At 40.5% G+C, this 114,232-nt stretch overlaps 4 protein-coding genes across 9 annotated transcripts; 3 read left to right on the top strand and 1 right to left on the bottom strand.

Annotated features, from left to right (window-relative positions):
* Nucleotides 1–2,366: 2,366 nt before the first annotated feature.
* Nucleotides 2,367–56,098, top strand: MRPL48 (mitochondrial ribosomal protein L48). The gene is made up of 8 exons (XM_019744399.2): nt 2,367–2,536; nt 11,089–11,141; nt 13,805–13,842; nt 22,815–22,903; nt 44,380–44,549; nt 52,935–53,037; nt 54,858–54,947; nt 55,646–56,098. The coding sequence occupies exons 1-8, from the start codon at nt 2,516–2,518 to the stop codon at nt 55,718–55,720; spliced, it is 639 nt and encodes a 212-aa protein (XP_019599958.2). The 5' UTR covers nt 2,367–2,515; the 3' UTR covers nt 55,721–56,098.
* Nucleotides 56,099–61,884: 5,786 nt separating this feature from the next.
* COA4 (cytochrome c oxidase assembly factor 4 homolog) lies at nt 61,885–64,825 on the bottom strand. Of its 3 annotated transcripts, none has more exons than XM_019744391.2 (2): nt 64,687–64,825; nt 61,885–62,816 (listed from the first exon to the last, which is right to left on the bottom strand). In XM_019744391.2, the coding sequence occupies exon 2, from the start codon at nt 62,802–62,804 to the stop codon at nt 62,550–62,552; it is 255 nt and encodes an 84-aa protein (XP_019599950.2). In that variant the 5' UTR covers nt 62,805–62,816; nt 64,687–64,825; the 3' UTR covers nt 61,885–62,549. The 3 variants fall into 3 exon arrangements, with proteins under 3 accessions (XP_019599950.2, XP_019599949.2, XP_019599951.2); XM_019744390.2 differs by having other exon boundaries at nt 62,411–62,816; nt 64,590–64,724; XM_019744392.2 differs by lacking the exon at nt 64,687–64,825 and adding an exon at nt 64,555–64,676 and having other exon boundaries at nt 62,411–62,816.
* Nucleotides 64,794–99,196, top strand: PAAF1 (proteasomal ATPase associated factor 1). 3 transcript variants are annotated; one of them, XM_074335785.1, is made up of 13 exons: nt 64,856–64,971; nt 66,516–66,556; nt 70,501–70,604; nt 72,249–72,315; nt 74,058–74,147; nt 79,138–79,236; nt 79,880–80,030; nt 86,617–86,811; nt 88,522–88,613; nt 89,969–90,084; nt 91,852–91,934; nt 95,951–96,033; nt 97,629–99,196. In XM_074335785.1, exons 6-13 carry the CDS (start codon nt 79,201–79,203, stop codon nt 97,704–97,706), a joined length of 834 nt encoding a protein of 277 aa, XP_074191886.1. In that variant the 5' UTR covers nt 64,856–64,971; nt 66,516–66,556; nt 70,501–70,604; nt 72,249–72,315; nt 74,058–74,147; nt 79,138–79,200; the 3' UTR covers nt 97,707–99,196. The 3 variants fall into 3 exon arrangements, with proteins under 3 accessions (XP_019599946.2, XP_019599943.2, XP_074191886.1); XM_019744387.2 differs by lacking the exon at nt 72,249–72,315 and having other exon boundaries at nt 64,794–65,003; XM_019744384.2 differs by lacking the exon at nt 72,249–72,315 and having other exon boundaries at nt 64,854–64,971.
* A 1,947-nt stretch (nt 99,197–101,143) lies between these two features.
* DNAJB13 (DnaJ heat shock protein family (Hsp40) member B13) lies at nt 101,144–114,016 on the top strand. 2 transcript variants are annotated; one of them, XM_019744388.2, is made up of 8 exons: nt 101,144–101,243; nt 105,691–105,794; nt 106,850–107,011; nt 109,505–109,662; nt 110,647–110,760; nt 111,834–111,947; nt 112,878–112,954; nt 113,606–114,016. In XM_019744388.2, the coding sequence occupies exons 1-8, from the start codon at nt 101,176–101,178 to the stop codon at nt 113,757–113,759; spliced, it is 951 nt and encodes a 316-aa protein (XP_019599947.1). In that variant the 5' UTR covers nt 101,144–101,175; the 3' UTR covers nt 113,760–114,016. The 2 variants fall into 2 exon arrangements, with proteins under 2 accessions (XP_019599947.1, XP_074191885.1); XM_074335784.1 differs by having other exon boundaries at nt 101,171–101,283.
* Nucleotides 114,017–114,232: the final 216 nt, after the last annotated feature.

Raw genomic sequence — 114,232 nt, 5'->3', positions numbered from 1 at the left:
AGACAGTTCCTCCATTCTTTTTTTTTTCCTTTTCTTTTATTTTTGGTAGTGCAAGATCTTAGAAAATCTAAAAACTATAACAACATCTAGGTGCTTTTCAATATTCACTCATTCATGACTTTATTCAACATTTATTGGCGCAGCATTGTGTTCTACGACCTGTGCCAAATGTTGGGGATATAAAGAAACATGAAGAAAACTCCTTTAAGAATATGCTGCACGGGACTAAGTATAAGATGAAATAAACAAAGATTGGGAGACATCTGTCTGGAGGAGTAGGAGAAATTTATAGGACTGAGGAAGAAGTCGGTACTTCAGTGCATTTAGCCTTCATTGTTAGCTGTGAAAAGGCTGGCTTCACTGTTAGTTCCTCAGTTAAGTTGCTTGTGGCCCAAATTCATTTGTGCTGTGTCAATGCCAATTCACCAAATGCTGCTTTGAGATTTAGGGTTGGCAATGGGAGGAGCTCAGAGGTTCTAGTCTGCTTTTGGTGTTGACCATAAGAAGTGATTCCAGAGCTAAAAATCTACTGTCATTACCATGTTTTTTGTCACGTACCAGTAGTTTAAGCTTAGGCAAGCCATCTATCTTCCCTTCAGTTTTGTCATCTACAAAGTGAGAAAACATACCTATTATTCTACCTTTGATAAAATTGCATAAGGTTCATGCAAGTGGTTTGAAAAGTACAAAACAATAAACACAATAACATCGGTACTTGAGCTGGAAAAAAAGGATACTTTTTAAAAAATGCTCACAATTCAGTGGGAAAGATATATAAGTAAACAAATAGTTCTAAGACACTATGTTGAGGTCATGAAAAATGGTCTCTGCAAGTACAGTGGAGGAACACCATTGCTGAGAAGTGGATTTAAGAGGCTAAATAGGAAAGGTAACATTTAACAAGTGTTGGCAAGGATGTGGAGAAAAGGGAACCCTTGCACACCGTTGGTGGGAATGTAAATTAGTACAGCCATTATGAAAATGCAATATATATATATATATATATATATATATATATAAAATGGGAGATTACACCAGCCTTTAAAAAGAAGGAAAATCTGTCATTTGTGACATGGATGAACCTGGAGGACATTATGCTAAATAAATTAAACCATGCACAGAAAGATAAATACTCCATGATATCACTTATATGTGGAATCTGAAATAGCCAAACTCATAGGAGTATAGAATGATGGTGACCAGGGGTTGGGGTGGGGGGAGGGGCAAGTGGGAGATGTTAGTGAAAGGGTACAAAGTTCCAGTTATGTAGAACAAATAAGTCTGGAGATCTAATGTACAGCATAACGACTATAGTTAATAATACTGTATTGAGTACTGGAAATATGCTAAGACAGTAGATTTCAGGTGCTCTCATCACACATAAAAAGGTAACTGTAAGGAGATATGTTAACTAGCTTGACTGTAGTAATCATTTCACTATGTATATCAAATCATCATATTGTACACCTCATATATATACTTTTTTTAAATTAAAAAAATGTCACTCATAGAGATTAGTAGGGAGACAAAGACATAAACAGACAAGTATAAAGCAATGAGGAATTCCAATTACAGAGACAGAAAAACTCTTGTGTATGAAGGGAATATCTGGTTTCGTAAAGTAAACATCAAGTGAAATACCAAATATGCAGTTATTTTTATTGTTGCTGTTATTGCTGCTGCTACTGTTTTTGTTTATTATTGTTGTTCTTAGCAAGGAAAATATGTAAAAATTGGTAAATATAAACGGGGCTTCAGTGATAAGGAATTTGCTTTGTTGTCAGGAACCCTGCCAAGATTTTTTATTCTAAAAAAAAAAAAAAAGATTTTTTATTCTATGTGTTATCAATCCTTCCTATAATGAAATTCCAAGGAGCTACAAAGGTAGGTAGATCTGTGTCCCCCAAAGGAAGCCCTTAACTCCTATGAGGCAGAGTTGCTAAGAGACCATCTATAGAGACAAATCACAGTTAAGTGATGCAATGAGCATAATGCATTGTACACGGGCTCACTCAGTAAAAAAAACTGTTATCAATTATTATGAGGCAATTGAATGTCAGAAAAGTTCATTTAGGGTCAGCTTTTAAATAGTGGTTAGAAGTCAGATTTCCACGTCCAGTGCTAGAAGCTGTAATGAATTAATCAGACAGGATCTCAGTCCTTGAGGAACTCACAATTAAACATGGGCGATAGTAACAATACACAGTATGGTAGACGACACAGCAGAATTGTGTTCAAAGTATCTGAGCAACAAGAAATCGCAATTAATTCTGTCTGGAGAAAGTGAAGGTGACACTTGAGCTGTATAGTGAGGGCGGAGTCTGCGAGGGATTTCCAGACATTGAGTCTCACAAGCTGCCGGAACCAAGCTGCTGCGGGAGTTCAGTGAGTCTCGGTCGGTTATTGTTACTGGACCAGATCTAGGCCGTTCCGTCAGTGTTTTCAGCCGCCCAGGGATTGCGGCTGCTTGGCCCGATCTTCAGCTTGTGCAGTTAACAGGTCGTCACAGCAAAAGATGAACGGAGCTCTGGTAAAGGTAATGTAGGTTGCGCGCACGCTGTGTGCGGGGGCGGTGGTACGGAAGTGCAGAGCTGGGATGCGGCCACGGCTGTCAAAGCCTCTGCAGACATCCGGATAGGGACACTGGCGAGAACAAGGCTCTTCCCGGCAGCACATGCGGTGCCTTGTAATCAAAGGGTTGCGCGTCCTCCCCTCTGCTCCCGGCGCACTCGGCCGCACTGTCCCGCGCGCCACGCACCTGCCGTGAGCAACTCTCGCCGCCCATTGTACTGGAAAGAGAAGAGCCCCTCTGTGGGAATCACGACTCCAGAATACGTCCCAATAATCTGTATGACCTTGAGCAGTCGCTTTATTTCTGCGTTAAGTCATCAACTTCCAGAATTTTTTCTAAGAATACTGTTTTTGGCTTGCTGAACTGATGGGGATGTGAGGCTACTTGGCGATAAAGGAAGGGTAGTAATAAACTACATTATTACTTATAAAACCTTATTTAAGCGACTGCAGTAAAGCCATATGAACCACCATAAATGCATTCCTAGGCCTTCCCTTGTCTCAACAGATTGAACAGATTTCAGTTGTGCTTTTGCAATTGTTTCATGGTGTTTAGAATGACTTATTTTTAGCAATTTATGTTAAAATTTTATTTTAGGCATTAATTGCAGAGACTATATTTCCACGATGCATAGATTAGCATGATAATTACTGCTAATTGATCTACTGGTAGTTATCTTAGGGCAGCCCCTGAATTTCTTTAGTTTTGTTTTCTTAAGAGCCCAAACCTCATTTCACTCTGTATGAAATAACTCATGGTTGTTCACCTTAGACAAACTGTGAGAATTTGGCCATATTTGGTGAAAGGAGAATAGAAAAATATCAGAAAGTGTCAAAATTCTGTTGTTAACGATGATCAGATTGGTGAATTCACTCTCCTGCTCTGTTTGCCTTGATTCTGAGGGATGCTGAAAGGGAGAGATCATTTTTCAAGGGATATTTTTGACCATTCTATACTCCAGAAGGGCCCATGAAAATCTGTCATTAGGCCAACACGTGAAGATATAAGGGAATATAAGGCTCTTCCAACTCTGATGCCACTGTTTCCTTCCAGACTCCTTTGTTACTGACTTTACTCCTCCATCTACCCTGCTGCTTTGTCCAGATAGTCTCCTCTTTATTTGTCAAATGCTGAATTCCTGACCTTGATCTTGTGGAGCCTTCTCACTTGGAGTGCCCTCACCCTTCTCACCACTTATCCAAATGCTCCATCCTTCAAGACCCAGCTCATCTCATCTTTTCCGTAAAACCTTTCTGACCACTCCAGCTAATGTGCCTGTTTATTTTCTGAACTCCCAAATGCTATTATGTTTTGGCACCTAATCATGCAGTCTTGTAACCATCCTTGTCTCAGCCTTTCTGGAAATGTTAGTTAATACTTTACAGTTACAAGGAAAACCAATGGGATCTGCGTCAGACCTGGGTTCTATCTCTTGCTAGCTATATAACCTTAGGAATGTTATTGGACCTCTTTCTGCTTCAGTTTCATATATGTAAAATGTAGATGATGATGCCCACTCTGTGGAATTGTTGTTTATAATCTAAAAGATTATAGAAAATAGTGTAAGAGTACTTTGTAAGGTGTGAAGGACTATACAAGTAGGAATATTGATATTATTCTACAGTTAATAAACTGCTTCATTTTCATAATTTCATTTTTCCCCCCTTCTCCCTCCCACCCCCCGTTCTGGTTCAAGCCATTGTTTCTCAGTCTAGTTGTGTAGCTCACAGCTCCCTGGCCCATGTTGGTATTATGAGCTTTGCGCTGCCCCCGGCTAAGGCAGTTGGTCGCTGGTCGCAACCTCGGCGTTAGGAGCACGGCGCTCCAACCACCTGAGCCACCGGGCCAGCCCCATAATTTCATTTGATCTTCTTAATATTATGAGATAATCATAGCAGGTGCAAAATGCGGAAATGAAAACTACTGATACAGTGCCTGGTACATAACAGATTCTCTAATGTTCTCCTGAATGAATGAATGAATGAATGAATGAATGAATGAATGAATGAATGAATGCCTTGCTTATAGGGCAACAGCCTCTTAAATGGTAGTACTAAGACTGGAGCCTAAATTTTCTACCTCTCTAAGACCCCACTGCCTTTCCTTTTCTGAATATTTTCTATCTCCCTAATTCGGTAATAATCTTGGTTTTCCTCATCTGGGAAATGAAGCATGAAAACCTTCCCAGTTGTCAGTCCTTCCATCTTTGTAACTTATACACTCCATTAGACTGATCTTACATTCAATGTAATAATAATTTGCACATCTATTCTCCTCCCTAGAAAGATTTGAGGGTAAGCAACTGTATTTTCTTCATGTCTGTATGTACTTAGCCTACAGTGTACTTGGCTTAAAGTAGGTACCTGATAAATACTGAATGAATAAGTGAATGAACCAATGTTTACATTACATGGTAAGAACATGGTAGAGCTCAGACTAGAACTTCAAACTCTTAGCTCAGTGCTCTTTCTTTGGGGCCCTAAGAAGTTCTTAGCTTATAGTCGTCTCAAATTTTAGATGAGTGAGATGCTCAGCTTTACTGGAATAAAACTGGTGGAATCATGTACCTCTTTGGATCAACAGAAGTAATAGAGCAGGGTAGATCTGATTAAGACAGTAATGCTGATGTTCATCACACCCCAGAAAACATATTGATTGATCAAGATGACAGTCCAGAAGGAGCAACTCTGGGGACTGATCTCGTAGTTCAAGTGAAAACATTGAAGGATAACAGGGAACAAATAGCGGTGAGGACTAAAGCAAATGATAAACCAACAGACATGAATTAGGAGGACACAAGAACATAGGAAATAGGAGGATACAAATTTCAGAGTGCCAAGAAGGGTAGGGAGTCCAAAAGCCCAGGAAAATGCATTGAGAAGTTGGCTATATCATGGTTACTACTAGACTGTAAGTGGAGGACAGGGACATTTTTCTATTTTTGTTCATGGTTTTATCTTCAGCAGGTATTATAAATTATAATTTAATAAATGAGGAGCTAAACAAGCACTACCATTATCATCGCTGTTACTGATTTAACCATTAATAATGTGCCTTGCACTTGTTAAGCCCTTTTTTTGTTAAGCCCTTTTTATCTATTATGTAATTTAATCATATCAACAACTCTATGAGATCTACTTATAACCTCTTTAGAGAGGGATTTATTAACTTGATCACCAAATATTTATTCCACACCTGCTATGTGTCAGAGTATGCTAGATGCTGGGACGTAGCAGTTTCTGTTTTCATGGAGCGTATATTACTAGCCAGAGAGACTAATTAAACATATAATTACTTAACTTGTGATAAATGCCACAAAAGAAAGATCCTGGGTGCTGTGTGAGTGTATAAGAGCAGGATCTAAGTAAGTTTGAGCAGTCAGGAAAGTTTTCTTGAGGATGTTACATGACTAAGACTTAAAGAATGATAGAATTTAGATAGGGAAAGCATGTGCCGAGGCCCTGAAATGAGAACACACTGGGAATTCCAGATGGTCCTGAGGAAATTGGGAGGGAGAGAAGCAGAGGGGCTTGGACAAAGGGAGAGTGTGCAGAGGAGTATGGGGATGGGAGTTGGGGAGATAATACAGGAGTAGACTTGCATTTGAGGAGGTGACCACAGATATTTTGAAAGTTAATTTAGTCCTGGAGGAACTTAGGGAATTGGGCTTAACAGAGCTCAGCTGTGGTCTAGAAGTGCCATCCAGCAGCTATGCTGTGAGGCCAGATATTTCTTTTTTCCTTTTTTTAATACTGAGATATAATTCACATAGCATAATTTTCACCCTTTAAAAGTGGACAATTCTGTGGTTTTTAGTATATTCACAAAGTTGTGCAGCCATCACCACTATCTAATTCCAGGACATTTTCATTGCTCTAAAAAAAGAAAACCCTGTACCCATAAGCAGTCACTTCTCATTTCCTACCCCCGGTAACCACTAACCTGCTTTCTGTCTCTATGGATTTGTCTGTTCTGGTCATTTCATATAAATGAAATTAGAATGTGAGGCCAGGTATTTCTTAATGACTTGCCAAAGATCATACAACAAGTAAAATGGAAGTGCTGATATTCAAACCCAGGTCTGTGTGAATTCATAAACTGCTCCTAACTGCCATAAAGACTCCATGCAAACACAGACTTTGATATTCAGTGTATAGTCCATGTAGTAAACATATTCAGAAGAGAATGGCCAAAGGAAAATCTGTAAACAAAAGTAACTTGAAAGAACTTAGGAAAAAGTCAGCTAGAACACCACTAACTAGATATGTGCATTGGGCATATTAATTCACCTTTCTGAGCTTTGCTTTCCTCACAGTAAAATGGGAGTAGAAATGTCTACCTCACGGAATGGTTGTGAACATTTAAGGAAATGATGTTTGGCACATAGCAGGTGCCCAACAAAAGATAGGATTATTGAGACTATTATTACTAACATATGAACTTCACTAATATAAATTGGTATCACTCTTTTGAGAGGCAGTGTGGAAGAATGGAAAATGTGGGCTTTGGATTCAGTCAGACTTGGGTTTGAATTCTTGGCACTTCTTACCAAGCTTATAACTTTGGACAATTTACCTAAGCCTCTGTCTTTGACTCTATAAAATAGAGGCAGTTATCGCAATAATGCTTCTCTATCAGATGATTTGTATAAAGATTAATTGAAATAGTACATGTAAAATGCTTAGCACAAATGCTTATGTACTCAATAAGTAACAATCCTATTTTAAATAATATTTGTTAATATATAAATATATTCTGTTAATCGTCATAAAACAGCTCTCAGTTGCTTGAGTCATGGGCCCCTGACCCACTGCTATCACCACCCACCCGGGGGCTCTGGTGTCTGAAGCTACTCACACATTATAGGTTTTGCCCTGTGACTTCAGTTCCCTGGTAGCAGTGCAGTCCTTTCCCGGTTCTTGGCTCCCGAGCTCATGGGACAATTATTTTTGTAACCCATTGCAGCAGCTGTGTCCTCATTCATTCATTCACTAGCATCACCGCCTTCTCTTTCATTGGCTCCAGAGCTGGAGCTGCTCTTCATTTGCTGACTGGAAAGAGGGGATATTTGTGGATACAGTCCCAAAATAGATTACTTTTGTCCTGATAAATAATGCCGAGCATTGCAGGGGAGAGGAAGCACATTAGCCAGAGTTGAAAGGGAGTGTTCACACCACAAGTTGAATGTCTTCCAGGAAGCTGTCAACCTTTAAGCCTGGCTCTTAGACAATTAAATCCTTTGCTATTGTAGAGACTCAGAAATCTGAACAATTAAAGTGAGGAAAAACCAGTCTCATCAAGATCTTCCCATCCAATATCTTTTCTGTATGAAGTGACCCATTTAAGAATGTATTCTGTTTACTCTGATTTCTGTTGTTTATCCTGGTTGATAGATGTTGGGCCTGGAGGAACCGTAGCGTCATCGGCTCTAACTCTAGAGAGGGGACGTATTGGACGAGATGTTGTTGGCAAAAAGGTTGCTGCCACCAATCCAGTGCTGACAGGAGTCCCCAATTTGGGTTATGCGGTAAAGGGGTAGAAACTTTATTCAGATGAACAGTTTGCAAATCTCCAATAGAAGCCAAAAGTGCACTCCACGGAGACAAAGGGGAGGCCTGCTTATATAAAGTCCCTACCCCATCCCTGATTGGTCCATTTTTATGCAAATGAGGAATCCAAATCCCAACAGTCTAATTGGTCCAAATAGTACAACCTGATTTGTTGGAATTGCACATTCTGATTGGTCCTTATAGAGCTGCTTTGATTGGTCAGTAAAGATGTAAATGAGGCTACAGCTGTGCAGTAGTGATTGGATGGGGCAAGTCCCAGCCCATTGGTTGAAATACAATGCCAGGAGCTCTCTTATAAGGGTTGATTGGAACAGTGCAAGAGGCTGGCAGCTCAGTCTGTGGCTTTTCCCTGAAATGCACAGTGCTTAAGAGACATCTGTCAGCAATGGCTGCTAGACTCTAATTAGGAATTTGGGCCTAGTTAACCACGAGGAGCTCTTTGCAGATGTTTTCCTTCTCGAGGTCCACAGGATGGTGGCCAGTGGTGGGGGAGTTGGCTGGAGTTCCTGTCTCCTGGGGCTCACCGTTGCCTGCTCTATCCTTTATGTTGGCCAATATTAGGTTAAGCATATTGCCCACATACTTTACAGTCTTTTAATATCTGATTTAATTGTGATTTTTAGGACCATCTATGTACTTTGCCCTTCCTCTATTCATATCCTTCCCAATCTTCATGACTTCACATTCTTTGGGAGACTTTTCCTAAATTTGATCCCCTTCCCCCAATTTCCTAAGTACTAACACATTCATTTATGTAAGAGACGGTGTAAAATAGTGAGAAAATTATTTGCTTTGGAGTCAGAGAAACCTAAGATCCTATGCTAGTTATGATTGTACCTGTTTGACTTTGGGTAAATTACTTAACCTCCATTTCCTCAATTGTAAAATGGGATAATAATACTTATCCAGTAAGGGAATTATGATTTTGACATATAATTGGCACTAAATAAATGTGGGTGCTCCGCTTCTCGGCCTTTTGGCTAAGATCAAGTGTAGATGTGGGTGCTTAATAAATAATACCAATAATTATCGGTTATTCACTTCTTGCTGATCATTTATTTATTCACCAAAACAAGACGTGATTGAATGTCTACAATGTGCCTGAGAGGACTATGACATGACCTTTGCCCATGAGGATCTCTTGGTTTAGCGTAGTGGTCTACGGATGATGTTCAGAATTCTAGCGAATCTCTTATAGTATGCAAATTTTTGTATATCCATGCCTATATGTATTTGGGGAGAAGGTTCATGACTTTGAGCAGATTCTCAGCAACATCTGTTAACACCCCAAAAGGTAAGAACTTCTTCTGGCCATCTCCACCTGGATTTCCTGCCGGGGGTGCTTGTTGTTTGCACCAGCTATTGTGACTTAATCACATCATGCTTGCAGTACTGCTTAGCTGTTTAATACAAATGTATGTCCATATATATCTCCAGCCACTTGAACTCCTATAGGAGATGGATTGTGCTTACATTTTTTAACAGCTTTATTGAGATATAACTCACGTACCATACAATTCACTCATTTAAAATGTACAATTCAGTGGCTTTTAATATATTCAGAGTTGTGCAACCATCACGGCAATCAATTTTAGAACATTTTTCTCATCCCCAAAGAAACCCCATATCCCTTTGCTGTCATCCCCAGCTCCTCAGCCCCGCAGCCCTGGGCAACCACCAATCTACTTTCTCTATAGATTTGCCTATTCTCGGTATTTCATATAAATGGAGTCATACAATATTTGGCCCTTGTGACTGACTTCTTTCACTTAGCATAATGTTTTCAGAGTTCATCCATGTTGTTCCATTTTGCTTTTATAGGCCCTTTAATATTCAGCACAGTAGTTGGCACATAATAGTCTTTTTAAAAATAAACTATTTTAGAATAGTTTAGAATTACAGAAAAGTTGCAGAGATAGTACAGAGAATTCCCATATACCTCACATCTAAGTTTCCCTATTATTGTCTTACATTAGTAATGGTACATTTTTCATAATTAATGAACCAATATTGGTATGTTAAAGTCCATACTTTATTCGTAGTTCTTTCTTTGATCTAATGTCCTTTTTCTGTTCCAGCATCCCATCCAAGATATTTTATTACATTTAGTCGTCATGTCTCCTTAGGCTCCTATTGTCTGTGACAGTTTCTCAGCCTTTCCTTTGTTTTTGCTGAAAAGTCTTTTAACAGATGCATGTTGAAGGAACTGAAATTGTTACCCATAGTGGACAGGATTTTCTCTTTATGTTATGCAACCTTAAGGACATTTAGTATTTATTATCTAGTTACTTTACAAAAATACCTCCTCTATGTTAAGCACTCTGTTAGTAAAGCCATACTACTGAGTGAGATTGAAATAAGCAGGGAAGGAGGAATCTTAGGGAGGGAAGCTGCCACTGCCACTGCCTCTTCTCTTTATTAATGTTTTGATGATGTTGGTATCACTGTTATTATTATTGAGAGAGACAGTGTGCTGTAATACAGCCATTTGGAGTAAAACAGTCCTCTTGGCTACTTCTTAGCTGTAATCTCTCGGAATATAACCTCTATGGGCCCGAATTGCCTCACCCGTAAAATTGCCTTGTAGTGTTTTGAGAATTACGGAAGTGTGAAGAAAGTCCCTACATAGGCCTGTGCTTGGCAGAAGCATAATAGTTGTTGATTGATATTAGAAAAAAAATACATCAAATTGGAAAGGGGAAATAGGATTTTAAAAAGGCAGCATGGGAGAGGGGCTCTTATTTTTTTGAGCATTTTCGCTAGTGGGTGGAATAAGAAAAAAGATGACCTTGGTTTGCCTGCATGTTTGGTATTAACTATACGACAGCTTCTTTGCTAGACAACAACCTTTGGTTTGTGTACTGTGGGTTTCTAGCCTCTTTGTGAAGAGGTGCTTGGAAGTCTATGGATGCTTAATGTTGTCCTAATCTGGCTGTTTTGCTATAGGTGCTGTGTCTGAGGAACGATACCATTTTTAAGCAAGCCTTTCCTCTCTTAAGGTAAGGATATTAATAACAGTAGTTGAATATAGCGAATATTTACATTCTGCTAGGTAGTTCACACAGCACTTTTCTTCCATCATCTCCATTTACATGTCTAGTAAGCATTTCAAGCATGAACTCCCCTGCCGTCTTGCTCTTTCCACATTCTCAGTAAATGACAACTCCACTCATTTAGTTGTTCAGGCCAAATTCTGGAAGTCATCCCTGACACTGTTATTTTTCTCACTCTACATCCAATTCTTTATTATTCTTTTTTTAAAAATTTTTGTGAGTTTATTTGAGCCAAACTGACAACATATGCTGGGGAGCAAGATTTCAAGTGCTCCTACATCCAATTCTTTAACAAATCCTGTTGGCTCTATTTTTGAAATATTACAGAATCAAACCATTTCTCACCTCCAGTGTCAGGTCTCATACTTTCTGTTTCGCTAGGGACCAGCTACTTTATCTTCTTAACTACCATCATCCTACCGTCTAACTGGTATCCCTGCTTTCACTTTTGTCTTCTATCCTTTACACTAATATCAGAATGATTCTTTTAAAATCAAGTTAGCTCACGTTATTTCTCTCTCAGAATTCTCCCATCTTAATCAAAATGAGATCTACAATCCTTACCACGGCTTACAAGTCTTTATATAACCTGTTCCCTCATCATGTACTACTACTACTTACTCAGCTTTAGCTCCCTTTATATTTCTTGAGGATCTAAGCTCTCTCCTACCCCAGATCTGTGCACATTCTACCCTCAGATATTTATATGGCTTGCTCTCTTACTTTGTTCTCATCAGAGAGGCCTTCCCGACTACCCTATGTAACATGCCCCCCTCCATCAATCTCTATGCCCTTACCTTGCTTTATTTCTTCATAGCAGGTATCACCACCTGACACATTTTAAATATATGTCTGTGTGTATATATATTTAAATTGTCTGTCTTCTCCACCCTGCCCACTAGAACATAAGCATCATATGGATAAGGACTTTGCTAGTTTTGTTCCCTGCTGTAGCCGTAGAACCTAGAATGGTGTCTGACACGTAGTTGGTATTTAATAAATATTTGTTTAATGGATGACTAGATCTTCATAGTGACCTGGTGACATTATCTCAATTTTATGTATAACTGAGGGTCAGAATAGTTAATTGATTGCTGTAAGATGACACAGCTAATATCAGTTGGATTAGGATTCAAACCCAAGGGTTGTTGGTTTTTTTCATTCCTCTGCATATATAGTATGCTACCTCCCCATTGTTTTTCAGATGGTAATGAAGAGCATTTGGTAGTTTATTTCTTTCTCTATTCAGCAGATATTCACTGAGTGTCTTACATGTGACAGCCTCGTGATGTAAAACAATGACTTGTATATTATCCTGGACCACATGACACTTATGAGCTTGGATGATTTCTTTAATCCTTTACATTTATTGAAACCTTTCTCCTTTTATTCCCTTTCCATCTTAATCTATTTTTCCGTCATTAATCTGTCAAGTAATGAATATGTACTTACAATAGCACCATGCTAGGCATTTTACATGTTCTCTCTAATCTTCACAAAAAACCACTACAGGACAAATATAAATATTGCCATTTTACAAAAGAGGAAACTGGCTCAGAGAGTTTTCAGTGAACTCAGATAATAAATGTTATTATCTGCATTTTAAAGATGAGATAACTGAGTTACAGAGATATAAAGCAACTTGCCTGAGGTCACAGTTTGGAAATAGTGGAGTCAGCATTTAATCACAGACCTGCTTTTATCTCCAATTTGTTCCACAATTTAGTTTCAAAGCTTCGCAGGATGCTGAACTAAAATACTCTGATTACCTAGTCAGCCCATCAGCCATATTATTCTCCTCTATGTTCTCTGACTTCTGTATCCAGTCTGGCTCTCATTGCTGTCCCTTCCTCTCCATCCTCCCTGAGCATGTTCTAACAACGCAAGGCTATTGCAAGAACCCCCTCACTGGTTCTCTTGCCTCAGTCTTACATCTTCCCATTCATTTCTCACTGGCTGTCAGGGGTTAACTTTCCAAAACTTAAACTTGATGATATCACTCCTGTGCTTAAATTCTGCCAGGAGATTCCCACTGCCTACACATAGTAAAGACAAAGCTCCTTAGCACAGTGTGCAAGGGGCTTCATAACCTGGTCCCTGATTACCTTTTTCACTCTGCTCCCTTCCCTGCTGCATAAGTTCCACTCACATCCAGCTGCTTGCTGTTTCCCAAACATACCACTTTCATACCTCTGCCTAGAATGCTTTACCTATAAGGGTAAATAATTGAGAACAGTTCATTTTTAAAGCTGAGCTCAAATAGTTTCACCTCCCTGGTGGAAATGACCACACTTTCCTTTGTGTTCTACCAAATCTTGTATGTTTTTGTTCTGGGTCTGCACTATATTGTGGCTCACATTTGTTTATATACAGTACCTCTCTCCTAACTAGACCATAGATAGAGGCATTTACTTGATTTTGCATCCTCAAAACCTAGTACATTGTTTGGCACATAGCAGGTACTTAAAAATGTGGAAAGGAGGGAAGGAGGGAATAAGGAAATACCTGGCATTGACTTATCCTTAGTGAGGAGTATAGAAGTTTTGATAACTGTGCAAGTAAAATGTGGGTATCTAACTGTATTCAGCATACTCTCTCCCTCTTTTTAGGTTTAAAACTTCAGGAGAGAATCCCATCTGTTCTGCAGGTAAGCTCTTATTTCCTGATGTAGTCTGCCTGCTTTAAGTGATTCTGTAACACTCTGTAATAATTTTGTCTAGAAGGATGCTAACATATATTTGAGAAGAGTGGCTGGAACCAAACCCTGCCCCTCACGTGGAATAGGACAGTGGGTGAGAACATAAAGTGGTGGTTCAGAGCAAGAACTCTGTAGTTAGTTTGGATTCCAACTCTCCCACATACTCTACCACATAGTCTGTGACCTTTGGCTACCTCTCCATAGCTTGCTTTCCTCACTGTAAAGACATGAGGATAATTATAGTACTAACTACAAGGAATTATTTGAAGATGCAATTCGATAAAACACATAAAGTGTTGTTTTTATAATAAGAGCTGTTGTTGTTATTTTTACTTACTGCCACTAGTCCAGACCTATTGTTCATGTCCATCATCTAACAGGCTAAGGCTTTTCTTATACTGTTTTGTTCAAAATGAATGTCCATTTGATCTGACTAATTCAATACATTTTAATCTGTTTCAACCCAATGACTTGCCATTTTTGCTTTGTCTCTTAAGTGAGAAATTTCAAAGCAGTTGTTGGATTTTAATGACATTAGTCATTTGTCTAAAGAGTATCAGAGGCAAAGGAATGATGGGAGTAAAGAAGGGAACTGTAATAACACAAGTGCCTAATATGTGCCATGAAGTGTATAAGAGGTTTTATATCTGTTAATCATTTCAGAAAATGGATTCAGTGTGTAGAGAATCACCATTTCTACAAGCCCCAAAGCCCAGCATCTCAAAATACGGGCTTCGTTTTATTTATTCATTCTCTCAACAAGTATTTATTGTACCAGAATGTGTTTTAGGTGCTAGAGATACAAAATTAAGAGGATACAGTCCTTACCATTTGGAATCTTACAGTCGTGTAATAAATAATTTTTCCCCCAAGAATATACAATGAACATTTATGTACCCACCACTTACATTCAACTGTTGTTAACATTTTGCTATCAGACATCATACCTCATACTTAAATACTTCAGCATGCATTTCTAGAAATAAGGACATTCTCTACATTCTGTTAAAAGACCACAAAACCATGATTTCACTCAAGAAATTAATAATAATGTCTCAATATCATCTAATAACTGTATCCATTTTCTCAATTGTCCCCAAAATAATTTTCGTGAGTGTTGTTTATAACCAAAAGCCAATGAAGTTTCACACTTTGTATTTCACTATTATGTCATCTTTAATCTAGAACAGTTCTACCACTTTTTTTCTACAACAGTGACTTTTTGATTAGGTCAGACCACTTGTTTTGTAGAATATCCTCTCTTCTTGATTTGTCTGATTATTTTCTCATGGTGTTGTATAACATGGTATTCTGTCCCCTTCCTACAAACTGAAAGTTAGCTCTAAAAGCTTGCCTAGATTTAAGTTAAGTTTTAACAAGAAAACTTCGTAACTGATGCTCTGAATATTGCATCCTATCAGGAGATTTGAAAAAATAACTAAGCATAAATGTCTCATTATAAAAATGAAAAACATCCATTTTAGAGAATATGGAAAATAAACACAGATATGAAGAAGAAGATGAAGAAAATAAAAATGACCTGTAATCCTACCATCCAGAGATTATTGCTTAACATTTTGATGTATATCCTACCAGGTCTCTCTCTATAGATAGATTGACAGATAGATAGATAGATAGATAGATAGATAGATAGATAGATAGATAGATATACAATATATATCTTTTTGTCTTGCAGTAATGGGAACAAATGATATACAATGCTTTATAATTTCCTTTTTTCCCCACTTAATGTATAGTGAACATGTTTCTACTACAATAGATAAATAAATATATAATTATTTTGAATGTACTGCCTTAAAAGAAACAATTTGGAAGGGAAGTTTCTGAATCCAATTTTGAACATGTTGGCTTGAGTGCTTGTGAGGGGGATATATTAATTAGCCCATTGGATGCACTGATCTTGAGCTCAAAATATAGGTGTGGATTGAAACTGTAAATTTGAAAGCCATCATACTGTCCATTTCAATTGATGTCATGGGAATAAATATGATCGCTTGAGAACAAGTGGAGAAGAGGCACAAGGATCAGGCCCTGAGGAACTTCAGCATTAAAAAATTGGGTAGAGAAGGTGAAAGAACTGGAAAATGGGAGGCCAAAATGGTGCAAGGAAACCAGGGTAGTATAGTTTCATGGCAGCCAAAAGGAGTGTTTTAAGAAGGAAAGAGTAGTCAACCATATTACAGTTTCAAATGTGCTGCTGAAAGATCATGAAAGATATCAACAGTATCTTTGGTTTTAGCAACAAAGAGGTCACTTGGTGACCTTAGTGAGAGCAGTGTCTGTGTAGGGGGGATAGGTCAGTTGTGGAAGTCAACTGTGGGTTGACAAGTGAATGGGAGTTTAGGACTTAGGGAAGGCTATTATAGACAATTTTTTGTGAAGTTTGACTGTGAATGGGAGGAAAGAAGACTGGCAGGAGATGGAGAGGGATTTGGGGTCCAGGAAAGTTTTTCTTTTTTTATGCTTATTTCTCTTTTAATGACATTTTTTATTTTGAGAGATATGAAAAAAGGTAGAAAAGCAAAACAGATAATATATCAAATAAACCCAGATCTGGCAGTTATTAACATTGTTTTAGATTTTTTTCTTTTGTATTAAAAAGGAAAGGATTATGTTCAAGTCCTCTTATTCCCTAGCTGTGGTTTCATCCCTTAACCCACAACCAGAGACAAAGTTCATTTTGAATTGGTATGTGTTCTGAGGAAGTTTTTTTAAAAATTAGTATGAAAATTATCAACTGTTAAAAAAAAACTTAAATGCATTCATATGGATGCATATGGTAAAAGTCAATATAAACTGTACAAAAAGATGTATTTTTTTCTATTTCCCAGTCTTACTCCAGTGGTATCCACTAATACCATGTTTCCCCGAAAATAAGACCAGGTCTTATATTAAGTTTTGCTCCAAAAGACGCATTAGGGCTTATATTCAAGGGATGTTATCCTGAAAAAATCATGTTAGGGCTGATTTTCCAGTTAGGTCTTATTTTCGGGGAAACACGGTAGCAATTTCTTATATGTTTTTCAAGAAAGTTTTTTGCATATTTGAACATACACATTACGTGTGTTATGACTGCATCTCAAATGCTGTCTGATTATTCACTTAAGATATGGTTCTAAAAGTCAAACTCTTATGTCAAAGGAAATGCACATTTTTAAAGCTATTGATGTGTATTTCCACACTGTTCTCCAGAAAGACTGCACCATTTTATACTTCTTTGGTATTTGAGAATCCTTTTTTATACACTCATCAACATTGAGTGTTATTATTTTTTTATATTTGCTTACATTATAAGTTTAAAAATGTCACCCCTTGTTTTTGTAATTTGCATGTCTTTGATTACTAGTTGCTTGAACATATTTTCATACATTTACTGACCACTTATCGTTTCCTTTGCCCATTTTTCAATTGTCATCAGGGAATCCCAGTGTTTAGAAGGCTCCAAGGCCCAAATGACTCATCAGTGTTGGTATGCCAAGATCATTCTACTGGAAAAGACACAGCTTTGTTGGCATTTTTCATGGGTTCTTTGAGAGATCTTTAAAGTCAGAAATTTCAAAATTGAATTATAATGATGTTCAGAAAAGAACAGCAGGGAGCAGTGCCTCGTTCTTTCCTTCCCCCATCGTGCTCTCTGGGGGTCTGGGTACCATCCCAGCTGCTCTCTCCACGGTGTGGCCCTGACTGTAGCGGCCATCTTTTTCTTACTGATTGAAACGTACATAGAGAGGTAGGAGTAATTATTTATAAAGAGGTCTAAAGAGGTTAAATGAAGGGAACTTAAGAGTCCTCTGAATGAGCAAAAAAGTGGAGTTAGAAAAACATGGTATATTCCAGTTCAAGTAGTTCAGTGTAATTAGCAAAACAAAGAAAAGTTTGAAGAGCTTTTGAAAAAAGTGGGTAGCTGCCAGGGCCAAATCATTGCAGACTGTCTTGGTAAACTACCTCAAGAACACACATATACACACACACACACATTTATACGTTTATACATATGTATATACATATATACATTTTCTGAGCACATACTGTTTGCCAGGTGCTGGGGTATATCAGGGCCTTGCAGTCTGTTGAATGGAGAGAATATCCTGTAATTAATCCTTGGCTGGGGCTACCCCAATGTTTTCCTTTGAAGGAGGAAACAACTAAAGTGAAGTTGTTTACCCCCATCCTGGATTGATGGTTTAGTACTCAGTTTAGTAAACAAGAACATTGAAAAACAGTTGGCTCTGGCATATGTAAAAGAAGGGGTGTGATGTGGAAGAAGCCAGTACGTGATTACGTCCTATAATTGTGTTAATTGAAAGATTTTCAAAGCCTCCTTTTGAAACCCTGTGGTTTTGTGTCTTCTTCACTGAAAAGAGTTGCCTTTTCTCTCAGGAGGCTGCAATGTTAATATGACAGCAGGAAACCCAGCTTAATGACACGGAGCAGGGGGAACATTCAGTTGAACTTATTAGAAATCAGAGGCTTTCAAACTTGTAAATGTTATAATTGAAACAACTGGCTAATTAAGCAGTTTAACCACTGATAATTTGACCAAAACCTTTCATTTAAGGGGGAAATGGTTAATTTAACAGTAAGTTGAATCAGCTTCTTAATTAACCAGCTGCTCTAATTATGGGAATTGCCCCAAACTGAATTTGAAAATGCCTCTTTGCCAAGGAATTCCAGTGGGTGAGAGGCTGAGGCAAGCATTTGTGACATTTCCACCTGAGATGTGTCATCATCTCAAAGATCACTTTCAGTTCTGCTGTTTGAAACCACTGGTGGGTTATTGACTTTCTCTGTGCTTAAATGGTGATTGGCATCTGAGTTTTCTTTTTTATTTACACAAAAGTTTTTCTATATAATGGAGGCATGGGAGAGCTGTAACCATGAAGTAAACTCTGTGATTTTTCTATATTTAGGGCAGCAGAAAAGTTTCCCAAAGATGGTGCCATTTGAGCTGGCCCTGGAGGCTGTAGGATTTCACCAGTCAGATAGGAACAGTCCCAACAGGGGGGAACTGCCCAGCATGGCACAGAGGCATGACAACTATATGGTTTACACAGAATGGCAAGTGTATCTCTGGCTGAGGAGCAACTTTTCAAAGGCCTGGAGGAGTGGGAGAATGAGGAGATGAGGTAGTTGGAACTAGACTAGAAAATCCAGGTTCTTCATTGCTTACCTAAGGAGGGGGTATTTTGGGCAGTGGAAAACCATCAGACATTTTGAAATATGGCAAAGACCTTCCCTGTTTCATTCATTGGTGTGTCTGTAGTGACTGGTGCAGTGCCCTGCACATAGTTAAGTACTTTTTTAAAAATTATGTGTGTGCAATGAAGAAATGGTTGAATTAATGAAAGAATATAACATGGTTAGGCCTGTGTTTTAGAAGGATTAGTTTGTCAGCTCTAGAAGATGGAATAGAGAGAGGGGTGTGGATACAGTGAGATCGCCACCACCAACATAGCCAAGGTTACCACTCGAGTTTCCTAGCCCTTCCATCAGATTCCTCACCACCCACTTTTCCACACAACAACCAAAGTGATCTTCTTAAAACACATCAGACATGTAACTTCCCTGCTGGCAGTCCAGTCTGAAATCCAAACCCTTAAGAAGGCCCAGTGTTGTGTGTTCTGCCCACTGCCCCCGTCTCTGGTACACCGTGTACCCCTCTCACTGTGTCAGCCACACTGAAAGCCCTGCTGGTCCTTGAATGTGCCAAGCTGTACCCCACACGGGGACTTTGCACAGCTATTCCTTCTGCCTGGAACATTCATACTCTGTTTACCTAATAAACTCCTATTTGCCTTTCAGGTCTGAATTTATTTTATTTATTTATTTTTGAATAGATAATACATATACGTGGAACAAGTTTTAAAAGATACAAAAGAGTATAAAATAAACAGTAAGTCTCCTCTCCTCCTGCCTTTTAGCCACTTCCCCTCCCTGGGGATAACCAACCACTGTCACCACTTCCCTCGAATTCTGTTCTCAGTTCACATGCCATTTTCTCAGAGAGGCCTTCCCCGATACTCCAATCTAAAGTAGATCCACCGATTGTATTGCCACAGCCCTTTGTGCTTTTCCTTTTTATTATTTATCACAATTTGTAATTTTATATTTATTTTGTGACTAGTTCGTTAATGATTCCTTCCTCCCATTAGACAGTCAGCTCCATAACCAGAGTTTTGTTGGCCTTGCCCACTTTTATATCCCCAACTCTTTGTACAGAGCCTGGCACATCCTATATAAGTACTCAGTAACTAAGCCCTTCCTAAGCTTTGCCTGTTTTTGTGAACTCATGCCTTGCCACCTTGCGCCTCATGCTCTGCCTTGAAATTCTCTCCTTCCCTCCCCATACCATTTTCTCTCCTTACTAACTCAGTCATCCTTCAAGTTTTACTTAAAAGCCACCAGCTCTAAGAATCCCTTCCCAACACCTCAAGTCCAGCCTCAGTGCCCCTCTCATGTATAGAGCCCTAATCAGTGAGAAAAGGATGGCCGCTACAGTCAGGCCCACACCGTGGAGAGAGCAGCTGGGATGGTACCCAGAGCCCACAGAGAGCACGATGGGGGAAGGTAGGAACAAGGCACTGCTCCCTACTGCTCTTTTCTGAACATCATTATAATTCAATTTTGAAATTTCTGACTTTAAAGATCTCTCAAAGAACCATGAAAGGGCTCTATGTACAGAGATGGCATTGGTATTACTGCCTCCCCAGTAGATCATAGGTTCTGTATGGCAGCGACTTTGTCCATTGTTGTAGCTTCTAGGGCACTGTGTGGTACCAGTCAGTCCTGCCATGGCCACTGGGTTGTTCACACACTGCTCACCTTTAGTGTGTGCCCTTCACATGGTTGTGAGGGTATAATTGTTGCTGGCTACCCTGACGGGCAATAATAAATAACTGTTGCATGAATGAACATGCTTTGCAGAGTTCAGTGCTTTTTAGGACAGCAATAGAAGATTTCGCTGTTCTACTCAGGGAGTCTTCAACATCACTTTTGGGTCTTTGGTTTCTTTTTTTTCTTTTTCTTTTTAATGGTGAAAGAGCAGTTTATTAGAAGAAAAAGTACACTTCAAAGAGGTAGCAGTGGGCCCAAGCAGAAGGCAGTGGCTCAAAGGCCATTATTAGAAGAGAAAATGTACTCTAAAGGGTTAGGAGCGGGCTGCGGCTCAAAGGCTCAAAGGGCCAAAGGCCAAGGCCAACGGCCTCTTTGGCTTATTTTAATGCTCCCACGTAACCATGCACATCTCTCATTGCTTCTCCTACTTTGAAGTTATAATAAAATCTTGGTTATACATAATGAAATTCACTTGAAAGGCTCTGCTCTGAGGGTCACTGTATACCCATCAGTACGATTTGGATATCAGCCCTTTGGGTGAGGCCCCAGGCCCCAAGTTGCAGAGTTGGAACCTGAAAGCTCAAAAGGTCAAAGGTCTTGGATTCAGAGAGACAGAATTGGGACAACAGCCAAGAACACAGCTGTTATGATCAGTGCTCTTTGGGAACCTCTGCCAAAAATACCCCCTTCTTCCTTGCATGGTAAACTCCTACTCCTCTTTTAAGAGTGCAGCTTTTACCTCTTCTGAGCCTCTTCCCCTGCACCCTTCACCACTCCCACTCCCACCCCCACTGCCCAAGGCAGAATTAGTTGTTCCATCCTTTAGGCACTCACTACCTTGCTTTTCATTTCCATTAAAGTATTTTGTACACCGTACGGGAACTCTGCATTCCCATCATCTTTCCGAGGTACACGTTGAGTGTCTGGGGAAAGGAGCATATTTAGTCACCTTTGTCCCAGTGTTTATACAGTTGTTGGCATGTTATAGTAAATGTGGACTAATGTATGTCATCCAGCATTGTGGGTTGGAAAGGCAGGATTGATTCTGAAGCCAGTCTCTGGTTGGCCTGGCGCAGAGCAGACGTGCTTGGAAGCCCATTTTAGAAAAGAGAAGCTTACGCGACATTCCTCTTCTTGATGTCATTAGACTTTTCCACACCATGTTGCATTTAGTCCCCCTGCCCCCCACCCTGAGTGATGACCCTGGGGAGATGAGAGCAGGACCATAGGAGCTGGGAGGAAAGAGCAGAACCTAGTACTAGTACTTTTGCTGAAGGTGGACAGCGAGCAAGAGAGACCGACAGACATAGAGGAACAGTGAAAGGGCTGAGATAAGGAACTGAGATCTGAATTAGAAAAGATCAGACCTAGCTAGATTTTATATTCCAGAAATTCAGATGTTATAACACATCTGAGCACATGCTGTTCAGCCAAATAGACCTGGGTTTAAATTGCAGTCTGTCTTTTTTTACTTGCTGGATTTTACTTGGCCCATTCACCACTATTTTTTGAGCTGTCATTTATTTGTAAATGAGGATAAAAATAATGAGGATTAGAGTCCGTCCTTGAAGGGGGATCTGGGTAGCGCTTCTCTGGGCCTGCCATACTGAATATGTACTCATACGGGAGAACCTGTTTTATACTCAGTAGTAGTACATACACACTGTCTGACATTAGGTTTCTGTTTTTATTGTTATTCACTTAACAGTGTGTGTTAGAAATTGTTCTGTATCAGCACAAATAAATCAAATTAGATGGTTTTTAAAACTTTGTGGAAATCTGTGATTGTCCTCTTACTGGGTTATATTTGCCAACTATTTCTTTGCTATACAATCTGCAGTAGAAGACTTCAAAAGGATTATTGCCTGTTGAGGGGCCAAAGAAGAGAAAAGGGGGGTAAACTGAGAGTCAGCCCAGGATCAAAAAATAGCTCTGGTTCTTTAAACCAACAAAAGGCCTGCTATTTGCAAATGTTACCAGCCTTGCAGTGGAGAATTTGTCTCCTCACATGTGATCTGTCCCTGGAGGTGCTCTGAAACAGGTTTGTCTTATTTTGTCTCTTGTAGGTGGCATTGTGCTGAGTACGAGTCGACACTACAAGACAAAGCCCACCCATGGCATTGGAAGATACAAGCACCTAATTAAAGCGCAAGAGGTAAAGGGGCAGGAGTCCTATAGAAAAGGAGAGCATGCAGCTTTTACAAACACCAGAAGGTCAGATTTGCATAGGTTGGATAGTAGTGGAGCTACTAGTTACTTAGTTACTTAGTTTGGATACTATCCAGAGTGGAGATGTTCTTGCCAGTTCCCAATCTTGTCCCTAGGCCAGGTTATCACAGTGAAAAGCAAATCATTTGCTTTTATTACTTGTGATACTTTAAAAATACTTTTCTTGGAACTTAGTTCGGTATAGACCTCACAATGGAAACGATACAAGTACATTCGGTTTCGTTGAGTGAATGGTTTGTGGCAAGTAGAGGTGGATTGACACGTTTAACCAAATAACTGAATTTTATAGTATTTGCAGACTTAAAATATGTACTAGGTTAGGACAGTTAAGTTTGTGAACTTATCCTAGAAAAAGTGCTCCATACCTCACTGCTGAATATCACTATGGTCTCCTTCAAAGTACTCACCTTGGGAAGCTATGCACCAACGCCAGTGCCTACCTATAGTCCACCCTTCAAAGCAATTTTGGAACTCTTTTTCTGGCATGGCCATCAGAGCTGTCATCGTATTACCCTTGATGTCCTGAATGTCATCAAAATGTCTTCCTTTCAATATTTCCTTTATCTTTCGGTAAAGAGAAAAGTCATTGGGGGCTTGATCAGGTGAATAGGGAGGGTGTTCCAATACAGTTATTTGTTAAATACTCCCTCACAGACAGTGCCGTGTGAGCTGGTGCATTGTCGTGATGCAAGAGCCACGAATTGTTGGCAGAAAATTCAGGTTGTCTAACTTTTTCACGCAGCCTTTACAGCACTTCCAAATAGTAAACTTGGTTAACTGTTGGTCCAATTGGTACAAATTCATAATGAATCATCCCTCTGGTATCAAAAAAGGTTAGCAACATCGTTGCAACAAGTTCAAGAACTTAATTGTCAGACCTTGGTTTGTGTTCTCTGAATCCATTGTCACAGATAACTGGTAGTTTTAAGCATTATAAGATTGTTTAGCCTATTTCAGTGGCCGCAGCTGCAGGATTGCTTCTGTGGTGGTTCGATTTTTGTGCACGTGCAGAGAATTTTCTGGTGAGGTGAGCACAACACTGACCTGAAAGTCAGAAGGTTTGGCTTTGAGTCATGATTCTATCACTTCCTGTAAACAATACAGTTAAGAAGATTTTGCTGTTCTTCTCAGGGAATCTTCAACATCACTTTTGGTTCTTTGGCTTATTTTAATGCACACACGTAACCATGCATATCTCCTATTACATCTCCTTGGCAGAAGTTCAATACCACTGTACTTGGGCCTCAGAAGCCACTAAACTTGCCGTATTCTCCTGAGCATCATTCTTTTATCAAGGAATTTCATGACAGGAACAGTGTCTGAGGCCTGTACCGGACAGTCTCCCATCAGAAAACAAACCAACTCAGATTGTCTGTTTGTAGTGGGGAGAGTACTGAACTGGGAACCAGTAAACTTGTGTCCTAGGTTTGGTTCTGCCACTTACTAGTTTTGTGACTTTGGATAAGTTAACCTTACTACCTCTGTAGGCATGGTAGGCCCTGAAATTTTATGTAAAATGTTTTCTTTTCCTTTTTCTTTTTATTATGGGGGAATGTTGGGGAACAGTGTGTTTTTCCAGGACTCATCATCTCCAAGTCAAGCCGTGTTTTCAATCTAGTTGTGGGGGCGTAGCTCACTGGCCCATGTGGGACTCGAACCAGTGACCTTGGTGTTATGAGCACTGTGCTCTAATCACTGAGCCAACTGGCCGCCCACCAGCGGCTCAGCTCCCAGCTCAAGCCTTGCTTCTCACTGAACCATGAGGGAATCGAACTGGCGACCTTGGTGTTATGAGCACCACGTTCCAACCACTGAGCCAACCGGTTGCCCTCAAATGTTTTCTATGTGAATTTTTCTGGGAAGAGACTCCACAGGTTCTTTCAGATTCTTTAAAAAAGGTTGAGAAACGCTGGATTAGAATATCTTTAAAGAGTTTTTCAGCTTTGATATCATATAACTCCATGATGGTATGAAATATTTATCGAATATCTACTGTGTGCTAGGCACTATTGGGGCTGCCTTGCCTATTCAGACTGGGCTGCAATAAAATGTTATAGGATGAATGAACAAGACCTGGTTTATGCTCAGAGGGAGCTGGTAAACCATTACAGATAAGACAGAGGATTAGCAGAAAGTGGCAAGGACTGAAAGGAAGATATAAAGTGCTATTAAAATTCAGAAGGAGTGATTTACACCCTTTCTGAGTTGTGACACCTTAGAGTAGTTGTTGGAGTTGTTTTATTTTAGGACATCCCTCTTCTAAAGTTCCACATAAGTTAGTAGGAAATGAAATTTGTTTTGTTTGGGTGTGTGTTTTGGGGTGTGTTTTTTTGTTTTGTTTTTTTTAATGTTTTTGGATCCTCCCTCTTAAGATAATTTTCTGCATATGCCATACTTCGACCTGCTCTTAGTTTGGTATAAAAGGACGTTTATTGGCATATTTAACACCATCTGTCGCCACCTTTCTCTCTAACCTCTTCTCCTGTCTCATAGATACCATGCTTTAACTGCACTGGGTCTCTTTTCATCCAAATCACCATACTGTTTCAAGGCCTCTCACATGCTGTTGTCTGGAAGACATTCTCCCCCTCTTCACTTGGCTAATACATTCACAACCCTTAAATTCCAGTGAGGAATCAGGATGAGGAGGGAAAAAACTGAATCTCCCTTTCTGAAAAACCTTCCTGGACTCCCTGCATTGGGTTGCTTGTCCTACCACGAGCTGCCAGAGTGTCTTGTGCTTCCTCTGTCCTAAGACTTACTGCTCTGTTTTAACCATCTGTTTTGATAACCATCTCCCCTTTTACTTATTTAAGGTTTTTACTAAAAATAGTTAACATACAACATTATATGAGTTTCAGGTGTACACAATAGTTATTCAACATTTATATACCTAAAGAAGTGATCGCCATGATAACTCCAGCAACCATCTGACAGTGTACCATGCTATCATAATATTATTGACTATATGAGTATTCCGTATGCTGTACACATCCCTCTGACTAGTCCAGTAACCACCTGGCACTATACATAGTTATTACAATATTATAGACTATATTCCTGATGCTATACCCTACATCCCCATGACTACTTTGTAATAACCAATTTGTACTTCTTAATCCTTTTCCCTTTTTCACCTGCTTCCCATCTGTATGTTCTCTATATCTATGAATTTGTTTCTGCTTGGTGTGTTTATTTTGTTCTTTGGATTCCACATAAAAGTGAAATCACATTGCATCTGCCTTTCTCTCTGACACTTCACTCAGCACAATACCCTTCAGGTCCATCCATGCCACTGCAGATGGAAAGAACCCATTCCCTTCCATGGCTGAGCAATATTCCATTATATATATGTACCACCTCCTCTTTAATCCATTAATCCATCAATCCATCAATGGACACCCAGGTTGCCTGCCCATTGGCCATTGTAAACAATGCTGCAATGAATATATGGATGCACAGCTACCCTCGAAATGGCATTTTGGGCTTTTTCTGATAAATATCCAGAAGTGAGATTACTGGATCCTTTGTCTCTTGTTATAGCCTTTGTTTTCAAATTTTGTCTGATATAAATATTGCTACCCCAGCTTTTTTTTTCATTTTCATGAAATGTCTTCCATCCCTTTACTTTCAGTCTGTGTGTCTTTTGATCTGAAGTGAGTCTCTTGTAAGTAGAATATGTAAGGGTCTTGTTTTCTTATCCATTCAGCCACCCTATCTTTTGTTGGGGGCATTTAATCCATTGACATTGAAAGTAATTGTTGATAGATATGTAGTTATTGAAATTGTATTATTCATATTTTTAATCCTTTTTTTTGTCTTAAAGAAGTCCCTCTAAGATTTTTTGTAATTCTAGTTTGGTGTTAATGAACTCCTTTAACTTTTTCTTGTCTGGGAAGCTCTTTATCTGTCCTTTGATTCTAATTGATAGCTTTGCTGAGTAGAGTAATCTTGGTTGTAGGTCCTTGTTTTTTATCACTTTGAATATTTCGTGACAATCTCTTCTGGCCTGCAAAGTTTCTGTTGAGAAATGAGCTGATAGTCTTATGGGAGCTCCCTTGTAGGTAACGAACTGCTTTTCTCTTGCTGTTTCTAAGATTCTGTCTTTAAACTTCGGCATTTTAATTATGATGTGTTTTTCTGACAGTTTTATGGGAGCTCCCTTGTAGGTAACTAACTGCTTTTATTTTGCTGCTTTTGAGATTCTTTCTTAGTCTTTAACTTTTGGCATTTTAATTATGATGTGTCTTGGTGATGGCCTCTTTGGGTTCATCTTGTTTGGGATTTTCTGTGCTTCCTGGGCTTGTGTATTTATTTCCTTCATTAGGTTAGGGAAGTTTTCTGTCATTTCTTCAAATAGGTTTTCAATTCCTTGCTCTGTCTCTTCTCCTTCTGGTACCCCTATGATGCAAATGTTGGTACACTTGATGTTGTCCCAGAGGCTCCTTAAATTATCTTCATTTTTTTTATTCTTTTTTCTTTTTGCTGTTCTGATTAGGTGTTTTATGCTACCTTATCTTCTAAATTGCTGGTTTGATCCTCTCCTTCATCTAATCTACTACTGATGCCCTGTAATGTATTCTTCATTTCAGTTATTATATTCTTTATTTCTGACTGGTTCTTTTTTTTATGATTTCTATCTCCATTTTTATGTTTCCTATCTCTTTGTTGAAGCTCTCTCAGAGATCACTGAGCATCCTTATAACCAGGGTTTTGAACTCTGCATCTGGTAGATTTGCTTGTCTTCATTTTGTTTCATTGTTTCTCTGGAACTTTGTTCTATTATTTCATTTGGGACATGTTTGCCTCCCCATTTTGGCTGCCTCTTTTTGGTTTTCTTCTATATATTAGGTATGGCTGCTATGTCTCCCAGTCTTAGTAGAGTGGCCTTATGTAGTAGGTGTGCTGTGGGGGTCAGTGGCATAGTCTTCCTGGTCACCTGAGCCATGCACTCCAGGTATGTCCCTTGTGTAGGTTGTGTGCACCCTCTTGTTGTAGTTGAGCCTTGGTTGCTGTTTTGCACGTCTGTAGGAGGGACTGACCATTAGGCTGATTGGTTGCGAGGACTGGCTGTGACTACAGTGGAGGAGCTGTGGTGCAGGGGCTGCCCCTATGGAGCAGGATTTGCTTTAGCAGGGTTCTGGTGCCTGCCCAGTCTGTCCTTTGGATATGCTGTCCCAGGAGGTAGCTGGGTGATGCTCCAGCTGGGTCTGAACCTGGCCACCAGGCATGCTAGCCCCAGGCCTCCTGGGAGGGACCAAGTTCAGCCACAGCCTATGCCCTGCTCTGGGCCGCCTGACATGAGCCACAAAGCAATGCACAGATGGCCACTACTTGTGCTGGGCTGGGAGGTGCCTTGAGAGGCCAAACCACAAACCAAGGACAGCTGTGGCTATTGCTAGGTTTAGGGTTGCTTAGCCAGAGATACAGGACATGCCAAAGCCAGACGATGCTTGTTTGGGTTTTGTGAACCTTTGAGAGATTTTAGGAAAGTCTGCAGCATGAGCCAAGACTGGCCATTTGTATGGAAGAGAAATTTGTGTAGTGCTAGGTCATTCTCAATGATGGCTGTTCTGTAGTTTAATTGCAATTTTGATATGGTCGTAAGAGGAGGTAAGCACAGCATCTACCTACTCCACCATTTTGACCGGTTTTCTAAGTGACCATCTCCCCTTTTAGATCATGAGTTCTCTAAGAGTAGAGGCTGTGTTCATTTTTCTCTGCATCCTCATTGTCCAACATAGAGCCTGGCATCAAACAGAGGACAGTAAATATTGATTGAGCTGAACTGAAATTTGGTTATTGAAACTGCCCTGAGGTTTTATAAATCAGAGCTGGAAAACACAACCCACTATCTGCAAACAGCTGGCTCCAGATGACCTTGGTTGCTTGGAGGGAGCAATGCTCCCTTTGGTTAGGGGTGTAGGCTTTTCTCTAGTGTCATTCATTGTCCCAGGGTAGATAGCACAGTAGTGCTGGATAGTGGTGGCAGCTGCTGCAGGCTCCTCACTTCCTGCCTGGAACAACACAATGAAAGCTCTCATCTGCCAGCCTGCAGAGGCTCTGTCCCAAGTCCCTCTTTGACTCTGCCCTGGGGAACTGGGCTGGAAAAGCTAGAAGGTATCTTGTGGCCTCCTTTCTCTCACTAAGCCTAAAACCTAGAAAAAACAGTAAATAGCCAGATTCCCATTTTTTTCCTCTCTGGGGCTCAGGCTGGGGCCTCTATTCTCTTGATCCCCACATCTCTGAGATGTGAGTTAATTCTCACGCACAAAGTACCCAGCCCTTGTCTCATTTCTGCTGGTGTAATCTCTTCACTTCTCCTTCCAAAGGTTCCACACTCAGTCTTATGACTGAACCTTGGGAAGGAAAAGTCACAGCAACCTCATCTCAGCTTTCCTTTTCAATACTGGTTTAACCTCTTTCTTTATTGAGTGGCCTGGTTGGTTCCCATCCCTCCATCCTGTGCCCTTGTCCTCGATGCTTCTCTGAGAAGAGAAGAGATGAAAAAAAGCTTCCTCATGGGTGGCAACATGGGGATGATAGCAAATCATGGAATTCCAGGTCTCATAGCATGGACCCAAACTCCTTCTCAAGGATTTCCTTTTTTGGACTCAGTGGTGTCCTTTTTTGTTTCAGGTACATTTCTCATACACCCATGCTGTCTCATGCCTTTGCACATGCTCTTTCCCCTTTATGGGATGATCCCTTTCTTTTTTCTCTCATCTGTAAGTCCCAGCTTGACTCCTGGCAGTGAAGGATCACATTTGAGAGCCTATCTCCAGACTCAGCTCTGTGTCTCAATGTGTAGATCTCATCATTCTCTCAAGGACCCAGCATTATTCTGTTGAATTTAAACAGCTTCAGATCGTTCAGGGTGATTTTTATTCGGTAGAAATAAAAATAATATAGTCTTTCATATTTGTGTAGTGCTAGGTCATTTCTCCCACTTATTTACTTGCTCTCAGCTGTTGTCCTGCCTCTAATCTTGGGGTAGTAGCAACCCACGCGTCAGAGAATTGCCAAGAAGAAGATATGGGAGGATGAAACAGAGGCAACATAAATTGCTGTCAGTTTGTAGTTGTTATATGTTCTATATTCTAGGCCATGGGGTGAGAGTCAAGTGTATCTTTTGTAAGGTAGGCAATTTACTTTGTCTTTATAGAATGGCTCCTAGGAATCAAGATACCTTTTCTCTTAGAAACTTAATGCTGTTTTTACTGTTGACATAGAGGAGATATCTGCCATTTCTGACTCCTATTTATTTTGTTGTAGCACCCATAGATAGATTAGCTCTGTGAGGAGACTGTGGCATCATTCCTGGAAAAACATCAGCAGCTCAGAATCACTTTATGTTGACAGTCCTAGCTTCCTAGGAACAGAAAGATTGTTTTGGCCCATCAAGTGAGTGTAGGGCTAGACATGGATTATAGGACTGGCTTAGGAATAGTTATTTTAAACTAACATCCATGTTACCTCTTGTAACTCACTGAAAAGGAAAACCGTCATTACTCAGGTGACAGGGACACAGTATCTTCCCACAAGAAGTGTACAGTGGGCTAGGGAAGATTGTGCTCAAAAACTAACTAAATACATGTGGTAAGTGCTTTTCTAGGGGAATGAACTAAATATCAAGAGGACAAAGATCAAGAAGCAACTCTCCCTGAAAGGATCAGTGAAGGTGTTACGGAGTTCAGCTCAACAAACATTTATTAAATGCCACCTGTATTCCTCTTACACTGAGTATGTAAAGTGAACTGACACTCCTGTAGGAGTATCCAGTTGCTTGTGGTAGCTGGAAACACTGGGGCTGTAAAGAACATAAAAGAGTTTTCCAGAGCTTTTCCAGTCACTTCACAGTGACTCCTGTGAAGACCTGACTCTCAGCCTGTGCTATCAGAGCACCATGGTCTCCAGCGCACTGGAGTCTCCTCCTGCCTTACCTGTTCTGCTAACTTACAACAGTGTCAGAGTTTTAAAGGGATTCATATTTGATGTGATAATAGTAATGATCCCGTTCCATTTTCAGAGTGCTTTCACATCCGTTATCTCAGTGTCTTTCTCACCATCTATCCTTGAACACTGCTGATCCTAGAGCTGAACCCTCCCTCAAGTTTAATAATGCAATCTGCCACATTATAGAAAGACAGTAAGTTAATAGATAGAATTTTCTAAATTTCAAGTTTTTCTCCCATCAGTTTTATTTCACATAAACAAATATTAACAGAGAAACTCAGCTATGTTTTTATCTTTTGAGATGCAGAGAATTCCATTTATATAATATAACCATATTTCCTGCTAGTAAAATAGTTCTTGTTTTATATGATGAAAATACATTGATGAGTAGTTCATGTTGTTTCACAAAGAAACATAATTTTTTAGGCTCTTTGCAACCAACAAATTTGAAAACCAAGCCTTTTGATTCACCAACTATCCTGTGAGGTAGACAGAGTAGAAAAGGAAACTGATTGAGAAGCATAAATGATTTCTCTATGACCATATAGCTAGTAAATGACAGTACCAGAACCAGAATTCAGTTCAGTTCAACTCAACATTTAAAATTGCTGGGCTCTAGGAATAGAGACATGAATCAGACATGTTACCTTCTTATATGAATTGAGATAGTGGTTGGCTGCCATAATAGAGAGATCTACTTAATTGAGGGGCTTAAAGAAGACAGAAGCTGATTTTTCTCTCACATACAAGTATAAATAGATATTCTAGCTTTTGGTTTTCCCACACTTATCATACTGCTTCTATCTTATAATCCGAAATGGCTGCTCCCTCTCCAGCCATTATGTCCACATTCCATCCAGCAGGGAGGGGAAGGGGAAAGCAGTGTGTATGAGCTCATATCCCATTGGCCAGAACTTAGCCACATAACAGTATCAAGCTGCAAGATTGGTTGGGAAATATAAATTTTATTATGAATGGTCATGTGCCCAGCTGAAATCCAGCAGTTCTGCTATTCAAGAAAGAAGAGGTTATAGATACTGAGGAAACTGGCAGGCTCTGCACACTCTTCTTAAAGGGAAAGACAGAGGTTAAGAGAAATGTTTTAGAATTAGGCAGACCTGAGTTAAAAGATTTAGCTCTGATGCTTCTTAGTTGTGTACCCTTAGGTATGTTACTTAACTTTCCCAAGCCACAGTTTCCTTGGCTTTAAATAAGGAATTATACTTCCTAATGTTGTGAGGAGTAAGTTAAATAAGAAAAATTTAAGTACGTAGCACAGTGTCTGAAACATAGAGCCTATAAGTGGTGATGATGATGATGATAGCATTAGTCCTTTTTATAATCTCATAGCAGTCTGTTTTCCTCCCTCAAAACATGCAGCTCTTTGTAATTGCTGTTCTGTACATGCCTTTCCTGATAGACTGAAAGCTTCAGCAAGCAGAGACTATGGCTGTATTATTTACTATTGTATCCCTAATGCTAACCTTGGTCTGGCTCATCACTGCTGGTCAGTAAACATTTATTGAATAAATGAATACATGTGAAAAATGATAGTGGTATATTGGGGGTTACTATGGGAACAGATAGGAGTAGTACCTAACTTAGCTATAGGAATCAGGGAAGGCTTCCTGGAAGAGCATGAGCTGAGTCTTAAAAAATGAGCAGGAGTTGCTCACATTAAGGGTGTGAGGTAAAGAGTCAAATGCCTTGCAGGGATGGGAAACATTCTGGGCAAAGGTGGGGCGACCCTGAGCCTGGAGATGCAGTTGGGAAACTTTTAGCAGTTTGTTGATCCTGGAGTCTCAAATGGGCACTAGGGAATGAGGGAACATGAGACCTGAAAAGTAGGCAGATCTGGGTCAGCCTTTTTTAAAGATACCATTTATTGAGTAACTACTATATGCCCTCATGTGTCTCTGTTCACAGCCCTTTCAGCTGCACCCACCTGAGGTGGCTGTTCTTGGGTTCCCCTGAGGGACTATATCAGCCCGGCAGCCAGGCAGTTTGTGCTGAACTTGCCATGGGATGTGGGCTGTTTTTCATGATTAAATTGAGAGGATCTGTTTTTTCATGCGTGTCTTTTCTCTCTTTCTCTCTCTCTGAACTGTAAGGTCCTTGAGGCCTGGGAGTGTGTTTTCTCTTTCTTTGGTGTCTTTCCTTACAGTAGTTGAATCAGCACTTTGCACACAGCAGGTACTTAATTAAGTGCTTCATCCTGTAAAGCATACCAATAGGACACCATGGGCATGCTTCTCTCCAATTTATAGTAATAATATTATGTCCTATCTCTGTACATCACTCAACCTTTTTAAAAGATACCATTTAGAGTAATTGCTATATACTAGATGCTGTAACTACTATGTGCCAGGCTTTAAAAACATTATTTCATTTTACGCAGTACAAATAGTATATTTTATTTAATCCTCAGATATCCTATGGTTATTAAAGACCTTGTTTGAGGAATCTAAGACTCGGAGAGATTAAATGACTTGCCCAAATGGCTAGTAATTTCCAGAGCCAATATTTGAACTGAGGACGGTCAGAATGCATCTAATGGCTATGCTATTTCCATTTCATATAAATTCACTATTTTTGAGCTTCACAAGAACCTTAGGTATTAAAGATGAAGAAACTGACACCTAGAGAAGACACTCAAGATCTGAGTCCAGATTTTCTTTGGCTTCCAGCTAAGTCTAATGTTCTCTATGCAGCACCAGGCTTTGCCGCTTTGCTACCCAGTCAGGGCCAGGCCTTCTGTCTGGTGTACATGTTAAGTGTGCCACACTGAGTTATAAACATAATCACTTGATTTCTATGCACCTTACAGCGCAGCGTACCATCACCAAATCATTCAAGACCCCAGGTGTAAATTTTTAAATTTCCATCACCAGAATTTCTGGAAACTGAATATGCTTTAAGCATATCAGGCTTTTTATTTAAGGATTAGAATGATACAATTCTTTCCCAACTTTCCCACCCTGGAGAATGCCACCTATAGTGATAGGCAGATACTACTCGCAGAAGCTGGAGAACCTGGGCTGCTAAAAAGTGGGTACCTTTGCCATTTCCTTACGATTGTGACCTTAAACCACTCATTTCCCCTTTTTGGGCCTCAACTTCCCCCTTGTGTAAAATTAGGGACGGAAGGAAGGAGAGACTGTTATCTCTAAGATCCTTTTTAGCTACAGCAGCCTGTGATTCTAATCTGACTCCTTTCTCTATCTGCTCTTTCCTAGCAAAGTTTCCCAGTAACCTTGGGCAGGTAATGTGCCTTCAGAGGACCTCAGTTTTCTGTCTATAAAATAAGGATAATAATGTGGACATTTCTGTACAAAAATGGTTTAGTAATTTATCCCATGGCCCATTTTGAGGATCATAGTGCCATCCTACAGGGATTTAGGAATGGCCATCCTGGGTCATCCCACAGTGAATCCAGGTCAGTCACAGGTGTGCCAAAGTTTGATAGTGACAGTAATTCATCTTCCCTGCCACCTTTCTCCTAGCCTCCCTTCCTTTCCTGCCTGGCTCTCCTCCACGTGCAGTCAGGGTGGCCTCCCCAAAACACAGTTCTAGTCAGGTGCATCCCTTGCACAGATACCTTTAATAACTCCCCATGGCAGTCATTAAGGCAGTTGGAATACAAAAGGAAGGGAAGGATGTGAGAAAGATTGTGCAGATAAAATGATAGGAATTGGCGATTGATAGTATGTGCAGTCAAGCTCTCGCTGGTTATGCTGTGCCCTGGCTCAGAACTGAAATAGAATATCACAATGGGCTCCTGATGGTGTGGATTGCTCCAGGCATATCTAGGCCAACACAGAAAAGCAAGTGAAATGCCAAGAGGATACTGGAATCAGCTTTCTTTTTTTTTTTTTTTTTTTTTTGTTCCCATAAAATGACACCTTTGAAAAGCCTTGGCATTTTCCCTGGTTAAGAAAAGCCTCCTAAAGGCTTCAGAGAAGCTCCTCCCCTCTCTGCTGGAAAATTTCAGCTGCTCCCCATTGCATTCTGACGTTAGCATTCTTCCCAGCTCTGACTGCGGTGCTGGCTGACATGATGAAAAGTCTGGATCACGGCACTTGACCACGGGGATAGTGGGCTCTGAAGAAGAGAGAGCCACACCCCCCTTGATAGTGGCCTCTAGTGGATGGCGTCTCACTCATAGCAAAGTGTAGGATCCTGGGGTGGACACCACCATGAAGCACTTTAGAAATGCAGAGCCTGCAGTGGGAAATTCCCTGCATTGGGGGTCAGAGGTCTGGGTTTTAGGTCCTAGGATCTGTCCTGTCTGGCTGTGTGACTCTGGGGAACTTACGTAATCTCTCTGGGCTTCATATTCTTCCTCTGCAAAGAGGAAGAACTGGGACAAAATCATCTCTAAATGCTGTCCTGTTCTAAAATTATAAAATAATAATTCATTGCATGTTGTCTCTGCCAGGCCCTATGCTACGTAGATATGAGGAATATAAAAATGAAAATAGTATTAACACTTAATAGTTATTGAGTGTTTAAATATGTGCCACAGATTGTATCAACCACTTCACATACAGTGTTTTCTTCAGTTGTTGGAACACCCTTGTGAGATTAGGCCTGTCATCAATAGTACCGGCCTTGTGAAAGGACTATTTCTTATTCCTCCTCTGCTTCCTCAGATTGGGTCCCTGTTCTCTTAGACTGACCTGGAGAGCAGCGATATAAGAGAACCATTCCAGGTGCTCTGCCAGAACAACTCTGCTGTGGCGGCCACTCGGCTGTTGTCCAATAGATAGGGATGACTTAAGACATGTAAATAGAGATAGATTTTTCCCCCTTTTTCTTAAAAAACAAACTGATTTCTACGAAATAGCAAGACTTCTTATAAATCTCCGATAATTAGGACAATGTGGTATTGGCAAAGGATAGACAAATATCCTAATGGAACAGAATAAAAAGTCTAGAAACAACCCACATATCTATGGACACTTATATGACAAAGGTGACACTGCAGTGCAATGGTGCTGGGTCAGCTGGACTGATGATCATATAGGAAAAAAATGGCTCTTGACTCCTATTTCAAACTATACACAAAAATCACTTGAAAATGGTTTGTAGATCAAAATGTTAAATGTTAAAATAATCAAACTATTAGAAGATGACATAAAGAATAACTTCATGATCTTAAGGTAAATGAAGATTTCTTAAATAGGACACAAAAATCAATACAACCATAAAAGAAAGAATAAGTTGATTTACATTAAAAAGAAGAGCTTCTGTTCATCAGAATGCACCATTAAAAAGTGAAAAGAGGCAGTATAATAGCTGACATCATAAAAATGGCAGCGTGAGGTGAGCCTCTTGAAATCTCCCCTGGAATTTACAAAAAATTGAACAACTATAAACACAAAGGACTCCCGGTGCAGCAGACAGGCAAGACTGAGGCACACTACTGAAATCATCTAAAGGCGTAAACAGAGCTGCTGAAAGACATGGGCTCTGAATCTGATGCAGGAAGAGCTTTGGAACTGCAGGAGCTCTCCACATGCCCCCACCAAGGTGGTACCCTGTAACTCAGGCAGACTCTTCACAGAGGAGAAGCCCACCTTCCAGGGAATCCCCCCATTGTGTGTGAAGTCGGAATAGTGCATAGAAAACAAAACACTACAGTGTGAGAGAATAAAAGGCTGCAGTCGGAGAGAAAATAAAACATTCTACCAGCACCTACTGGAAAACAAAAGAAAGACCTCTTTCTATCAACCTGTTGCACAACCCACTCCTGTAGATGTCTAGGAAGAGAAATAATAAATCATTAATTGCCATGAATAACCAAGGCAACAAGACAGCTCAGAAAGAAAATGGAAAGTCTCCAGAAAATGAACTTAAAGATATGGAAATATGTGATTTAAATGACAGAATTCAAGATTGCAGTTCTTAAAAACTCAACGAGATGCAAGAAAACACAGACAGGCAGTTTAATGAACTCAGAAACAATCAAAGACCAAAATGAACATTTTACCAAAGAGATTGAAATTTTAAAAAAGACCCAAATAGAATTTCTGGAGTTTAAGAACTCAATAGAAAAAAATAAAGAATGAAATAGCCAGCTTGGGTAGTAGAGTTGACCAGATGGAGGAAAGAATCAGTGACATCGAACATAGAAATCTGGAAATGACACGGATGGAAGAAGAAAGAGACTTGAGACTTAAAAGAAATGAAAGAACTATACAAGAACGTTCTGACTCCATCAGAAAGAGCAATATAAGAATAATGGGCATACCAGAAGGAGAAGAAAGAGAGAAGGGAACAGAGAGTATATTCAAACAAATAGTCGATGAGAACTTCCCAAACTTGTGGACAGAACTGGATCCTCGAATCCAAGAAGCAAATAGGATGCCTAATTTACCTCCACCCCAACAGGCCTTCTCTAAGGCACACTGTAGTGAAGCTGTCAAAATTCAACGACAAAGAAAAGAATCCTCAAGGCACCAGGGAAAAGAAGACAGTAACCTAGAACGGAAAGCCTATTAGAATATCATCAGATTTTTCAGCAGAAACTCTACAAGCCAGGAGGGAGTGGAACCAAATATTCAGACTATTAAAAGAGAGAAATTATGAGCCAAGAATAATATATCCAGCAAAGATATCCTTTAGATATGAAGGAGGAATAAAGACCTTTCCAGACATACAGAAGCTGAGGGAATTTTCTAATACACGACCTGCACTACAAGAAATACTAAAGAAGGCTATTCGACCAGCATCAATAGGGATAATTTGTGGCAACCAAAACATAAAAGGGGAGAGAGTAAAGGCCTGAACTGGAATATAGGCATGGAGAAAGTAAGCAGGCTAAAGAGAATGGAATACTCTAAATATCAAACTTTCTTTTACATAAACTTAATGGTAACCACTCAAAAAAAAAATCCAGAACTGAAATATATAATGTAATAAAAGAAGAAACAGAGGGGAAAATCATAGAATACCACCACACAGAAATAACAGACAACAACAAAAAGGCAAAGAAACAATGGAGACACAGCCTTACCAGAAAACTAAAGCTAGAATGACAGGAAATCCTCTCACATATCAATAATAACCATAAATGTAAATAGACTGAACTCACCGATAAAAAGGCACAGAGTAGCAGATTGGATCAAAAAACTAAACCCAACCATATGCTGTCTCCAAGAGACACATCTCAGCTACAAGGACAAGCATAGACTCAAAGTGAAAGGGTGGAAATTGACACTCCAAGCAAATGGTATTTAGAAAAAATCAGGTGTAGCCGTAATGATATCAAATGAAACACACTTCAGGATAAAAAAGGTAACAAGAGACAAAGATGGACATTTCATAATGATAAAGGGGACTATACAACAAGAAGACATAACAGTCATCAATATTTATGCCTCCAATCAGGGAGCACCGAAATACACGAAGCAACTACTAACAGAACTAAAGGGAGAAATTGACCAAAATACAATTATACTAGGGGACCTAAATACACCATTGACAGCTATGGATAGATCATCCAAACATAAAATAAATAAAGAAATAGCAGCCCTAAATGACACATTAGATGAAATGGACATAATTGACATTTATAGAGCACTTCATCCTAAAACATCAGACTATACATTTTTTTCTAGTGTACATGGAACATTCTCTAGGATAGACCATGTATTGGGACATAAAACTAGCCTGAGCAAATTTAAGAAGATGGAAATCATTCCAAGCATATTCTCTGATGACAAGGCTTTGAAATTGGATATCAACTGCAAAAAGAAAGCAGGAAAAACCACAAATACGTGGAGATTAAACAACATACTTTTAAAGAACAATTGGGTCAAAGAAGAAATAAGAGGAGAGATCAAAAGACACACAGAAACAAATGAGGATGAAAGTACATCTTACCAAAATTTTTGGGATGCAGCAAAAGCAGTTTTCAGAGGGAACTTTATGTCATTACAGGCCTATCTCAAGAAACAAGAAAAATCCCAAATAAATAACATCTCATTACACCTTAAAAAACTAGAAAATAGAAAAGGAAGAACAAATGAAACCCAAGGTCAGCAGAAGAAAGGAAATAATAAAAATCAGAGCAGAACTAAATGAAATAGAGAACAAAAAGACAATAGGAGAAATTAATGTGACAAAGAGCTGGTTCTTTGAAAAGATTAACAAAATTGACAAACCCTTGGCTAGACTCACTAAGATAAAAAGAAAGGACACTAATAAACAAAATCAGAAATGAAAGAGGGGAAGTTATCACGGATGCCACAGAAATACAAAGGATCATCCAAGAATACTATGAAGGACTATATGCCATCAAATTCAATAACCTAGAAGAAATGGACAAGTTCTTAGAAACATATAACCTTCCTAGGCTGAACCATGAAGAAATGTAAAATCTAAATAGACTGATCACCAGTAAGGAAATTGAATAAGTCATCTGACACCTTCCCAAAAGCAAAAATCCAGGACCAGATGGCTTCACTAGTGAATTCTTTCAAACCTTCAAAGAGGATCTAATACCTGTCCTACTCAAACTGTTCCCAAAAATTGAAGAAGAGACAATACTCCCTAACTCATTTTATGAGGCCAACATTACCCTGCTACCAAAACCTGGTAAGGATAACACAGAAAAGGAAAACTACAGACCAATATCTCTGATGAATACAGATGCAAAAATCCTACACACAATTCTAACAAATAGAATGCAACAATACATTAAAACGATTATTCATCACGACCAAGTGGGGTTTATCCCAGGGGCACAAGGATGGTTCAACATATGCAAATCCATCAATGTGATACACCACATAAACAAAACAGGACAAAAATCGTATGAGTATATCAATTGATGCAGAAAAAGCATTTGATAAGATACAACATCCATTTATGATTAAAACACTTAATAAAGTAGGTATAGAAGGAAAATACCTTAACATAATAAAGGCCATATATGACAAACCCTCAGCTAATATCATAATTAATGGTGAAAAACTGAAGCCCTTTGCTCTACGTTCAGGAACACGACAGGGCTGTCCCCTCTCAGCTCTGCCTGATTGCTCTGAAAGTCCTCGCCAGAGCAGTCAGGCAAGGGAAAGAAATACAAGGTCTCCAAATTGGGAATGAAGAAGTTAAACTGTCACTCTTCGCAGATGACATGATGCTATATATAGAAAACCCTAAAGACTCCACCAAAAAGCTATTAGAAACAATCAACGAATACAGTAAAGTTGCTGGCTACAAAATCAATGTACAAAAGTCCATTGCATCCCTATATACTAACAATGAAATTTCAGAAAAAGAAATAAAAAAACAGTTTCTTTTGCAATTGCAACAAAAAGAATAAAATACCTAGGAATAAACTTAACCAAGAATGTGAAAGACCTATACGCTGAAAACTACAAGACATTTTTAAAAGAAATTGAAGAAGACACAAGGAAACGGAAAGATATTCCGTGCTCATGGATTGGAAGAATCCACATAGTTAAAATGGCTGTATTACCCAAAGCAATATACAGGTTTAATGCAATCCCCATCAAAATACCAATGGCATTTTTAAAAGAAATAGAACAAACAATCATCAGATTTGTATGGAACCACAAAAGACCCCAAATAGCCAAAGCAATCTTAAGAAAAAAGAACAATACTGGAGGTATCACACTCCCTGACTTTAGCTTGTACTACAGGGCAACAATAACCAAAACAGCATGGTACTGGCAGAAAAACAGACATATAGACCAATGGAATAGAATTGAGAATGCAGAAATAAACCCACATAAATATGGACAGATAATTTTTGACAAAGAAGCAAAAAACATACATGGAGAAAAGACAGCTTCTTCAATAAATAGTGCTGGCAGAATTGGAAAGCCACATGCAAAAGAATGAAACTGGACTGCTATCTGTCACCATGTACCAAAGTTAATTCAAAATGGATCAAAGACTTAAGCATAAGACCTGAAACAATAAACTGTATAGAAGAAAACATAGGTACTAAATTTATGGACCTTGGGTTCAAAGAGCATTTTATGAATTTGACTGCAAAGGCAAGGGAAGTAAACGCTAGAATAAATGAATGGGACTATATCAAACAAAAGCTTCTGCACAGCAAAAAGCAACCATCGACAAAATAAAGAGGCAACCAACTAAATGGGAGAAGATTTTTGCAAACAGTGCTTCTGTTAAGGGGCTAATATCCAAAATATACAAAGAACTCATACAACTCAACAACAAAAAAAACAAATACTGAAAAATGGCCAGAGGACCTGAAGAGACATTTCTCCAAAGAGGACATACAAATGCCCAACAGACATGAAAAAATGTTCAACATCACTAATCATAAGAGAAATGCAAATAAAAACCACAATGAGATACCACGTCACCCCAGTTAGAATGGCTATCATCAACAAGACAAATAGGAACAAGTGTTGGAGAGGCTGTGGAGAAAAAGGAACCCTCATACACTGTTGGTGGGAATGCAGACTGGTGCAGCCACTATGGAAGGCAGTGTGGAGGTTCCTCAAAAAATTACTAATAGAATTACCATATGACCCAGCAATCCCTCTCCTGGGTATCTACCCCAAAAATCTGAAAACATTTATCCATAAAGACAAGTGTGCTTTAATGTTCATTGCAGCTTTATTTACGGTGGCCAAGACACGGAAACAACCAAAATGTCCTTCCATAGATGAATGGATAAAGAAGTTGTGGTACATATACACAATGGAATACTATTCGGCAGTAAGAAAAGATGAAATAGGACCATTTGTGACAACGTGGATGGATCTTGAGATTATAATGCTAAGCGAAATAAGTCAGACAAAAAAAGTAGAGAACCATATGATTTCACTGATAAGTGGTATATAAACCAAAAACAACAAAAGAACAAGACAAACAACTGAAAGAACAGAAACTCACACACAGCCAATAGTTTAGAGGTTACCAAAGGGTAAAGGGGGAGGGAAGTGGTAGATGAGGGTAAAGGGGATCAAATATATGGTGATGGAAAGAGAACTGACTCTGAGTGGTGAACACCCAATGTGAGATATAGATAAATGTATTACAGAATTGTACACCTGAAATCTATGTAACTTTACTAACAATTATCACCCCAATAAACTTAAAAAAAATTAAAAAGTGAAAAGGGAAGCTACAGAGAGGGAGAAGATATTTGCAGCATGTATACAGAGGGTGCCAAAAAATTATACACATTTTAAGAAAGGAAAAAACTGTATTAAAATTGTAATACTCAATATATACGGATAACAAAAGATGAATACAAGTCACATGACTTCTGCAATTACAAGAGGTGTTCAAAGTGGTTACCATCAGCGTCCAGACACTTCTGATCATGGCGAACTACTGCTTGAGCAATGCTGACCAAAGTGTCTACTTGTATACATTTTTTTGGCACCCCCGGTATTTAACAAAGAATCATATCAAGAATATATTATAGAAAGAACCTCTTCAAATCGGTAAGAGAAAGGCCGATGATCCAATCTGAAAAATGGGCAAAATACTTGAATAGGCAGGTTACAAAAGAGAACATCCAAACGGTCAGTAAACATATGGGAAGGTGCTCAGGCTCAGTAGACTTAAAGGAAATGCAAATTAAAACCCCAATTCATTACCATTTCATACCAACCAGAATGGCTAAAACAAACAAACCAGAATACCTGACTATACTAAGTTGTGAGTGTTCACAAAAACATTGGACAACGAGAACTCATTTAGGCTGGTGGAAGTCTAAATTGGAAACCACTTTGCAAAACTGAGAGTATTTATGAAAGATGAACATATGCATACTCTATAACACAGTAGTTCAGGTTTTGGGTAGATCCTCAACAGAAATGCACACATATGTTCACTGAAAGATACATACGAGAACATAGCAATACTATTCATAATGGCCCCACACTGAAAACAACCCCAAATTTCCACCAGCAGTAAAAATGATAAATAAATTGCAGCATATTTATACAATAGACTACTAGAGCAATGAGAAGGAAAGAACTGTTGTTTCACCTAATAAATGATGAATCTTATAATGAATGAAAGAAGCCAGGCACAAAAGAGAACATAGTATATTACTCCATTTTTGCGAATTTCAAAAACAGGCAAAATAACCCTCTGGTTTTAGAAATCAGAATAGTGGTTACCAATTTGGGAGCCAGGAGACTTTTGGGGTATTGGTGCTGGTTTATTTCTTGTTCAGAATACTGATTATATAGGTGAAAATTCATCAAGTTGTGTACCTATGCATTTTTTCAGTATGAATATTCTATTGCAATAAAATTTTTACTAAATTTATTTTAAAACATGGATTTTGAGATTCTAAATTTAAATTAATAAAAGATTCACATTATTAAAAATTCAAAAATATAAAAGGGAAATAGTTAAAAGGTCTCCTTTCCACCTCTATAACCCAGCAGCCCTCCAGTTCTCTCACAGGCAGCCAATAATATAAGTATTTTTGTGCATCCTTTTAGGGAGATATTTTTTTGGATATACAAGCAAACACACACACACGCACACTCACACACACACCTGTTCTTTTTAAATGTATGGCATACCTACCCTTTTTAAATGTATGATAATATTCTGAACACATTATTGTACAGTTTGCTGTATCATTTATTTTAAAGACCTTTCCATATCAGTACATAAGGAAAGTCCTTACTCCTTCTTACAGCTGCATAATGTACTATCGGATGGATGTTCCATGATTTATTTAACAAGTCCTCCCTCTTGATGGGGATTTAAGTTTGATTATTTCCAGTTGAGAAACTTCCTTGATCCTGACATATGTTGTATTAAAGATCTGTTTTTCCGGGCTTCATTTTAACTTTTTAACAGCAGCTTGCACAAATTGATATGTAGTAAAGCAATACTTTACATGAAAGGTAAAAGTAGAAAAAAATTTTATTTCTACTTCTCAATTCTTAAAAGGAAGACTGTCTAAATAATTACAGAATTTTAAAGCTAGGAGGGCTGGAAGAGAACTACTGAGTTTCCTTGCAATTGATTTCTTTAATATTCTGAGGAAAGCTAAGGATTCTCTCAGAAAAATGTGCACACGTGTAAAATTTTGCACATAAATGTTGGGGTTGATAGTCCCCGTGAAATTCCTTTATGGGTTTTAGATTAAGAATCTGCTATCTAGCATAGCCCCATCAATTTAAAAATTGGGAAACTGAGGGCCAGGATGGGAGGCGAGTCTCAAAACATATTAATTGCAGGACACAGTCACTTGTATTCAATATTTCAGCCCAGACTCCAAGGGGAGCTGCCCATTCCTTCCCAGGAGAAGTTCATTTTGCAGCTATGGTAACCTGAGAGAAAAATAGCAAATAGGTTTATATGAAAGATTGATTTTTTTTTTTTAAATATCAAGATGGTATGATTAGAATTTCTTGTATAATACTTTGATTTTTCTTCTTTCTCTTTTTGTTTCCTCTTCAGCCCAAGAAGAAGAAGGCAAAAGTGGAAGTGAGACCCATTAACTTGGGGACAGATTATGAATATGGGGTTTTAAACATTCACCTAACTGCATATGACATGGCCCTGGCAGAGAGTTATGCCCAGTATGTTCACAATCTCTGCAATCATCTCTCCATTAAGGTCGAGGAAAGGTATGAAATGTTCTTGGTGTCGGTAGCATGCTCTGTTTTGTTGTTAAACGAGGTTTTGAGATATAATTCACATGTTGTAAAATTCAGCCTTTTTATGGATATAGTTTGCCACAATCTAAATATAGAACAGTTCTATTAACCCCAAAATTTCCCTAGTGCCCAGGTGTAGTCAGTCTCCTCCCATCCCCCTCAAGTCCTTGGCAAACCACCAATTGATTTTCTGTCTCTGTTTTGTAAAGTTCTCCAGAACATCCTGGAAGTAGTCATATAGAATGTAGTTGTTTGTGTCTGGCCTCTTTCACTCAGCACAATGCCTGTAAGATTCATCCATGTTTTTGCAAGTATTTGATTACTGAGCAGTATTCCATTAACTGGTGGACCTTAACTGGCTTATCCATTTACCAGTTGATGTACATTTGGATTGTTTCCAATTTATTGGTTATGAATAAAGCTGCTATAATCATTTTCATACAGGTTGTATGGGTCATATGTCTTCTCTTGGATACCTAAGACTAGGATTTTGGGTCGTATGGTGAATGTATGTTTAACTTCGTAAGAAACCACCAAACGGTTTTCCAAAGTGGCTGCACCACTTTGTATTCCCACCAGCAATGTAACAGAGTTCCAGTCACTCCTTATCCTGGTCAGCACTCGGTATTGTCAAATTTTTAAAAAGCTATTCTAATAGATTTATAGTGGTGCTCATAGAGATTTTAATTTTCATTTCCCTAATAAATAATGATGTTGAGCATCTTTTCATGTGCTTATTTGCCTTCTGCATATCTTCTTTGATGACATATTCAAATCTTTTGTCTATTTTTAAAATTGGGTTGTTCTTTTTAATGACTGAGTTATGAAAGTTTTTAAAATCTATTTTTGGATACTAATTTTTTTTCAGTATGTGTTTTGCAAGTATTTTCTCCCTGTATATGATTTATCTGGCCATCTTCTAATCTGAGTCTTTTGGAGAGCAGAAGTTTAAGTTTGATGAAGTTCAATTTATCAATTATTTATTTATTTATTTATTTATTGTTCATGCTTTTTGGTGTCACATCTAAGAAATCTTTACCTAACCCAGATCACAAAGATATTCTCCTATGTTTTCTTCGAGAAATTCTATAGTTTTAAGTTTTACATTTAGGTCTGCGATCATTTTGAGTTATTCTCATATATGGTATGAAATGTGGGTCTAAGTTGTTTTGGTGGTTTTTTTTAATATATAGGTATCCAATTGCTTTAGGACCATTTGTTAAAAAGATTTTCTTTTTCCACTGAATTGTCTAAGCACCTTTTGAAAGTCAATTAAGCATGTTTGTATAGGTCTATTTCTGCACTCTATTCTGTTACATTGATTTATATATCTGTGCTTACACCAATACCACACTATTTTGATTACTGTAGCTTGATTACTGAAACTACAAATTTGTTCTTTTTCAAAATTATTTTGGCTAGTCTAGGTCCTTTGGTTTTTCACAAAAATTTTAGCGTTAGTTTGTTGATTTCTACAGAAAGCAGCCTGATGGAATTTTGTTGGAATTGTTTTGAATCTGTAGATCAATTTGAGAATTGACATGTTATATATTTTAATTCCCCTGATCCATTAATATGGTTTCTCTCCCCCCATTTATTTAGATATTCTTTGCCTGTTCTGCTTTTCATTTACTCTTTGGTTTTGTTGGAAAACTGTAATGGAGGAGACCTAAAATTTATAACCACCTACTCCAGGCCAGGCACTTCACATATCTTATATCAGTGTTTCAGAAAGTGTGGAATGCCCTGTGATTTGCTTTAAATAATATGAAATCAGAGGGTGAGAAATTTCATCCCCTTTCAGTTCTCATTTATCCTAATTCTGTCAGGTGGTTCTGGTATGTCCTTGACATCACTCTCGCACTTCCTGATATTTATAACAGAGAAGGGACCTCTGGCTCAGAGTCTTTGGCTAGCACTAGTATCCAGCTAGAATTTTATAACATTTTTTTGTCTTCATTGTATTTATTTTTAATTACTTTTTATTCATGACCGCTGATACCGGTTTTCCATTTATAGTAATATAAAGTCAGGCTTAACAAGATATAACTTACATTCAGTAAACATTCACACTTTTAGTGAACAATTTCTATGAATTTGGACACATGCACACAGTAAATACCATCATAATAAAGATCTAGAACATTTCCATCATCCTAAAAAGTTCCCTCCTGACTTTGTAGTCAATCCCTCCTCCTATCCCCAGTCCCTGGCAACTACTGATCTAGGTTTTTGTCCCTATAGTTTTGCCTTTTCCAGAAGGTCATATAAGTGGAATCATACAGTATTTTTCCCTGTGAGTCTGGCTTCTTTCACTTAGGATAACGTATTTGAGATTCATCCATGGTGTTGCCAGTATCAAGTCATTTGTTCCTTTTTGTTGCTGATGAGCATGTCACTGAATGGATATATGCTTGTTTACCCATTCCCCAGCTGACAGACATTTGTGTTGTTTCCAGTTTTTGACAATTATGAATAAAACCACTATAAACACATACAGGTTTTTGTGAGAACGTAAGTTTTCTAGAAGTGTGATTGTTGGGTCAAATGGTAAGTGTAGTGTATGTTTAAATTTATAGGAAACTGCCAAACTGTTTTCCAAAGTGGCTGTACATTTTTTTCTCTCATCAGAAACAGGAGTTCCAATTGCTCGACATCTCAAGTTTCTTTTTAAATTAATTTTTAAGTAACTGGATTTAGAGAAAAATATTTAATAAATATAATGATAGTTTGATTGGTTTGTCACTGTGACAAGATAATACATGGCATAGTATGTGGATATGGCAAAAACTCTACTTTCTTACTCACTAGATATTAGTATATTCCCAGTGTACAGATAAGGAAACCAAGGCTCAGAATGGCCAAAAGTCATATAACTAGTAAGTTGCCTGGATTTAACCCATTTCTGCCTCTTCCAGTATTTTTAATTACATAGGGTCTTATTTTAAGTCCTTAAGCCAGATTTGAACTTTTGAACCTTTATAACTTAGAATATAACTGTGCTAAATGTGCTATTTGGAAGATTGGATAATAAGGTGTGATTTTAGCTCTCATCACTGATAGTACTTCAATTGTTTTAGGCCTAAAGATGTGTTTTACCTTTTCCTGATGCCCCAGAGAGTTGGTTGCTCTTTGAGCACTTGGCACATACCTCTGTCATGTCACTTAGTGCTTTGGCTGTAATGATCTATTCATGTGTCGGCTCCCCTCCCCACTGTCTAGGCAGAGACTGTGCTCTTTATTTCGTCAGTACCCAGCACAGGGCCTGCCTGCCACCTGGGGGACATTAAGCCACTGTTGAAAGAATGACAGGTTCTTGAATATGATTATACAGTCCAGTTGTGTGGTATACATTTCCTAAAGTTTAGTGGCTGCTTTTAATTATTAATTAATTAAAAACTATTGATTGAGCCTCTTCTTGCTATGTAGTAGGCATTTTACTAGACATTCTGACTAGAGGATACGAAGGTGAATAGCCCTGACTTCAGGGAGTGTGTATGTAAATGCAGGCACACAAACACACACAGGAATAATTATAACATAATGTGCAAGGTGGTAGTGAAAAATAAAGTGCAGTGTCAGTTCAAGGAGGCAGAGTAATATAATGTTAGAGCAATGCTTCTCCAAGTACCACTCCACAAAGATATCAGAAGCTGATGCCAAAATGTGCATTAATGCTTTACTTCCTTCATCAAGAAAGTCTTGCTGTTGAAAAAAAAAATGCTGGCTGAATTAAATAGTGTATTTCATCACTGTTGCATACTCCTTATCTTGTCCTGGACTGATAACAAATAGTGTGCTCACCAGCAGCTTATCTATGACCACACTTTTGAGTAACAGAGTACAAGCTCTAGAATCCAACTTCCTGATTTATATTCTAGTTCTACCAGTTATTGGCAGTATGACCTTGGAAATTCTGAACCTCAGTTTCCTCATCTGTATAATGGGGATGATGATTTTCTAATTTCTTTGAGTTCTGAAAATTAAATAAGATAGTATATGATAGCACTTAACAGAGAGACTGGCACATTGCAACACTCTAAATAATAATTAATAATGAAGAGATTTCTTTTTTTCAGCTGGCAGGAATTAGGGGAAGCTTCTCAAAAGTTGTGGTGGCAAAGAGGCATTAAATGTCATTCACAGAATGTTCTCATACCTACAGTGGATCTAGTGTTTTAAATTTTCAGAAGGACTTTTTAAAAGGTGCTGTTTTTAAACCTGGCTGTCAAAAGCTTTGACTGCATTTGAGTAAAGGCAGGAAGGCAGTAGCATTTGTTGAGCATGTACTATAAGCCAGCCGCTCTGCTAAGTACTTTTTTGTATATTTCAAACAAGTTATGTAACTCAAACAAGCATTTTGCACATCGTGAATCAAAGCTTGACTCTGGAGCCAGACTGCCTGTTTTACTCTTGCTTTGCTGCATTCTCATTGTGCGGCCTTGGGCAGTTTACTAAAACCCTTTGTGTTTAAGTTTTCTCATCTGTAAAATGGGGTTAATTAAAATATCTACTTAAAAAGGCTATAGATAAAATTAAGGGAATTAATATATTTAAAGTGCTTACAACAGCTCTCAGCAAATCTTGGCTGCCGTTATTATTATTATTATTTATTAAAGCTTGCCTATAGTCGTACACCTAATAAATAGCAAGGTCTGGATTTGAACCCACTTTTTCTTTTTCTTTTTTTGTAATTCTCAGTTCCTCCTAACTGGTTCTCCACACAGTTTTCAGTGTGATCTTTCTAGAATGGAAATATGATCATGTCACCCGAGTACTTGAAACCCTTCCATGGTTTCCCATTCCTTTAGGATCAAAATTAAAGTTCCTTGCATGGCTTACTAGGTGCCCCATGGCCTGGGATTTCCTCTCTTGCCTTCACTCATAATTCCCTCTCCCTCTCCCTCCAATTACACTGGCTTTGTTTTTGTGCCTTCCTACCTCAGGACCTTTGCATATGCTCTCTAGAGCTGATAATGCTCTTTCCCCTTCATTTAACCCCTCTTTTTTTCCTTAGGTTTCATCTTCAATGTCACTTCTTCAGAGACCTTCATTAAGTTAGGTCCTATGTTACGTATTTAGTAGAAGTGAAGGTTACGTAACTTCCCTTTCATAGCACTCTTTTCTTAACTCTTGTAATTACTTGATCTTTCATTGATCTTCCTTATTAGAGTCTAAGATCTGTAAGGCAAGGATTGTTTGTCTTCATCAGCAGTCTAACCCTACAACCTTACCTAGTACCTGACACATAGTAGGTACTGAATAAATATTTGTTGACTTGGATTGAGTTCCAGTAGGTATGGACATGATTCCTAGCACAGCAAAATGATGTGCTGCTTTTTTTGCCTCTTTCATGGCTCTTTGCTCCAAATAGCACAGAGCATAAAGAGATGTTTGTTTTCAGCAACTCACTTCTCTGCATTGAGGTTGTTTTTTTCCTCAGACCATCGTATTGCTAGGCATTCTCACTGCCCAGCTTTTCAGAGCTGAAATGATTTTATTTTCTACTGATTTTCATTTCATCATGATCCTTTTTTTCCTCTGGGAGTGGGGGGAAGGGCTCTGACCTTGAGATGGCATTGGGCGAGGGAGCAGTGGTGCTGGCTTTTGTTCTATATATGGTCTGCATTGCTGCAGCTGCAACTCACCCTGGAGAGGAAGGGGCCTCTTACGCAGGTCCCTTAATCTGCTTGCCACCCTTGCTGAGCTATTGCCTGGAGGGATGGAAATCTTCCTCATTTGGGAGAAGCTTCTAAGCTTAACGGTGATCTAGCCCCTTGCTCTGTGGAGAGTAAAAGCATCACTGTGTGCTACTCATTCCATTTTTTTAAATCCACTTACATTGTTTAAAGTGTAGGTATAACATATATAGTAGAGTCCACTATAGTAGGGATCTAAGTTCCCTAGCACCCAGCAGGCTCCCTTCTGTCCCATCTCAGGCAGCACCCCCAAAAGGTAGCATTATTTTGTCATGTTAGGTTGACTCTTGAAATTCAAGTATTTCATTTCTTCCCTTCTGTTTTCACTATGTGATCATCCAAGTAATGTTTATTGTAGAAAATTTGGAAAGTACAGAAAAGTGGAGACACTAAAGGAAAATTACCTGTACTCTTATCTATTCTACTGTGAAATGACCCGAGTTCCCAGTATTTATTTATCAAACTGTGTCTGGTTTTTCTGTTGGTTCTCTTTGAGGGCCACTCCTGCCTCCATGCCTTTGTAGATAACGGCTGCACTTTTTTGGAATGCCCTCTGGGCAAACACCTCTGTTTATTCTTTACATCTTGATAAAGCACTACTTCACCTATGAAGCCTTCCCTGAGCCCCCCTTCTCTCTCTCTTGTCCCTGTAATATTTGGTGCATACCTATTTGTGCCTTCGTCTTACTGTAGTGAAGATGTTTGTCTACTTATCTGTCCCAAACACTCTTAGCGAGCTCCTTTAAAGCTTAGGCTGCAGATTGGCCACCTGAGTGCCTAGGACAGAACAGGCTCTCAGTAAATGTTTGTTGAATGAATGAATGAATGAATGAATGAATAAACAAATCGTGCTAAAGTACTGAAAAATAAAATGTATGCTCAGTGGCAGGAATGGACAACTCTCACTTTAGTCAGTCTTTTCTGCAGAATGTCAAAAAAGAAAAACAGCACTTTAGAGTGCTTTTTACTTTCCTAAAGGCTTTTATAGTTACTGTACTTGATATTCCATAACAAGTCTATGAATATGTCTTTTTTTTTTTTCATGCAGGGAAGTTACTACCAGATTTGAATTGGAAGAGGCAATCAGAGATGCTGAAAAATGGGAGGGAATGTTATTTAGGGAGGCTGCCTGGAAGAGTTTTGCAATACCTACCATTCTACTCAATTTATAAGAGCAAGGGAACTAGCATTTGTAGGCATACCATGTTTCCCTGAAAATAAGACTAACCGGAAAATAGGCTCTAGCATGATTTTTCAGGAGGACATCCCCTGAACATAAGCCCTAATGTGTCTTTTGGAGCAAAAATTAATATAAGACCAGGTCTTATTTTGGGGGAAACATGGTAGTATACGAGGCAAATTTATCTCATTTAATCATTGCAACAACCCCATGAACTAAGTAGTATTATCCTAATTTTATAGCTGAAGAATCTGAGACTCAAAAAACTGAATTTGTTTGTCCAAGGTCAAATAGGTAATAAGTGGCAGAAGCAACATTTAAATCCAGGACTGGCTGTCATGTCTCTAATCCATTTTCCATTATACCAAACTTCCTTTTGTAGCCGTGCATCAGTAGAGGGCCGTGCCCCCAGCTATTAATTAATGAAGCTTCATGTGGCATGAAACCTCAGGAATTCTACTGCTACCATTATTTCATTTGTCTTTAGTTTGAGGAACTTTTTCCTAAGATGAACACAACACTAACACATATTACTGTGTAGTCATCAGTCCTATCTCCTCTCCGTACCTGATCCTCACATAATCTACTGATACAGGCCTAGGTTGTAATCCTCTTTACACAGGAAGAAACTGAAGCACAGGGGGAAGTGACTTGCCTAAGTAAATATTGCTAGTAAGTGGCAGAGCCAAGATTTGACCCCAGGTCCAGTTTTCTTTTCACTGACGCATGTAGATCTGCTGAAGTTGATTATAGTAAGCATAGACTCTACAACAGTGGTTCTCAACCTGGGGACATTTAACAATGGTCTGGAGATTATTTTGATGGTCACTTGGGGAGAACTACTGGCACCTGATGGGTAGAGGTTAGGGATGTGTAGGCCAGGCCCCTGCAACAAAGAAATATCTGGTCTAAAATGTCAGTAGTGCTGAGGGTGAGAATTTCTGCCTTAAAACAACTGGGTTTCAGGCATCATTTCTCCGAAAAGGGGAAATACCCCAGTGAGCCTCCAAAGTATTCCTAGTGATGAGCTTGATTCTTTTTCGTGTATTATTTTAGGGATGATTTTTTTAAAAAAATCATTTCAGGTGTACAAGGCAACGTAATAGACATTTACACCCCTCACAAAGTGATAACCCCCCCATCTACTACCCCTCTGCCATCGTACATAGCTGTTCCAGTATGAGCCTGATTCTTTTAGAATTGGCTGTTCTTTCGTAGCAGCAAATACTTATTAATCACCAGGTTTTATTCAGAGTGTTATATTAGGATACAGAAAGGCGTTAGACACGGTCTGTCCCCTCGGGGAATGCAGACTTCTGGAGACTTGAGATCTGGTGACTGTCCCGGCTGCAGATCATGGCCCTGCATTCCAGGAGCCCTGTGTGCAGTAGTGGCTGTATTCAGGGAGCATCCTGACTGAAGTGGTGCTAATGGCTTAAGAGAACCCTCACCATCGCTGACTCTCCCTTCCCACAGTTATGCGATGCCCACCAAAACCATGGAGGTGTTGCGACTGCAGGACCAAGGCAGCAAAATGTTTCTGGACTCAGTTCTTACCACCCATGAGCGAGTGGTGCAGGTAGGCACTCTGGAAGAAACTCGAAATGTATCTGCCTCTCCTGCTTCTTCTCTCTGTCCACTTTTCCTTCTCCTTCCATGCCTGTCTCATCCTCTTGCCTGCCCCTTGAGTGATGACATTCTCCAGGTCTCAGTTCTTGATCGCTCTCTCTCTTCTTATGTGATACCTTCCCTCTATGCATTCTCATTCATTCCCCTGGCCTCAGTGACCGTCATTATATACTGATAAGTCCCAGATATATATCTCCCGTCCTGATCTCTTGACAGAGCTTCAAACCTGATATCCAAGTGTCTACTGCACTTCTCCACTGGGATGTTCCACAGGTGCCCTACATTCAGTGTTTCTAGAACAAATTACAGAGGGACTGATGTTCCTGTTTTTCTATAATCCTCCCACCTTTGAGCCTAATGCTTGAAACTTCATTCATTCACCAAATTCTATAGCTTTTACCCCTAAAAATCTTTCAGATCCATTAACTTTGCTTTACCCTCGTACCAATGCGATCATGTCATCTTCCTGCATAAAACCTTCAATGGCTTCCCTTGAGCTCTAGCAGTGCTTCTCTGTCTTTTCACTGCAGAGACAGACGTGGACAACCACACCACCATGAGTGCCCAGAGCTATTAAAAATTTACACTTAACATCACCCCCATATTTAATAAGTTTTATTCATATGTAATACAATATACCCGCTTGAAATGTACAATTAAATGGCTTTTAGTATATTCAGTTATGCAACCGTCACCACAATCACTATTAGAACATTTTTCATCACCCCAAAACAAACTATCCATTAGCAGTCACTCCTCTTTCCCCATCACCTCAACTCCTAGAACTACTAATCTACTTTCCACCTCTATGGTTTGACCTCTTCTGGACATTTCATTTAACTGGAATTGTACAATATAAGGTTTATCCATATTGTCACATGTATCAGTACTTCATTCCTTTTTATTGCCAAGTAATATTCCAATGAATGGACATCATGACTCTTTTTGATCCACTTAAGAAATATATCAGCAAGGTAATGAGAGGAATGTTAAGGTAGTAACAACTTAAACCTATGTTAATTTTTTTAATAAAGTACTTACAGTTTTTGGTTCTTTATTATCAGGAATAAATTGAGATACATCTTATGACAGATCTAACTTGTCACTGAGGCCCATAGGATAGTTTGAACTCTTTAGATCAGCACCTAAGTACCTTCATGATTCTCATGCTAACACCTCATTCATACTACCCACACACGGAACTAGTTCTAAGTCCCTAGTACGGTGCGATGCCTCCACGTTTTACTTAATACTGTTTCCTCTGCCTTGAAAACTCCCACTACTGTTGAATTCTCCCACTTTACTGCTGTTTTTCTTCAAGACTCCACCAGACGTTACCTCTTTTGGAAGCTTTCTTTGACCTGAGGTATTTCTCTAGTGGGTTTCTGCAGCCTCCTCCATGCCCTTCTACCACGGATCTGATTCACTTCCGGATTCTCAGCACAGGGTCTGACACCAATCAGGTCTGACCTATGTGGGTTAACCTGAGTTGAATCAAAAAGTCATCCTGGACTTGGTAACCTCTTTGGTCCAGTTATGACATCCCCTGCCTACAGGAGCACATATTGGCCATGACCATCTCAGCAAGCAGACACCTTGGCAGACAGCAAGAGAAATCCTGTAGAGGCTGGGCTCTGAAACCCACTCTGGGTATTAAGCCTCCATCCAAGGGACCTCGAGCTCTGCTAGAGCTGACGTTTGAGCCCATGCCGTCTCCCCAGTCACCCAGCTTTCAGTGCCTCTCATACAGCACCTTCTTTCTTTTTGCAGATCAGCAATCTGAGTGCTACATTTGCAGAGATTTTCTTGGAAATAATCCAAAGCAATCTTCCTGAAGGAGTCAAACTGTCAGTGAAGGAGGTAGGTGGTAGTTTGAGAAGAGGCCCCCTGGTGACCCACCTGTGCTCAAAATACAGTTAAGAGCATCTAGACTGCCTGGTTTTAGAAACAAACAAATGTGGATCATTCAGCCCAGATACTAATCAGGAAATGTGTACAGGCTGGTACTACTGGCTCTTCAGGGATGATGCTTTACGAACCACAAGCTAAATTCCATCACAGCATCCTGATGTTAGGTGTGAGCCCATTACACCCCAAAATTCCTTCCCTTCAGGCAGTTGTGTAGCAGAAACAGCGTGGTTTAAGATCACATACAGTATAACGAATCAGAACACAAACAGGGAAATGTGATCTAGAGAGAAGTTTCCTGGATCTTCATGGCTTCACTGTAGCCTGACTGAATATATTCAGTAAAAAATGTCTGGCATTCTCTTTTTAAGTGCTTCTATTGTGATACTTATAGCATTGTGACATAGTGCTTTGCAAGTCTGTCTTCTCTCACCAGACTATAAGTTCATTTAAGGCAGGGAGGAAGTCCAATTCAGCTTTGAATCCTTGGTACCCATTACAAGCCTGGTACATGATACTCAATAAAAGTTAGTTGAATTTGATTCATTCTCTACAGAGCTGGCTGATGGATCCTTTTTTGATGCTGTACATATGTGAGTAACTGAAAGCTTTGCAGTAATTCCCATTTATTTTCTTTTTCTTCTCCCCAGCACACTGAAGAAGACTTCAAGGGACGGTTCAAAGCTCGGCCAGAGCTGGAAGAACTGATTGCCAAGTTGAACTAGCTCACTGCAGACTCTTTCATGCCAGCATTGGACATATTGAGTGTCAACAGGGAGAGCTTCCTGGGTGGTCAAAGTTAAGAAGGAAACCCTGACCCTTACCTATCATAAGTACACATCACAATAGCCAGGAATGCCTTCTCTCCTCTGTGGAGGAGTGTTTGCCAATTGTCACCACTTTCCTTTGAGCCAATCCTTCATCTAATTAAAATAATGCTGGTAATGAACGATTTATTGAGGTGAAATTCACTACCACAGAACTAACCATTTTAAAGTGAACCATTGCGTGGTATTTAATACAGTCACAATGTTGTCTGTACCACCTGTCTAGTTTTACAAACTCATTGCCTGTTTTTATAAATAAAGGTTTACTGGAACACAGCCATGCTCATTCATGTACATATCGTCTATGGTTTCTTTCATGCCACAGTGGCAATTGAGTGGTTGTGACAAAAGACTGTAAAACTAAAACATTTATTATGTGACCCTTAATAAAAAGTTTGTCAAACCCTGATCTAAGTCATTGGTCCTCAAACGTAAGCATAACCAGGATCACCTGGAGGCCTTTCTAAAACGCTAGTGGCAAATCACTAATGTATGATGAAGAGAACATAGCAGTCTAAACATTTTTAAGACTTCCAATAAACATTTTAAGCCTTCGAAATAAAAGACCTCAAAAAAGAAAAGAGGTCTGTGGGAGTTCAGAGGATTCCTAGTATTGCATGTACCTTTTTGAAACTCCTGGTTCAGTCCTGAAGTTATTTCAGTTCCTTTGCCCTGGTCTCCAAAGGCAACAAGAGGAAACTCCGATTTCCACCCAAGCTGTAACACTGAGGGAGGGCTGTCAAGATAGCAGGTGCCCTCAACTAAGATGGTTCCCTGAACCCAAACTTAAGGCTCAGCAGGCCAGGACTGCCGAGTGAACCCCACTGGGAGGGTGGCAGAATTTTCCAGGTGAGGACTGGTATTTTGGTTGTAGAATTGCTCATTGCTGTGTCTCTGTTAGGGAAGATAACAGAGCAGCAACTAATGGATGAGTATGAAGTTGAGAGAGTGCCGTGACATGAAGAGAAGGTGAATAAATATATGTAAACTCACAGACATACACCACCCCCACATCACAAGGGCAATGGCAATGTCACAGGGACCCCATGTGGAACCTGGAATACAGCAGTCTTTTCCAGTTGCCCACTTTTCCTTATTATCAGGCACAGGATGTCATAAATTAACAAGATATTAAAAGCTGAAGGACCTTGGGACCCAGTCAGGCTAACCCTCTCTTTCAGCAAGTGCAGGTGAGAAGAGCAATGCTTTACGTAAGTCCACAGCACACCTCACTGGCAGTGCTGGGAGAATTCAGATCTGATTCCCAGTCCATCCCTTTCCATGACACCACTGGGGCATGAGTCAGGCTTCTCTCTTAAACAGGAGAAACTGGGTTCTGCCACCTTGGAGCTCTTGTGTCACTGACCTAGTTGATTTATTCTCACAAGAGTCAAAGGGCTTTGTTACTCATGATTAGTCTGCCCTGAGACAAATGCAATTGCTTGTAATGCCTTATCCTTGTGAGAGGGACAAGAGATATTCTGATTGCTAGATACCCAGAGTTACAAAACAATTATGAGCATTTGACTTTCTAGAGTAAGACCTAGAGGGAAGTGGACTTGCATAGGCTCACATGGCAATGAAATCAGATGGGATGCAAGTGTCCTGGCTCTAAGCTGGAAATACTTTCCCCTCCCTTCCTGAGACAACCTATCATTAAAGAGGCAGACGAATCTGAGCTATACCTAGTTTCTGCATTTATTAGTTTTGAGGCCTCAGGTGAGTTGTTTTAATCTTCTTAAACCTCAGTTTTCTGATCTATCAATGGGGACAATTCCCTTTTAGGAGTATGAGATAAGAGATACTGTATATAATGGGCTAGCAAGTGCTTAGTAAATGTTAGATTACCTTCTAAACTTCTTCAGCGTACTTTTTGGAAATATTTTTTTCCATTGAGGTATAATTTGTATATAGTGAAACACAGATTTTAAATGTATATTTGACCAGTCTTGAAAACGCAGTCCCCCATAAAACTTAAACTTCTATCAAGATAAAGAACATTTCTATCACCCTAGGAAGTTCCCTCACATTCTTTCATTTTTCCCCAGAAGCAACCACTAATCTCATTTCTACTGCCATAGTTTTGCCTACCCAGTACTATATATAAATATCATACAGTATGGAACCTTCTGTAGCTATCTTCATTTACCCAAGTGTTTTATCCATGTTGCTGCATGTATCAGTTCATTCCTTCAGCATACTTTTAGTTTTGATTGCCTCAGTTAGGTTAAACTATGCCTAGTACTGCTGTAAAAATGATGGAAAGGAGAAGAGCGGGAAGGTCAATGGATTAGGAATCAGAACAGCTGGGCTCTATTAATACGTAACCTTTGGAATAATCTGATTTGGCTTTCATTTTACAGATGAGTTAACTGGCCTGGGAGGGAAAGAGACTTGTCCAAGGTCACCCAGTTAACCAGTGACAGCCAGGAATAGCTCCAGGTCACTCAATTCGTGGTTCAGTGAACATCATTGAGATTTTTAGAAATGGAGTTTTATGTAGATCAGTAACTTTCAAAAAGGACCTGGGTGAAATGGGCAGTTTTAATGGTTAAAGCCAGTAGATTCTTCAGTTTTACGTATTAGTCCCTTTCCTCTGGCTGAGGAGGCCTTCCGCCTCCTCCCCCGCACCACAGAGCCTGGAAATTACCAGCTGTGGATTCTTAAAGGGTATGTTTTAGTTGTACAGAAACAAATGGAATCTGGATATTTTGGCCATTCAGACACCATGGCAATGCTCAGAGACCCCTGGTTCCCACTGTTTCTAGGATGTAAAGTGTACTTAAGGAAGGGAAGTTCTCTGAGCATGCACTGGCATGTATGTCTAAAACCAGATGTGCTGGAAAAGCACTGCAGACAGAGGCGGCCAATGTGCCTTGTGCTTGTTTAATCTGTACTTTGATCTCTTTGTGCCGTTTTTGTCTTCAAATATTTGATCTCCCTGGAGAATCTGAAATGATTCATTTAGCTCTTATACTCCCCCTGGAAAAAGTTTCATTCTCAGACATTTCAAGGTTTAGGGGATCAGCTCACCATCTAAAAGAATACCCGGGCTCTAAAGAATGAAAACTCCTCCGACGACAGAAGGACTCTCCCACTTCCTCTCCTGCTGTAAGTCTCCGCTGGCGCAGAGCAGAGAGCCCTCGCCTTCACTACCGCAGGACAGTGGAAGGTTTCCACCCGGACTTGCTCTGGCTCTTTGGATTTCTAAAGTCAGTAGCCCAGGACTTAGTGTGGCAACTTTACCTGAGGGAGGGAGAGTGTGAGGAGTATCCTCTTACTTATCTAGTCAAACACATTCCAATGCACTTGAGCACTGGGCACAGGCCCCGTCCTCAGCCAAGGACCTTGGAGGGAAGAGCCAAATCACGAGTCTGCCCTACGCCTCCCCAAGGGGGCACCTCGCCAAGAGGTCGCTCCACTCATCCCTGGCACAGAGGTAGCTGTAGCTTGTATAGGGACAGGCACGGACCACATTAAACTCCAGCTCCATGGCTGTGGGCTGCAAAGCTGAGACTAAAAAATAGGCATACCGATCTAGACCACCGTGGTCAAGTTGCACTGGTTCATTTCCTTCTTGTAAAGCAACAAAAAAAAGTAAAGTGGTATTTACATATGGTTACTTACTGTTGTGTTAAGCACCGTAATGGGCACACGAGGCTTGTGAGAGAGCACAGAGCAGAGAACAGCACAGGCTGTACACACACTGGGAGGATGATCCTCAATCTGACCTTTATATCCTCCTCTGAAAGGTGAGCTGATGCAGCGCTTTGAGGATTGAATGATAACATAACTCAGGACAGTGACTAGCACACAATAATAATGACGCTAACAGCTAACATTTAGTGACTGATTATTAAGTGCCAGACACTGTTTCTAAGCACTTTACAGCAAGTCCTCACTTAATGTCATTGACAGGTTCTGCGACTTTAAGCAAAATAACATATAACAAAACCAATTTGACTAGGCTAATTGATATAAACGCATTAAGTTCTTACCGCATCTCATTATAACGAAAAGACATCGAATGAAACATTATTTGAAGACCTGCTGTACCAATAATAACTCATTCTTTCAACAACCCTACATTAGTTGTGAGGTGTATGAGGAAAGCATTATAACTATTTTTACAAAAGAAAAAACAGATCTTGATATGTTAAGTAATTGGCCCCGAATCACCCAGCTAGTAAGTGGCATAGCGGGATTTGAAAGCACATCATAGGGATTGAGAGCAGACTTTGGAACCAGACAGCGTGGGTTAAATGCTCCATAAAAGTTAGGTAAAGCTTCAATAAATGCTAACAATTTTTATTATATATTATCTCATTTAATTCTTTCAATGTGCCTATCAAATAGGAATTATCCCCCTTTATTTGAGGAAAGAGGCTTGGGTGGCAACAGAGCACCCTTTGCCCAAATACACTGTTACCCATCCAGTGTTAGCTCCCTGTTAGGGCCGGAGCCCTCCAAAACTTGCTCCCTCCACTTTGCTGGTTTGGAAGCCATTCCTCCTGCTAAGGAGGTCCTCCTACCCATCCTCTCTGCTGGGCTCTCCCCACCTCATGGCCTGTTATTTCTATCTTAATTATACAAGTTAATATATAGATATGTTCCTATTGTAAAAGATTTAAATATGTAAGCAAATATAGTCTTTATTGATGGAATGATGGTCACACTGTGACCATTTATTCACTCCTATACACGATGAACATCATAGTACAGACATTTTATAAAAATATATTTAAGAGAATTCCTAATAAATGCTGTTTAAACATTTAAAATATTTATAGATCCCACCATATTGCCCTCCAAAAGCTTTACTAAATTATGATCCCTTCAAAAGTGTGAATGTGTGTTTCCATCCCCACCAATACTGGTCATTATAAATAATTCTGCTTTTTGTCAACAGGATCAGCTAATAAAACTGTTTTTAAATTTTGCATTTTTCTTATCAGTGATGTGAAATATATTTACATTTTCCTGTTTTGGGGGCATGTTTAACTTTGTTCACTTTCAATTGGGTAGTTTGCTTTTTCTTTCTGATTTCTAGGTACTTTTTGTTCCAGATGGTCATCATTCCTGTTATGATAGAAATGTATTATCTACTTCATCTTTAAAGGTTCAACTCAACTAAATCCCTTCTCTTCTCTGAGATTCTTGCTGACAGCTCTAATCCCCACTACTCCCTCTGATGACCTACAGCACCGAACAGAGATTCATCTTTATATACCATGTTTCCCAGAAAATAAGACCAGGTCTTATATTCCTTTTTGCTCTAAAAGACACATTAGGGCGTATTTTCAGGGGTTGTCTTATTTTTTTCATGTACAACAATCTACATTTATTCAAATAGCCATGTCATCATCTTCTGGAACATCGTCATAACATATTAAATGAACCCGTCTGGCTGACGATCTTAACTAGGGCTTATTTTCAGGATGTCTTATTTTCGAGGAAACACAGTATACACCCAGTCACCCCCTTCCACTTGGAAGCTGAAATTGGATTCTATTGTTCTTTAAACTGGTATTCCTCCTATCTTCTCCCCTCTTTTCTCTTTCCTCCCCAAATACCAACACAAAAGTAGTATTAGGGCCTACTATACTTCACATTTATGCTTCTAATACACACACACACACACACACACACACACACGACACACACACAGGAAACATTACTGATGATGACTGTCCCTTCGCATCCCAGTTTCTATGACAGGGGTCATTCCCCCAACTCCCTCGCCACTCCCAATGCTTTACAGGGCTAGGCAGAAAGTAATATAATGGGTAATGTGGTTCCATGGAAACAAAATGAGAAATGGTGGCAACTATTGTTAACCAGAGAACACAACCACCTAAAAGAGAAACCTTATTCAGCTCTAGCAAATTGTTGTCAAGTAGGAATTGAAGCTCCATGATGACAACTTCTCTATTTTTCAAAAGCGGAAAAATCTGTATTTTACGTTCAATGTACTTTTTAAATGTCAAACCAACATTGTGTGTGTGTTGGGTTGGGAGTGTGTTAAGGTCAGACTCTGCATCTATTAATTCAACAGACTGGCATAGAAGAGGCAGAGTGTGTTTATTTTCCCATTTGCTTTCTTCCTTCCATTAGACTGAATGAAACATCCAGAACAACTTGTGAAAGATAAAGTCATTTATATCACTGGCAGGAATTAGTTGTTCCAGTGTTGTTTTATTTCTGTCTCTCAAACTAGACTAAGCAACATGAAGGCAAAGATCACATTATTTATCACATCAGCTTCTAACAGTGCCTAGAACATGAGAAGTTCTCAAAAAAACTTGTTGTTGAACCAAAGACTGAAGAAATGAAGACCTGATTAGATATCCAATTTACCTTTAGATTGTAAATATACTTGCAAAATTCAATGTCCATGTATCAGCTCAGTACTTGGCACACTGATCCAAGATGGAGGTTAGCAGAGCAACTCTTAACCCCACTGTGTTTTACATGGTGAATATTGGTATTTCATATTTGTGCAATAAGACGGGTAGGGATGTGTAGGACCTCACCATGAAAATCCGACAGCTCTTGATGGCAGTCATGTGCAAACCCATGGCTACCTGGCTCTCAACCTCAGTCCCAAAGACCATCCCCAAGTTTTATACCTCTTGGCCCACACTTCCAGTTGAGGATTTTTCTTCCCATGACCTCGCTGGGTGCTAGTTTCTTCAGGCCATGCTCTGGGGATAGACGGTTTGGGGTGTCAGCTGTGGGCACTGCCTTGCTCCTTCCTCCTCTGCAGCTCCTCCCGCCGTCTCGCCTGCTGTTCACTCATGCAGTCCCTGAAGGCCTGCACCTGTGGCTGGCACTGTCGCCAGTCCTGGTGCGCGGCCATGCACTCCTGCACCGCGTAGTGGGAAGCCGCACAGCCAGAACGGGAGATGAGCTGGTCCAGTGGGTCCTCTTCCTCACCCTCCTTCTTCACCTGTCGGGCCCAGGTATGGCCTTGAGTTGACATCTTTGGGAGTCTCTAGACATCAGTGGAGGCAAGGTTAGAGTAGGGACATGATTGTATATGAGGTTCCTCTTATAAGTAACACTGAACACTGCACGGTTATGGCCTATGTATACATATGTCTCCCTTTGGAGACTGTAAGCTATTTGCAGACAGATAATGGGCCTGATTCAACTTGGTGCCCTCAGCACGAGTCCTGGCAGAGAACAGGCCTGCAAAATGGTTTGAACGGAATGCAATGAAGTAAAGTATGTGAGAATGCTGAGCACAGCACTAAATAAGCTCGAATGGATTCTTCTAATAGAATTTGAATTGGGTAAAATATCACCTTTCTGAAGAAGCTATCTCTGATTCACCCTCAAAGAACTAATTTCCCTTCTTCTGTTGGCCTTATTCTATGGCTTGAGAAGAACAAAATTTAACACTTAGGAGAGTACCCAAATATGGTAGGGTTTGACATGTGGAATGGAGAGAGTTGTGTGGCTACAGAATACAGCATGCAGCAGCCTGGGCAAGAGACGAATCTGTGAGGTAAGTAAGAGTACTTCATGTGAACTCTATTTGCCCAGACTGTCTTCCCAAGTTCACCTACTTCAGAATACCCAGCAGAAGGTAGCATAAAGAACTTAAGAAAGAGATGAAGAGAAATGGCCTCAGTCTTTGTATAAATTTCACCATGACTGGCTGTAAAGGAGCTACGACTCCTTAATGCCTTTCCTGTGTCGCTGATTCATTCAGCAAATCATCACTGAGTACTCATCATGTACCAGGCACTATGCTAGAGTTGAGGATACAGGAGTGACCAGGACAGATACCGTTCCTGCCTTCATAGTTTACAATCTAGGCAAGTAAACAGCCAGTTTACTATACAGTGTATACAGAGAGCTCATACTGGGAACACAGTGGAGGAGTGATACCTAATCCAGACAAGAGGAGAAACAGGCAGGGAAGGCTTCCTGGAGGAAGTGATTTATAAACTGACAGCTGAAGGATGAATAGGAGTTAACTAGAGATGGGAAGGAAGAACAGGGTGGGGGGTTGAGACAATTTGAGAGGACTGGAAAGTTCTGTATGACTGGAAGCATAGAATATGAGAAAACAAAAGAAACTGAGAAAGTATCCGATCATAACCAGACCTTGTTAGCCATGTTAAGGCATTTAGAAGGCCAAGGGGAAGTCACAAGAAGGATTTAAACACGCTAAAGCCCTACATAAAACTCATTTGCTTTGGAGGCAGTACAATCTGAGGAGGGGGGAAACCGGCTTTGAAAACTGACGTGTTGGAAAACTAGCTTTGTCACTGACATTTGGAGTGACCCTGAGCAAATTACGTCACAATAGTCCTATTACTATATGTTTCCTCTTCCTAAATACACAGTGAGCTCTTTAAAGGCAGGGGGCAAACCTCTTAGAGCAAGTACGGTGTAAAGAAAAGTGGCTTGGATCTTAAGCCAAGAAATCCGAGTTCGAATACCAGCACAAGCTTTATCTTGCAATCTTTTTTAGTTTGCTCCTTAATATTTAACTCGCAGAATTACTGTAAGAATTAACATAATGATGTCGAATGCATGGGCTACAAGAGAACTCAGTAAACGCTACCGTACGCTTTTCCCCACCACATCCCGGCTTCAGCCTCCCTTGGAATAAAAAAAGACCCTTGCTCAGAGATAACGGCAGGTTACGTGGTCGGCAGCTGCATGGGGAGGCAGGCTTGGACGAGAAAGGCATCAAAAAGACCAGAAAGCAAAGATACCCAAGCGGCCAAATCATCTGAAGCTCCTCTCCCACCTTCAGGAGAGAGCGCATGCGCCCGCGCCGCCACCGGGCGCGCCCACGTAGTGCCCGTTACGTTTCAGAGTGCAAAGAAGCGGCACGCAGTGCTCACCGAACTGGCGGACAAGAAGACCCGAATGTGCGTTCCAGCACGTCCACTTCGCAGGCAGTTGGAACTCTTCCGACCTTCCTGCCAGGAACCAACATCTCAGGAGCGCGCGCGCGGAAGGGGGAGGGAAGGGAAGAGACCCACCGCGCATTTTCATTGGTGGTCTCTCTTTGTAGATCCCGCCCCCCGCCCTACTTCCGGGAAAGAGCGGAAGAGGCGGGCTGGTGGAGGTGGGGTCAAGATGGCGGCGCCTTTGAGGATTCAAAGCGACTGGGCTCAAGCCCTCAGGTGAAACCAGTCCCAGAACCCGGACAGAGGAGGCGGGTAGCGGATGTTGCCTTTTCGTTAAGGAGAGTCATGCCCGATCCAGGATATCCATAGGGGTTATCTCATCAATTGTTGAGGGAGTATTGGGTCTAGAAAACGAAGTCTCAAACCCACATGGTTATTGTTTTTCATTCTCTCAAGAGCTATCCTGAAGCTAGGGAAGCACATCAGAGCTGTGTGATCCCAGCATCAGAACTAGGATTAATGAGTTGTAGGAAGACAGCAAGACTGGGAGGCAAGAGGCCAAGTAGTCAGTCATTTAACAAATATTTATTGGTCGTCAGCTATTTGCAAAAGCCCCAGTACTCACCACCACCACATTGTCTTTTACTGTGTGATGGAATCTTTGTATCCTTCTCGGTCCCTAATGGCATATTAGTCATATTGGACCATTCTACTAAACAATGTAGCGCCTACCATGTCCAGACGCTGACCTGGATAGATGCTCCATGCAGTACAGTGTGTAAACTTAAGGGGTGGTTCCTGCTCTCAAGTTGACAGCTGCATTGGGAATGCACAGCAAACCATTCATTTATTTAACATATTTATTGATCATATAGTGTGCGTTCACCAGGATGAGTACAGTAGTGCCATAAATGACAATTTTTATTACTAATAAGGATTTTCAAATTGAAACAATGGTGAAGATGAATAAAACATTCCTGTATTTAAGAAACTTACACCTTACTAAGTGGGCTAAAATAAAGTACACATTACTTACTATAACACAGAATGTGTGATAAGTAATCAAGGAAGACCACTAATATTTATTGAGGGCTACTAGGTGCCTATGAGAGAAGGCAGGATCAGAATCTGAGGAAGTAACTTGCCCAAGATCATGCAGCTAATAAGTGATGGAGAATTGCTGGCAACCTATGTCTTTCTATCTTAAAAGCCTAGTGCCTTTCTGCTATACCCTAAGAGTGTATAGGATGCTGAGATAATGATTTGGATGATTGGGGAAGTGCATTCTAAAACATGAAAAGTCTGAGGTGGTAGAACACAGACATTGTATACTAGTCCCAGGTTTCATTTTCTGCTTCATAGCTAGGCAAGTCATTTCTCTCTGAGCTTCAGCTTTTTTAATCTTTAACCTGAGGATTAATAAAAGATATCTTGTTAAATTGTTGTCAGGATTAATGATGCTATATGCAAAGTGCCTAGCACAGGGTCTGGCTTACAATAATCCCAATAAATGTTTAAATATAAACTATTCCCGATTTTTCAAAGCTGTGCAATTACAAATGAATAGTGACTCCCTATTGATGAAATATTAGCCCTTCATTGAACCAACAGATATATGTATTAAACACTTAATCCACAAATATCTTCAACAAATAAAGTTTGTCTTAGAATAAGACAAACATGCCTGGATGAGATATTAGACTAGATCATGTCTAAGTAGTATGGCCAAACTGGAAATTATATGATCTTTCTCCCCTTGTACCAGTGGCATCCTTTTCAGTGTTGAGTGAGCCTAATTAGGTTTTTGTCTCTCTTCATAGGAAGGATGAAGGGGAGGCCTGGCTGAGCTGTCACCCACCAGGTAATGTCCTTAAGTCTATATGCATTCCCTTTAGAGAAAAAGGATTTACTACCCCTAGAAGAGAGCTTCCTACTTTCTCCTGGCCCAAACTCCTGGCGCAATGCTCATAGTCTTCAAATGTTCTTGACCAGTCTGTGATCAGACATCACCTCATCTCCATTCTGGGAGAAGGTCTTCAGATTGGTTTTCCATTTGGACGCTATAAACTTGTTCATGGAGACGCTGCTGATACATCTAAAACAGTCTCTTAGCTATATATTATTGTATTCTAAGTAGTTGTATAGCTTCAAGTGTGACCTTCCTGATGATTCCCAGATGTATCGCTCTCGCCCTGGCCTCTCTTCAGTTTCAAGCAGAGATTGAACAGTTGTCTGCTAGCTGTTTCTTCTTGAAGCTCTCAATGTCATCTTGAGTTTACCACATCCAAAACCAAGCTGAGCTCTTCTGTTGTCAAACAGGCTTCTTTCTTAATTTTCTCATTTCTAAAGTTACCATCCTTCTGGACATCAGAGTGTAAAATTGAGTCACCTTACCATATCCAGAGTTTCCACGTCTTAGCAATTTTCCCTTCAAATGAAACTCCTGTTATTCCCATTCATTTGTTTGCAGTTAGTGTGGTAACATTAAAAAAAATTCCAAGTGTGTGAGAATGTGTTGTTTTACTGATTATTTTGCATTTCAGATATCTTTGATGTCTTTATATAATATATTCTATTTCTATGAGAAATAGAGTTTGAAACAGTTTTCTTTTGAGGAAATTGGTGCCGCATGGAAGAGAGGATAGTAACTCGAAGGTTTATAGTCAAGGTTTTGTTTTATTTTTAAGATGGGACTTAATTGGAGAACAAGTAAAATATAGATTGTAGGTAGAGGAGAGAAGGACTAACAGAAATACCAATGTCTTAGGGAATAGAGGAGATTGAATGAAGTCTAAAAGACTAAGATGAAAGAAGGTGAAGGTAAGTGCAGATGTAAATAAATGCATAGGCATGGACGTGGAAATTTGTGAGTGTCCTATAGTCTCGGTTTTCTTTGTGATGTTGGAGGTAGGGTCAGCTCTTAAGGCAGAGGGCTTTTTGTTTTATTTTTAAAATAGGTTTATTGAAATAAAATGTGTGCTATCTGTGCTAGATACTATACATATATTTGTATTTCTCACAACCCTATGAGGTAGGTACTATTTGGATTCTCATTTTTAAAAAATAACAGCTTTATTGAGATATAATTCACATACCATTACATTTACCTTTTTAAAGTGTACAATTCAGGGGATTTAGTTTATTCAGAGTTGTGTGTCTATCACCACTATCAACTCCAGAACATTTTCATCACCCCTAAAAGACACCCTATCCTCTTTAGCAGCCACTTCCCATTTCCTCTTCCCAGCCCCCTAGCAACCACTCGATGGATTTGCCTTTTCTGGACATTTCATATAAATGGAATCATACAATGTGTGGCCTTTTGTGTCTGACTTCTTTCATTTAGCATAACATTTTCAAGCTTTATCCATGTTGTAGCATTCATTCCTTTTTGTGGTCAAGTAATATTCTATTGTATGGATACACCACATTTTTTAAAATAATTTTTTATTTTTCAATTACAGTTGACATACAATGCTATATTAATTTCAGGTGTACAACATAGTGATTAAACCTTTATATAACTTATGAAGTGATCACTCCGATAAGTCTAATACCCATCTGACATCATACATAGTTACTATAGTATTATTGACTATATTCCCTATGCTGTACTTTACATCCCCGTCACTGTTTTTATAACGGGCAGTTTGCACTTTTAATCCCCTTCCCCATCTTCCCAACCCCCCTCCCATCTGGCAACCATCAAAATGTTTTCTGTATCTGAGTTTGTTTCTGTTTTATTTGCTTATCTTATTTTTCAGATTCCACATGTAAGTGAAATCATATGATATTTCTCTTTCTCTGACTTATTTCACTTAGCAAATGCCCTCTAGGTCCATCCATATGGCTGTACATATGTACCATATCTTCTCTATCCATTTGCCTATCAATGAACACTTAGTTTACTTTCATATCTTGGCTATTGCAAATAATGCTGCACTGAACATAGGGATGCATATGTCTTTTGAATCAGTGTTTTGGGTTTCTTGGGATAAATACCCAGAAGTGGAATCTCTGGGTTCTTTGTCTCTTGTTACAGCCTTTGTTTGAAAGTCTATTTTGTCTGATATAAGTGTTGCTACCCCAGCTTTTTTTGTTGTTGTTTCCATTTGCACGAAATATCTTTTTCCATCCCTTTCAGTCTGTGTTTGTCTTTCAATTTGAAGTGGGTGTCTTGAAAACAGTGTATGTATGTATGTATATGTGTATATATATATATGTGTATGTATATATATACATATATACATATATATATATATATATATATATATATATATATATATATATCGTGTTCTTATCCATTTAGCTACCCTATCTTTTAATGGATACATCACATTTTTAATCCATTCATCAGTTGATGTACTTTTGAAAAATAATTGATGGACATTTGAGTTGTTTCCACATTTTGGCTATTAAGGAAGAAGGTTTTGATGGCAGGATGGGTGTCATGAGAAGTGGCTGCTGTGAGGAACAGAAGTGGCAAAAGGACTGCAAAACTGTACAGAGTTCGGAAACATGAATTGTAGTGGGGCCAGTCTGCACAGTTGTGTCCTTCTCTGTGGCAGCACTCAGCAGCCTCCAGGTAGAAATGCAGAAGGTGAGAGGCTGGATTAATCCCAGTTCTATTATGTAAAAAAACCAAGACTGAGGTCATGTTAGTGACTTTACAAATGTAGAGAGGTCATTGAGGGTACTAACAGGAGATTAGTTGAAATGATGCATCATGAAAGCCAGACTTCATGGGGCAGTTAGTGAAGCCAGGAGGGATTTGCAGAGTTCCTCAATCCTATTGTTGTGGCATCCCTCTGAACTAACATTTCACTAGCACCACTTCCTAGCCAAAAGCTTTTTCACTACAATAGATCTTCTCTAGTCCAAATTTCTACCCTAGCTGGTTAGTTCCTACATTAACGTCCTTCAACTACCTTTTCCATGACTGTTGTAACCAAACTGGTACATTGATTCTTCCTTCCCCCTTGTTCTTTCTGACTTTTTTTTGGTCTTGACATGACCCCTCCCTGATTTAAAGTTTCCTTTTCGTTATCTTCTTCCTAGTCCTATCTTTCTTTTAAGGTCCTACTCAAGTCCCACCCTCTCTAGAAGCCCTCCCACTCTGTGTGAATCCATGATGGTTTTTACTTCCCTCTTACTCCTCGAATTTCAATTTGGTAGAACAGTTATTTGCGGAATAATTTGTAGCAACCAGCTGGCTTCTGAACTCAAGGACTTCACAGTCTAGTGGGGAGATCAGAAATGTAAATGAAGTCTTGTGAACTGTTACAGAAGTGTATAAATACGGTGCAGAGTAAGAAGAGAAGTGTTTTTAACTCCATCCTTCCATCTGCATATGTTTATGTTTAGGATAATATTTAGCCCATATCACTGCAAAAGCAGTGTTCTTCTTAAGCACATTTTCCAGATTAATAAAGCTTAACTTGACTATGTATTATGCGTGTATACTGTGGAGAAATGCGTATATTCATATTGATCTTCACCTTTCATCCTGGAACAGTTCCATTTCACTGCCAGTAAAACTGAAGTTGAGATCACTTTAGTAGCTTTCTCTACAAATGCTATTCTTATACCTTTAAATCTTTGTTCCTAACCTTTAGCCCTTGCGTATATTCCCTCCCAACTTAGGCTAGTACTCTTCCTACTTTGCCTCATTTTTAGCACAAGTACATGCTACGCTTTCATGAGCCAATTTCCTACCATCTATACAGATGCCTGAATTGAGTCTTCAGGGAGAAAAATGTTAAATTCTTCTTATGTTTTGAGATATGCTTCTTTTGTGCTATATAGGGAAACCAACTTTGTATGGCAGCCTAACTTGTCAAGGAATTGGCCTTGATGGCATCCCAGAGGTTACAGCTTCGGAAGGATTTATTGTGAATGAAATAAACAAGGTAGGTTTTTATGTCTGCTAGATGGCACCGTGTCCAAAACTGTGGTAGTACCTATATATCTATTTCAAATATTTGTACTATCTGTGTATCAGTGTCCTCTCCATTTCGTTTTTACCATAATCATAGTTTTTACTGCCTTTGAATGTCGAGAGTTTTCTTTTTCTTTAGAAGTTACATATACTTTTAGATGCAATCTCACTTCCTCTTAACTTCCCTTATACCACCGCTGTCCAACAGATAAATAATGTTAGCCTCATATATAATTTAAAATTTTCTTGTAGCCACATAAAAAAGGTAAAAAGAAACAAGTGAAATTAATCTTAATAATATATTTTATTTAACCCAAGACATAAAAAATATTTCAACCTATAATTAATGTAAAAATTATTAATGAGATAGTTTACATTCCTTTTTTCTTATTAAGTCTTGAGGTCCTGTTTATATTTTATGCTTATAGAACATCTCAGTTCAGACTATAGTTATTTATTGTAAATACTTGATATGTATTTAGGTTTTACAAAATTGACAGTTAAAAACATAGATTCATATACCCAAGTAGTTCCAATACTTAAAAAGTTTTCCAGTAACTGGATCAAATATCGATTTTTAAATTAAACTTTAAATAAAATTAAAAACTCAGTTCCTTATTTGCATTGGCCACATTTTAAGCGCTCAATAACCTTATGGGGCTGGTATCTACTGTGTCATACAGCATAGCATTCTAATATGTCTGGCTAGACCTCGGTGAAGCCATACGTTAATAGTACTTAATAGTTTTTCTCATTGGTCTTTGGGGTAAGTAGATGGCCAACCTAAGTGTTGCAGAACCTATGATCTGACTTTGCTTACTCGTTCAGATGGCTGCATATACTCGTTCAGATGGCTAAATATACTCTGGTGAGATGATTCCCAAAAAGTAAAGCAGTTGGTTCTTTCTTTCTTTCTTTCTTTCTTTCTTTCTTTCTTTCTTTCTTTCTTTCTTCCTTCCTTCCTTCCTTCCTTCCTTCCTTCCTTCCTTCCTTCCTTCCTTATTTTGGGTGTAATTAAACTTCTTTAGTTGTAAAATATTTCTGGTGTACTGACAAGAGTAAATAATACTTTATTTTTTACATAAGATTTTTCGCAAATATTCATTCATTACCCTCTGTGCAAGGTAATAGGCTACACGTTTTTATATATCTTATATTTGTTTTTCATCAATACCTATGGTATTGACGAAAGTGTCAGAAGATCTGAGCCCAACTGTTAACCCTGACACTTACTAGCAATATGAATTCAGACAAATAACTTATTTCCCTGAGCCTCAGTTTTCTCATCTATAAAATGGAGATAATATTTGTACCTCATAGGCTGGTTAGTGGGGAATGAGACTACATATAAATGAAACTAAAATATTACAAAAATGAGTCATTTATCGTAATAGTCCTTTTTAATTGGCATTTTAAATTTCCATTTTACAGATAAGCAAACAGACTTATTAACCCCTAATAATCAAAGCTAGTTGGACTATATGTTGAAATTGAAACCCAGTTCTATTTAACTTAAAGTATAACACCACCTTGCAAGCCTACATTTCCCCCCGGTGTTTCACCAGTATCCATTTGTAGCCTGGGTGCTGACTTCCTTTCTTCCCTTGGTACTCAGGCCCTGATACAATCCTTACCGTCCGACATCATTGCTAATTTCTGCTGTGTAGCTGCTGAGTCAGAAAGTAAGTGCTTATGGTTGAGCATTCATTTGTTTCCTAATTGCCATGAGTCACTTTGCTATTTGATGTTGCTACATTGCTCTTTTAAACAGATCTGTCAATATGCTTAAAAACCTAACCCCAGAAGATAAAAAGTTTGACTTTGAATTTTATCTCGGTGTGGAATACTCATACTACCCACCCCGCCCCCTAAATTCTGTCTGTTCTGATATCTCCTGCAGCTTTTCTTTAAAATATTTTCGTTAACAGCATGATTATCTACTGCTAACATTGGAAGGTAGTTTAGTATTTATCTTCCTTTATAGTCTGTTTATGGATTATGGATTGATTTGCAGGATTAATAAGCAAGAGAAAACAATTGATTCTTGAAATCTTTCGTATAATTAGCCCCAAAGAAATGGAGTCTTCTGAGAGCAAACCAGTGCTTACAGAGACCTGAACACTAAGCTCCCAGAGCTCCTTGCAGCCTTGCTTGGTGTGAATATTTAGCCAGGAGAGTTTAGCTGACATTTTAGTTTCAAATCCAGGTCAGCTCTCTGGCAGCTATATGGGTTTTGTCCTGCAGTTAGAAGCAAAAACTCATTTAATGAAAGGCCTGCAGGCAGCCAGGCCTGGATAAGCTGGCTAAGAAAGTACTGTTTGTATAGAGACTCTAATTGTCTTTTTAAAGGAGTAGAGGATCTGTAATAAGAGCATATTGATTTTCAGTGATAAGATTATTATAACTTTGAAACTGTTCTTTCTACTGAACCATGAGGACTGTGCTTATTGTACATAGATGAGCCTTATAGAGAGATTCAGAAAATCTTGATTACTGAAGACGTTTTCATTATCCAGCAGAATTTCCAGAAACTTTGAAGTACTACTGTGGAAGAGATAAGAAGTTAGGGGCCATTTGGGGAGGGCAGCTCCTCAGCTCTGTGTAGGAGATACACACGGAGATGATGGTTAGAGTAAGGGACTGTCATATTGAACCCTTGAGGAAAGGTTTACCAAGTCTTTTACACCTCTACACATGCTACCTTGAAGCACCAACGTACTTACATGTGATGGTTACAAAGGCTGCCTTTAGCAAGTCACGTCACCTGAATCTAGCATTGGTTCTAGGTATAATTTCCTACTATGTCACCAGTGTTATCTTACTACAGTAGCTGAAAGGTATGTGATAATGACTAGGCATAACACGTGGGGAATCATAATACAGCTATGACTGTGACGATGACCAGTCTACGAACATGTACAGTCAGTTTAGGTCCTAGGTGGGAATGGGTACCGCGACCTGACCAAGGCATACACATTGTAAGAGGGTACCATAGTTTACCAGTTTTCTCTGAAGGTTCTGATAGGCAGTAAGTTTACTTTTAGACTCGTCTGTTAGGCCCTGGGCTTGAGGGCTGGTGCTGTTTCCTCACATCTGTTGATCCTGTTCCTTGCCCCACTGCTAATTGAGAGTACTCCTATTAGATTTTCTTCTGAAAATTAATGCTCTCATGTTTGTCAGTTGTCTCCTAGTGTTGGTTTGTCTTCTGTGAGACAGTGTTACATAAAAAAGCGGTATCAAATTACATTGCAGCCTCCTCAGTGAAAGGACTGCTGATGTGGAAGGAGTGGTAGTTTTGTGGGCTAGGGAAGGAGGATTAGAGAAGATTAAAAGATGAGAATTTCCTGTTGTCCTAACGTTTAAGAGGCTTTAATTCCATTGGGGTAGCTTTATTGATGTATTTCATCTTTTCCTCTCTGTTTAGAAAAGCATTCATATTTCATGTCCAAAGGAAAATGCATCTTCCAAGTTTTTGGCACCATGCACTACTTTTTCCAGAATTCATACAAAGAGTGTAAGTATTGTGATAAAATAAGGAGAAATGTAATAGCATGTTAATTTTTCATTTTATCTGCTTGTCTAGTGCTATAAACATATTCATAATTGATGTGACTTTACTTTGCATTATAAGATAACACAGTTAATCTTATATCACACTATCATAAGGTGATAATGTTTGGGACCACACAGAATATGTGTACAAATCCACTCAATGGTAGTCTTAGAGAAAAGAATTTTGAAATGAAATTTCCTTATGTGTGTTTTAGCAAAGCTACTTGCCAGCTTTTGGATAATGATGATAGTAGCTGATGTTTGCATAATTTGTCGCTGCTCATATTTCTGTCCCTTTTGCTCTAGGACAGGGATATTTTCTCCAAGGACAGCTTATTGAGGAATAATTTTCAAAGATCTTTCTGATAAAGCTCTGTCTACTACCATGAGCTCTTGGAAAAAAAAGTGAGAAGTAATAAGATTATATTAAAACCTTCCACCTTTATTGTGTGGTACATTTTTAAAAATAGCTATTTTTCCCCCTTATTGCAAAACATATATTTAGTGATGAAAATTTAGGAAATATATTATTGCAAAACATAATAGTGATGAAAATTTATCATAATAGTGATGAAAATTTAGGAAATATAAAAGAAAATGAATCACTCATATTTCCATAATCTAAAGGTAACTGTTGTGAACTTTTGTTATATCGCCTTTACATTACTGGACATTCAGGTATTTCTAATTTCATGAATTTCTATTTTGATGATATACTTATAGCTAACCCTTTGCTCACAAAGACAGGAAGAAATTAGAAGACATTTGTAAAACTAGAGTTGCAGAGTCACAGGGAATGCAAATGAAAGGCTTTTGCTATATTCCGACTGACCTCCATTTAACTGATTTTTTGAGTCAACTCTTGCTCTCCGTTTCCTCTGTAAAATATACTGACGGATGCCCACAGCATGTTCCCAGTTCATAAGCTCTTCTCTGAGGCCTGCATACTTCTGACACTGCTGGTTAAGTTGAATGCTTACCAAGGGTCAGTTGCAATGCCAGTTATATTGTTTTTGAAATTATCTTAAACTGATGAGTGTTAAAAGGCAGAGAGTGATTATGTCTATTATAGTATGTGTGAGCAAAATAATGCAAAATGTTAGGGAAAAGATTTTAAAAACCCTAGATGATTTTTTGCTCTTAGATTACTTTGTAAGTGTGAACAAAGATTTGCCTTGCTTTAAAGAAACTGGAAGTTGTAAATTGTACCTGTTGGTTATAGTTTATTAAAAGAAAGTCAAGATGAAGTTTCCTTGTTAGTAATCAGTAAACTAATGAAAAAATTAGTGAATTTTAAAGTACATTTATATATTTGAGTTAAAATAAAATGTAGGTATTTATGCATCCTTTTTTATTATTTTGTACTTTAACTGAAAATTTTATCAGTTGACCTACCACTGGGCCCTATCCATTGACTAAAGTGATTTTTACTGTATGGCTTTTCTACCAGACTTATTTTCTGCCAATACTGTGTATTAGAATTTTTTGTTTTTCCATTTTGATAGATAGTATTTCATTATTTTAATTTGCATTCCTTTGGTTAATCATGGATTGACCACATTTTCATATATTTATTGGCCACTCTTCATGTTATTTGCCCATTTTTCTAAGTGTGAATTTTTTCTTTATTGGTAAGAGCTCTTATATTAAGAGTGTTGAACTCTTATATTAAAGGTATTGATCCTTTACTATATATTTTGCAGATAGTTTTTTCTAGCTTGTTGTTTGCTTATGATATCTTTTGACACAGATATTTAATATTTCTAAATAATAAAACCTATCAATTTATTGCTTTATGATATCTGCCTTTGGGGTCTTGCTTAGGGTAATCTGTGATTATATATATATATATATATATATATTTTTTATTTTTTTTAAATTGCAAAACATAGTGGGTAAGAGCCTAGACTCTAGAGACAGAGTCATTGGATTTGACTCATTGGATTTAAATTTTGGTCTGCCACTTAACTGTGTGATGTTAGGCCATGTACTTAACTTCATATGTCATAGGTTCCTTATCTGTAAAATGGGGGTAAAAATAATATTTATCTCTTAGAGATATTATGAGGAAGCAGTTAGAATTGGGTCTCGAGTATAGTAAGCACAATATAAGTGCTAAAATTATAAATCTAGTATTTTCTTTGAATTTTTATTTTTCACATTTCAAACTTTGTTACTTGGTTTGAAGTAGGGACCTAACTTAATTCTTTTTGAAATTATTAGCATGTCACAGCATTATAAAGTAATTCATTCTTTATCTCACTGGCTTGAATTATCATCTTTATCTAATATTTAAGATTATCCCATTAATCTGTCTGTTCTTTTGCTGTGACTAAGGAATAGATCTTTAGCTTTAGACTCTGCCCTAGGCTTCTGTCCTGGCTGTGCTATGTCACTTTGGGAAATTACTTAATCATCTCTTAAACCTCAAATTCCTCATCTGAAAAACAGGAATAATACCTATCATACAGATTTTTGAGGGGATTATATGAGGGTATTGTCTGTTACACGTCTGGTACATAATAGCTATTCAATAAGTGTTAGTTCCCTTTCCTCTTTTTTTTAAATAAAATTTAGAGGCAGAAGACAGCTGGTATGACCTATAAACTCTTCAGTGTTTTGTCACTTTGGAAGAAATGGATAGTTCAGACTTAATTACTTTTTAGGTCTAGGAACTAGAGCCCCAAAGATATGTAACACAGATAAATAACACGATATCCCTGTCTCCTCAAGGGATAGTACGTTATTAACTGAGAGGTTACAATACCCTACATCAGAATTTCTCAGCCGTGGCACTATTGACATTTTGAGCTGGATGATTCTTTATTGTAGGGGGATGTTCTGATGCACTGCAGGATGTTTAGCAGCATCCCTGACCTCTACCTACAAGTTGCCAGTGGGACACCGCCCCCAAGTGTAACAACTAAAACTGTTCCCAGACGTCACCAGATGTCCCCTAGGGAGCAAATTTGCCCCTGGTTGACAGCCACTACAGTATATGAACATAGTGCAGAAGACTACTGGAAGTAATGAAATCCTTGGGAGAGTTGGGAAAACCATTTACCTTTTGAGAAGCAGGTTATTTTTAAAATATTCATTGTGCCCCTTTTCTATTTCTTGTTTTCCCTTTCTCTTATTTGAGCTTATTATTAGGTGATTCATGCATTTATTAATCACCTACTATATTCCAGGTACGCTTCTGGGTACTGGGGCTAGCAATGAATAAAACTGGTGTAGAGCTTACATTCCGGGGTGTGAGACCAGCCCGTATTTGTTAATGACTTGGATATGAGCTGTGAGAGAAAATTAGAGGAGTTGGGATGATTCCAAAAATTTTGGCCTGAGAAGTGGGTAAGTTGTGGTGCAACTTACTAATTGGGGGAGAAGTAGTTGTATTAGTATGGAGCAGGGGGAAATAAGAGTTCCGGTTTGGACATATTAAGTTGGAGATCTCCGCTCTAAAACCTAATGTAGATGCCTAGCAGGCAGCTGGATAGATGCCACCTGAGTTGGGAAAAAGGTTGAGCTATGTTGCTTTAGGGGTTAAATTGATTGCAGAGTGAGGAGAAAAGTGTTTCGATATGACTTGTTTCTGGGGCCCTGTGAATGGGCACAGCAGTTGGTCTTGTTGATACAGGTCAGATGGCTTTACTTTCCCATCTAGTATTGATAAGGTACTTCATCCTTGTTCCCAAACTGCTGTCATTAGGTATTTGTTGAGTAGTTACTATGTACATAGGCTGAGATTTTGTGTAAGAAATTGCTGTACATGGTTCTGACACTCACAGAGCTCATCATATAGAACCAGACATAGAGATGAAAAAAGTTAATTCACAATACAAGTAGTCAGACTTAAGACCCAGGATTAGGCTGGGCGCAGTGGTGTTGGTGAAGAAAAGTAGACCAGAGATATGTCTCCTACACTACAATGTGAAGGCAGAGCTATGTCAAATGTACTTCTGTGTCCCGAATGCCCAGTAGTGGGAAAACAGGAGCAGAATGGGATTATTATGAGCATCAAATTATATATATGCATTTGAAAATGTTTTATAAATAATAAAACATGTTAATTGTTATAATCTAAAATTAAAGGATCCAAAATTAACAGTCTTTTCTAAGGAACCAAAATAAAGAAGAAAAAGTCTCAGAAAGTGTTAGAGTTGATATATCCTTTTAGTTCTTGCCAACACCATTCATTATGGCTTAATTGGCATAGAACAAAGTAAAATGGGAAGTTGGATAATTAAAGCCAAAGTCTCTATGCTTTCCATAGTAATTTGGGTCATGTGGGAATCATTGTTGCTGGGATTATGTATCTCAATCCTACATTTCTGGAATATTTGCAACTGGGTGTTTTTTAATAAAAAGGGTGTATATGTATGCATGCATGTGTATGAAGGAGACATGGCATTCTGATCATGGGTTATGCATGAAGTGATGGCTAACATTAAAACTGCATAAGTGAATCTTGGAATTCTCTGTTACTTATTCTGAAATACACGCACACAATATTAGGATTTTACAGAGGGAATGTGAAGTAGTAAATTGGAAGCATCTTTGCTTTTCTTTGAATCCTTCTGGTGCATCTTGGAAGACTGTCTTTTGTGTAAGTGGTGTTCCTAAGAATTAGAAGAGGTATCTTAATTTGAAACTAAAATAGCAAAAGATGTAAACTATGAGATAGGGAAAACTTTTTAACTGAAGCAGGAGACTGTAGATGATTGTAAGAATATCTTTTTGTTTCGAGAAATAAAAGGTGTTGGCTCTAGCCTTGTTGGGAATTGGTGATAGTAAGTCAACCGTCGCATGAAACACACGTCCTTTGTGTTGGGAAGCATAGGCTGGAAGACGTCTCGGAGGAGTGTGAAACGGGAGGGTTATAACATATGAACACATTTCAAAGGCAAATGAGCATTTCATTATTTGTAACACTGGTTTTATCTCTTGAACAGATAACATGCCTGGACATTTCCAGTGGAGGAGGCCTTGGTGTGTCTTCTAGTGCTGATGGGAGCATGAAGATCTGGCAGGCTTCCAATGGAGAGCTCAGAGTAAAGGCTTTAGATACACTTTTAGTGTCTTACTCATACAGGGTGGGCTTAGGAACCTTATACTGGGTCATGGAAAGAAGAGTGGCCAATTCTAAAACTGTAGTGCCACTGCACTTCAGTTGATCTTTGTTCTTCCATTTGTGACGCTGAGAAACATCCTCAAGGTTGGTGATGTGCCAGAACAAATTGGGGCTGGCACAGTGGAGGAGCCAGGCCAACGAATGTCTAAGTGGGTGGTCCCTTGGTACGAACTGCTTTTGTAACCAGTTTCTACCAGTAGCGAGGCTGTTACACTGATTATATGACTGAGCCCCTCAGCCTGTACAGAGGATTTTAAGAATGGGTGTGTAAAAGAGTCCTCAAGCCTCCTCAGCTTCTTCTATATAGATCTAGACTTAGGGATGGCTGTGAGAGCCGTGAAGTTCAAATCCACAACGTCTGTAGCCAAAGCTGGAGAGGGAGCCAGCAGCTCTTAGAACACGCCCTTGTAGACAAATGAGCTAGAGATCCTTTGGACCGCCTTAGTTTTAAAACCCAGTATGTGGGTGTAGCATGTAGCTATTTCATTTAAGGATATGGGAGGTAAGAGAATATCAAAGGATGGACAAGAGAACTAGCATGGAATTTTCTTTTGTTTTTCCAGAGAGTATTGGAAGGACATGTGTTTGATGTGAATTGTTGCAGGTTTTTCCCATCAGGCCTCGTGGTTCTGAGTGGGGGAATGGATGCCCAGCTGAAGATCTGGTCAGCTGAAGATGCTAGCTGTGTGGTGACCTTCAAAGGTCACAAAGGAGGTATGAAAGCTTCTCTAATGATTCCCAGACATGAATCACCAAGAAGAAACAGAAGCTGATTTACCACAAAAATACAAATAATTTATTCAACTGGCCATTTAAATGCGCTGCTGTTTCCCCAAGGATTAGAAATTCCTTTGCGACTCAGCCTTGTTATTGCTGTCTAGAACTAAATGCCTCCCACAGATAGTTGTTTTCCCCAATTGATAAGCGAAAAACATCCTCCCCAGGAGATCATCTACTTGTGTGCTGAGAAAAAAGGATAGAAATAGTTGTACCCACATTTTCTCATGATAAGTCCTTTGGCTGAGGTGATCGTAAATGCTGGATGGCAAATGGCTGCATCACCAGACATCAAAGGTAGAGCATGGTACGGCTGTTGATTCCCATGGATTTAAATCACAGTTCAGATTTTTAAAATGGATTAGCCATATAACTAATCGGATTGTAGAGACAGAGTGAGAACATCATCCTTTTGTAACTGATTGGTTGGTTGGTTGGAAAAAAATACATTATTTTAAAGATGTTTTATCCCTTAATTGGAATGTTAAAAAGATGATAGATAATGTTATTCTTATTTCACAAGTTTGGATATTTTTGAAAATGTAATAATATCCCCAAGTAAATTCTTAACCTGATCCCTCCTTTGGAACCATAATACACATCATCTGTACCACTCATTTGAGAATTAATTCTGTATTGTTCTATACTTACAGTACTTAAAGCCTTGTTTTTGCCTTGTGTACCCAACTATATTATAAATAACTTGTGTGCAGAGATTGAGTTTTTAAGTTTTAATTCGTTTTATAATGGTTTTCAGATTACATACAGATCATCTAGCAAACACGTTAACCTTAGCAAATAAATGCTTTATTTCTAAGACTGTAAGTACATGAGTGCATTGAGAGGGAATTATCCTTTCTATTCCCTCTCAATGCACTCATGTACTTACAGTCTTAGAGATAAAGCCTTCACATTGAGCCTGACAGGGCTAAGGAGTTAAAGCAGCCCACATAGTTGGGGAGTCCAGGAGCCAAAGGAGCCTAGAGGAACGCTGAGGGATTCACCTCGGATCTGTCCATCCTTCTGAGCGTGTGAGGTGAGGGGGAACTTTCAGTGGAACAAAGCACGGCTGTACATGTTGAGCTTAACAAGATGCGTATTCAACATCAGTGCACACTCACTCAGCTTATGATACCTGTGGATTACTGCAGTTGTTGAGTGTGCCTTCCACGTGCATCCTAAGTCTCCCAGCATTCTTCCGTTCTCCTTAAGAATTACATGTGTGTCATTTAATTTAGCGTGGATTACAGAATGTTTGATCATCTGATTTAAGATTTTAATCATGTTGTTTGTCCCATTCTTTTGGCTTTGTGAGAAAGTGCTGGGGTGGGGTTGGGGGCTTCTCCAGAATGTAACAACCCTGACTTTTTTTTCCTTAAGGGGAGGGTTTTTAATAGATTGAACAGAAATGATAAACTGTAGGAGAAATGACAGGAAGTCAGAACCAGGCTGTCTGTCAGGTCTTGAATGCTCCTCTCCAGTTTGTTCTGTGAAGTAGCCCAGGTTTGGAGTTGCCCATTCTTCTACAATACAGAGCAAAAATCAAGTCTAATCTCCAGTAGTTTAGCAGCATATAGGTCACTGTCTCCAGCCAAATGACTTCCAAGTTGCTTTGTGTGGCTCCCTTGTTATAATCTTTTCAGTTATGAGATTTTGAAGCATTTTATTAGTGAAAGCCTTGAATCAAATAAAAAACAATAAAGAATTGCAGCAGGTCCTCCAATAGTGTCATTTCATTCAATATCATTTCGTTACAGTCTTGATGAGAGGCTGTAGGAACTTAACTCTTGTTTATATTAGTGAGCCTATAATACAGTTGGTTTCGTTACATATCATTTTGCTTAAAGTCACAGAACCTATTGACAACATTGAGGACTTACTGTATTAGTGGTTTCACAGGTGGTGACAAAGAGAAGATAGTGAGTGTTGAAAATGAACATGGTCTTTTATTGCACAGGGTACATCTTGACAAGCAAGATATAAAAGAGAACACTAAGAAGACTGGACTGGACATAGCCTGATGCTTATTGAAAAGAATCATTAGGACACTAATAAAGTAGCTCTGTATATAAAGATCTGTTGTAAAGGATAATCTTTTATTAATTAAGTCCCTGGCTTGCTTACTGCTTCTAGTATATGAAAGCAGGGAAGCAGGGTAATAGAGTGGTTAGCATGGGATTTGGAGACATATAAATCTTGGTTTAAATCTTAATTCTTCCACTTAAAATCTATGTGACCTTGAAAAGTTGCTTAATTTTTCTTAGCCCTAATTTCCTCCTATGTAAAATGGGGATAGTAGTATTAACTGAAATGGTAATATGAAGAATTTCGCATAATCCCTGATACATAATAAGTGTACAATAAATGTTATTGTTGGTATAAAACATAAAACTAAACTTTAATCCCTGCCAGAAAAGGCATGCCCTGTGATGTTTTAACATACTTGTCAAATATGAAAAGCAGAAATTGTTATTTCTAATAGAAATTTTCAAATGGAAACAGATATCCTAGTTAATATGTAATTGGTCTTCCCTAATACTTTTAGATAGATATTTTGTATATAAATAAAGGATTAGTGTGTTCTTTACTTAATTAAGTCAGAGGTAAGATTTGTGTATGTTTCTCTTTCCAGTGAAAATAAAAATTAGTAGTTTGTTGTATGTAATATATGAGTTTACTAAGTAGCTCTAAAGTGTACTATGATCAGTGTGAAGTTTTAAAATTGCCCAGACCATTTAATTAAGATTGGTGAATTTGGAGGTATATATTTATAATCCTAATTCTTTGTAATAACACCAGCTCTTTCTAATCTATGAAAACATTGAGAACAAACGAAACAACATTTCAGTTGATTGGTTGAGTTTCTGTTCACCAATGTAGGAGAGATGCTTACATTTGTAGAATAATTCAAGAAACCAGGTTGCATTTTCAGCACTTGGGCCATTATTTTTAAACTCTTACATACTTTCTTTGAAATTAGATTTGCTGTCTCCAAATACAAACAGATCTTTGATTACTTAATAAGAGCTGGAGGCCCTTCCTAATGTTCCTATTGGTATGTTATTTGCACTCATTTTTTTCTAAGATCTGAATCATAGCCATTACTTTTCCCATGTACACATATATGCATCCTGATCTGTAGCAACATTGAAACAGCTAAATATGATAGTAAAACTAGATAATTTTAATAGAGTAAACTTGTTAAAAACATGACTCGAAATATGAAACTTGCTCTCTTTCTTACTAATACTTATTTTAGTCATAGTTTCATCTAACATTCTTATTTCTCAGACTTTGGCTAGGATGTTTATATGAGTCAGCTGAATCTTTTCTTGAAGGCAAATGGGTTTGCATCTTGGTTTATATGTTGAGGATTTGTATCTGTTTGGTTTGATACCTAAAGCCGTGGAGGCTTCTAGTAGGCCTAGTTATGGCTGCGGCTTTTATAAAGGCATTCCTGCTACTTCTGTAGCTTTCTAAAGTAGGTCCTCTGAAGTTCCTGCTTCTATAGGGCTCCTCTTTCTTTTATTCTTGTCATCTTAGAGTGAAAAGACCCATACTACATGCTACTATATAGTGAGTAACATTTTAGAGAAGGGGGTGATAATTTTACACTCTACTTTTGTAAAAAAGGAAAACTTTCTAGATGGCAGCTCTTAGGTGAGTGTTACTTACAATTTGTACACAAGTAATACCATGCACGACTCCTACCCACAGTTGGCGGCATCCTGCCTTGGAGACTTACTCATCAGAACTGATTTTTCTTTTAAAGCTTGAATCACTTCCGTGGAACTTAGTAACTTTTTTTTTTTTTAAGGAGGGCACAGCTCACAGTGCCCCATGTGGGGATTGAACCCGCAACCTTGGTGTCATTAGCACCAACCAACTAAGCCAACCGGCCACCCCAAGTAACATTTTTAAATAGCAGATGGAACTTTCCAATAAATACAAACAGATCTTTGATTACTTAATAAGAGCTGGAGGCCTTCCTAATGTTCCTATTGATGTTTCCTTAAGATTCTTAAAAGATCTAAGATCCTTTTCTAGCTAGATTTATGCTGAATGTGTTATGGAGACAGAGTGGGAAGGTGGTGTTTTTAAACTCAAAATACTTTCTTTTTAAGTGTGTTTTTCCAGGACCTATTGGCTCCAAGTCAAGTAGTTGTTTCAATCTAGTTGTGGAGGGCGCAGCTCACAGTGGCCCATGTGGGGATTGAACCAGCAACCTTGGTGTTAAGAGCACCACATTCTAACCAAATGAGCTAACCAGCCGCCCCCTAAACTCAAAATACTTTACAAAGTGGTTGAAATAAAAAAACATCAAATAGCAGCAATACATGTTGCCTCCTTAGATCTGTTTCTGAGAAGAAGGCTATTTTGTCTGTAGTGGTCTTTATCCAGTGGATTTGCAATTGTGAGGATTACATTTTATTTTTCCAAAAACTATAGTCAGCTATATAAATTGGATTTAGTTTTTATTTTAAATTGGATATATTTGGAAACTTATGCTATAATTAGGTTCCACCTAAGTTGTCTCTAATCCTATTTTCTCAGGCCCTAAATTGGCTACTTTTTCAATTTGTGGCAATTTCAGAAACTCATCTTTTTCTGAAAAAGGCTTTCAAAGTGAAATTTCTAGTGAGAGTTGAGGCATGTGGTTAATTGCATGGGTCATCCGTCACCTGTACCTTTTGTTGAGTTGCTGTGGACTTTTAGTTAGGGTTTGTATATATGAAGTCATCTCATTGAGAGGAATGGGAGCGAGCCAAAGATCATTAATTTGCTAAGTGACCTTTGGTCAGGTCAGATCTTAATAGTCAACCTGTAAGTATTTCTTGGGCACCTATAACAGGATCAGAAACGGGTTTTAGTGAAACAAGTACCAGCCCTGCCTGTAGGGTAGTCCATAGGGTCGGACTACATTTCTACTCTGTACAGTCCTGGGTTATCTCACAAATGCCACTGTTTCGTACCTCTTTATGTCCATGAATATCTCTCCCTTTTCATGCTGTATGCTCCTGAGGCCAGGGACCTTAGCAAATATTCAGATAAAAGGTAATAGATGGCTTCAAAAATCATAAAATCTGTGGCCATTTTGGATAGTACAACACTGCGGATCTTACTTGATGTTGTTTAGCAGGCAGGCCCCTGTATGGTGCCAGGGCCCAGGCGCTGTGTAGCTCGGCTTCCTGCTGGGCTCCTCTAACACCACTCTGGCCTAAGGAGAGTACTGGCTCGCACTACCTCTTTGCACACAGGGCAGCTTCTCCTTGGACTTGCTGATACCTTCCTGGTGAAAGTGGGGCACCGACTTGTACCACTTCAATTTGCATCATCTCCCTGCCTCCAAGTAGGTTTGTAAGCTCAGTTCCCTGCTGACTAACACCAGCGGAGGGGCTGGGGAAAGTGCAGTGCTACTTCCCACCTCCTCTTTCTGCCTCTTTTGGCCTGTTGCTGACAGGTGGGGTAGAGGCTCAGCTCCCCTCTGGACCCTGCTGACAGTACCCCACTGGGCTGGTCAGCATCGCAGGGCGGGGTAATTGGAGTGCTGCTTGCTGCTTCCATGCGGGCTGGGGTAGAAGATCACTTCCTGGTTAGCTCCGCTGAAACCTTGGGTGAGGGAGAGGTAGCAATTTTCCTGTTGCTGTTTGAGTGAGGTGGATGTTACCAAAAAGATTTTTTGTTCTGATGGCCACCCCTTTCCCAGTCTTTTGCCTGGGGCAACAGACTACTTGGAGTTTTGTTTTTAATGGTGCCTGTTCCTTTTATTGGTTCCGTGTTGGAGGATTCTGCAGTGTCCTATCCAGAATATGTGGGAGGCAATAAGGAAATCCAGGGAACTCATTGTCCTGTTGTTCCACAAGTCTTTTTTTTTTTTTTTTTAAGATTTTTATTAAAATATAGCTATTAGGTTGGTGCAAAAGTAATTTTACACCAACCTAATAACGTACATATTATATTAGTTTCAGGTTGTTCCTCAAGTCTTGAGGTCCCTAGGTGGTCTGCCATCTTCTTTCCATCTTTCAGTCTTATGCTTGTTTGTTATGCCCAGCTTGTTTTAGTTGTAAGAAGAAGGACCTGGCCAGACCAGGAGTCACATCCTTTTTTTAAGATGAGGAGACTAACCCTTTCAATTAGTTATCAATGGAAGCAGTGGGATCTTTAAAGATGGTGATTTACAGATGTAACTCACTAAGATATCTACTTAATTTTTGTTTAAAAAACAGCTTTTAAAGCCAAATTAAAAACTTGAAACCACTGCTCTAGAACACTCCACTAAAAATTAAATCCAAAGCTTCTTTTTCCATGTCTGCCTCATAGCTGGTCTTTGAACCACTGGGAGGCAGGCACTCTGTTCTGTTTATTTCTGTTTCTAGCACTTGAATGTGTCCGGCACGTGGCACATGTCCAATACATGTTTGTGAAGGAAGGAAGTCATCTGTGCAGATCGATCTTCTCTGCCCTTGTAGTTCCTCTAGTACCTACTCCATCTTAGAATCTTTTTTTTTTTTTCTCTTGCCAGGTATTCTGGACACAGCCATTGTTGATCGGGGGAGGAATGTAGTATCTGGTTCTCGAGATGGGACAGCGCGGCTTTGGGATTGCGGGCGCTCAGCCTGCCTGGGAGTCGTTGCAGACTGTGGTGCTTCCATCAATGGAGTGGCTGTGGGTGCTGCCGACAATTCCATAAACCTCGGCTCCCCTGAGCGGACGCCCAGTAAGTTGATAATGATGTGTGTGAGCTTAGTTTGTTGCCTTAGGCCCTTTAGTATTTGCCTGAGTTTCTCCTCTTTTCCTTATCCTTTCCTATGCTATAGCTGGCATTTCTGTTTTCATCATAAGATGAATATTTATTGCAAACCTATCTGTTTCTGTTGCTTTGATATCTACAAAGGAATTACATGTCATAGTTACTGCATTTGAATAAGTACAATATAATTTCAGATGAGACTGATGCCTATAAAAGAGAGAACAGTAAAATTTTGCCTGAAATAACTGAGTGATTCTTGGAAGAAGAGAGTGTTTCAGGTTAATGTAGATAAGAAAGAAGTCACAAAAGCAGTTGACTTGCACTTTGAAGGATAGAGTCAAGGTGAACAGACAAGAATGGGAAGGATGGGCGAATGGGAGCCAGGGCAGGGTCACCAGTGACTCCGTGTTGCCTAATCCAGTGTCACCTCTCTGCTTGTCTTCTTTCTGAGGTTGCAACAGTATTCAGCATAGTCACCTCCTCTTCTCAGGACACTCGTTCCTCGGCTTCTGTGATACCATCGTCCCATTTCCTCAAGCCCGAAGCCGGAGATTCATTCACGACACACCCCCACCCTTCCTCACGTCCCACCTCAGCAAATCTGTCATTTCTACCTTCAAAGTGTTTCCAGTTTTCCCACCTCGCCCTCCTTCCCACTCTTCCTCCTGCCAGCATCCTGGTCCAGTCTAGCAACGGCTGTTGCTGGTAATATTCTCCTATATCCATTCTCAGAACAGCCACTGTGGTTATCTACACAACATGAAGCAAGTCATGTCATGGGTCATTTCCCTCCTCTCCCCCAGTGGCCTCCTTTTAGACACAGATTAAAATTCTAACCCCTTTGCCATGGTTTATCACAAACCCTGACACTTTCTGAACCCTACATTTCTCTCCAGCCTCATGTCATAGCTGCCAGGCCCACTGTGTTCCAGGCCTTCTGTTTGTTCTTTCAGCACAGCAGACTGCCAGCCAGCACTTTTCGACTCTTCACATGTCTGGCTTCTGTTTACCATTCAGGTCTCAGTTGAAAAGTGGCCTCCACAGAGCCTTTTTAAAGTTGAAGTTTAAATTTAAAGTGATCTTCCCCGCACTCCTGCCAATCTTCTCACCATCTGTTCATTTTTGATCATATTTTCCTGTTTTATTTCCTTTGTAGAACTCATCACTGTCTGAAAGTATCCTACTTGTTTACCTATTCCACTCTCTCCTATTTCCACTAGAATCCTGTTTGTATATCACTATTTCCTCAACACTGAGAATAGTGTCTGATACATATTAGACCCTCAGTAAATATTTAGTGAATAAATCAATTTTATTTCCTCCACACCATAAGAGCCTTGAGGGCAGAGACTCTATTTCGTTCAACACTGTACCCCTGCTCCTAGTATGGTATCTTGTCACATTACAAAGGACTTAATATATTTCAGTTGGGTTTATTGAGGTATATTTTACGTAAAGTCACCCTTTTTAATTGCACAGTTCTGTGAGTTTTGACAAATGTGTAGTCATATCAACAATACCATAGTCAAGATATAGAACATAATAAACGCTTTCTTAAATTAATGAGTGAATCACTAACAGAGTCATTCAGTTATACAGCCATTAGTATCTGTGCTGTCTGAGTCCTGCCAGCTGATCAGCCCAGCCCGTTATTGATTTGGTTTATCTGTCATGCAGGTGAACGGGAGGTTGGAACAGAATCAAAAATGCTGCTGTTGGCCCGAGAAGATAAGAAGCTTCAGTGCTTGGGACTACAGAGCAGGCAGCCGGCAAGTGGTTTCTCTAAGACCTTTGACCTCTGGGGCAACCTGGTTCACTCTTGATTCTTGGAAAGCTGTCCTGGAAACCTTTCTGCTTGCTCACTTGACCTTTTGAGGAAGCTGCATGAGAGGCGGTCCAGTGTGATGATTAAAATCATGAGATTTGGAATAAGGGCAACATTTAAATCTCAGCTCTTCCACTTACTGGCTATGACATTGGACAGGTTACTTAACCTCTCTGACCCTCAGTTTCCTCACCACTAAACTGGGCCTAGTAGGACTTATAGGGCTATGTGATGAGGATTAAATGCACTACTGCTTTGTGGTCTTTGTTAAGTTACTTTCATCTCGGCCTTCATGTGCTATATGTAAAATGATGAGGTTGTATAGATTCCCTTTAACCTCTGAGGTGACGTGAAGAAATTCTGAGTAAAGGACTCCTGCACTAAGGGCTCTTGATCAACTGACGGCCAGAACATCTTTTATAGACGAATTAGTTCAAGTTTCTTCCTCACCCTCAGGTTTTGCATTAGGAACATACAGTGTTCCTAATTAAACTCTGAGTTCCCTGGGATTCGATTTTTAAAATTTTGTTCCAGCCCCTGTCACCATCACCCAGATAACTGTAATGATTTGGTTTGGCCAGAGGCTTTGTTTCATTTTATCTCGATCCTTCATTGTGCTGGTGATACTTCCATTTTCAAAGTTTATTCCCGTAACATCACTATTTTTGATCATACTGCCTCTGCACTCTCAATTTCCATGCTGACTTTTACTTCCAAAAGGAAATCAAGGGTTTTATTTTGTTTCGTTCCTTTCCTTTTTAGAACATTTAAGGAAGAAATGATCAATTTGAGCTAACAGTAAGGAATAAATAAAATGTAATCATTTCTTGTTTCAAGTACACGGGGAGAATTGTGATCTTGAAATTGCCACTTTAGGTCAGCCTGTTTCTTTTCCTACAAAGCACCTCCTTTCAAAAGGTGTTAGAAGTGCCATGAAGCAAATCTTAAATATGTGAATGCAAGTGTTTCTCAAATGGAGGGTTGTAATGAAAAGAGGGAAAAGAAAGATTTTGGATGTTGAGGAGCCTGTAAATCAATGTGTTGAGGGGTAAGAGTTTGAAAATTGCTACCTATCGTATTTTATAAACTGCTTAAGTCCTCAGCCAACCTTAGGTTCCTGAAATCCTGGGAGTGCTTCTTCCTCTGTTATTGGTGAATGCTTAGTTTAGATCGAGTGCTTAAAGGGGGAAGAAAGAAAATATCTCTAAAAATAGTAAAATTTTCCTTTTCTTGGTGCTTGTTTATTCCTGGAAACAAATTAAGCTTTAAACAGCATTTTTGTCTCCTGCTTTTTCCCAGGTATTCCTCTTTATTGGCTCAGAAGCCTTCAACTGCTGTACGTTTCTCTCTGGCTTCTTGCTGTTGGCTGGGACACAGGATGGAAACATTTATCAGCTGGATGTGAGGAGTCCAAGGTGAGTCAGCATTCGTTTGCATGATGTAGGTCTTCCACAGAGTGGAAATTTTTATTGGCTTTAACATTGATTTAGCCTAACATATATGTGACTATTGAGTCAAGGGTATATTTTCCATTTATAAAGGTTTTCCAGTGTGAATTATCTGATTATTCTTATTATTCCTAAATCCTATTAAAAGATAATTTGATTCATACTGTCATGATTGTCCTATTGTAATTATTGCTTTGGAAATTAAACTTATATAATAAGCTAACATTTCATTTTAAATGATTTTGTAGAACATTGAATTTTAAGGAGCTCGGTAATTTTTTCTATGGTATAAGATCTTGGTTGGCCTAAGAGTGATCATTTTTCAAGTTCAAGTAAGCCAGCTCTGGTTTTTATTTAGCTTTGATCATAACCTATCTAAACCAGGCCTTATTCTGGTCTTTAAGATATCCAGTCACACAACCTCTCTGCCCCAGGATTTAATAATTTCTACAATCCTACCCCTTCCTGCTTCCTTTGTTCAACAATATTTACTGAATGGCTTCTATGGGCACTAGGCTTTGTGCAGCACACTGGAAAACAGAAATAAAAGATTTAATATATACACACACACATATATATATATACATACATACATATATATATATTTATATTTATATATATATATACACACACTCTGCCTTTGAGGCGCTTGGAGTCCAATAGTAATGATGGACAAGTAAAAGACTTGTGATGCGGTGTGATCAGTGGTCTGACAGGGCGATACACGGTGAAGTAGCACCGTGAAGGACAGAGAAGAAGGTGAGACTGCTTCTCCAAGGCGGTGAGGCTTTAATTGCATCTTGTCCAGGAGGAAGTTTCCAAGTTAGGAAAAGAGGGTTCTGCCCGAGGTAGAAGAGCATATAGAGCAGTATGAAGGCATGTGAAAGTATGACCCTTCTGGGGATCTCTGAGTAGTTTAATATGACAAGTATGTACCCTGGAGATGGGGCAGCGGTGGGAAATGATGCCAGATAATAAAACCGGTGTTTTCTTAGATAAGACTGACATACCGACCTACGGAGTTTAGACTTTATTCCAAGAGCAGTGAAGAAATTCCAGCCAAAGAGTGTCTAGCTTGTACCTTTTCTTTCATAATTTAAGTTACTTTTGTACTTGTTTTAGCCTCCCTAGAGATAAGTAATCTCTGATCACCACTATAAAATCACCCTTACATACATATTAAATTGATTTTTCTTCACTTTTGTGTTTTGTTTTACAGAGTCCTGACAATTTTAATATTTCACAACTGTCTTAGTTCTGTCTATAAGTAAAAAGATGAACACTGTTACCTTAAACCCTTGTCAGGCCTCCCTGAAAACGAGCTATTGTAGGTGTCCAAGTTCATTCAGCTCAATGACATGTTTAGAAACGTGTTTAGATTCACAGCAAGTGTTTTTGAATGGTTTACCTTAATCTACCACTTAAGGAAAAAAGATGAACACTGTTACCTTAAACCCTTGTCAGGCCTCCCTGAAAACGAGCTATTGTAGGTGTCCAAGTTCATTCAGCTCAATGACATGTTTAGAAACGTGTTTAGATTCACAGCAAGTGTTTTTGAATGGTTTACCTTAATCTACCACTTAAGGATTTTGTAGGAAAGAAACCATATGAACATTTAATCTTTATCCATCTGTGTCCTGTTTGTTGTTATGGGCTAGTACTGTATGTTGAATATAGTCAAGCATTGCTTTTGAAGAAAAAAACTAAAATTGCCCCTTTTACTCTGAATCCTAGGGCTCCAGTACAAGTCATCCGTAGGTCAGGAGCGCCCGTCCTGTCCCTGCTGAGTTTCAGAGACGGCTTCATTGCCAGCCAAGGTGGGTCCGGGCCAGTGGAGAGAAGTGGTCCCTGGAGTTCTGCTAAACATACTCGTAGGGTTAAGTGCCTGGTCTATGGCTGGGCTAGGGGCATGGTCCTGCACGATTCTTTGGCATATGGTGCTTATCACATAGTGTTTATTGCCCTTCGTTGTAGTTGTCTATGACCCCCTGCAGTCCAGGCTTCTTGAGAGTTGTGACTGTGCCTTAGTCATCGTGTTATCCCCAGCATTTACCTCAGTGCCCACTATGTAGTTGGTGCTCAGTAAACATCAGTAGAGTAAATGTATTGGCCCTTATTGCAAAACATTGAGGATTCAATAATGAATCAGTTACAACCTCTGCCCTAAAGGAGCTCACAGTTAGTAAGGCAGACAGATGTGTAGACAGTGATCGAGCACAGTTTGATGAGTACTGCAGCAGAAAACTGTATGGGGACACAGAGAACAACTGACTCTAGTGGTAGGAGTGCTGCAGGGGACTCTTCATGGATTAAGTGACATGTAAGCCAATGAATATTTTACCAGCTGGATGTAAGAGTGAACATTGAAGACCTTTGCACCATGTATGTGTGCAAAGTCACAGGTGAGGGAAGGGGGCAAAAAGAAGGGATCTAGGTGCCTACTATGCAGTAGGGCCTGTGCTTGAAGCTTTACATATATAGTCTAGGTAAAATATGACCTTGGTGTAGCTAGTACAAGACACTTGGAATAGAGTTTGGGAGTGGGGTGGAGGGAAATGCATGGAACAAGTTACCCGGGAATCATCACAGGAATGATGTAGGTGACAGGACTGGACTGTATGGCCCAGGGGGAACCCCTTATCTATTTCAGTGTGTCAGGATGTTTTGGGCCATTAGTAACAGAATACCCAACGAAAATAGCTTCAACAATTAGGAAAGTGTACTGCTTCCCCTAAGCAGAAGTCCAGGTTGCTGGGGGTTCCAGATTAGATTAATTTAGTTATTCAGAAACAAAGTCAACAGAGGAGATTAAGGAAACTTGACAACTAAATCAGTGTGGTATCCTGGATTGAGTCCAGGACATTAAAGACTGGTGAAATGCAAAAAAGTAAAACCTGAAACTGGCTGAGGGCTGTATGAGAACTTGCTGTATTGTAACTTCTGTAAACCTAAAATTATTCTAAAATATAAATTTTTAATTTAAAAAGTAAATAAAAGCTTTTGAAGGAAAAAGAAATACAATCAAGAAGCTAGCTTTTTTCCACTTTTTGTTGCTCTCCTCCCTAGCATGCTGGCTTTCGTCCTCAGGCTTGTTCCCTCATGGTCACAGTGAAACATAACTGCAGCACGTCTTGTCCTCACGTAGCAGTGGATCCTGTTATCCTTAGTCAGAGTGAGGAAAATTCCTTAGGAGCAGCCCAGCAAACACCTCCACTGGCCAGATTATAATACGTGCCCATGCCCCAAACAGTCACTGGCAAGAGAATGGAATTATCACAGTTGTCTTGGATTAATCACAATTCATCCCATGTCACCTATTACTGGAAACAACTGGGGACTCTGTCAGTCAGGAGAAGGGCGGGAAAATAGATGAGTAGGCCGCCGACAGTGTCTGGATTTCCATGGCCATCTCTCTGATATACAAGTAGGTAGGTACCCTTCATCCCTGTCAAAACGGTGCCTTATGTCCTTAGCCCTTCTCTTTCAGGATTTCCAGACCATAGCAAAGAGTAATTGGGAATCTGTAGACCTAATTTTCTAGCTCTCTCTCAAGCTCTTTCTCCCTCATGTCTTGGCATCAGTTTGGTGATGCAGCAGGACTCTTTATAGAGCCTTAATAAGCGAACAGCTGGCATAACCTGTGACAGCTTCCCTTGATGCTGCTGCCACCACTCATTGCAATCCTTTTTCTTTGATTCCCTTCGCTGCCTTGCCAAACTCTTCCCTTGAGATCTCTGCATTCTGGCATCCATCCCTATCCCTCTGCTCAAACTACCTTCTTGAAAGTCATCGGTGCAGATCTCCTGGTTTTTCTCTTTCTTCAGTTACTGCTCCTTTCCCTGGTTTCAGTAGCTTAGGTTTATAAGTACCTGGCATGAGTCATGGTATACTGTAGGTTCTCAAATTGTTTGTTGAACTTGAATCCTTTTGCTATTCCTACTATTGTTGCCATCCCTAAACCAGAGATATTTTGAGTTCACCTTTTGTCCTTCTACCTTTTCTTCTCCATGCTTTCTCAAGGACTCACTCTTCTCATGGTTTTAGCTGTTATTGATTAGAATCCATAGCTCTAGCCCTGACCTTCTACTTCGCCCTTATTTTATTGGGCAGCAGCATGACATAGAAAAAGCATAGATTTTGGACCCAAACTGACCACCTAATCAGTGAATCTAAATCCTCACTCCATCATTTACTATTGTATTTAATCATGAAATTCCCAATATATGACCATTTTTGGTGTATACAAATGACAGTTATATATGGTTTAATCTAATAGTTCTATGACTTTGGTAAACCACTTCACTTTTCTAAGTTTCAATTTTCTTAGAGTAAAATATGCAAAGTACTCGACATAAAGTAGACATTCTATAAATGACAGTGTCTTCTTATTCGTGTTACTACCCCTTGCCCTATAAGCCCTCCTAAAAAGTGTTCCTTATCATGATCCAGTGACAAGTCACACAGCCACAAAAAGTAAAATTATGCTACAGAGCCAGATATGTTGAAGTAACAAAGAAATAATGTAATACATTTTACAAGAGATTGATGGAGAAAGCGTTTACTCTATTGGTTGGTTAGAAATGGCTTCCTAGAGGGAATGGAAATAGCTGGGGCTTATCAGGTAGATAAGATTTGCATATAGAAACTTGAGTGCAGAAGAGGAGCTATGGCGATCATACATTTTTTGAGGAGAGAAAAGAAACAATAGATGTCACTTCCTTGCTGAAATAATAACAATGAGAAACTGACGAAAGATTATGGTTGGTTTCCCAGTCTAGCTTAAAGTGAGATTTTTGAGTCAGGAGGAATGTAAATAAACCTAGCGCCACATGAGAAGCTTATGTTGCTTTTGTGGCAGTTCTGAAGTCACAGAGCTTAGTATCTCTGAGAACCAGCTTGTAGGCCACACAGGGCCTCTGCATTTCTTCCCTTCCCTGTCCTACCTTCAGACCGTTTAAATATATATGTATTAATATCTCTGTTGCAAGAGGATGTGTGGGAAAAGTGAAGGGTAATGTGGAGAAGAGCTAAACTCATGACCCTTCTACTCTTTGTAATTCTTTTTCCACTGGAAAGAAGGAAAGGCATAACTTCTGTTGTTAATATCTAAAGGCAAAGGGAATAAAATTATAACTCTGTTTTCAAAGGATAAAACTGAGACCAATAAAAGAAAGTTACCAGGAGCCACATTTCAGTTCAATATAAGGAAAAGCACTCTGCTGCATGAGAGAGCAGCTGGCATTGCACTACCTCAGAGGTGCTACTTTTATATTCAGTAACTCAAGAACAACAACAACAAATCACCTTAATCAGCAGTTTACAGATCATCCCAAGTTTCATTTGCCAATGGTCTTCTGAGAAAAAAGTTTAAAAATTAGATACACTTTTATTTCCTTGGTGTAACTTTTTCCCTTCACCTAATGTATGTGGTCAAGTTTATAGATTGAAGAATAATTTGGGAGCATAGAGGTTTCTTAGAAAAACATTTATATAGACAAATTCCCTGTTAAAAACTATCGTCTAAGATAAGTTTGCAAACATGTATAAGTCTGCAGTTGCTTGCTCTGTGCCCTTGACAGATACTGCTAATCAAAGACAACCCTTCTTCCCACCAAAGACACTTGGCCTTCAAATCCTCCCTAGCCTAGCGTTCTAGGCAACCATATAGGTCCTCATATTTGGCCTACGTAACGAGAACTGGTTCGCCATTCTGGGTCTTGGGACAATCTTTAGGCTAGTGATATACAGAAATAAACTGAAATATTGAGCTTTTGAAAACTCCTTTTCATGCAGCTTTCTCTTCAGTTGTCTAAATTTTCTTTCTGCCTTTTAGGTGATGGAAGCTGTTTCATTGTCCAGCAAGACTTAGACTATGTCATTGAGCTCACTGGGGCCGACTATGACGCTGTGTACAAGGTACAGGCCCGATCGAGACGAGGCCTGGGTGATTCTCCCCTGGGACCTAGGGCCCTGGAGGGGACTGAATCCAGCCACTTTGTGATCTTAGGGGCGATAACATATTTAGGGGTGGGATAGAAAGAAATCAGAATTTTCAGTCAGAAGTAACTTCCTCACTTACTAGCTCTAGAAACTTGAAAAATCACTTCACCCCCTCTCCAGTCTGTTAGTTCATCTGTAAAATGAGGATAATGGATAATGCATATGAAAGCTCTTTGTAAATTTAAAATATTCTATACGTATTAGCTATCATTATTATTATTATTTAAAATTCAAGACTAATTATCCATTGGAATGGAAAGAGAAAAATAAAAGGGGAAATAATATTTATTGACCAGAATTGTGTTGGTTGTTTTACATATATTATCTCATTTAATCATTGTTATCATTCCTTGAGGTGTAGGTATTAGCGTGTTTCTTCAAAAATAAGACCTAACCGGAAAATAATCACTAGCATGATTTTTCAGGATGCTCTTATATAAAATAAGCCCTAATGTGTCTTTTGAAGCAAAAATTAATTTACAACCGGGTCTTATTTTTGAGGAAATACGGTAGGGCTTATTTTATATTATGAGCATCCTGAAAAATCATGGTAGGGCTTATTTTCCGGTTAGGTCTTATTTTGGGGGAAACATGGTATTATTCCTATTTATTTCTTATAATTTAAAAAATACATACAATTAATACAGAGCTATAAAAATTCAAACAATACAGAATTACACAGACTTACAAGTCCCCTTTAAGAACTTTTTAGTTCAACTCTGCTTGCCAGAAGTAACTAGTGTTAACAGTTTGGCAGATATTTTTCAAGACTGTTTTTGTGTTTATGTATTTATGTAAATAATATTGTTTTATTTTCAGTTTGTATCTAATTGGGATCATCCTATATGTATTGCCCTTTGACTTTTTTTACTTAATATCTTGGAGCTCTTTCTACACAAATGCATATAGATCCACTTCATTTTTAAAACTTCCTGCATAATGTTCTGTACTGTGAATTAACACATCATTTTCACTTTACAAATGAGGAAACTGGGGCCGAGATGTAGAGAAAGTTGCCCTAGGTCGTGCCACTACATATTAGCAAACCTGAGATTCTGCTGACTCCAGAACTCATGCTGTTTCCACTAAATTAGTGCTTCTTCACCTTCTCTGAGTCTCAGACTTCTTTGAGAAGTTGATGAAATCCTCCTCAGGAAAAAAGACACATTTCGAAAACTTCTTTGCATAAAATTTTATGAAGGTCAGGGATCCCCAGGCCGATCTATAGGCCGTCTCCTCCCCAGATAGAGACTCTCTGCACCAAACATGCACAACGCTGATGGATTTGCTCTCCACTTGGCCAGTTAGTTTCTCTGTTCTGTGACATAGTGCCCTTGACCCATCCAGCCATTTTTAAAATACATATCATGGATATAACTCTTCTCTTTGTCTTTGGAGTCATTAAAGCTTCTCGGACTCCCTTGTACTAGTGGGGGTGAGTGACCAGACTCTATCTTTTTGAAATGGAACAAGCCTAGGCTTCCTTTGAGCTGTGAACTCTTGTGTTGCAGGTAGCCACATGGGAGAAGCAGATCTACACATGCTGCCGAGACGGTCTCGTGCGACGCTATCAACTTTCTGACCTCTGATTCCTTGGAAAGAGGTGTCCCAGTGAATGAAAAAGGCTGACCCTGGTCAACAGTGAGCAGAAACCTCGTCGATCCTTTCCAGGGACCATGTCCTGGGCACCCTGTGCAAGTCACAGAAAGTCAGCTGCAGTGGCCGTGTGGAACTGCCATTCCGTGACGAGACTGACTGAGCTGAGTAAGAAGCTCACATGTACTCACGGCATCTGCCCAACTTCTCCTTGTATAAACTCACCCCACAACACAGATCATGGATTGCTCGTAGTTTGATCTCAAACCAGTTGTGTTAAACGTTTACAAAGACCAGAGGACTAAAACCTGTTCTCTGAAGGAAATAAAGAATGTTTGGAAGAGACTAAATTTGAAAAACTTTGTTAAATACTCTTACTCCAGCAAAAAGTCAGTCAAGCTGTTGAAACTCCTTTCTCAGGCACTTCCTGTTGGCCTGGCCATAGACGACTGCTTGACAGTAGCAATAAATATCCCATGAGCAGCAACCTGGGAAAGATTTTCATACAGGTAGGGTAACCGACCGTCCCAGTTTTCCTCGGACTCAGGGGTTTTCTGCTGCGTGGGACTTTCAGTCCCGGGCGAAGTGACATGGTCGGTCGGCCTGTATACAGAAGATGAAGTTGATTCCTGTCATTGTCAAGGCAGTGGCAGATAAAGTGTGGCCCCTGGAACAGCTGCATCACTGTCACCAGGGGACTTGTTAGAAATTCTTGCGCCCCACCTCAGACCTAAATCAAATTCTCCGAGTGGGGCCACAATCAGTATTTTAACCAGCCTTCCAGGTGATGATGGTGTATGGCTAAAGATTGAGATGGAGAGAAAGATGGTAAAGGGCACGTTAGTCGTAGGTGGAAGCCAGGGCTCAGGATGACAAGCCTGGTGTGTGGAGAGGAGGCTGGAGAGACCAGCAGGGCCTGAGTAGTGAAGGGGCTGCATGCCAGGTAAGGAGCTGGAGCTTCGCTTGGGTGGCAGTGGGGAGCCATGGAGTTTTTAAGCAAGGGTATGACATGGTCACCTCTTTTTTTCTCTTAAACATAAAAATGAAACCATAATGTATGTATTCCATGGTTTATTTTCATTTAGTATCTGAATTCTTTCCATCTCAGTATATTTAGACCTTCCTTGTTCTTTTTAACAATTTCCAGAGCATGAATACCACATTATTTACATTTTAGAGATTATTAGAGAAAAGGGTTCCTGAAGCGTGCAACACTTGAGCTGGGCCATGTAGGCTGAGATCTGGATTTATTTAAGGGAAGAAGGTAATTCCTAGCTGGGGTAATAATATGGTTCACAGAGTTCTTAAAGGTACATTCTCATGTAATCTCTATTACTACGCTGTGACGTATAGGTAGTGAGACTCGAGGTGAAGTGATTTGCCGAGGATTGTGGAGAGCAGGAACTTGAACTTCAAAACCCATTTTTTTTCTACCTATTGTTTACCCCTAAACAAAATTGTGAAAATAAAGTACTGTAATTCACTGAGTATCCACTGGGTATCTACTCTGTCCTAGGTACTATACTTATATATTTAACCCTCACAACATTGTTGAAAAAGGAAATGAAATTATTCCTGTATTACAGATAAGGAAACTGAGGCTCAAGGAATTAAGTACCAGAGCCTTGATTTGGACTTTGCTCAGTCTGTCTCCAAGGCCTGTGCTCCTTCCACACTATACCATGTAGCCGTGAGACCTCTGGGACTAGAGCAGTTTCATTTAAGGAGTGATTTGTGATAGGGTCAGGTGACTCAAAAGGACATATTCCAGAGCTCAGAAACATTGACTACTGGGATGTCTGGTGGGTAACTCTAAGAAGTCAGATTAAGAAAACAGGATGAGGGAGGATGTGACTGAGTTCATCGCATGGCAGCTGTGTTTCCAGGACTCAGCCTTCTCCGTTGTCATTACATTCGGGGCTCATGCCCCTTTTCATAGGTCTCCTGGTTGTGATGGATGCAGTGACGCTCGACAGCTGCTGTGAAATCCAGACCCAAACAGAAGGAGCAGAGGCTAGCTCTCAGGAACCCTTTTAAACCCTTGTCTACTGTGAATGAAATAATCCCGTCTGCAGCAGACAAAGCCTGTTTTCCGTTTGGTTTGAGGAGTGCATTCTGGGTAAGGAAGGGTGGACAACCCCCATCGGCAGCAGCACAAGCCCTGTGAGCTCTGTACTAGACCTTGTTTCTTGGTTTTCAGATGCCCCCCTGTGGCTTCTGGTGAGAAGTGCCTGTTTCTCAAGCTGGCAGTGGCATCAGCTACTGAGCTCAGTCTTCACAATACCCTTGCAAAATAAGGTTTTTTTCTTTTCTTTTTTTGAACAAGTGTCTGTAGATATATTTTGTATTTTTTTCTAATTTTTCTTTTGAAATAATTTCAAATTTGCAGAAAAGTTGCAAGACTGGTACAAAGGATTCCAATGTATCCCTACCCAGATCTCCTCCCAGTTAACTTTTCATTATGTTTACCTTATCATTATCTCTCTCTCTGTCTCTCTGTCTCTCTGTCTCTCTGTCTCTGTCTCTCTCTGTCTCTGTCTCTCTCTCTCTCTCTCTCACACACACACACACACACACACACACACACACACACGCTGCTGCCCTTGAGGTGGAGCAGAACTTCCCGCTCTGAGGGTGGGAGAACCCCGCAAACACTACCCACCCAGTCAGCACCACCGGTGACAAGGCTTATTGGTCGTATGCACCTTTGATTTGATGTGATAAGACTGTCTCTTTACCTCTGTGGTCTACCTTCCAAAACCCTACAGCCCCCAGTTTAATCAGGAAAGAATTATCAAACAAATCCTAATTGAGAGACATTCTCCAAAATAACTAATAAATAACTCCTTAAATTGTCAAAGTCATCAAAAACAAGTTAAGTTTGAGAAGCATTTGTAGCTAAGATGAGCCCAAGGAAACAAGACAACTACATGTAATGTGGCATCCTGGATAGGACCTTGAAACAGCAAAAAGACGTTAGTTTAAAAACTAGGAAATCTGAATAAAGAATGGACTTCTGTTATAAATGATGGATCAATATTGGTTATTATTTGTGATAAATGTACCATACTCATGGAAGATATTAATAATGAGGGAAACTGGGTGTGGGGTGTTTGGGAACTCTGTACTATTTTCACAACTTGTCTGAAAATCTAAAACTTTTCTAAAATAAATATTTTTTAAACAGCAAAATGTATTTGTTCTGAAAACTTTCAATTAACACTAATTGCTACTCTCCTAAAAAAAAAACCTCTCTGTTTTTTGAGTTGAGTGACCTTTATCAGGGTCACAGAATCAGCCCCAGTTCTCCCAATCCTTGCATTCACTCTTCTATAAGGCAGAGCTGAGAAAGTGGTTTGGTTAGGCAGCTAGGCAAGTTGGACTACAACTCCCAGAGTGCCCCTGTGCAGTTGTCCGGAGCAACGAAGGAATGCAGACTAACAGCTCTACTGCCAACCAGCCATGGGTCAGGATTATTACTCTATACTCCAGATCACTCGTAATTCAGAGGATGCCCAGATCAAGAAGGCGTAAGTTGGGGCAAGAGCAAGGCTTTAGGGGTGTGCTGGGGTAGGTCCACCCTCATCTCTTCCAAACTGAGCTTTTCTGCAGTTTAGGGCAGGCAAGGTAAACCTTTTTCATTCTCTTGCTTCTTGCACACCTACATCTTGGCTTTGGGCTGGGTCAGCGTTCACAATCTGTCATCCTTTACCCTATCTCCTCTCCTGGGTGCCCTAGCAATGAAATGGAGACAAAGGAGACATTTGAACTTATTCTGAGTATTATAAGTTGGAGAACCAGTGGGTTGCAAATAGAGAGATCTGGCCAGATGGATGTTACAATTTTTTTTTTTTTTTTTTTTTTTGCCATCACGTTGGGTTTGGGCATTGAATAAACTGTGTCAAGTCTTAGGAACTTCGTGGTCCATTTCTAAGAAAGTCCAGGACAAGAGTCAGCACATTTTTCTGAAAAAATTTTTTTTGGATGAATATATATTGAACAACTACCATATGGGTTAGGTGCAGTTATAGCAGCTGGAGATATAATCACGACTTAGAGATGCAGCTTAATGTTGTTGGTGAATACAGGAGTTGAATAAGTTACAAGTGTGATGAGTGTTACAAAAGGGGAAGTACAGGGTGCTGTGGCAGTTTGTATTGGAAGGAAGAGAGACCCCTTCAGAGGTTGTCCTGCTAATCAAGGCAAAAGAAAAGTATGAAGTAGGGCAGTGGGCTGGCGAGAGGGGAAAGAATGGACTTGGCAATTAATTGGATCATTGGAGGGTAAAGAAAAAGGGAGGAATGTGGGTTAATTCAATCAGTTAAGGTTGGGTAGTGATACTGGTTTATTGGATTGCCCAGATGCTGTTCTGAGAACCTTTTATCATTATTTCATTTAATCCTCACAACAACCCTGAGAGGTAGGTGCCAAGGTCACCTGCCTAATAAACACCAGAGCCAGTATTCAGACACCATGCCTCCTATGGTGGCCTACCACGGGCCAGCTCCTACAGGGGATCTAAATGGGGTAAGTGGAGAGAGTCCACAGCATCTTTGGAGAAACAAGTCATGAACTCATGAAACAATTAGAGAACAATTTAGGAAAGTGTGTGATGTTACCTACTGTTCAGATCATCTCATTGGCCAATGGGACCCATCTAGAGAAAAGTCGCAAAGAGGGAGAGCAGTTGGAATGCAGAAAGATAAGCCCAGAGAGAAAGCTGCCGCTCCATCCCAAAGCCAGACAACTCAGTTCCCCACCGTATGTCCCTGCCACCTCTCCAGCTGCTGCCCCAGCGCTGGAGCTCAAAGCCAGTGATTCTGTCGGTAATACGGGTACTATAGTGGTAAGAGAAAGGACATTATATAAAAATTCTGGAGGGAGATCCAAGTGGCAGAGTAGATAAAACACTGTGCTTGCTTCCTTCCGTTAACAAATTAAAATTACAACTAAATTATAGAACAATCAATCTGGAGAACCATTTGAAGTCTGGCTGAACAGAAGTTTTATATCTAAGCATATAAAGAAGAAACCACTCCAAAACTGGTAGGAGGGGCAGAGACGCGGAACGGGCTAACTCCAAACCTTCACGTGGCAGTTGAGAACTGGGAGGGACATCCTGGCCACAGAGGAGCCCAGAGTAGCAAGGGACCCCAGTCTCACACGGGCATCCCCAGTCCAGAATACTCGTCCTGAAAAGAGGAGCCCCCACAACATTTGCCTGTTGAAAAAAAAACAGTGGGGATTCTGACCAGCTGTGTGGGATGTAAGGTGGCGGGAAACCTAGATATCCTCTTAAAGGGCCCATGCACAGACTCTCACTCTCAGGCACTCACCTTGGGCTCCAGTGGAGTGATGGTAACTCGGAGGGTGTCGGAGACATATGGGGGGGTCAGACTGAGTTGTGTGGCGTCAGGACAAGAGTTGGAGGACTGTCAGCATTTTCTCTGTGAGAGGTCCTTCTCCCTGGCAGCCAGCTGGCTGGCGCCATCTTTCCTATGTTGAGCTCTCCCCCTACGCTTACGACCAAATTTCAATCTGATTGGTCTGGTGAGCTCCAAAGATCCGCCCTGCTAACTCACTGGGACCCCACCCCACCCAACACCCTCAGTGCCAGAGGGTGTTGCTTTCTCTAAAAGCAGCCAGCCCTGTCTACATGCACTCTTTCTTGGAAAACTATCCAAGTCCAAAGACCCCAGGTGGGTAGTGACTGGCCTTGGTGTGCTGTGAGACTTTTGTTGAGTAGCTTCAGGCTCAGCACTGGCACCAAACCAGATTTACATTAACCTGGAAACCATAACTCTTCCCACTCTAGGGTCTCCCTGAGACTCTGCCTCACCCAACTGGCATACCGTGCGAGGCTTTATCAGTGGCTGAACCTTAAGGGAGCCGGTAGGTGGCAACAGGGCTCAGGGTGTCCTGGCATTTTGCAGAGCTACCCCAGGCCCGGTACTGGTAGTAGACACCCTTGGTTTGCAGTGTGGCCTCTTCTACATGCCTGCAGGGTTAGCATGGGTGGCGAACAACAACAGATCACTTTGTATCTCTTACCAGGTGTTCCCCTGCTGGTCACAGGCAGCAGGTGACTTGGGCCTGCACTTGAGCCCCTTGCAAGAGGGTCCAGAACCAACATACTTGGAGGTTGGCTTCAGACACATTAGAGCATTTACAACCAAGATTACCCAGCAAGGTTATCATTTAAAATTGAAGGACAGATAAAAAGCTTCCCAGACAAGAAAAAGCTAAACGAGTTAATCATCACCAAACCAGTATCACAAGGAGTGTTAGAAGAACTTCTTTAAGATGGAAAAAAAAAATCGAAGTTAAATTTATTATTTATTTATAATAAATATTAAATAAATTTATTATTTTTAATAATACATTTATTAAATAAATTTATTATTTATTTATAAATAATAAAATGTCAATAGCTACATATCTATCAACAATTTCTTTCAATGTAAATGGATTAAATACTCCACTCAAAAGACATAAGAGGGCTGAAGGATAAGAAAACAAAACCCTTACATGTGCTGCCTACAAGAAACTCACTTCAGATTAAAAGACATACACAGACTGAAAGTAAAGGGAGGTTGTGATAACTGTCTTCAAGCCTCTCAAGGTAGACAGAGCAGATTCTCTCTGTAAGGGCCAAGCCAGGACCCTCATGGATGGAGGCAGAGTCACAGGACAGCAGACCCAGCTCAGTAAGAGGAAGTGTTGTCTAAAAGTCAGAGTGGTCCTACAGTGAGATGGGCTTCCTTGTGACACAGTTAGTTCCCATCATTCATTTACTCACTGCTGCTCAGTGCTAGGCACTGGGGACACAGAGAACTGGACAACTCAAGGATCTCACAGGCTAGTGAGAGAGACAGACCAGTCCCTACACAAGTGAAGCACTGCGTGCTAAATACTGGGATCAAAGGCACTGGGGACGGAGAAGGGGAGTCTAATCTACCATGGAGGCTGCAGTCAGGGAAGGCGTCCTGGAGGAGTTGACCCTTGAGCTGAATTTTGAAGGATGAATAAAAATTTGCCAGGAGGAGATGGGAGGGGCTGAAGAGGGGTGAGTGTTACAGGTAAAGCAGTAGAATGTCAAAGGCATGAGCAATACAGTGTGGGGCATTTGGGCAGGAGAGGTTAAGGGAAAAGAGCTCAGAGAGAGAAGCAGGGGCTTGAATCTTAGAGACATTTGGATTTTATGCTGAAGGACTTAGGCAGGAGAATGACTTGGTCAGGAAGCATTTTAGAAGCAACAAAAAAGAATTTAATAAGAAAGACCAATCCAGCAGCAGCACACAAAATGGACTGGAGAGGGGCAAACTGGGAACAGGAAGAACTGATTCTACAATAGTCGTAGGGATGAAGAGGCAGGAACTTTAGTTAGAAGGAAAAACTAATATGCCTTGGTGATGATGGGATGGGGATGGAAGGGACGAAGGAGAACTTGAGTCAATTAAATACTCAGGTTTCTGGCTGCAGTGCCTGGACAAATGGGGAAGAAATTAGGAAATGAAAATGTGTTTACGTTTGGGCTGATTGAGTCTGTGGGGCCCATTGGACATTGGAGAGGAGATACTAAGGGAGGGCTGCAGAGTGGTCTTGGAGAATATCTCAGCCAGGCTGATGGGGAGTTAGTTTGTAAGCAGAGGTTGCGAGTTGGAGGAGTCCTGTGTCCTGCAGGCTTGGGCCAGCGCTGATAGGCACTGGCTGGGAACAGCTTGGTGGTGCGGGGGAGGTGTAGCCTCAGTACACATGCCCAGGGAGAGAGCTGCTGGGGCTGTCAGCCAACTATGCTCCCTACACTGGGCTCTCTTCAAGGGAATGTGCATGCTGGCCACCTGATTTATCACTGGGAACATCAAAGCTCTGAGAGGCCACCAGGCAATAGACAGCAGAGCCAGCTCTGAACCATGGTCTGCACTCGGGACATGACAGCTGCTATGACTAGTGTTACCTTAACCCTCCCTCCTCTAGGTACCGAAAACTTGCTCTGAAGAACCACCCGTTGAAGTCCACCGAGCCATCCTCAGCAGAGATATTCAAGCAAGTAGCCGAGGCCTATGACGTGCTCAGCGACCGTGAGTGACGGGGGCTGAGCCTGGAGGAGTGACGCCAGGACAGCTCCTCTGTGCACGTTTCTCCATTAAGATCATTCCTTAAGTCTCTGAGTATTGGGCTTTCTGAGGGGCCCCAACAAAGCGTAAGCAGAATCAAAACAAACTGAGAAAGAAAAGGGAATGAAGAACTGCCTTTGTCAGTAGACGCAAGCTAAGGTGGAAGTCATGGCATGGAGAGCGCATGGATCAGACCGATGTGCTCACCTAGTCTTGTCAAGGCAGGATGTGGGGCAGGTCTCCCCACGCCCCCTATGCCCCACCCGTCCCCTGCAGGGATGGAAAGAGCTCAGTGTTTTCTGCCAAGGGAAGAAGGCTAAGGCTGAGACCCAGATTATTCTTGCCTGATTTACCAAGTAGCTAAATTTCCTTTCCCCCGAGGACAGCATGCATATAAAGGGGCAGAAAGAGGCCAGTAATTAGGAAGTCTGTCTCCTGTGAAAACCAGAAAAGTGGGAAAAGGGATTCTCCACCCCTGCCTGGGGCAGTGCCCATGTGGGTTTCCCTAAGGGCTTGTTCCAGAGACTGTAAATCAGGAACCATGCAGGAGAAGGTCAGATCACTAAGGTTTTTCCATCCCCGAGTTTTCAGGACTTTAGACTCTAGGATTTAAAAGCTATAGAATTTGGAAGATTTAGAATTCTTAGATTCTACAATTTCAAGGTTCTAGGATTCTATCTATCCCAGATAAGACAGCAGCTATGGTGACAGGGTTCAGCTAAATCCCAGAAGGAGAGCCTGACCCTTCGCCTCTCTGTTCCTGCTCCAATCCCCACCCCTCCCAGAGCAAGGCTCAGTCTTCCCCATCTCTCCTCTGGGCTATGGGGCCATAGCTGGATCCATCCACAATTAAACCCTTAATTTCTAGGGTCTCCTTCCAAAGATGGCCAGACAGCACACACTTTAGAAATAAGGCTGTTTTTGCCCCATGTTCTTCCCTGTATCCTCCTTCTTCCCAGCCTTCCAGCTATCTTAGCTCTCAAGTCTCAACCCCTCCTCAAGGTGACGTATATTCACAGCTGTGAAGAGAGCCATCTACGACAAGTTTGGAGAGGAGGGTCTGAAGGGCGGGATTCCTCTGGAGTTTGGATCCCAGACCCCATGGACAACTGGTTATGTCTTTCACGGCAACCCTGAAAAGGTTTTCCATGAATTCTTTGGAGGAGACAACCCCTTTGAAGGTAAGAAGTCTTACCTACCCCCTTTCCTTACTGGGAAAGGACGTAGCTGTAAAGATGCTTTTCTTTGAGTGTGTGTGTGTGTGTGTGTGTGTGTGTGTGTGTGTATATACATATATTACATGATAAAAATAATAATAATTTATTAAAGAAATAAATTCCAGCCCTCCATTCCTTCTCCAGAAGAAGCCACTTACTATTAACATTTTATGTATTATTCCAGAAATATTCTATACATTTATGTGCATATATTTATTTTTACATAAGCCTTTCATTTCATTAAGGAAATGGGATGACATTGTACATGCTGATTTTTTTTCACTTATTATATATTATATTATATACAGATCTACTTTATTCATTCTAACAGCTGCATAAGATTTCATTGTACAGGTGTGTGTTAGTCAGATGAGTACATGCATGGATGGGTGGATGATCCCAGGTCCCAGAAAGGCTGACAAAGAGTTAATTTCTGAGGCTCAGAATCATCTTGTAAGGACAATTAACCTTTTAGACCTGTCTTCCTGGCTCCAGTTTTGCAACTCAACACAGGCTAGATTTTTCACTGCCTGGCTCCCCCAGCCCCTTCTTCCTGGCTGTACTACAGCCTTTCTACATTTCAAAAGTTCTTCCTCTTTTCCATAAAACTATGATAAGTGGGCTATAGCCCACTGCCCCTCTACCCTAGAGACCCCTCCCACTGTGCATTGCCTTCACCTGTCTGCCTGAGGAAGCTGAGCTTATAAACTCCCTGTGAGACTGGGGAAAGCAAGGGACTTGGATTCAGAGGGTCTGTTTCAAATCCATGCGCTGCCACTTGTGAGCTGTGTGATCCTGGGCAAATCTCTTCACCTCTCTAAAACCTCAGCTTCCTCACTGTTACATGGCTGTAATACTCCATTGCTCACAGCGGATTATCAAATGAGATAATGTTTATGAAAAGGACTTTGCAGTCAGAAAAATGCCATAGAGTGGACTTGTCTCTCCCAGGGACAGGTGCATGGAAAAGAGGCAGCTCAGAGGAGCCAAATCAGAGGGTACAGGGGCATTGCTCATTAGAGGTCAAGTTCAGGGCTTGGGGATCCCTTAGGCAGTGCCCAGGAGCTACACTACAATTGAGGTCTCTCAATTACCCATCACATCTTTGGGGACATAGCATGGTGCCATCTTGCCCTCCTCAGCTTAAGGTCATTGCACCATCTAGCCTGTGAAGTTCATTCCATGGCACTAACCATGAGAGGCAAAGTACAGAAAATCTTATTATGATAATGACTCCTGATTCTACATTGTACAAAGGGCTTCATATCTAGTAGCAATACAGTGTAGTAGTTAAGGGCACAGGTTCTATAGTCAAATCGCCCTGGGTTCAGATTCCACCTTTACTATTTAACTAGCTGAAGAGGGACTGTTACATTCGGCCTCTGAGCCAATGAGGTAATAACATAATGAGCTGAAAACAGCACCTGACAGCAAACTCTCAGCAAGCCTTAGCTCTTCTTTTGCATCACCATGTTAGCTACTCCTAATGGTGGAAGGCAGGTTGGGCATTATTACTCCATCTCACAAATGGAGAAACCGAAGCCCAAAGGATTTCACAGCACAATCGAGGGACGGGGTTCTCTGCACTAGGATGGAAGCGCAGGGCAGCAGGTGGGCTTATGAGTGTAGAGCTGAGCAGGGGCAAAAGACGTTGAGGAAAAAGGAGTTGGGGATATGCTGGTGACCTCTCAAATTTGTTAGGGACCAACCCTGCCCCTACCCCATCTCAGCTGCTGACTTTACAGAATCTTGAGTCTGGGGTCTCTGGTGGTCTTGGGCTGGTCTGGATGGTGAGGGGGAGTGGAGCCTGGGGAAGGGTGGGGAGGACTGGCTTGCTACCGCCCTCTGCTCCAAAAGTGAACAGCTTGAATCAATTTGGACACTACCAGGTGCTGCCACAAGAGGGCACTCCTCTCCGGAGGCAGCCGGAGTTGAGGCGGTACTTCCCCAAGTAGTGGAGGAAGGAAGTAGGAAAGTGGGGAGGATGTTCAAAATGGGGGATGAAGCAATGGGGAGTGGCAAGGGATGATAATCATTGGATCTGCAATTGAGGATAGCTTCTTGGCCTGACTAAATAGTCTGTGTCTTCCAGGTGGGAATGGGATCTGGATATTACCATGTTTTCCCGAAAATAAGACCTACCCCGAACATAAGCCCCAGTCAAGATCAGCAGCCAGAGGGAGGCATTTAGTACATTATAACGATGTTCCAGAAGAAGATGAAATGACTGTATTTGAATAAATGACGATTGTTGTACATGAAAAAATAAAGACAGCCCCTGAAAACACGCCCTAATGCGTCTTTTGGAGCAAAAATGAATATGAGACGCTGTCTTATTTTTGGGGAAACATGGTATGCTTGGAGACTGAAGGTGCAGGGGTGGGGTGGGGAGTATCTATCAATCCAAGTCTCTAGACACAGTTTCTCTTAGTTCTCTCCTCTCTCAACCTCCTGCAGAGTTTTTTGATGCAAAAGGAAATGAGGTGGATTTGAACTTTGGGGGGCTCCGGGGCCGAGGGGTCAGGAAACAGGACCCCCCAATTGAACGAGACCTCTACCTGTCCCTGGAGGACTTATTTTTTGGCTGCACCAAGAAAATCAAAATCTCCCGCAGGGTAAGTACTTGGCTTGCTCTTCCCGGGAGCCACCACCTATCCCCTCCCACCCCGTCAGTCACCCCTCCCTGACTTTAACTGGAGACCTCAGGTATGATCTCTGATGGCATCATGCCATCTTAGATTCGGACACCTAGGATTGCGGAATTTTAGAATCTGAAGTTTGGAAGTGGCAATTGGGGATATTAGCCTGGTTCTTTCCTAGAGCAGGAATTTCCTCTGCAACATTTCTAACTGGGACAGGATCTTTCTCTTCTTCTCAGTTAGTCACATCCCTAATTCTCCTGTGAATTCTGCCCTCTGGGCATTCCCAGACCATACCCCCAGGATTTCATCAAAGTGTATGCCCCATGAGTCAGAAGGAGCAGCGTGTCAATGGAGGAGCAGCTGGGAGACAGTCTCTGAGGGGACTGCTTGAGGAAGACCCTCGGTCCCATGGCCCAGCGCTGCGCTAGCACATGAACAGGGCTCCTCAAAACTTTGCCCAGCAGAGGAAATGCCAACTGTGGCCATGCTTTCCACAGATGGCACCCATCTGGCCATGTGATTGGGGAATGAATGGGTGACATAATAGGGGAATGCTTCAGGTGAGGCTCAGATGAGTTGACCTCCATGTCTTTCTCGCTTCTGGATTAAGAGACCAGCCAGAGGCTCAGGACCTGAGGTTCTGGGGTGGGAGACAGGAACCAAGTATGTGTTCACTGTACGTCTGTTAGCAGCCAGGGCCACGTGATTTCTAGGGCTGGAGTTGTGGGCTTGATTTACTGATGGTGACTGCTTAGCAGCTCAGGCCCTAGCCTCACGACATACCTGGCCATCCTGGAATCCTTAAGTTCTTCGTTCTGGCCGAATGGGAGTGGGGATGACTCAGGGAAGGTTCTCTCCATTGCTAGAGGTCTGAGCCTGAGGAGAGATCCCTCAGTGCTTCTTTCATGCTGGGAAATCCTGAGCAAGCCTCCCCCACCTCCTGCCATCCCACTACAGGTGATGAATGAGGATGGTTACTCCTCTACCATCAAGGACAAGATCCTCACAATTGATGTCAGGCCTGGTTGGAGGCAGGGCACACGGATCACCTTTGAGAAGGAAGGGGACCAGGTGAGAAGAATGGAAGCTGAAGGTCAGTCCTAGGGTCAGTTACCTGGGCTCAGGTGGTGAGAAGACTGAGGGGGAAGGAGGCCGTGCTTTTTCCTGCCCCTGTAAGCCCTGGTATGGCAGGGAGACCAGTCTGTAGTAGGTAAGATGATCCCTAATGTTCCTTCCAAGGGATAGAGCCTCACAATGCCTCTGTGAGTGGGGAGCCCAGGGCTTCTCCCCATTTTACAGAGTGGGAAACTGAGGCCCAGAGAGGGGCGGGCCTTGCCTAAGGCAAGCCCACAACAGCTGAAAGGGGAACCCAGTCCTAAGTCTAGTGCTTGATTTTCTTCAGTGTTTCTCTGAATAAGGTCCAACTATAGGAGCTATTCAGAAACCACTTATTAACAATTTAAAATACTTATTTAAATAAAAATATAAAATTATTGTCCAAAGCAGTGATGGTGTTTTTGGAGCCAAGAGAGATTAATTTCTCTGCCAATATTTCTTGGCTGCTTTCTCACTTACACATTTACTTCCCCAAAACCCCTTCAAGACCCAGCTCCAGTGTGGCCCTCTGGGAGTTTTCCCTGATCTTCCCACCTGGGTCCACGCCTCTCTCTGCCTCTGGGTTCCTTTTGCCAGTCTTGAGGCTGCTGAGGATTCACTGCACGTCTATTTACCTCTTGACTGGGAGCTCCTTGGAGGTGGGGGCCAGTCTGATTCCTGTGTTCCCAGGACCCAGGACAGACCTCAGCAGATTTGTGGTGGCTTAATGAAGCTTGGCAGGACAGAGACTTTGTAGAACACCGGCTCAGTGTGCTACCCACCATCTAAGGAAGCCTCAGCCCCCTTCCAGCTGAGTCCATCCATTTGGGCATGCTCAGTAGAGGAGGAGTGGGTTGGGGGGCCCAGGAATCATCTGCGTAGTCTTCTCAGAGGAGAGGCTATGGAGCCAGACTGAAAAGGCCCTTCCAGAAAACCTGGTGTGATCTCCTCATTGTTCAGAAGAAAACGTGGAGACCAGTGGAGGCAGGAACTTGACCAAGGTCACACAGCCAATTACTCCTTGTCACCCCTTGGTCTCCTCTGCACAGGGCCCCAATATCATCCCAGCTGACATCATCTTCATTGTAAAGGAGAAGCTACACCCTCACTTCCGCAGGGAGAACGACAACCTCTTTTTTGTGAAATCCATCCCCTTGGGCAAGGTGAGTGGCCAAAGTGGAAGAGCAGGGAGTGGGCAGATCAGAGATCCCCCTGCCCGTGGGAGGTCCCAAGGCAAGCAGGACCTCACTCTCCACTCGCCCCAGTGAAGGCACAAGCCTACAGGACGTGAGGAGTGTTGGCAGACTTTGTGGCTGTCTTCACGCCTGAGCATGAGTGGCCCCGCCACATGCTCACAATCCAAGCAAGAAACTGAGCGCTGGCCTAGACTTTGATTCTCTTCCCCACCCCACCTATGGTCAGTCACTAAATCCTGTCCATCTCTCTCCACTTGGTCCCCCTCTGTTCATCCCCGCCGTCTGGGTCTATACAGCAGTCCTGGGGGGCTCTCCTGCCTCCCTGCTCATCTCCTCCAAGCTCTCGCCCACAGGGCTTTCCATACACACATCTGCCCAGGCCACACTCCTGTGTAAACGTCTTCCAGGCCCCCCCGCCATCTGGCCCCTGCTGATGACATCCCCTGCCCTCCAGCTGCTGTGCCACGTGAGCTCCTGCCCATCGGGTGCATTTTCACCCCTTTGTTCTCATTTACACTAGGCCCTCTGCCGAGAGCGCTGTCTACCTGCCTTGTCTGACGGGCAAACTCCTGCCCACCCTGTCAGGCCTCATCCACTCCTGCCAGCACTGTGCAGCCCTCCTGCCCCACCCAGGGTGGTCTGAGCCCTTTCCTGGGCGCCTGCCCGCCCCTTTACTTCCCTCTAACATAACACACATCACCATCAGTCCTCCCTACCAGACAGAACTCCTTGAGGGCAGGTAAGTGTGTGGCTCACTCACCTGTTAGTCCGTGAACATCCTCTTGTCTCCTTGAGGCCCAGCTCAGGCTGAGCACTGAAGAGGATCATAAGGCATCTTCTAAACAGAATGGCCACAGGGACCTTCCCACTCCCACATTCGGCCTTAATGTCTCCTAGGCTCTGACCTGCTGCACCGTGGAGGTGAGGACCCTGGATGATCGTCTGCTCAACATCCCCATCAATGACATCATCCAGTGAGTCCATCTGCTTGGGGACCAATACGCGGAACGGCTGGCCTGGGCCTTAGAGGGTAGTAGCAGTCAGGCTGGCCTATTCGTCGTTCAGGTTGCACCCAGCACAAGTGAAACCCAGCCTGGACTCTGCCTGAGCTGTGGGCTGCATTCACCTGGCAAATGGAGTTCAATTCTCTAACTCGCACGAAGCCACTGTAGAGGCTAGAGGCCCCCAGTGCTGCGCAATTCTTGTTGCCTTCCTCTCCCATCCTCCAAAACCTCTCATTAGAGTTCGGAGTTTGTTCCACTAAGCCCTTTTCAAGAAAAGCCCAATGCATGGGAAGCTTTGCTCAGCAGCCCAGCACTTCCCACCTTCAACCCAGGGGCTGCTCGCCTTCCTTCCTTCCTTGCCCTGTTTCCCGTACTTAAAAGGAGGTTTCTGGAGTCTCCCACCAGACTTGTGTAAAAAGGATTTCAGGGAGCAGGCTGTCTGGAACAAACCAGCCTCCTCTCTCCTCCCATCCAGTTCTGGCTGAAAAAAGCCGTCCCATAGTGGAAGCGGTGGCAACTGCTGTGTGCCTGGGGTGACGTAAGCAGGGGTGGCCTGGGATCTGTTGAGGTGCTGCTCTGGGGGAGCCCTCTAAGCTCCCTTCTTTCTTCCTCCCATCTCAGTCCCAAGTACTTCAAGAAGGTGCCAAGCGAGGGGATGCCGTTGCCTGAGGACCCCACCAAGAAGGGGGACCTCTTCATCTTCTTTGATATCCAGTTCCCCACCCGCCTCACCCCCCAGAAGAAGCAGATGCTGCGCCAGGCACTGCTGACTTAACTGGTGGGCCCGGGGCAGGAGCGGGCGGGGAGGCCGGCTGGCACAGCCTCAGGGCGTTCAGGGGAGTCAGCTCACTGCAGACATGACAGGAGGATGGGATGGCCTGGGACTTCTAAACTGACACAATAAAAGATTTATTTCCTATCCTCCTGCTACACCTAGGAGCATGTGGGAAGGGAGAGGAGCTTCATACAGCTCTTGTGGAGCAGGGAAACCAAGGGCCTGGGTCCCTGTCCTGACTTGGAGGGCATGGCCAGGTCCCTGAGGCTTCAGAGCCCATGTTCCCACCTTAACAGTGTGGGGCAGTGCTGTGTAGCCTGCGGGTCTCCAGCTCTGCCCATTTCTCATGACACGTGATCTTTAGAAGGGGCAGTCTCTACAGTGTGACGTGGCCACATTATACTCAGGAAAACCGAAATACAGAGAACACTTGTCTCAGGACAGACAAGGCTCCGTGGCAAAGCTGTCATCAG

This window comes from Rhinolophus sinicus, linkage group LG06 (assembly GCF_036562045.2).
Source record: "Rhinolophus sinicus isolate RSC01 linkage group LG06, ASM3656204v1, whole genome shotgun sequence".
Lineage (NCBI taxonomy): Eukaryota > Metazoa > Chordata > Mammalia > Chiroptera > Rhinolophidae > Rhinolophus > Rhinolophus sinicus.
Note: the sequence above shows the minus strand (reverse complement) of the source record. Positions and strands in the feature narration are given on the sequence as shown.

Excerpts from the sequence above, each read along its gene's own strand:
- MRPL48 (XM_019744399.2), top strand. The coding sequence starts at position 2,516 with ATGAACGGAGCTCTGGTAAAG. Across the intron at positions 13,843-22,814 it reads GAATCCCATCTGTTCTGCAG|GTGGCATTGTGCTGAGTACG; the intron begins GTAAGCTCTTAT and ends TGTCTCTTGTAG. Across the intron at positions 54,948-55,645 it reads TCAAACTGTCAGTGAAGGAG|CACACTGAAGAAGACTTCAA; the intron begins GTAGGTGGTAGT and ends TCTTCTCCCCAG.
- PAAF1 (XM_019744384.2), top strand. The coding sequence starts at position 64,925 with ATGGCGGCGCCTTTGAGGATTCAAAGCGACTGGGCTCAAGCCCTCAG. Across the intron at positions 64,972-66,515 it reads GACTGGGCTCAAGCCCTCAG|GAAGGATGAAGGGGAGGCCT; the intron begins GTGAAACCAGTC and ends CTCTCTTCATAG. Across the intron at positions 66,557-70,500 it reads GCTGAGCTGTCACCCACCAG|GGAAACCAACTTTGTATGGC; the intron begins GTAATGTCCTTA and ends TGTGCTATATAG.
- DNAJB13 (XM_019744388.2), top strand. The coding sequence starts at position 101,176 with ATGGGTCAGGATTATTACTCTATACTCCAGATCACTCGTAATTCAGAG. Across the intron at positions 109,663-110,646 it reads AAATCAAAATCTCCCGCAGG|GTGATGAATGAGGATGGTTA; the intron begins GTAAGTACTTGG and ends ATCCCACTACAG. Across the intron at positions 111,948-112,877 it reads AATCCATCCCCTTGGGCAAG|GCTCTGACCTGCTGCACCGT; the intron begins GTGAGTGGCCAA and ends AATGTCTCCTAG.